The sequence below is a fragment of the Amblyomma maculatum genome, chromosome 10, assembly GCF_055883805.1.
Source record: "Amblyomma maculatum isolate TAMU_Amacu chromosome 10, ASM5588380v1, whole genome shotgun sequence".
Taxonomy (NCBI): domain Eukaryota; kingdom Metazoa; phylum Arthropoda; class Arachnida; order Ixodida; family Ixodidae; genus Amblyomma; species Amblyomma maculatum.
The window spans coordinates 33,080,171-33,209,580 of record NC_139353.1 but is presented as its reverse complement, the minus strand read 5'-3'; the positions used below and the strand labels follow the sequence as shown (position 1 = coordinate 33,209,580).

Below are 129,410 nucleotides of genomic sequence, written 5' to 3'. Positions count from 1 at the left end.
TAGCAATGCAGAGAGCTGTATGAGATCTTGGAGCCACATCACTATATTCAGCAACGTTGTGCGGCAGGACCGAGAAAGTCGAGAACGAGCTCAATGTATGGAAAGATGCATTGTTCTATTTCTTGTGGTGCAGGTAACCTTTCTCAAATATAAAAACAATGCGAGAAGTATTGCTTCACTAAAGCGAAAAATATGTGACATTGAACAGTTGCAAATATTGTGGTGAGTTTAACAGAGTGAATTGTTAATAGCGCGTCAAAATAATAGACTACAAAGAGGATACAGCGCTGGCTTAGGGCACACAACTGTATACCAACCCCACATAAAACTATTTGAATACGCCATGATTCTGCTTTCTGTTTTTCACATAGCCTGATTTCACCAAATGACTGGCCGCATATGGCTCCAGACATCATAGCAAATACACAGGGAAACTCTGTACAGTAAGATAGTGCTGTACTGCTGGCAGCATGTGCTCTTCAACATATAAAAATTGTCCTGTGCGAAAGAAAAGATACTGCTAATTTGAAGAAGAGCAGTGGATAAGGAAATATATTTGTTTACGCTGAGCAGACTTAGTCAACTGCATATGGATGTGGCTGGCCTTGTACACAATCCCACTGTATACTGTATATGCTCCTGACACGCATAGTGCACAGGTGTAATAAGTGGTGTTATATATATACATTGATTCTAAGCCATTTTTGTCTTTCGTTGTCTTCAGTTTGAATGAGAAGCCCCCACCGAAATCCAGTGGCGCCAAATGCAGCCAGCAGGCAACTTGCAATGAGGGGGGCAACGCCCTTCAGAAAAGAAAACACCACGGCTAGCTGGCACTATTGTGGAATACTTTGAGGCGATAACCGCAAACATTATTGACAACAGTGTCGGCGTCAAGAGGGGATACAAGAAAGAAAAAGATATGGCTCCAAAAGCTTGTGTGTCCATTGAAAAAAAAAAAAAAACACAGCCCATAAGAACACCACAGAACGTAAAGCAATTTACCTTTGAGTATATCTGTATACATCTGATGTCATTCTCATGTGCTTTCTAAAATATTTTAGTATTGCTGACAATGCTTTCTACTTCATAGGTAACTTCACTTCTTCACTTTAACGATGTGGATGTCAGGAGTTCATGAGTTTTGCTTTAGTTTTTTTTTCTCTCTTTCTTATATATATATATATATATATATATATATATATATATATATATATATATATATATATATATATATATATATATATATATATATATATATATATATATATATATATATATATATATATATATATATATATATATATATATATATATATGTATATTGGTCCAAAATAATGCCGCTCGTTTTATTTTGTCTAACTTTAACCGTGGTGCAAGCGTAACCAGCATGAAATCGTTCCTCTCCTTACAACCTTTAGCATGCCGCCGAAAAATTATTCGTCTCAGTCTTTTTCATAAACTGTACCATCATTCCGCTCTACGAAACGCGCTCATTTCTCCTCCCCACTACATATCACACCGCACCGATCATCGCTACAAGGTTGGAATTGAAACATTTAACACTGTGTCTGCATTTCAGTCTTTCGTGCCTCGTACTTCACGCGAATGGAACAGCCTTCCCGCTGAAATCTCCGACATCACTGATAACCAACACTTCCGCAACGCTTTAGCTAACATTGTATGAATAGCAGAATAATTTTGTAACACTCACTGTTCTTGTTTCTGTATTTTTTCTATGTTATAGTTTGTAACCACTCCCCTCTTTAATGCCTCCGGCCCTGAGGGTTCAATAAATAAATAAATAAATAAATATATATATATATATATATATATATATATGGATGTCACAAAACTTTCTGGATTATCCTATTTTGTTCTAACATCAGTTGCGGACGGTGGACCGTCCGTCTTCAGGGTGTATATAAATATTAATATGTGTGTGTGTTGTGTGTGTGTGCGCACGTGCGTGCGTGCGTGCGCGCGTGTGTGTGTGTGTTTGTTTGTTTGTTTGTGTGTGTGTGTCTTTTTATCGGTTGGAAAGCCGCCAAAACACAGCGACGTCTAGAATATCATGCACGCTTTTCACTGTTGCTAAAGCACGGAAAGGTGCTTGACTTCCTTCGCGTTAGTATTATGTCTATATTATGTGATTATGTCCACCGAGATACTGAACAAGAACACCAGCCGGAGATTCAGGTATTTCTACACTAAAGACTCGCCGACGTCGAACTTGTCATTTATGTGGACAATGGCATCTGCGTTGCTTATTATGCCAGCACGATTTATTTGAGACCTTTACTTTTAACTCGGGGTAGTCCGGCGACGCCTCAAAATGGTAGGTCGTATTGCGGACTGCCTCGCGGGAAAGCCGGAAAAGCCGCAAAAATTCAGAAGCCATGTAGCAAGGCACGACGCTTTCAACATACAGCGGTACACGTTTCCTGTCCGCTCGCAACAAACATACACATATTTCATTCAGAGTTGGTTCATCGTTTTTCTCGTCATCTGACCAAGACGATTCAGCGAGACACTAGGCGATCGAGTAGCCAACACGGAAGAAATGCACGCGAATGCACGCGCTCCATGTTTTTACTAAGTAGATAGAGAGAGAGAGAAAACTTTTAATGAGCATAATAACCAGTAAAATTCGCAGGAGCTGGGTGGTCGGTGCCCCTAGTCCAGGGCTCCGCTGGCAGCAGCTGACTTGCGGACTAGGTGGATAATCCAGGCTTGCTGGTCCAGGTTGTCGCTGGTCAGGGCCGCCTCCCACTGCTCGTGTGTCGGGCATGGCACTATTAACGTTGGGTCAGGTTTGTCCTGGCATTCCCAAGAGGTGTGATAGAGTGTGGGGCTTGCACCGCACCAAGGACAGTAACTCGTGTATTTTGTTAGGCTTATCTTATTTAAAATTTGAAGATTAGGGAATGTGTTTGTTTTGTATTTTTCTCCAGTCTATAGCGTCCGAGGAAGGAAGTTGTTTGTGTGGTGGTGAGAAAATTCTTCTTTCTAACCGTAGGTGTTCCAGCCTGTCGCCGTAGGGTCCTAGGAGAGGGATGAGGTAGGGATGGGGATCCGCCCGGTTTGTGAGAGCTCGGGCTAGATCATTCGCTACCTCATTTCCTTCTAGGCCTTCGTGTCCAGGTGTCCATGTAATTGTGTGCGTCTGGGAGATAGAACGTAATATTGCACACGCTCTTTTGTGAGGTTATCCGGCCAGGTAGTCCCTGCAGGCTGGTTGGGAGTCCGTCACTACGTGTGATGACTTCTTTTGGTTGTCTTGTGTTTTTATGGTGACGGCTATTGCCAGTGATTCCGCTTCCGCAGGATCCTTGGCATAGATCGAAGCCTGAATAATTGGCCTCTTCTTGTGGTCAACTGCAGCTATTGTGAACTTGCCAGGTTCGCCGTAAGCCCCTATGTCCACGTAGACAACTTCCGCGTCTTTAGACAATTGTTTTTTCCAATGATTTGACTCTGGCTTTCCTTCGACCCTTCTGTAGCTCATGGTGCATGTGCTTGGGTATCGGGTTCACATAGATGTTGTTTCTTGTAGATGTCGGAATTAGTGATTTGATCTCAGAAGTTCTTAGTGCCTGGCATAGCCCTAGTTTTGACAGGATTTCCCTACCCGCCTGCGTTGTTGTTAGGCGTTGTTTCTGACTCTCTAGAACCGCCTCCTTGAGCTCCTCAAAGTTGTTGTGCACTCCGAGTGCCCAAAGACGTTCCGTTGATGTTGTTGGCGGGAGGTATAGGGCCGTTTTATAGGCTCCTCTTATGATAGTGTCAATGGCCCTTTTATCAGTGAATCTAATTTCGTGATATGGGAGCCCGTAGGTAATCCTGCTAACGACTAGGGCTTGTACAAGGCGGAGGGTGTCCTCCTCCCTCATCCCTTTCCGGTGCCAGGTCACCCTTCTAATCATTCTGGAAATTTGGTTGACTGTGGTTTTGAGTGTTTTGATTGTATAATCCACTCTCAAATTGCTTTCTAACCACAGCCCCAAAACTCTGATCTTGTCCTTCTCTTGAATTATCTGGTCTCCTAGAGAGAGCTGAATTTCTCCTGGGGACTTGTAATTTCTTCTGTGTAGCCTGATAAGTTCGGATTTTTCTGGGGAGCATTGAAGACCGCTCTCCCCGGCAAATTCCTCGACTAGGTCTATAGCGGCTTGCAGAGCTTGTTCTTTTTGCGCCAAGGGTCCCTGAGTAGCCCAGATGGTGATGTCGTCCGCGTATAAAGTGAAGCCAATATCAGTGCGGGTCAACAGTTTTTTGTTAAATTTATCATTGCTATGTTAAATAGCATTGGAGAGATTATTGAACCCTGCGGTGTACCTTTGTTCGGCATGGGTACTTTTGGTGATCGGATCTCTCCAATTCCTATGGTGGCTGTGCGATCTGAGAGGAAAGCCTTCACGTATTTGAAGATTTTCTCCCCGCAGTTGATATTGTTTAATTCGTGCAATATGGTTTGGTGGCCAATGTTGTCGAATGCTTCTTTTTAGATCTAGTGCCAAAATGAAATTTTCGCCTTTTCGGGGTATGGTGTTGATGACTTCTTTCCTAATCCGGAGGAAAGCATCTTGCGTGCAGAGTCCCTTTCGGAAGCCCAGCATGCAGGAAGGAAAGATATTGTTTTCGACGATGTAATTTTGGAGCCTTAGGTGGACTACTTTTTCATAGAGTTTTCCCAGGCAAGAAGTGAGGGAGATAGGACGGAGACTCTCCACAGCCGGTGGCTTTCCAGCCTTTGGTATGGTGATGATATCCGCGTGTCTCCAAGCTGATGGGACCTGTCCCTTCTCCCACAGTTCTTCGTTGATGTACTTCGTTAGGTCTTGCAGATGTTCGGTGCTTAAGTTCCTAATCATGGCGTAGGTGACCTTGTCTCCTCCAGGGGCAGTGTTTCTTGTAAATGTACTGGCGGCTGAGTAGACCTCCGCCAGTGTTATGGGGGAGTCAAGGGAGGGGTTTGGTTGACCCGCATATGAAGTTTGGCAAGCCGGAGTAGGGTCTCCTATGTATTTCTTGTGCATGGCGGTGATCAACTCTGCATCTGTGCCCGGATATTTATGGGCTATGCTGTGGAGGGTTCTTCTTGTGGCCGTTTTGGTTTTTGAGGTGTCTATCATGCTTCTTAATATTGACCATGCTTTAGCCGTGCTTAGGGTACCTTTCAGCAAATTGCAGGAATCTGCCCAGTTTTGCTTGGCGAGCTTTATAGCATACTCTTGTGCTTCAGCCGTAACCTGTGCTATCTTCATTTTAAGTTTTCTATTTAATTTTTGCATTTTCCACCGTTTTAATGGACCTTTTCGGGCTTCCCATAAATGTAGAAGATGTCTGTCTACTTCTGGGGTTTTTGTCGTTGTGTTGATGGTCTTGGCCGTTTTTGCATGAGCATCCTTCAGGCTTTGAACCCAATCTTCAATTGTTGTGATGCCGTCGTGTGGCGGTCTAATTTGTCTGAACTTTTCCCAGTCTGTTATTTTAGTAGAGCCAATGTTCCTTTTCATACGGGTTGTCATTAGGGATAAGCTAAGGATTTTGTGATCGCTGCCGAGTGTTTCTTCTAGATTGGTCCAGGTGCAATGTCTTATGTTTTTGGTGAAAGCTAGGCATGGGCAGGTGTCTCTGCTTACACTGTTTCCTATTCTAGTGGGGGACATTACTGCCTAGCACTTTGCGTGCAAACAAAAAACGGCCAAATTGCTATTTGTATTTTCTAACTAAAATACACGCGAGATATAACTGTAAAAAAATGTGACAGTCCTTTATTTTCTTTCATATTATCGTCAACGCTAAACATTTTTAGCCATTTTCATCTGCTCCAGCAGACGACGCGCCCTGTCACGCTATTGGCGGACGCTCAGTGCAGCACCTGACGCCACCGTCAACATCCCCGCCCTACACTTACCTAGACGAGCCTTCACGAAGTGTGGCTGAGTATAACTTTAAAAAATTGCCAGATTGTTGCTAGGATACGCCCTAACGTGAACGGCGGCAGTCTCTACGGTAATCGCACTGAAAATACGTTACCACGAGCGCACCCTCTTTATTTACATCTTTTTCAGTAAATTTGTTCTTAAATACTGTTTTTAGATTCTACATGGCAATTATTCACTTTATATTGCATTTCAACACTTTATTAGCCCTGCTTGTACTTCGTTTGCCACAACTTTGACGACTTCCGCTCAAGTCTGATGTCACAAACAATTCTGCACGTCTCCGCGCTTATCGGTATCCGTGGCTATCTCGACGTCTAAATGATATTTTATTTCTGATTAAATCGCGCCGCCCATTTCCTCACGTATCAATAACCAAGGAATGCATACTTGCGTCAATGCAGTAATGGATCCTTCGGTCTCCCGACCTTTAAAATCGGCCCTGGATTTCATGTCTATTTCTTCCTGCAGCGAAACCTTCACCCAATGCAAAGTCAATTGTTTTGTTTCTCATAAGGCAACGGTGTAAATAGCAACGATCCTCATAACAACACTATGCAGAGCAACGTTATGCATTGCACAGCAACGGGGCTTCCCCAGGATAGTGGGGAAAACGAGGAAGTAGATGGTAGCCTGACAATCCCATGTCGGAACTTGAAAAACGGGATGCAAGGTGAGGCTAACTGTAATAGAAGATATGCTAAAAGCGCTGTTCAACTGTATCATCGTGCGTCTTTCACTAACCATATAAATGTTTCAGGCTTTCGTATATCATTATCCAAGGCATCTTTTGAGGAACCCACTCATGCCACCGCCATCCTCTTAAACCGTGGTAATCTTACCTCCACTATGAACAGTTCATTTATCTCTTATTGAGCGCTGAAATGGCCTTTCTGATTATGTAATCGTATCATCTGCTCATCATCTATTGCATTTAAATTATCTAGTTTATAGACAAATAATAGGTGAAATGAAAGAAACGGTACATTGTAAGACGGAAACATCGAAGTAATTTACACTCTCATGGGGTAAAACGCGAAGACAACGAGCACTGCAAACCACACAGGGCAGTTTGAACAGAAGAGGCACATACTCGTGCGTGGCTTGCAGTGGAGCTCCGCCTTAATGGTAGTAGGTGGCAAATATAGCGGGTTTATTTAGCAGTCACCAGTGCTCTCTTCATCCTATGGCACAGTTTGCATGCTGTACATCGCAGATGTGAATATTTCTTTTTGTAATTTATTTTACTGCTCGACAAAAATATACCTCCTTCAACAAGGTGAAAGAAACGTGCCTCTACGTGTAGGGAAGCCTGTCGAACTTAGACCAAGATAGCCAGTTTGGTTCGGTTGGTTCACACATTCGGTTGGTTCCGACGTTTTTTACTCTAATATTTTTTTCCGATCAGTACGTTTCCTTTGCTATTTCATATATCATAATCATGTTTGGGCCATATCTCGTCTTACAATAGCAAACTATATAAATTTAAATTTAGTATAAGTTCGCGGGCCCTCTCAATCTGTTTGGATTATCTGGACCAGCCGCCAACGGGTTCTCTGCGTAACAGGGACCTCAATGGTGTCGCATTAGTAAGTTTAGTTAGTAGCAAAAAGCTCATCCATCGTTCTATATTTCAAGGCATTTTGAATCTTGAGAAAAGCTCTGCTATACTTCAACGGGACCCTAAGGCAGAATATTAAAAATAAATAAATTGCACAGCCCAATTATGACGTAGACTATACGATTTGTGCAATTGCAGCCTCTTTAAAGCATTCTGGCAGCTGGTATTTAAGAACCTCTATCATTGTCATTGCAACAACAAGCCACAAGCATACATTTTCGCACATTAATTGAATACGCTTTGTCATTTAAAGCAATAGAGGTGAAGCAAGTTACGTTTATAGGCGTATGACGCGATACCCTTCATAATTTCCGTCTGCGGCTCCATTTGCTAGATTAGATGTGGATGTCACATTGATATTTCCTTATTAACTAATCCCTATATTTGTGTCACTATCTCCGACATATTCGATAGCGTACCATCGGAAGCTATATGAACATGTTAAAGATCACCCTATATGTAGATAGTATCAATAAAGCTTTGTTGCAGTCAACATGTGTGAATGCGTCTGCATGACCTAGAGGTGGCGTGCCTTTCTCATCGCCCATGGATCCTGCAAAAATTGATTCGTATCTCATCCACAGATCTTAAAAAAGAGCCCGAGTTGGAATCTTCTGCCACATACACTGCGGCACCGTGAGGTTGCAAAAACCGCCTAAACATCAGTGGTCGTGGCCATGCCCATGATCCCCTGTCCATGATTTTTAGATCACTCCATCGGCACCGGTCACTCTGGGTTTCCTGTACAGCTCTGGCTTTAACTCTCGCTTTTATATGCGAACAAGTATGGTCATGTACTCAATGTACATGCTTAACTTGTATCGGCTGATTGCTGCGCTTGATGGCGCATACGGTTTCTTAAAACTTATGCCTGCGCACAACAAGCTTATGCAGTAAGTTAACGGAAAGTTTTTACCGCATTTTATAGCCCTATGATTTCATACCGGTTCAATCACAGAGTGCGAAATTATGCGTCTTCCCAATTTATCTACCTTAACAATGTAAAAGATTCTTTCTCAGGGCGATAATGAAAATGCAATAACAAGCAATCCTCCTGTGCGCTCCTGACTCTCAGCGCAGTCGCTCGCTGTCACACCGAGAGCTGGCTCTTCAAGAGAAGTACGAAAACACAGGTTTCCAAGAAATAGGAGAGCTTCCATTGTAACTGGCTAACGTGTGTGTCTACTGCGGCAAGTTTTTTTTTTTTTTTTTTTTTTTTTTTTTTTTTTTTTTTTTTTTTTTACGGTCTTGATTTCAGCAAACTCAGCATTTTACTTGAATGTAAAAGTGTAGATAAAAACGCACACAGAAAAAAAAAGTAGTGAGCATCTACAAAATGCTGACGAAGTTTCCTCGAATACATGCACTTTAATTCTCCGACCATGCGGCGCTCCGAAAGCATGACCAATTTTCCCTTTTCCTTGAAATTTAGCTCACTTAACACCACCTTGTTTACGTCAATGGAGAAAAAAGCAGAAGACCCCCATCCATCATAAGGAAATGTCTAGTTGACAAAGGTATGCTCGCCTTCTGACGCAGGTAAAGTACGGCTTCAAGGATCCACCCAGGGCGAGAAGCGCACGAAACCTATTCGCTTCCTACATGCACTTTATAAGGAGGAACATCTTAAGGAACAGTACCGATATGCTGAAGCAAATAAAAGTTTTTTTATTTCTTACATCCGTCGTGGCAGGAGGCATGACATGGACGGAGCGGTAAAAATGGCAGAATTTGAGGCAGTACAGTTGGTGTATCAGTATTTATTTCGCGTATAAGTGACCATTGTAGCTTTTGCATTCCAGAGCTACATATAATATTAAGGACGACAATATCTCCCGGAAGCTGAATCTAGTCACGTGAAGTGCGTGCAAAAATGGCTTGAGAAATATTTAGTATTAATTTGATCGACGATGACTTTTTTATGACCGTCAATGCAACGGGATACATTGAAAGGTGGAAAAATCGAATAGTTGAGAACACTGTTAGAACAGTGAACTATGGTGTAATTTGTTAAAGCAATACGACAACCTTTTTCTCTCAGAAGTAGGAATAGGAGGAACGGATTTGATTAGATGGCACTGATTTATTTGATTTGATTTTTACTTGCCTTGATGTGGTACATATTAAGCATGTGAGTGAACGTCTACAGAAGGAGGCCCCATGGTAAAAACAGTCAGAGCGGCCTCCTGTGAATAAGTGCTACAGTTAAAGCACAAATATAAGCGAGCAAAACATGATAAGTCCACAGAGAGAATCTAAATTGTAAAAAAAAAAAAAAAATTCCAAGGAATGTGTGAACAAAAGTCAGTATAAGCACAAATACAATTATGCAAAACGATAACAAAGTAATGAATACCATTCGCAAGGAATGACAAAGGAGGGAATGAAATGTTATCATTATTACAGAAAAAAAACATTGATACAAATTACCATGAAGACAGCTTTATCATAAAAAGGCATAAAAATTTCGGATACTAATCACCGCGGTAAAAAAAAAGAGAAAAGAAAAAGAAAAAGGAAAATGTTCACAGTGCTAATGCAGTTAGTAAATAGCTCTTCAATGATTGATGAAATCAGCGCGATGTGTGTAGTGATTTCAAGTGAGTAGGTATTGAATTCTATATGAGTATCGCTGAAAAGAACACTAACTGCTTACCGTAATTAGTACAACTTTTTGAAAAAATTAGGTTGTTATGTTCTGAAAATCTTATGTTTGTGTTTGACAAGAGCAGGGGGTCGAAGCAATCTAATTTGAGTTCATTATTACGAACGCGATATATATGCAGGGATATATTACACTTAAGTTGAAGATCGAAAGGAAGAATGTTTAGAATAACGTATCTTTTAAAGTGGTCGATCTGAATAGTGCAAAAAAGATTATACGGATGGTTTGATTTTGCAAATAACGAAGGCACGAAAGGTGAGTGTTATAAGTATTTTCCCACGATGATAAGCAGTAAGTGAGATGGCTATGTATGAAGGAATAATAAAGAGAGCGAACAACATGCAGCTGAAAATAATTACGTGTTCTAATCATTACGCGAATTTAAATTGCAATTTTAGAAGTTATATATCTAGTGTGCGCGTCGAACTTCAAGTTAGAGTCAACTACAACTCCAAGAAAGGTGGCAGTATCTGATGCATAAATAACATGAGTAATAAAATGGAGCTGTGAAGGGATGTATATTTTTTGTTGCTGGAATAAAACACAGTGAATTTAGTTTTCTGCGGATTAATCTGAAGTAATTTTTTTTCACTCCACAATAAAATACGATGAAGATCTTCGCCTACATTCGATGCAATGTTAGAAATATCAATATCACTGGGAAATATAGTGGTGTCGTCAGCATAGAGTATGTAGTTAGAATTAGTGGGGCAGTTTCGAAGGTCATTAATATATATAAGGAAAATTAGTGGTCCCAAGATGGACCCCTGGGGAACACCACAGTTAATAATGGCTTGTCTAGAAATAGCATTAGCATATTGAGCAACCTGAGGTCTGTCAACAAGGTAGCTGCGTATTAGAGTTAAAGAGGTGTCACAAATTCCCAAAGATTCCAGTTTTTGAAGAAAAAAAAATGTTATGATTAATAGTTTCAAATGCTTTTGTAAAATCAACGAATACTGCTCCAGCGAACCTACCATTATCTAATGATCGCTTAATGAAATTTGTCAATTCAATTAGTGCAAGTTCAGTACAACAATTTGGCCTACAACCAAACTGATGAGGTGTAAGAAGATTGAATTTCATGAAGTAGTTCATTAGGCGAGTTACCACAAGTTTATCAAATACTTTGCCAAAGAATTGTAGTATTGTTATTGGGCGATAATTTGCCATGTTATTTCGGTCGCCTTTATTAAACGCGGGTACTATTTTGCATTGCTTAAGAATTGATCAGGAAAAATGCCACTACTAAACACGGAATTATTGATATGTGCAAGGACGTGAGAAATAATAGGAGCAATGAATTTGATCTTCCAAGGATGAATGTTGTCTAACCCAGGACCACAATTTTTCGTTGACATTTGAACAAGGCACACTTCTTCAGGTGATGTTTGGCGTAGACAGAAGGAATGAGGGCAACGAGTGATATGAGGACTGTGACATGAGTGTGCAGAGCTATTCTGAGAAACTGTAAGTTAAAAGCATTAGCGATGCAAGCGGGATTTGAAAAAAAAAAAAAAAAAGAACGGCCTCTTTAATTCAGGCTGTCCGTAATATACTTGCATAGATCAGTAAATGTCAGTAGTGTACTTGTCTTGAGTTGACTGCCATAAAGCTGTAGCGTATACCTGTATATTTATGAGAAGTGTTTTAATATAACAAGAGATTCGAAAGTGAAATTTTGGAAAAAAAATGAACATTTGTGATTCGCTTTTTAGTTATAAGCATGATATTAAGAGACCAGCTTCGCTTGCCGAAAATAAAAGCTGATGTATTTATTTATGTCCCTGATTATAATGAAATATATCGGCAGTTTGCGAAGTGGCGAAGCAAACAAGAGAAAATGTTCTCAGCATTGCCTATACGTTCTGCGCATTACAAGCATAATGTTAAAGCCGCATGCCTCTGGCTGTTGGCACAGATTACAATACATTAAAATTCTCAGAAGGTCGAAAATCTCCGCAGGCCTCCACTACGACACCCCTTTCTCTCTCTCTCTTCCTTTCCTTACGGCGTGGTTTAGGTGTTCACAGAGCCCCGCCGGGGTGGTGCAGTGGTGAGGCGCCCGACTACTGTGCCGGAGTACCCGGGTTCGAACCCGACCTCGGCGGCTGCGTTTCGATGGAGGCGAAACGAAGAGGCGTCCGTGTGCTGTGGGATGTCAGCGCACGTTAAAGATCCCCAGGTGGTCGAAATTACTCCGTAGCCCTCCACTACGGCTCCTCTTTCTCTCTTTCCACTTTCACTCCCACCTTCCTCCCTTCCCTTACGGCGCGGTTGCGGTGTCCACAGAAAACAAGTGAGACAGTTACCGCGCCTTTCCCTTCCTTATAAATAAATAAATCAGATTAGGTGTTCACAGAACGTGTGACAGATACTGCGCCTTTCCCTTCCTGTGAACCAATTATTATTATTATTATTATTATTATTATTATTATTATTATTATTAATATTATTATTATTATTATTATTATTATTTTGTTGCGAAAGTAACACACAACCAGCTGCTTCGCTTCTTCAGCGTGATCGCACCTCCGCCGTGGTGCTGACTCCACGAATGACCTTGAGACAAGAAGAAAAAGAATAAGAAGGAAAAGAAGAAACCGCCGTGATAACAAGGTTGCCACTCTGGTAGAGACAAACAGCGAGTTTCCCGCACCGAAAGCTTTCGCTCCACATCCGGTTCAGCAGCTTTGAACACCTCTAATTTTTTAAGGCGAAAGCCTTTAATGACTGATCGGTAAATTAATGAACTTTGTCTTCCACCGGAGAATCAAACCTCCATTCCTTGGAACCCCATCCCAGCGCTTTATCACTGCGACACGCGACGGATCGTCAAACGCTCTTCATAATTCCCCTAGTCTGCAGTGAGAATGATAGCGCGATTACGCGAGGGACAGATACTGCGCCTTTCATTTCCTGTAGACGAATTATATAACGCTGGTGAACTTTAATGCGTTCAAAGAAATACTGGTTGTGTTCGACAAGGCACACAATTTTTCATTGCGACATCAACTGAATTCACACACATGAATTGACAAATTTTGGTGCTCTGCTTGTATGGTTTACCATGATAGCCAGTAATGAATTAAATGAGTTGCTAGACCGGTCTTCGCGGAAAAAACTGCATCTGGCCCCACTTTGGGGTATACTGTATAGTGCTCAAGGTACCACTGAAGGCGCGTGAAGACCATTCTTTCCATGACCTTTCCCTTGCAACTGGCCAAAGCTATTGGCCTGTAGGATGTGAGCTCGAGCGGAGAGTTCCCTGATTTTAGTAGGAGTATCAGCTGACTAGATTTTCATTCCTATGGAACAACGACGTCGAGCCAAGAGTGGCTATAATGTTTGAGGTGCTCTTACCGTGCGCAGTTTCCAAGACGGGACAGCCCAACGTATGTGATTTCATCTGGTCCTGGTGAAGACAAACGTCTACATCTTACAAGAGCATTGTTGAGCTCCTTAAAAAAATGACATCCATTGCTGATTCCCGTGGGGCAGGAGGAACACGCTGGCAAAACAGGGTAGTCGTTGCGTCTGCAATTTTCTCGTAGAAATAAGTTGCTACCTCAATCTGTTCACGATCTTGATATAGAGCCAAAGTACAAAATGGCTGTCTGCTGTGGAGATGTACGAAGGCCCCGCACAGTCCGCCAGATGACGGACATAGGCTTTCACGGATCCAAATCCTGGCAGAAAGATTTCCAGCCCTGATCAGCAAGTCTATACATTCTTCGCTCGATTTCTTTTTTTACATACGCCTAGCCGTTCTCAGATCAGTTAAGCCCTTGATCAATCTGTATTGTCTTTCTCCTCGCCACCGAAGAGCACGTAAGCGTTCTAATTTGACCTCAAAGTCACTGCTTATTTTAGGCGACAAGATGTGCTTACTTGCAACAGTCATAGCATTGGCAATACTTTCCTCTAGCCTGCCAGTGAAGATTTCTTTTCATGCCTCCTCCACATGCTTTTGAAATACTTTCTAGTCGGTGTGCGTGTGCTTAGCTAGGGCGGACGCGCCAAATCCATTTAATTTGAGGTAAGTATGCATGTGGTAACTCCCATGGGTTTCCACATCACACAACCATTGAACAGAGCGATGCAAGGACCGAGAAACTAATGTGAGGTCCAGGCAACAGCTGTAGGAACAGCCAGGTATAGGTAAGTCGGACTGCCATCATTCAATATAAATAGGTCATTATCGGAAGCGCGTAAGGCCAGATTCCTTCATTTCGCATTGATGCTGGTAAATCCCCAAAGTATTTGGTGGGCGTTAGAATCGCCAGTGATGATCCAGGGAGCCCTGGTTGCCTCCATGATGGCGTTTAGCCTTTTGCAGTCCTTTTGTGAGGAGGGAGACACATATGCTGCAATAAGCGTGAATTGTAATGTTTTTTTTCTTCACCGTGAAACATGCGTACTCATTTTTCTTGTGGGGTAGGTACATCCTATCACTGCGGATGTACACTAGGACTTTGCTGCGATCTGTGCATGTAGGAGCGAACAACGAGTCGTATCCGGAGAGCCTAACTGCGTTAGTTAGGTTATGCTTGCGGATGACCAATATTGGGAAGTAGTTAGGGAAGACGTATTGCCGAAAACTTGAGATTCGCGACTTCAGGTCTGTTTCGTTCCACTGGAACAGTGCGGCGCCCCTGACTTCTTCACGGTACTTGAGAAGTTTGCCAGCCATTTCAGGTTAAAGATCTTGAAGTGGTGGGCAGAGGGAGTCTAGCACCACTAAGACGCTTCGAGCAGTTGGGAATTGCAGAGCCTGTAATAGAGGTCGAATGGCGTTGACCATCGTCATTAAGATCACAAAGATCACGATCTTTCTCCGGGAGCCCGTCCTTAGTGGTAGATGTGCTCGATGATGAAAGTTTTCGTCTTGGTGCCTCAGGAGAATGTACTAGTGGAAGTGCTGGCAAGTCGTGAGCAAAAAAGCTACACAACACGTAGCCTGTGGCAGAGTTTAGGAAAGAGTGCATTGCAACGTCATCTAGCAGCAGCCAACCAAGATCAAGTTAATCGTCAGGGTGCCCCATTTTATTGATATACAGGTGTTGCGGTTGCTATAACTACCGCTGTCACTACATGGTGTTTCGGTACAGTTCTCCCGATCTTCGCTACCGGCTGCGTGTTGTATAGCACTTTTGGACCGGACTGTACATCGACTAATCCATGTACTGTAGAAACGTGCACTGCGTAACTTGTCATCCCTACCCGTAATTCGTGGGATAGAGACGCCAACGCCTCTTCGGCTGCTGCGTGAAGATTTTTCTCCTTAATAATAAATAAATTGCGTCAAAGGAAAGAACAGGCACAGTATCTGTCGCACTTCGTCTGTGGACATCGGAACCGGGCCGTAAGGGAAGGGAAGCCATGGTAGTGAAAGTGGAAAGAGAGAAAGGTGCCGTAGTGGAGGGCTTCGGAGTAATTTAGATCACCTGCGGATCTATAACATGCACTGAGATCCCGCAGTACACATTAGCCTCTCTGTTTTGCCTCCATCGAAACACAGCCCAACTAGAGCAGTTTCTTCATTCATGAGTCTGCGAACAGTTTCTGCGAACACTCGAGATGCCTGTTACGCTGTTACATGCTTCTCAAGCTGTCGCGGGTCATGGGTTGCGTGCGAGCAGTGCTTAAAAGAGGCTGTCACGTAGGTTCGCCTATAACACCAGCTACGCGATTTCTGACACTGTGGATACCAATGAATTTCAACATTTAGCTACTTGCTGCTCCACAATGAACCAAGTCTTGGCGCACATCATCGAACTTCAGTGCGAGATGTCGCGGGCACTGGAAGAGTAGGCTACGAATGGGCGCGAAAGCTGGCAGGCTATTGTTACTATTGCTGCGTTTGTCTTTATTAAGATGGCATGCGATGAGGCCAAAAAAAAAAAGCTTCATTATCGTTTGCGTCGGTGCAATGTCAGCTTCACTCTAGTAGGAGGAGAACAAAAATTTTGTCCAACAGAAATGGCACCTTCTCCCACGCTTTTTGCACTAAGACAGGGTGACAGGAGGCACCACTTTACATGTGTTCCAGAAGCCTCTTCAGCCTGTCGGACGAGGCGCGCTAACAATGATTACTTTGAGTTGTAAAATAGGCGCTAGAAGCCCACAATGCTTGTATTACTAATTCACCTCTTTTAGGTGCGCCGGCTAACTCTTGAATAAAGAGCAGCTCAAACACGAATAACATTCTAACATCTCACTTCACACAGGCGGACATTAAATGGCCTGACAGCAACGTTCGCGGAACGTAAACTACGTGGCACTCTAAATACAATGGCTAATTATAATAGTTCCGCCTAGTATATAGCTTTGACCTAAGCCCAAGTCGGTCAACCTTGGAAGCTCTTTTAATAAAACTACCTAGCATTTACTTTTTGCTGCCCTATCCAGTAAACCTTTTCACATTGACATTCATTCCAGTCATGTCAAAACGGGATGCCAGATGTATTTTAATTGCTTCCTGCTTTTTAACCACTAACTAACGGTGTCAGTGAACGCCATTAGGGTTTTAGTGTACGTGCTATGAACGCAGTGACACTACGCAGACAATTTAGAAGGATAAACGTGAACGATGGTACTGAAGGAAATCATTCATACTGAATGGTGCATTCTTACTCTTCCAGCAATATGTATGCATCGGAGGTAACCGCGCTCATATTTTGCTTACTAGGCTACACTGCTCGCAATTACTAAGTCAGCATGTTTATTAACGTTGATCCCCATTTCCACGGGGGCATGAGGCTGAGTCAAAAATAAAAGCTCCCTTCGGTTGCAGGCAAGAAAAAAGCGTGTGAAAATAACCGATAGCGAAGTTGCTGAAGAAGACGCACATTTTGCGATGTTAACTTTATGAGGAGCTCTAGTCAGTTAGACTGAATTCGAATTGATAACTGATTTATTCTATATCGTGGTAGTAACTGATATTTATTTATCATTACTTGCGGAACTTGCAGCACATAGATGTCACAACAAACCTTTGTGGTCCAGATTGGCACATACTGAAGGAGCGCTACCCTCTAAAGACTGTACAGTTTTCTTTACACTCCGCTTCGTGACTGGTAATTATGTCACATCTGTTGGCTGGAAGCATTTAAACCCTTAAAAAGTAATTGAGCTCTCCCCCTAAATTCTTGGCGTGTGCTACTTGTATTTCTAATTCATTCTATAGCATTTAAGCCAATCCTTTATATGATTCCGCGTCGGCGTTCTGAACAATACATCTCAAGCAAATGTCTAGCAGGCGGAATGTGATACTCGACGTGGCAGGGCACTAACTGGTCGTCGGTTGGTGTGACGTTATCAGATTATTCGACGACACCGCGTTGACTTCAGCTGTCACTTCGAACAAATCTTTCGTTTTTGTGAGGTGCGGCGGGTGGTGTGAGATTCCAACCTTCTCAAACACATCAATACAGAATAAACACGGCACTCCTAAGATATGCAGGCAGTCTCACAGGTTGGGTAGAGATGGGCTTTTATATAGGTGTGGCGGTCTCTCACTTAATGCGGAGCTTACATCTGAATGGAAAGAACTATCTGCGAGATAATAGAGGAACAAATAGTAATGCGGCGAATAGTAAAGTGCACGCGCGAACGAGGATCTGAAATGGGAGCCGTGGACTGGAATTATTATTGCTATCACGTCGTAGCCTGAAACTTGGAGCTTTATTGTACGATCAAACATTTTTGTCCCAAGGCCTCATTCTCCGAAGCACCTGAAGGGGGAGGAGGCTCAAGTTTTAGAGAAACCACATAACAGCGGGAAAAAGCTGTAGAGGTTCAACAATCCTTGAACCAAGTTTCACGAACCTAGGCAAACGGCCGCAGCAACAGTCGCTGCTGCCGCATTGATCCTGGATCGCTTTCGCGCTTGGTAAGCTTCTCGCTAAAAGACACGTCTCGCACCTCGCTATTCGATAGTATTGGCAAACCCGTGTGACGCATCTACGGTCTCTGTATTCAGCGGAGTAGCTGCCTCGACTGCACACTGCCTCCTGTAATGGTTTGAAAATACGCTCGCTGACCAAGCCCGCACAAATCCAGTTAGCGTAGGAGTAGGACATAGTGCCTTGGTTAAATAGAGGTACCGGGCTGATGAAACTTCACAAAGATGATGTTTGCTCTACGACACGAGGGTGTGATGCACTTCTATACAAGGTGGGGTCGGCTGTGGCGATATAGCATAGAGCTCTCTCGAATGTGCCGAGTGCTTGTCTGTTCACTTTGGCGCAGGTTCGGAACCGCGTCACGGCTATATTTTTTTTTTCTGCGACGACGCTGTGGCGAGGCGCAGCTTGTACTGGCGCACGCACAGTATCTAGCTTGCGTTGCGAAAAAAATGACCTTGGTGAATGAAAAAGGAAATGTTTGCTGTGTCGCCCTATATTAGGAAAGGTCAAATGTTCGGGGTGCCGTTAACGCTTCCGCGTGATACATTTCAGTACAATGCTTAACATCCTCCCTATATTTTTGCATCGTGAGTTTTGTGGAAGAGGCAAAGAAACAGCTTTGATTTTCCCGCAAAACACAACATGCAAACATTTATGTGGGATCCTAAGCACTGCCATGAAGGGTATCACAGGCGAGCGTTAACGGCTCCTTTCTGCAAGCCTTCTTTTCGATCTTCTTTCGTAAACCAACGTTACCGCTTCCTAAATCATTGCATGATTTAATTTATGCACTCATTGTATCGCACATAATGATTACCATACTTTTGTAAGTTACTCAATTATGTGAATGACTAGCCTATATGGATACCTCTAAAGATACGTTATACCCAAGCCCTACATTCCTGCCTTTCTGTTTTGATAGTATCCTGTCTTCTCTTAATGAACGTTTGGATTCCCATCTCGCCTTCGTTCTCAAATGAGAATTCAAAGTTAGCAGTGTCTACAATGTCACGTGGCTCATTGGCATCCACCAAACTTTTGACCGATCATTACCCTGTGATGTCAACTGTCAATCTCAAAGCCATACATGTCATCTCTCGCTCAATATGAGTTAATACAAACTATCAGGAGTACCCTGAAGAATGATAATTAAAGAAAACATATTTATAACGCAGTTCTACAATGCAAAATTACAAAAACCGGAAACAGCATGAAAAAGTTGGGCTCCAAACTTAGGCACTGCTTTCAAGAGCTGAGATGACAACTTTATTATTTCTGGTTCAGGCTCTTCCTCCAGATGCTTTTTCGCGTCCATTTATGCTACGTACGAGGAAGAAGAAGCGGGCAGTGGCGTGGGCAGGAGCGCTCGGCCTATGACCGCCAACATTCATTAAGGGCCATCTCACCGTCACCGATCACTTCTGCCTGTTTACTGGCTTGCAACCCCTCAAAAATATAATTATTTACTTTTCTAATGGCTAAATACTTGATTTGTTTTTACAAAATGTCACACATTCTTTTTAACATTGCACGTAAAGTTTTGCTTATCCAAGCTGCATAAATATGCCGGTGTCGTCTAAGCGTATCTTGTCCGACTGATAACGCAAGGGCCTGGAAGATTCGGATCTCACGCTCCTATATGAAAGAAGTGTCCTGAGTTGGTACCTCCTGCTCTATAAACTACGCCATGTTGTTGCGTGATTTAGGCAATTCCGTCAACTCCGACGCCGACAACGCCGACGCCGGATTTTCTTGGGACGTGGGTCTTCAATGCTATGTCTTTAATTATGGTAGCAACGTTTCTTTGAAGAGCATGTCATCGGATATTGGTTCAATATCTTCGGGAAAGTGGTCCCAACATTTGGACAAATATGGCACACAAAAATGACAGTGTTAGTGAGCGGCAATAAGAAGAAGATTTTGTCAATAATCGGCTAGTGCAGAGCGATGACGGTGTAGAGGTGGTGTCTTGGTAGGCAGGGCTATAAGTTAGATTAGTTGGCTTGTTTGGTTTATGGGGCGTAGCGTTCCAAAGTGACTCAGGCTATGAGAGACGCCGTAGTGTAGGAGTTCGGAAATTTCGACCACCCGGGGTTCTTTAAAGCACACTGACATCGCGCAGCACATGGGCGCCTTGCTTTTCGATCCCATCGAAAAGCGCCCGCATCATTTGATGCAAAATTAGAGCGCGCCAACACCTGCACCACCACGGCGGGGCCTAGGTTAGATTAGAGGATATGCCGTTGGAGTGCTTGAGGCTCCTTGCACAGCGCTCCCGTAGTGCGATAACCCCCTAAGGGTGGTGCTATCTCCTTCAAGTTAGACGCCGGCGAGCTTTCTGGACCGGTTCGTCGCCATAGCGGGGGATATAGCTTTCTGCTCTTGACACTTTCCAAAAGCGTCTCATGAAGCTCTTTGATACGCTGCTTGTTGGCCGATTTTTGTTTGTATTGTTCACCACGTAAATTGTAAAAACATGTTTCTTAAAGCGGTCATGACAGCTAGCATTTGACCATAAACTGATTATTGCATTTCACGCCGGACACGTGAAATTATGATTTCTAGAAATTTGAACTCATTCCGTGCAGTAGATATTTTTTAATTAATTTTCCTTTATTATTTCGAAACCAGCTTCCTGGTCTGGCATCCATTGGCTACTGACGTCTAAATGGCATATGCCTATGTCGTCTGCTAGTCGCGTTGTCTGCTGCGTTCTTGGATACATGTCATGGTGGTGGTCGCTGAGATTTCTTTTCAGCAGCAAAATGATTTTATTTTCATATTCTTCTTTTTTAATAACCCTTCACTGTTATATGCTCCTGTAATGATCCTCGGAGCACGGAGTATCTTTTGGGCTTCCCTCTAGAAATTTTCGAGGAGGCCGAAATGGATGGGCCCATGCTTTAATATTTAAGCATACTGTCAGAAGCGAAGTTTTCGTATGTTATGAGAGCTAGTTTGTTTTAACAAGAAGCGATCCTGCATATAAAAAGCGACATGCTCAATGTTTACTTCTGCCGTGTATGCCGTAAAATGGGGGAGAGGTTAGTGTTTCTTTGCTGATTGCTGAGCTATTTCGGTCCAAAAATAAAGAAGAAAACCCTAACAAGCATACGTTGACGCGAGGGCACTCCTTACGACATTAGAGGAACAGACAAAACGTTTTAATGAAGTGATACTTGAGATGCTGTTAAATGCGCATGTTAGTCAAACTTCAGTATTTTCGGCTGGTAAAGCTTGTTTGCGAAACTATTTTCAGTCTCGCCACAGCCATTGCACGAAAGCATGGGCCGCCGCGACCGCTTCCGTACCGTCACTGCACAACCCAATGCGATTCTAATGCCACCGCTGTCTTCATCGCGCCTCCCCAGCCGCCGCGCGTGCGCGGCTGTGGCCGACTCTCGATCGAGTCTAACCTTCTGTTTTATTACGAAAACAATACTACGCCATGATTATAGGGTATGACTACCCATGCTGATTTACTTTAGGGAGGTTAGCGCGCTAGTGAATACGGGTGCGGACTACTCGATAATAAGCGGAAGGATGGCTAGGTGACAGTTATGATGCCGTGGGCAGCGGCACAGATACGCACGGCTGGTGGCCACGTGGTCACGCCCCTCGGTATGTGTACGACCAGAGTTATAGTACGCGAGTGCACGTTCGTGGCAACGTTCCTCATTCTCCTTGAATGCTGACGAGAGGTCATTCTCGGTCTTGACGTTTTTCGAAAATGGTGCGATAATAGACCTTAGAAATCGATTTGTTACATTTTCAACTGAACTCACTGCCACCAAACCCACCCCTGAGAATTGCAAAGCCACACTGCGTATTTCCGCGATACTCTCACGGTGCCTCCCCGGACGAGTATTCTGGCTAGGTTCGCCTGCGACGCGCCACATTGCGGACAACGTGTTGTTGAGCCAAATGTTTCCCTTTTGCTCACCGTGGACATTTGTGTTGCAAGAGGGCTCGCCTTTCTTTGTGACGGTCGCACTGAAGTACTCGTGGCCAATTTTAGTAATGAACACCGCCATTGATTTCGTGGCTTAGCCAAACCCACATCGGCGTCGGCCCTGTCCAAGAGCTGACTGAGTGTTTCGCGTGGCTAGAAAATACACCTGGTGAAGTCAACAAAGAAGCAGTACGCACCGTCCACATAATTGATGGTCTCCTGCCCGCAGAAAGGTAGCAATTGCAAGAATTGTTGCTGCTGTTTAAGGACTGCTTTTCCTCGTCGTCTAAGGTACATCAGACGCCCATTACTAAGCACCGGATAATAACGCACAATGGTGCGCGCCCAGTACATCAGCAGCCTTATCGCTTATCTCCCAAAGAGCAGGATGCCATCTAAACGCACGTGAAGGAGATCCTGAATGGCTGTATAATCCAGCCATCCAATAGTCCCTGGTCGTTACGTGTGGTACTTGTGAAATGTCGAATGGCATTACAAGAAAATTAAAATCGTGAACAAAAGATGTTTATCCTCTACCACGTATAGGTGACTCACTCGACTTACAGTGCCTTCTTTTCTTGGTACATCTGCGCAGTGGATATTGGCAAATAGAGGTTGACGATAGAGACCGGGAGAAAACTGCCTTTGTGGCTCCGGACGACCTTAATGAATTTCATGTACTCTCCTTCGGACTCTGCTGCGCTCCGGCAACGTACCAGAAAACGATGGACACCGTGCTCATTGGCCTTAAATGGCAAACATTTATGGTATACCTGGACGATGTGATCATTTTTCAACCACCCTTTCGGAACATCTACAGCGGCTCATAGTAGTGCTAGATGCCGCGCGGTCAGCTCATCGTTCTCCAAGTCCGCAAAAATGCTGTTTTGGTTTTACTGATTTTAAATTTCTCGAGCATGTCTTCAGTGCCGAGGGAATACGGCCAGACCCGGAGAAAATTTCTGCCGTTGTGGAATTTCTGGTTCCCACTGACAAAAATGCCATCCGGCGATTATTAGGCCTTTTGTTCGTACTACCGGCATTTCATCAAAACCGTTTCTAAGCTAGCCACTCCTCTGCGCACCTGATGCGAGATGAGGAGCCATTTTGTGGCGCACTGAGCAGCAAACTGCTTTTGACACCCGCTATAGTCACTTCCAGTACTAGCTCATTTCGACGATGATGCAGCCACCGAAATTTGCATGGACGCCAGCAATGTCGGTCTTGGAGCGGTTCTCGTTCCGTTTTGGAACGGCGCCGAGAAAGTGATCGCTATGCTTGCCGTGCACATTCACGCGCCGAGTGTAACTACTGTCCAACTGAGAGGGAATGTTTAGCCATAGTGCGGGTCATCCCAAAATTCTGCGGCTACCTGTACGGCAGGCAGTTCCAGGTTATTACTGACCGCACTTCATTGTGCTGGTTGACGAACTTCAAGGATCCCTATGCCCAGGTAGCTCGTTGGGCCTTACGTTTACAGGGATTTGATTTCACCATCGTATAGAAGTCCGGTCGCAGACACAGTGACGCTGACAGCTTGTCGCGTGCACCCGTGCAGCCTTACCAAGACAAGGCAAACGACATTGCATTCCTTGGTGCAGTCACATTGTCCGACATTATCTCAAAACAACGTATGGACGAAGAGTTGAAGCTCCTCATAGAGCATCTAAAAGCTCACCATCTATCGATGCCATCCCACCTGGCACGGATGCTTTCATCCCTCTGTCTTTGTAGCGAAGTGCTGTATAAGAACAACTCCACCTCCAGTGGTAAGAATTCCCTCCTGGTAATGCCAGCCCACCACGGAAAGAGACCCTCCTCGCTTGCGACGACGAGCTGACCTCCGGGCACTTTGGATTTATGCGAACACTTGCCAGAGTGCGGCAGAATTACAATTGGCCAAAGCTTGGTCGTCTGTGAAGTGATACGCTCGGACCTGACCATGAATGCCAGCATAAAAACACTCCACCTTCTAAACCGCGTGGCACGTTGCATCTATCCAGCTTCCCAAAACAACCTTCGAACTAGTAGACATGGATCTTCTCGGACCTTTTCCTATGTCGACAGGAGGAAACAGATAGATAGCTGTTGTGATAGATTATCTGACGCATTACGCCGAAGCGCAGGCTCTTTCCAAAGTCAAAGCGTTTTTGGTTGCGCAGTTCTTTATACGGGTAATTGTACTCCGACATGGCGCTCCGTCCGTCATCATTGCAAATTGGGGCAAGGCATTCACAGCTCAGCTTGTCCATGACATCTTCTAGCTGAGTCACACCAGCCATCGAATTAGGACAGCATATCATCTTCAAACTGATGGCTCACAGAAAAGCTGAATAAAACACTGGCCGACATGATTTCGATGTACATGGATGGGGAGCACAAAACGTGGGACCAAATACTCCCTTGCGTTACATTCGCGCACAAACCTGCGACTCAAGAAGCAACCCGCTTTACGCCATTCGGTCTAGTCTACTGAAGAGATAGATAGATAGATGGATTTATTGATAGGAAAAGGCAGAGAGGTTGGCCCGAATAATTCAAATCTGGCCTGCTACTCTGCACTGGGGGAGGGGAAGGAGAGAAGAAAGAAGGTCATGATGGGTGACGATGTGGGAGAAGGCATATGAAATATATATACAGACACAGCAGCTTGCTTTACAAACGTGAATCAAGTCCACTGGCGCTCAAATAACGGCAAAGAGCGCGCACTGCCTGGATGCCCTTCCCCTTGTCCTGCCAAGCGCCCAGCAGCAGTTCCTCCGACAGAGGCCTCTTGTCTAAACGCTTCAAGGAAGCAGCTAGCACATTTCTTTCGTTCGCATACTCTGGGCACACCAATAATACATGGTCCACAGTCTCTGGGATGCCACAAGTTAAACATTCCGGTGAGTCCGTCTGTCCAATTAAATGTAAGTACTTGCGCGTGAAAGCCACGTTTAAACGAAGTCGATGTATCAAGCATGCCTGATGACGCGGAATATCACGCGGAACAGTAAATTTAAATGTTCGATCAAGCTTTCTTAGACGCATGTGTCGGGCGTCTGGTTGAGCCCAGTAAGTCGCTGTAGCAATATTCATACAACTCTTTAGAAGACACGTCGTATCCGCTCTTGAAAAAGGCACAGCTGTTTGGAAGCCATTGATGAGAGCGCTTTTCGCTTCAAAATCGGCCTGCTCATTCCCATGGAGGCCGCAGTGGGCAGGAATCCATTGAAACATTACCATGTGGCCTTGCAGCTGGGCAGATGTGATGAGCTCCGTAATGTTTAGTGCCAGGGACTGATAGGCAGTGTGGCGTAAGAAGTTTTCCAAAATTTGTAATGCAGTCTTCGAGTCCGTGAATATACACCATTTTTGAGGTGGTTCCCCACATATATAGCGAATAGATTCCCGAATGGCTACAAGTTCGGCAGCGGTTGATGTAGAGTTATGTCCCAAAAGGAAATGCAGAGTCGTTTTTTGAGCTGGTATGACCACAGCTGCAGCGGATGCCTGTGCTGACACAGATCCATCGGTGTATACGTGAATATAACTGGGATATTCTGACCAGACGTGTGCCAGAGTAAGTTGTTTGAGTCCACTAATTGGTACCATAGATTTTTTTAGTATTCCGGGAACACGAAGGTGCACCAAAGGTTTATCCATCGTCCATGGTGGTTGGGTGGGACGATATGGGAGGGCATATCCTGTCGGTACTTGCGACTGATGGCAGCGGAGTGCAGTTGTAAAACTGCAGTCCGGCCTCTCATCCAGAATCTTGCTGAGTGGGTGAAAACGGTGTCTTGTAAGTGCTCGTAAATATACACGAAGTGGTTCGTGTGACAAGTATATGGACATTGGGCGAGCGTGTGCCTCTTCAATTGTGCCTTTGTTAGAGGTGCATCTGGGCAGTCCAAGACATATTTTCAGTGCCTGCGCTTGCACGCTCTCTAAAGTCCGCAAGCAGGAAATGCTCATACTAGAAAGCACTGGGAGACTGTACCGGATGTAGCCAACAAACAGAGCCTCGTAAAGCCGTATTAAGGAGCGCTCAGTTGGACCCCATTTGATGCCAGCTATGTAACGAAGTACATGGCAAAAATTAATTAGCCTCTTCTTCACCATAGCAATATGTTTCGACCAAGATAGTCGGTGGTCAATAATTACTCCCAGGAATCTGTGCCTGGAGACGTATGGTATTACGACTCCATGAAGGGTAATCGGGTAGCGGCTGACACATTTTCCCGTAAACGCTATCACTGCACACTTTTCTGCCGCTAAAAATAAACCTTGACGCCGTAAGTACATCGATGTTGATGACACAGCTCGTTGCAGTCTCGCACGTAGTTGTGGGCGCGTCGAACCAGAGGCCCAGATGCAGATGTCGTCAGCATATGCACTGATGTGGATGTTAGTTGGCAGTTCACTCACCAGGCCAATTAGCGCAACGTTAAATAAAGTTGGGCTGAGAACTCCTCCCTGTGGAACTCCACGACCGACCTGAAAGTGGGTAGTATCTCCTTCAGGCGTAGTCATGTAAACAGAGCGGCCGCTGAGATAGCTTACAATCCACAAGTACAGTCGGCCACCAACTCCCACGTCGTCAAGTCCATCAAGAATAGCTTCATGGAGGACGTTGTCATAAGCTCCCTTTATATCTAAAAATGCAGCAGCTACTAGTCGACGGTGACGCTTTTCGTGTTCTACTGTCGCCACAAGGTCGATGACGCTGTCAATGGAAGAGCGTCCGCGGCGAAATCCAGTCATCATATTCGGATAAAGATCATTACTCTCTAGATACCACTCAAGTCTTGCCAGCACCATGCGCTCCATAACTTTTCCAACACAGCTTGCTAGGGCAACTGGCCGGTATGAGGTAAGTTCGAGAGGAGGCTTTCCAGGCTTCAAAAGAGCAACCAGGCGGCTAATTTTCCAGTGTTCAGGAACAGTACTAGAAGCCCATATATCATTGAAGTAATTAAGTAGTGCAGTTCTACCATCCTTGCCTAGGTTCGATAAGGTTGAATATGTAATCCCGTCAGGACCAGGTGCAGATGAATGCCGACAAGAAGCAAGAGCGGCGTCTAATTCAGCTATTGTAAAGGGCACGTCGTATTGATCATTCGGCGAAGGTGGTGCAAAAACCTCTGAAATTGGTAACTGTGCCTGGTTTGTGCCCACAACCATTTTACAAAAATCTTCAGCTACGTCAACTTCATTGCAGCGTTGGTAAAGGGCCAGGGCACGAAAAGGGTGCCTTTCTTGCGGAGGTGTGCGCAAGCTTCTCGCAACATGCCAAATACGCGACAGGGGCTTACGGGGATCCAGTGATGAGCAGAACTGTCTCCAACGTTGTCGTCCTAACCTCTCCAGGTGACGCAAAACTTGTCGTCTAGCTCGGCGAGAAAGTGCGAGATCTTGCGCGGATTTCGTTCTTCTGTACTTCCTTTCAGCCCGCCGACGGATCGCGCGAAGCCGCTCGAATTCCACGTCGATGCTGGACACTGACACCGGCACACTAACATAGCGAGTGTTCTCACTGAGAGAGGAAGTAATGAGTCCTTCTATTTGAGATGGTGACTGGAGGTCCACGCTGGAAGTCTCCACCGCTGCCCTAAAGGCGGGCCAGTCTGTGTATTGCACACGAGGTGAAGTGGCAGGTGCAAACCACTTGATGCATATGTACGTTGGTATGTGATCACTGCCATGTGTTTCCACATCACTACACCAAGAAACGGAGGGATGGAGGTTTCTGGAAACAAACGCCACATCCAAGCAGCTGCTGTAGGTTGTTCCGCGTAGAAACGTCGGTGAGCCGTCGTTTATATTGACGAGATCTTGTGTATGCATAAAGTCTGCCAGGTCTCTTCCTCTATTGCTTATTATTGCACTACCCCACTGAGGGTGGTGAGCATTAAAGTCCCCCACAATAATACGAGGAGCTGCACAACACTGGATTATTGAAAATAGATATGATTTGTCCAAGCCATTTCTCGGTGGAATATAAGCGCCAATTACAGAACATATTCGTCCTTTCAGGGTTAACGTCAAACAAATGTAGTGGTTCGTGTTGTGGGGCTGCAGAGCATGGCGGACGTGCGCAATGTCTTGGCGTACACATACCAGCACTTTGCTTGTTTCGTTAGCTTCTCTAGACCATAGCAGAACATATCCAGAAAGGCGGAAAGCAGCCGGCACGTTGGGCTCACAGATCACAATCACAGGAAAGCGGTACTTCTGTACCCGCTGTCGGAAGTCACTCAGCCGACCACGCAGGCCTCGAGCATTCCATTGCATCACAACACTGCGGCGCAAGTGCATCGTCACAGAGGTGGGGTTAGTTTGTTGCGCCATTGTGAATTATTGCAATGCCGCCAAGAGCGGCTCAAATGCATCCAAAAACTGAACAGCAAACTTTGCTGTTTGTGTGTTGATGCTGGAGAGCAGCACCCGCATTGAACGAACCAGCTGTTTCAGCATTTCTTTTACCTGCTGGCTGTCGGGGTTGTCGGAATTTTCAGTACGTGTGGCAACCAAACTGGGATTATGCCTGGCGTTGGCCTTTGATGGTAGAGCTGGCCACTCAGCATCAGAGGCGGTAGGTAATACAACAGCCTCTGTCGGATCCTTGGCCTGTGACACTGTCTGCGACATTACAGCAAGAGTACTCTTAGCGGGATTAGACTCAATGTGTTGTGGCACCTGAGCTGACGTTAACTCTGAAGTTGACTTATCCAGGCTAGGCTTGCCTTCCGATTCCTTGTGTCGGCGTCGGGAACGGTGCTTGCGACGACGAATAGACGCGGCCGCTTCTTGATGAGTCGAGTTATCTCTCACCATCTTTTTTAGTATACGTTTTTCATCCCGAATTTTAGGGCAGTCCTTAGCCGTCGATTCATGGGCACCCGAGCAGTTCGCACACTTGACAGTCTCCGTCTCGCATGCTTCATGAGGATGCGCACCGCCGCATCGACGGCAGGAGACCTCGTTTCGACAAACGGCGCTCACATGTCCGATCTTGTGGCATTTGTGGCACTGAACAGGTCTTGGAACATACATCCGAACAGGGTGTCTCACATAGCCCACTTTAACGTGTGATGGGAGGGATTCAGTTTCAAAGACTAATTTAATGCACTTTGAGCGGCCGAATCGATGAACATCCACAATGCGCGCCGTAGATTTGATCAGCGTGCAGAGATCGCTTTCACTTATCTCGGGGTCAACGTCGCTGATTACACCTGCAGTAGTCTTTTTCCCATGTGCAAGAAAGGAACGGACCGGCATGTTGCCTAGCGCACCAATTCCTTTCAGCTTGTCCACTGTAGCCTGGGATTTGACATCCACGGTCAGGACATTCTTCCAGGGATTAATTCTGACTTCGTCAACTTCACCGGGAACCAGCTGGTCGAAAAACTGCGTCAGGTGCTGTCTGTTTATCACATTCAGATTCGCCGTTGCCGTTGTTGGTACGAAGGCCACGGAAAAGATCCCTTGCTTTTCAGCATTCTTCTTTGGTGTCTCACTCATTACTGATGTTCGGCGCAGCTTCCTTTTCAGGCTACTGAAGAGAGGTGCGGATGGTGCTGAGCGCAATTTTCCAGTGCGCTGGTGATGATTTGGCATCAGACGCGGGCACCCTTTGTCGAACAAGCCGAGCAAGCTCGCCAGCTTGTTCGCATGCACATCAAAGTTCAACAAGCCACGGACTCGAGATCTTACAACCTGCGCTACAGGGAAGTTACCTACAATCCAGGTGACCATGTAAGGGTCACGAGGCTCCACATGTAGGGGTGTGGAGCCTCGTCTGCAAGAAAGGAGTATTCCAAAAGCTACTACGCCGATATTATAAGGTGCGCCGTCGTGCTGGCAACGTGGATTATGAATTTGTTTTATGAGTAACCGTGGCTCTTGGGTAATCGCCAATCACGGAGTGACATTGCGCATGTTATGCGACTTAAGCCATACTTTTTTCGTGACAGGAATGACGATCCACTTTAAACTGTGTTGGGGTTCCACGTGTTATTTTATTTTGAGGTTTTACCATTTTATTTGTGCTTTTCTCTTCATGTCCTCCATGCCACGGCGTCCTTTCTAATTTTCTACATTTCGTATCCTTTTGTGTCTACCTCTGCTTTGTACATACTCTCGCATCGGGACGATGCTCTTCTGTTTCGGGAGACTGATGCCACGGACCTGGCTCGAGCTACCGGCTTGCTAAGCAGTGACGTATACGATGTGGGCGCGCTTGCGTGAGGTGGGCTCGAGATGGCTCTGGTGTTGGCGACTAAACCTCGGCCCCCTTCGACGTCTACGACTGCGCTTTGTCTGGCCTGTGACAATACTATTTGAAGAAGACGCCTGATCAGATGCATTTAGTCCCTATATACTAAGCAAAATATATGCATATGAGGTGAAGCCAATGCGTAAATCATGTAGGGTCTCTACTACATTGGCTCACATCCTGTGGCAAAGAAAAAGCCGCCCACGGTTGCCCAACTGCAGTATATTTCTCTTCGGATCCGGCTCTCGGACCCGGCTCTCCAGTTCCGGGCCCTGGATTGGGGCGCCCAGTGGACCGTCAGTGAGGACTGACAGCACTAGCACAGAACCGTGTAGAAGCGCTTTGACTAAATAATGGTTTCCATCCATGCCGAATCGGTTTGCTCTGTAATCGAGGTGAGCCTTCTCTGGCTGTGCACTGAAAACTTGTTTGCAGGAACGGAAAGGTGGAGCATCTCTCACACATTTCAATGTCCAGCTTGACCGCGCCACAAGCGGAAGGGGAAATGTGGGTGTGAATGAAGAAAAACGAATTAGTTACCGCATTGGAAAGCTCCGTAATATTGTCGGCCACCTGAGGGTCATCAACGTTCACTGACATCGCACAGTACACGGACGCCACTCCTTTCCGCCTCTTTCAAAACGCGGCCGCCGCACTAATTGCCAACTAGCGTACTCCGATCAATAGCCAAGAGTCTTACCGACTGAGCCACTGTGGTTGGTAAAAGCGAGAGGGCATTTTTCCTCCTGGACATTCTAACTGATCTTCAGACCTACCTATTTTGTCCCCCTTCCGCTATGGAGGCGACGCCAGGTAATTTCCTAGCAACTTATTCCTGATTTCTGGCGGCAAGCAACACCTTGCAGCCATGGTTACCTGGCTCGCCAGCCAGCATTTTTAGATCTGTTAAATCAAAAGACGCATTTGTTCCGGCTCATTGAAGAATTGCCTAACCTAGAGCAGCGATTCCACTGCATCTCTTAACTCACCTTTCCCCGCCTTCAACACGAACAACCAAGCTTCGCCCCATCCCGCTATGTCTCGTGTCAAAAAGAATGTTTCCTTATCTTTTCAGGGTTTTCATTCCTTTCATATTTTTATATGCTGACTTAGTTTTCGCTCTCCGCTCAGATAAAATAATTGCTCAGAAAGAAATGAGCACAGCACTGCTAGAAAAGATATTTATTAAATACCATACTAGCTATTCGCAGCACGTCGTGAGATATGACAACGCACGATTTTTCAGACATCGTAGCATTGGATTCTTCTTCATGTTGCTGAAAAGGAAGCGATTTGAAAACGTTCATCACATGAAAATAGGGCAGGAGGCTTGATTTGCGACTGGGACGAGAAATAATGTGCACATAAACTGATTTATTTTATTTTTTGTTTTTAGAATACCCCGATTCGTCCACAGGTATTACAGCAGGGGTGTTACAAAATTAAAAAAGACAGACGCACGCCGAAACAAAACATCCCAGTGCAGCATAGTGCGGCGCTGCTTTACGGGAACAGATCATACGGTGGAACAAGTGATTATCCTACCTGGCGTCCATCACTTTATCGATGAAGTGTTTTCTGCATACTCGAAGCAAAATCTCGGCACATCAATGAAGTTGACATGGGTATTAGTCTGCGTTTATATTTTCGCTTTTACTTTTCTGCTTAAGCCGCCCTTCGTCACCAATGTAAACCTTTGTGAACTAATTTTCTCACACACGGTGGCACAGCTTTTTCTTAAATTGCTAACAGAACAGCGTTAAGCCCTTTAATAAGAAACTCTAGAGGTTACCATGCCAGCGACGGTGTTACGACTGAAAAATTACCAGCATGCGCTGGTGGTTAGTATCTGGCAGCTGACATGGCCGCAATGTTTAAGTTAGCTTTGCCTGACATTACGTTTGGCGGGAGCTGCCAACTTCGTCCTCTCCTTTCATATGCGAGGGTGATATCGAAATCAGACTGCCAGGACCCTTGCATTCTGTGTCAGGCATCCCTACACTCTAAGAAAAAAACCGGCTGAAGAAAAACCTGTTCAGAGGTGAAAGTGGCCGATTCTGCCAATCAGGCAAGGCCTCTTCCAGCGACGCAGCAACCGCGTAATGAGTGGACATGCAATCGCTACAGTCGCCTCGCTGCCAGTCGGAATAGCCATATTTTTGCACCTGCTGCTCCTTGGCCATTTTGGCGCCCTTTTCAGTCGAAGGTTTCCTTGTTTGTGCCACAGCGCCATTTTGTTTTGCGCTTTTGCGCGTTGGAGAGCCGATCTCGAGGCTCGGCGCGTCATGGAGGGACAGCCGCTCCAGCCTCGAACCATGCGTGTAGCTATACTGCATGTTTACTATACTTGGTGAGGTTTTTCTATGGCCACGTGTTGTTACTCAAGCGCATTAGCCGCAATTTGCTTTAAGTGGACGCTCATACATGTGCAAAGCATGTAACTGCGGAGTGGCTGGCATGCACTCGTAACGTTAACCACATGGCTACATAAAGCTTTTTTCTGACATTCGTTCGCGCAATGATGGAGGCGCATGCTTCTGGAATAGAGGACGTGGATGTTTTCACTTGTGTTTCTGTGCAACGGACTTCAGCCAACACACCTTGTGCGCGTGGCGCACGCTGTTTTAATAAAGTTTTATTCTCGGGGACTATGGTCGTTTATAGAGCGTAAGAATCATGAAAGACACACTGTCACTAGCACCTTTGTCGCTACGCTGGAACGTCTCCCGTTTATGTCTTTTCTTTGAAATTTTTCACAATAATCCAACCTTGATAAATTCACTTACCACGCCACTGGCATATGTCGCATCACGTATTGATAACTTTTGTATAGTGGGAGTACCTCATTTTTTAACTGCATTTTATATTCTTTTACAGCTGAAATAGCATCAGAGTGGCACTGCCTCCATGGTACAGCGGTGCTTCCAGACGATGTCAAGGACTTCAAAAGCAAGCTATGTGTACTGTGCAACAATGGTTGATTTTGGTTGGTTGATAACAACTTTATTTATACTTCGCAGAGCTTTCGCCGATGGGGCCTTAGGTCTCCCACGTGGGGCCGTTGCCTTGTCGTCGCCTCACAGGCATGCTGGACTGCCCAGAGTTGGTCACCGAGGCTGGGGCTGCGCAAGGCAGCGGCCAACCGCGGCGGGAGGGTTGCGGAGTTTGCACAGTGCGGCTTTTTGTTAGAGTCTCAGAGCATGTGATTTAAACTGGATATATCAGCGTACCAGACCTTGCATATAATTGACGAGTACGTACCGGGGCAGAGCCTGTGGTATTGTTCTGGTTTGGGGTACGTGAGCGTCTGCAGTTGTCTGAGAGCCACCGCATGCACCCTGTCCAGCTTGTAGCTGGGCAGAGGGAAGGTTCGGCGGGCCAGGCAGAAGGCCTTGGTAATTTCATTGTAGCTGGTCAAGCAGTCATTGCTGCTGTACCATGCACGACGGTCGCTGGCGCGGTTCGCAAGCTCGCACGCCTTATCGTGTGCCGTGTCGTTCCGGTTGCGATGCGTCTTCGATACTTCTCTATGTGCGCCGTGAACCACTAAATTCTGGTTTGCATTTTACCTCCCGCTGGACTTTTCGATTACTCAAGACTCGGGCCGCTCTCTGTGAGATCAATCTTTTGGCGAAGTTTCTGTCCGTTTGACGGGAGTCGCAGAGAACCGTGGTGCACGTCGGATCCGTTAGGACGAGTGCCACCGCCACTTCCTCCGGCTCTTCTGCGCGTTCGAACGCTATACTTGCCGTTATGCGCGTTTTGCCACACGATTTGACGACCGCAACCCCGAATCGTAAGCGTTCTGCGTATTCCGCGGTGTCAACGAACCTTGGCCCCATGTTGTCTCTGTGGCTGTATAGGAGAGCTCTGGCCATGGCCTCTCTTCTTCCCTGGTTGTGTTCCAGTTGAACGTTCCATTGAATTGGGTCGATTCTTAGCGTTTGTCTAATCGCGTCCGGAATGGCGACTTTCTGGCCTTGTTGTGAGTGGTAACGGATGCCGAGACTTTCCATGATCTGGCAGCCTGCTGTTGTTCCCATTAATCTTTCTAGTTGGGAAGTGCGCTGTGCTCGGCGATTTCGCTAAGCGTGTTGTGAATGTGGAATGCCGCAACGTACAAAATATGGCTAATGACGAAAGAGTGTGTGAGTCGTACGAGACTGTCCTCCCTCATTCCGTTTCTTCTGCAAGTGCCCTCTTGATGATTCGCATGGCGTTCGCCGTCTTGTGCTTGAATTTAGTGATTGTTTCGCCGTCAACGCCGTTGGACTCGATTATTATGCCGGGGACCCTAATTGTGTGCACTATCGGGATGGTTGCTCCATTTCTCGTGCATAGTCTTCTCTTCGTATTCTCGCTTGGTCGCATTCCGACCACTCCCAGGTGGTCTGTCCCTCTGCCTGGGGCGGTAGAGTAGGAGTTCCGACTTTTTCGGCGAACATCGTAATCATGTACCCACAAGGTTCTCCTCTATTGTCTCGATAGCTAGTTGCAGTGTCGTTTCGATATGACCGTCACTGATTTGTGCACCAAAGGGTTATATCCTCGGCGTATAGGGCGTGCCGGACGTCATTCAGTTCTTGTAGCTGTTTGGCTAGGCCGGTCATGACCAATTTGAAGAGTGTGGGCGAGGTGACGGAGCCCTGCGGGGTGCCGGTGCTTCCGAACATTTGCTCTTCCAGTTGAAGGTCCCCTGCCACTAAAACAGCTCGCCTGTGAGTCAACAAATCTTTCACGTAGTTGTACGTGCGTCAACCGACGTTTTTCCGCGATATTTGGTGTAAGATCGCCAAGTGCGTGATTCTATTGAACGCACTTTTAAGGTCGAGCCCGAGAATCGCTCTGGTGCCTCTCGTTCTGTCGTCAAGCACATGGTGCTTCAGTTGTATCATTGCGTCTCAATAAATAATTTGAGCCACATGTATTGCAGGTTAGATTGCGTACTTTGGCTTACCGGCGATAAAGTTATGAGTTGTACGCAATGTCCTATCTGATCCCTTTTTTTGTTTTTATTGAGGATGCTGACTGTATGCTATATCCTATGCGTCATTGATGTTTGTTTATTTTCCCAATTCCACCTTGGCCTGTGCTTCTGGCATTAATAGCTTTCTACTTACGGTCGTATTCTTTGTCTTATTTGCTATTGTTAGTATTTCATTGGGAAATTTCTGCATTGTCAACATCATTTGGTTTCATAACTTACAATGCCACGTAGCCTTGTTCTTCCCTGGTTTCTTTTCTTTTATTGATATTCTGTCTCACTCCCGTCTACATTGCCGACAGGGCCAAGATGCTAATACAAATTAATAAAAAGTTTAGAAACTGCATTTGGACTGTCTGATTTTACATTCTTACACACATTCATGCAGCGGTGATCGAAGCAAATTCGAGCGGAGCTAGCAGTCTGCGCCAGGCGAAAGTGGATAAAAAGCAGGTCTCAGTGGTTGAATAGTTACTCCTTTGAAATTCGTTCATATGGATCGACAGTTAATCTTTAGGCGGTAATATCTGCCCTCCCAAGGATCATTTCTGAGGATTAACAGTTAATCATGAGGGAGTAATATTTAAACTGCCAGAAATCCTTTCCGTGGAATAACAGCTAATCCTTAAGAGAGTAATATTTGTACTCCCAGAAATCATTTCCGTGGAATAACAGCTAATTCTTAAGAGAGTAATATTTGTACTCCCAGAAATCATTTCCGTGGAATAACAGCTAATCCTTAAGAGAGTAACCTGTGCTCTCCTTAGGATCTTAGAGGGTCAATGGCAAAGAGCATCTGCAAGGAGCAGCCGTTCCTCCTCGTACAGTTTGTCCTCTGAAGACTAAGTGTTTATCCCCTTGCAGTTGGTCCCTAAAAGGATTAACGGTTGTGGCAAACCTGCTGGTCCCGAAAAGAACTAGCCTCCCTACCCCTTTTAAACTTTTTTTTTCTTAGAGTGTATGCCACTCAAGAGCGTTCATGGCCTTGTGAAATTGGGGCTTTATACATCGGCTGGTAGCCTACGCTATCGTGCCTTACATCTTATTGACTACCGGAATTACTGTAATATTCGATGTGGCGTATTAAACGTAATATCTGATTCACTAAATAATAGGAAACTTTAAGGTAGCGCAGTTGAAGTTTCGACCCAAAAAAACAAGTGTATGACAGACAGCGTGGTTTTTCACACGTGCTGTGCACCACAACCTGTGCTAACTTACAAAAGCTGATCTTAGCTAACAGCGCCACTGCCGTTTTGGTCAGCATTTACCCTTGTAGGTAAAGAGTAATTTTCAGCCACGGCGATCGTCTGCAGTGAAGGCCTCCCAGGCACTGCTCCGCTTTATGAAAAGCATAGGCCTAATCGAAAGACTAGGATTTTGCTGTTATTTTACGTGATATGACTGTGACGTGATGTGATGTGATGTGACATGTCTGTGATGTGACTGTACTAACTTCACCCATCCCTCTCTCACTTTTATATCCACTCACCCCTTTACCCCAGTGCAGGGTAGCAAACCGGTTTCTTTTGCGGGCTAACCTCCCTGCTTTTCCTCCTCATCTTCCTCCTCCTCCTCCTTCAGCCGTCCAGCAAAGTGGCATTCTAACGCGTTACACTTTTCTGTCGTCGTTCAGTCTTTGACTGTGTTGTGGCGATTTATAATTTTTCTGTCTGATGTTTTATCGCTGCGCTTTTTACTCTGTTTGCGGGTTAGTCGCTGTGCTGTTGTTTTGAAGCGGAAGCTTCACTACGGCTCAAGCATTCAGCGTAAATGTTGGTGGGTGCCTGAAAGATCGCCAACTCGGGCCTCTCATTTCATGTGGGAGGGTGACAATACAATCGTTGACAGGCTGTAATTGGCAACTGTCATGGCCCAACGCTAACTGGACGTCGGGTTATCAGACATTACGTCTGGCAGCAGCGGCCAACTTGGGCCTATTGGGCGAGAGCGCCACCACTGGAGCGAACGGCGCTAGTGTCGACCTAGGGGAGTAAGTGGGATCACCTGACTCTTCTTACTGCTGCTGAAGCAGGCGCTCGATTGAATTTGTGCGTTTTAAAAGCTAATAGCTGAGTTTATTTATGTACGTTTGGTTGATAAAGAGTACGCAGCCTTGAACGTTTTTATCATGAATCGTTACTGAGGCCGCTGAAGTTTATTTAAGCTGTTGCGATGGTCCGTTACTGCTCTGTACCCGGAGGTAAGCGAAGAACCCCGGCGCAAGCTCCCATTGCTACCCGAAACATAAGCTTACAGAATATTCCTTGATCAATATTTGAATAGGCAAAAGAATCGAGTGATCATTGTCATGATGTGCGCAGCGGACAGGTTGATAGTACAAGCTTGGCTATAACAGATGCGATAAGGCCGAGCAATTGATGCAACTTGTGGGAGTTCTTAGCGAGCTCAATACCTTTTATGCGGAGATAAACGCGACACGTGTGCAGGCGCCTTTGCACGTCAAATCATACATGGCGAAGAATTACATGCCATTATAACTCAGACATTTTCTTTGACCAGCAGTCCCACTGTGCACCCCTTATAAAGAGTCACAGATAACGACCAGGAGCGACATCACTGTTTTTCGTTTTTTTTTAATGCTTCGAGGGTGCTTAAAGAACTACGCCGCATATTGCGTAGCTTGTCCTGGGTAAAAATATAGATACAATACACAGAAGAAAAAAAGCTCTTAAAAATTATCGGTGCTTTTCCCGCAGTCTCGATAAAAGTTTTTACAAGAGGAGACGGTTGTTCGCGCTCACAATTGCGATGTAAGTTCCCAGCGAGGAAGAAAAACGAAATGCCGACCTAGCCAATTTCCTAATAACGTAAGGGAAGATCGTTCCAAGACGTCGCCATACTTGAGGGTGTAGAAACAAACGCGACAGAACATCCACTGTCAAGTTTACCGGTTCTCGTGAACGAGATGAGCACGTATTACACATGCCTGATATTGTTCAAATTGTCCTCATGATCATACATTAGTAAGAGTTTTGATAACATTGTTTATAGTCATTGACTGGAATTCTCAGATGTCAGACAGCGCAATAGCAACGCCAATTTGGTTTGATGAAATTCTTTTTTGCAGTGCAGTCTTTATCTTGGATATGGTAGCAATACCGCACAATTACCACTTTCGGTTTATTAACCTAACAGATATTGGGACACGCTAGAAGGCATCATGCTCGACGCCCCCATTTGTTTCTGCTATCCTGAACAAATATAAGACTACATATCAAATAAAATCCACACTATATGGAGCTATATTCACTATCAACAGACAAAATTCACACAGCACTGAGTCCCTCCCAGGAAGGGCGCAAGCACTAGTAATTCTATACTTTGGGATGTTGGAGTGCACCTCCAAAGTACCGTAAATTTCTGTAGCTGAAATAGATTCGCGTCTTCTGCAACAAAAGCCTACGGCATGCCTAAGTATATTCAAGAATTGATGCTGTAGAATGTCCGTGTGCTTACTACACCGTATCGATACACGACCTAATTAAAGACAGTTATAGACCATTTAACAAGGCTCATGGACGAAAGAGACGGTTATGATAGGCACAGGTACTGCAAAGGAAGCATGGATGACATTGCAACCTCCGTACCAAGTATTCGAAAGGTTGTTCAACAAGCACTTTTGTTACAACAGGTCCACATGCTACGAGATTCCACTGCTTACTGGATGGTTGTGTTCAGCTTTTTTAAACATTACGGATTATACGTAAGAAGGGTGAACCACATCGAATTTAGATACAGAATGAAGAAACACTCGATATTCCTTCCCTATGATCAGAACATTTCTCGTTTACGTTTCGGGGAGGTTTTGTTTACACAGCTCTGCACAACGACAAACAATAATATTTGGTTTTTCTAATGAGCACTGCAAGTAAACCTGGAAAGCACGTTTAACAAACACGCGGCGTCCTTCCTCAAATATTTGTGCGTTTATTTACTGCTCCTCCGTCTCATCAGGCTCCGTCGGATTCCTTTTATTTGCATCCGCATCATATGTGGCCTCTTTTGCTTTTGGCCGTGAACTTCTGCCTCTCAAACTTGCTGCCCCATTTCGCCTTTTTACCGCCCTTAACTTCGCGTGGAGGAGGCGGCACAATTTCCTCGATCACTTTTGTGGCTCTTTCCACCGCACTACCATCTGGCATACGCAAAAGCTAGTACCGCATCTTCTCTGGTAATCAATAATGAACCTATTCCGGAACGAAACACTGCTGCACTTTTTCGGGATAACCATACCCTTTTTATTCCTTGGGAAAATCATACAGGTTTAATATGAGCTTAGAGACAAGCACTGTATATGACTGATTTCAGCCTTTAGCGCTATCCAGACACTTCGGACGGAACACATCCGGTGACAGACTGTACCTTTTAGCAAACTAGATTTCACTTTCTAGATATCCTCTGCACACTCTTTCTTCCAGCGCGCGATTGTTTCTGCCACCTCCTATAGTATCAAACCTAGCAAACGCAGTAACTATGATTTTCGACGCAACCATCGTTTCTCTCACGTAACTCGAAGTAAACCAGGACGCATGCATGTTCTCTCCAAGATTGAACGGCCGCATCATTGTGAACGATTCTTATTCCTACGTGCCATCTGCCTGTCACAATACGAGCGCATGCCATGCCTACCTAGAGGCACGATTAACAAAATGTGTTGACGCTCCTCTTCCTCTTGTTCTTTTTATTCAATTTCCTCTTTTTTTTTCTCTCTTTGCTGCAAATCTTTCGTCGCCCTTTCTACACCTGTGATTCGCTCTACTCACTGGTTTCAACGTATTTGAAACTACTCACCCGCAGTTTCGAATGCGAGAATGGCTATTAGCAGTTCAGGTTTTCTGAATTAGCCTGAGATATCCAGACCCAACTCCTTCCCAAGCTAGAGAAATTTTGTAAATCTAAGGGTTGAATGCATGGCGGTTGTAAGTGCTGCTTTCTCTACAGCCCAACATTGTATTTCCGCTATTAACTCGACAGCAACGAACCACAATTATATGCTGTTTTCTCACTAACAAAATCCTGGGGAAACTCAATCGAAGAAAATGCAGTACTCAGTAGACTTGCAGCCAGAAATCCAACGCAGTCATTCCGCTCCATGCAACCAGTTCACGCAGAGCTTGTAGCACCGCCACAGCCTTGACGTTGAGCTCCTCAATATCCCGTTGTCGTGTCACTCCGCTGGCGTCCATTATGGTAACCCGCCGGTGTCAGCAGTTCTTGCAAAGTGGTCGCAAGCTCCAAAGTGAGCGTAGGCCTCACGGCCAGGGCTCCAGAGGAAAGCATCAGAAGGTCTCGGCAAAATACGGCGCGTGATCTAACAAAACATTTCAGTCTTGAATCTGGTAAGAATGTCAGGAGGAGCACGTCCAAGTCAGAATAGGTGTTTATAAATAGCTTTATCTGAGGTACGTTCACAAATCAAATTGCTCGATGGAGAATTTCGACTGGAGTTACCGCCATTCTATAGACGAGAAGGAAAGATTTTTATCGAGAAACAAAAACGGTACCCGCCCACCTCTAGGCACTTGGCCCGGAGAGGCAAGAGGCATAGCTTTTTATGTGGCTTGGAGCCCTTGTGTCCTGGCAGTCCCAATGTTTACCTGAAGATTTCTCTGCTCGCTGAAGGTAGGTATCGTCGATAGTTGTCCTCCTCTTTGACTTGTGGAGGCATTACATCTTGTTCGGTCGCGGGCTGCCTGCCATACACAAGTATGAATGGGGTCGACCGGGCAGTCTTTTGGACAGCGGTGCTGTAGGCAAAGATCGCGTAAGGAAGGAATGTGCCTCAGTTGTTATGATCAGCATCGACGTACAGGGCAATAATATTTGCGATTGTTTTTTTTTTTTTACTCTTCCTCTAATTTTGTTCGTCTGCGGATGGTAAGCTGTCGCATTCCGGTGGCTTGCATGAGTTTAGTTAAGATGGCTTGCGTCAGCTCCGCCATAAATTCGCGTCTCCTTCGTTCGGCGATAAATTGGAAGCTTCTGCAGCAGACCCATTCAGGAGGGGTTTTCGCTCCGGCGTAGAGGGTCATGTAAACGCTGGCCACGGTGATTCACTTGCTTCCCTGCAATGAGGATGGGGAAGGGCCGAGGAGGTCTATCTCTGATTGTTGAAGGGCTTAGTCGGGGCTGATATCGAGTTCAGTACTCCAGCAGGTCTCGTCCGGGTTATCTTGCGTGTCTGACACGAGACACGTTTTCACATAATTAGCAACATCACCAGGTAACCGTGGCCCATAATACTTCTCCAGGTTTCAGTGCACCTTGCGTGCAAGACCGAGATGCTCTGCGATCGGCTCATCGCCCAACGGTTGCAAAATGTCAAAATATCCTGTCTGAGGTTCTTTGGCGCCACTAGAAGCCGCGGGGTCATCTGGGGCGCGAATTTCTAGCTGAGGACATCACTGCCTATTGCGAACGATAAAAATGGTACTTGAGCAGAGATGGAAGGCAAGCGGTCTTCCCTTCTAAGTAATCGGTAAGGTCTTTCAGCTCAGCGTCTGAGCGCTGGTGCTGTATAAAACTTGGCGCTTACCGGTCGCAAGAATGCATCTTCATTGTCTTCTTTTGCTGGCACCTCATAGAGGCTTCTGACGCGCAGTTTGCGTCGGAGTGCTTGCGGCCAGAGTTGTACACATTTGTGAAGTCAAATTCCTAAAGACTTAAGCTCCATCGAGCAAGAAATCTAGAAGGGTTTTTCAAATTGACGAGCAAGCAGAGCGCATAGTGGTCGGTAATTAACTTGAATGGTCGACCGTAAATGTACGGCCGGATCTTCGAAGTGGCTATATCATCGCGCGGCACTGACTGGTCATCTAGTAATTGACTTCGGCTTTTCGAGACTGTAGGCGGCGCTTAATTCCTCGAAGGCTTCCACTTTACGTGCTTTCAATTCAAATGATAGTCTAGCTTTGTATGCTTTGACAAATGTTCGGCGATGCGTGAAAAAGTTTATACCAATCGTCAGTACACGCTCACTGTCCAATAAATCTGCACAAAGCTTCCTTCTCACCTGACTGTTGAATCCGTGCGATAGCAGTTCTTTTCTGTGGCTCAGGGCAAAGTCTCTTCTTATTTACAATACACCCTAGAAACAACAGCTCCTCGCAGAAGTTATGACACTTCTATATTTTCAATATTAGCCTGAAAATTTGGTTTGATCGAATACCGCCCGAAGATAGTCAGGTGGTCTTCAATGTTTGAAGAGAAGAAAATGAGGCCATCTTAGTTTACCCGATAAACTGTTCGCTTCAAGCCGGCCAGTACAGTTTCTCGCAGGAACGTGGCTGTGCGGACTAGTGGCTGAGTAGCAAGACCTTCTACTCTAAGAGGCCATCTGGTGCCATCGCGTTATGGAAGTTATCGGATGTTATGTCGCGTTTTTTCTTTCGACCTTAGTTTGCTGTATTCGCCCTTGAAGTAAATGGAAAAGAAATAATTAACGTTGCCAAACGGCTCCAGAGTATTGTCGATGTGAAGATCCTGTAGACATCCTTCTCCTCTGTATTTTTCAACCGGCGATAACTAAGCAGAAGCAAAATGTGCCGCCTTCATCACTAAAACGACTGGTGCCGCCCAGTGGCTCTTCGATGGCTGGATTACGTCACCAAGAAGCATTTCGGCAACTTGATCGCGGCTGCAGTGGCGCGGTAATACACAATAGGGGCTTTAAGGAAGGGGTTGGGCATCTTCATCCTTGGTAGTGCGGTGTTTGTCAACCGAGTTTCACGCACCTTCGATGCTCAAGCAACGCATTCACTGTTACTTTCAAGAAGCGTGCGTATCTGGTCTTGTCTGGGTTGGTATACGGCTGCGTTGATATGAAATGTAAGCTTGGTGACCTTGGTGACGTGCATATTCTGCTGGTTAGCCTGGGAGGAATAATATAAATTTCGGATCTGTTCTAACTCGTCTAAGAAACCAATTGTCGTGCTTTTTCTGAGATGCTGGTGTTTTCCGTTGAAGGTACAAGCACCTCACCTTGTCCATTTCGAAAATGGGCGATGCTCAGACCTCGATCCAGTAGCAACTTTGCATTTCGCTCTATGAAGCCTGTGGTGGATTTAGTATCTCTGATACCAATGGAGACGACTGTTGATCGGGTTGGTACTCAGCATTCCTTAACTGGATGGAAAGTATGGCTGGTTGGTGCGTGATCTTGCGGCTAAAAGCAGCGCCAACACAAGACGAAGCAGAGACGGGACACGACACTAAGTAGCACCGAAAATAACTTTCACTGGGATTACTTGCGCCCGCCAAAGAATAAAGCATAAAAGTGGCTTTGAAAACAACAATCGTGCTCATCTGTCATAGAACTAAGAATGAACACTGCGATTCTCGGCGCTCAATTTAAAGCCAGCTAAGAAGTATCCAGATAAATACGGAAAGGTGAGGTGGACATACTGGAATATTATGGAAACAAATATGACTGGCTGTAATCATTTTAGATACATCGCGACACATCGCTCGCGACAAAGAAAATGATAAAGCAAGCGCAATCTGATACCGTGTATAAAAAATACAAAAAGAGCGCATGACCCTTCATGCGCTACAGTCACAGAGATATGGCCGCATGCCGTCGGCTGTGAGCGTTCAATGATCCGCGGCACTTCTGGGACTTCCCCCTCGCGAGTTTTGCTGCAGGTACTGAAGCTAAGGCCATTGTCTCTGAAGCTTGATATGATTTTAGCTGGTGTTGGCAGCGGCCTTGAAGGCATGTCGAGACCGGACACCGAAACATGAGCATGCGAGCAGCTAACAAGATTTCCCAAAATACAGTCGCTCCCTTCAGCTTCCGAACAATTACCAAGGATGGGGCCATAGTACCACACAGCCGCAAGTAGAATGCAAACAGATACCGGCGAACGAGGCTGAGGGCCTGAGCCAATAGGGCCTCGGTTCAAACACCTCCTTGTGCAAAAGAATAAATAGGTGTTTGCCACCACCACCACATTAGCTTTAGAGCATCCGGTATTTAAATGGAGTGTGCCACTTCGCTCCGTCTTCAGCTCATGGCATATCCAACTTTACCAGATTGTTTTATAAACCCCCCGGAGCACTCAAACGCGCTGCTTCTCCTCCGTTCTTCTCAGGCTAGTGTCTCTTCAGGGCCTCGTACGCATCTGTACCGTTCTGCATTTTACTACGGCCATCATCTGAGCTGCTTGAGGCAAGGCCTGAACGCGCTGTCTTGTTGGTAGTAGAAAAGCTTGTTATATGGTGGGCTGGACTTTAGACTAGCCCGATTTCATGATCGTGGCTAGCAACAACCACAACCAATGTGATATGCCCGTAGGTATTCGATATGTGCATTTAGACTTGATTACGGGAGAGCAACATTTTTGAGAACAAACTTCACTGCGCCATGTATCAGCCAAGGTCAGCCTGGGAACCCAGGTGACATTTCACGAGCCAGACGTCACAGTGTGTCTACGCAGTTTGAATATGTTGCCTCTTTTTGTGTGCAACTGCTGCAGCTTCCACATCTGACGTTTGAACTTCGACTCTTCACATTGGCCTATGACAATAGATACAACATCACGCGTTCTTTACAGCGTCCTCCACTCCATAGTCGCGCCAATTTATTTGCAACGATACCTTGTCTGCCCTAGCCCTATCAATGCAAAACAAGAAACACGATGCTTTCGTTCCGCGTTATTACGATTCGCAGGATTAAACTTCACTGATGTTTTCCCCCTATTGTATGGGTCGGAGCATCCGCATATTAAATGCAAGGCTCGTAACCATGCTGGTGAGCCAGCAGTTCCAGTCTCGCAAGGCACCGGCCACCATTGTCTTAAATGTCTTTATGACGGGCAGACAGCTTACGTAGAAGGCGCATCTTCAAAGGCGTTGGAATAGGTATTCACACTTGCAGTGTATTGCACGTGGGTCTGGACAAGAAGACGTCAAAATGAGCCCATCTGCGACAAGCGTGTATGCTGATTTGTAATTTGCACTTGCCTATTCCCTGAACGTCTTCTCCATTTCTAGCGACAGAAGCCGCTGATTGGAGGTGCTCAGCACAATATCGAGATGCCGTTTAATGCTTTTGCAAGGAATGACCTCGAGGGCTTCAGTATCCTTTTTCTGGAGGTAGGGATGACGCTTCGAACGCAATACTTGGCGGTTTATGAACGCGTTTGCCAGCAGCAAGTTGCCTTTACTTTACAACCCTCAAGGTTTGTGGAGGCCTGCGGACCATGCTTCCCATCTGGTCCCTCGCCTTGCGAAGTTTAGCGAGTGTGATTTCTGGCTTCCAATGTTTGGGAATGGACAGTCCCAGGATTGCTTGTGTTTGTGGAATGAGACCTGACTGAAAGGGAAGTAGAATTTAGCAGCGCATTTATGTGAGGTGCGAATGGGCACGACTTGAGACTTCTGTGGGGAAGAACAGAAGCCGCAGCGGCGAATATCACGTTCCACTAAAATCGCTGGCCGCTGGAGGCTGGCCTTACAACTCCAAGAGAGCCATGCGTGGCCCACAGGTTGATGTCTCGAGGCTCGCCCCCAACAGCACACTGCTTAGCCGGCAGCTGCATTATGTCCAAACTGAATAGCAGAGAAGGAAGGCAGAGGAAGAGTATGTAGCATTGTCCTGAAAGGGGCACTGTTTGTTATCCTGAATGAGGGTATAAAATTGGCGGTCGATGAAGAAGTGGCGAATGTATTGGAGGGCACGATGACCGCGGTCAATATTTTCGTGAGATGCGTAGATTGTCGATGGTCTGCTTAAGGCGAGTGCAGTACGATCAAATGGCGCGACTATAGTGGTATAGGGGAGGGGCCCAGCCAATGAATTATCTGTTGTGCATGTGTCAGCCCGCTCCCCATTTTGGTTTCTCGACCACGGCAGGCGTCACAGTTCCTACTGCCACAAGAGAGGAACAAGCAAGGTGTTCGCTAGGCTTTGACGATTATATGAGTGCTTTCCACTAAAACAATTTCCGGGCTCGTCCTTGCTGCAATACTTAATCCACTGCAGGAGTTCAGCCGTTTTTTTTTTACGTTTTTATCCCATACGCGCGTAATAAATTCCACATAAATTGCGGTCGCTAAGAAAATGACGAAATTCTATAGTGTTGTAAGCATATCACCATTATATAGCAGTTGTTTTTCTGTTACTACTTTAAATTAGAATCACGCATTTCAGATGAAATAAGTCTAGCGGATTCCAGTAATCTAAAAGCTGCAGCATTGGGACGTACTGTTTGTAGAAATGTATGCTCGCGGCCAGGTAACCAGACGAACAGAAACACTCACACAGGAAACCAAATCATGTTACAGCAAGTACGTGCAAGAGAAAGCAAGAATAAGCGCGAACTAGTCTATGAACCATGCTCGAACGCTACTAAAAACTCTTTATAAAGGCATCCTGCGTGTTTGAAAATGAGAAAATGTTTTTAGGGGACTCGAGTCTTTTTTTTTCCAGTGCTGGATGATATTTATTACTCATAAACAATAAAATCGATCTATCGCATGATGGCTTGTAGAATTAGGGGTTTGTTGCCGACTTCAGTACTAGCTCAATAACGGATCGCTGTCATGCGCACCACGTTCTTATTTTGGACATCTTTATTATGCTTAAACCAACTAGCCTTTCTAGCTTACGGGTAGTGTGCCCGCCTCGCAAATCGAAAAGTCTAGGTTGGATTCCAACCCTATTAAAATCATTACAATATTCATTTAAGGTCAATTATTTTCCCGTAGTGGTGGCTCGCGCTTGCGTTGATCGCTTTACGTTGATCGTTATATTTTTGGCCTCCTCATGAATTTACAGGGCCCATTTGAGAGAAACTGTTCATGTTTTTATGGGCGGAAGGACGAAAGAAGGAGAAAAAAGAGGCGTTAATTGTATTGCTATATTAAAACCGGAATACTTTGTTGGGCGAGTTGGTACTTATTCATTATTAATATAAACAGCGCGAATACGAAGACAAAGGACAAGATAAAAGAAAGCCACAGTAAAAGCGCTGACTCACGACTATGCCTAAGCCCTTTACTCCAAGGCCCAGAAGAAACAAACATGAAGAAAACGAAACAGTCACGTGAAACAACCCCTGGGTTCACCTGCTGCACAAAAAATCCTTTAAAAAAGACACCTCTTTGCTTGAAAGAGCAAGAGAAGTTTTGCTGACACACGTGTTGTCCGTTGAACTAAAATGTGATTCCACTATCTCTCTCGTCATCTTCTCTTTGCGGCGATACAAAATCCTAACCTTGTCAAACTTAGGAGTGCACTTCTTCCTCTCCTTCTTCATTATTTCACATGAATGGCAATGTGATACCAGAAACGTTTTGTTCTTTCCACTTTCCAAGTTGTTCCGGTGTTCCTGTAGTCTCTTATTAATACATCGTCCTGTTTGTCCTATATAACTGGCTCCACAAGAGAGTGGAAGCCTGTACACAACAGCTGTCTTGCATCCAATATATGGGTTTCTATGTTTCACCCCACATTCTTGCTTCTTCGCTTCTCTTTCACTTTGAATAGCCGGGCAGATCCCCTTCATCTTGAGCAGGGCGGTCAATGCGACGTCAACACCATACCTCTTGCCTACATTTTTGAGGCCATGCGAAAGTCTGTGCACATACGGTACCACTGCAACCTTCCTCTTCCTCTCACCAATGCTGGGCAGGGATTTCAGTCTGTGCGTTCTTTTAAGGCTCTTCAGTACCCGGCAACTGGCCTCAATACTAACCGACTCCCGATAACCAGCCTTTGCAATTCTTGTCACTTGTCCTTCAAAACTCTTGCCCATGCCGTGGTAACAAGATTTGTTCAACGCATTTAATAAGCATGTGTTGATCATCCCATTCTTCAGTAATTTGGAATGCCCCGAATTGGAGCTTAGCAACGGCTTCATTGATCTAATCCCCCATCCGCGCATTCACTCTCATTTCGGGCGGAGGAGACGCATTTTGATTGATATCGCTGAGCGGCTGCAAAGTGTGCAATTTCGGAATGAGCAGAAAGTGGACATAACTGGTCGATAGTTAGCACGAATGGCCATGGCTGTTTCGAAATTCTAGAAACTGATGTGGCTGCTGCTGAACAACAGTTACTAATCCTTAATTACATCTTATTTCGTATGTGTTGGGCGAATAACCTAAACATCAAAATATTATTGGTAGCTGCCTAGGTAACATGATTTCTTTAATTTCTCACATCCGTCAACGCTGCTACTCCTATACCGCACAATTCACCCATTGCCTAAAGCTAGCGTTGAAGAAATGATATCGGCTTCACTGAAACCTTTGGCTAATAGTCTTATTCTGCTTTACCAATGGAGCAGAGCTGACGATGAGAGAGCGCTGTCCAAATGTTCTTTTATTTAGACAATGCTTTCAGTTTGCCCATAAGAGGTTGCAATCGCCCACGTATAAATTTGGTCGCCATTTTTCACAGATTCCAAAGCGATAAACAGAGTGAGAGATCCACAACTTCCAAAGTATTTGGACTCGGTAAAGTCTCAATATATGGTTTTATAAATAATTTAGAGAGAACGCTTTCTATGCTTCATTACCAAATTAACCGGACAGATCTGTGGTGGTGCTACAAAAATGTGACCCCATGAAATTGGCCTGATATCACTTGAATAGCCACATATCCACCGTGGTTCTTACACAGGCAACAAATATTTCACAACTACTGATTCAACCTTAATCATCCGCTCAGCTACTTTGCCGTATCTCTTAAGGCCCCTTTTTACACGTTATACCTCCCCTGATGGCTGGTGTTTAGCGTTACCCGTTCCTAATGCATGTTATGCTATCGCCCCTATAGCACATAAGCAACCGTAAGGTCTATCCGTTGGTCTAAAAAAAAAAAAAATTTGAAGAGCGCTCACCTTTGCATTCTTTTTCGCATTCTTCAAGACTCTTGAATCGATTTTTACCTTTAATTCCGTGAGTTTTATATTTCATCGGAATGCACGTGTTTGACGTCATGTTGTAATAAAACCTACTGAAAAAGCCCCATGAACTTGTTTTCATCGGCAGGGTGCATTTGCTGGATGTGGTTTCTGAAAGTAAGTAGTCATTATTCATGCTTTATAAATAGCTGCGAAAACATCCTTTCCTATGCTGGTAGCACATAATATCATTCTAGAGCTGTTTTCTTTATCCTGCAGCTGCTAAACGCCGATTTGCTTTTAACAGCTTGGATATAAATGTTTCAGCAACAACCTCAATATGATTCCCGAAGGATGCGGAGGTTTAGCGTTGTCTTCTACTCCATATAAGTGCTGCTTATATCAAGCGAAAAAACAGGTGCGAAAATGTAGAGCTCAAGTTGGGTAGCAACCACCCACGCATCGTGCAGGGTTGTCGACGCTTTCTAGTTTTCCTTGCCACGCATAGGGGTGTCTGCCACGCAGACCGTAAAAGGCTTACGCAGATCGCGAGAGGGTGGAGTAATAAGGTTCGTACAAAATGGTGTGATAGAATACTTACTACGGCATTGCAAGTGCTGTGAGCATTGCACATACACTCCTTCATTGTAGAAAACAGTTAATTCGCTAAAGCAGTTCCGATTGTGGCACTGAAGCCTGCGTTAGCACGTTAGCGAGAAAGAATTTAGATATTTTATACAATTCCATTGGTTTTTAAGCCTCGTGCATAGTCCTCCTGACAAAGCGACTTCTTTTACGGTCTTAAAATTTAAACCTCTATCCTTCATTTACCTACATATGTGCTTGTTGGTATGAATAAAGGTCTAGCTTTTTAAGCTTCGGTCTTGTGCTTGTTATTCCGTGTGGCGCCTTTACCAACTTAATTGGAAACCAATTCTGCCCACTTTTAAATTAGGCAGAAGGAGAGCTTTGTCTAAATTGGCTGTTGATTCGCTCTTCGTGGAAGGAGCGAGTTTATTAGGGTTCCTCAGCGGCAGATTTTAGAGACAGAGGTCATAGCTTGAGTAACCAAGGTTTTAAACAAATGGAACTGATCTTTACGAAGATTTGGGATGGGGTTTAGTAAAACTTTACAATAGCCACTTCTAACAGAAACCACCATAAAATGCGCTGCGAAAAAAAAAAAAAACACGCACTGTGAACGCCAGGACATCTGTCAGTTGAGGCAGAAAAACGAACGAAAGGAGGAAGATCAAAGAGCATAGGAGTGTTTTGAATATCTTAAAGACAAATACAGGATGCGGCTATTGAAAAAAAAAATTCGAAGGATGGACACGCCTATGATCAGACAGCCAGGAATCAGTAATCTTTGAAGAAGGCGGAAGATAGCGAGCTGTGCTAAAGGAACACAAACACCCTGGCGTCGCGGTTTCCAGCCCTCGCCGTCCGGATGGCTCACGATGGCGGCATACGGATAGAGTAAACGAGCCGATGAATAGTGTTCTCTACTAGAATACCAGTGACACTAACTTAAGCAAGCTTGCAGAGCTATTGCATAATTATCTTTCTAGCCCAATAGTTGTCTTCAACGGCCAGATGTTTCTATTCGCTAAAAAACGCGTTTCTATTGTCCATGCCTGACACCTTTACAAGGGTGGTCTACTTGTAGCTATATAGCACACCAGGCAAATTGTCTGTATAAATGCAGGAAGAAAATACAGCCTCGAACGCCTCGCATTGACTACAAAAATTACTTTGGAAGAATAATTTCCCATCATAGATGTCCTGCTAATTCTTTCACAGATGCATTGTTTCAGGCTCTACATACTGTGCTCACAAAAACCCTGTTTCTATTTTCTTCTGCTCATTCCACGCCAGTACCCAGTACAGCGAGGCACAGCATTCATTGTCATGTCGCCTGCTACGCCCTCAGCAGCTCTGTACAAGCTTGCATTCGCAAATAAGTAGAAATGTATCCATAAGATGTCTAGCAGACCTCCTAAGGGATGTGAATTAAGAAGTGCCAAAACAGTCACCAACACTCCAAGAAAGAGCGTCCGGTTGTCGATAGATTGCGAATGGGTGTTATTGTATTACGCATGGTGTTTCACAGACTAAACAAAAGTGCAGAATGGATTGGAGCACTTCAAAAAGACTGCGGTCATTCGTAAACAGGCTATGAAATTGGCTCAAATTGTAACGTGTGACACGAGCCATAGGTGAGAGTTTAAACAAATAACGCATTTTAATCATCCAATACTGCTATTTAGAGGCAAGGCTCAGGTGCAAGGTGCATCAGCGACCGGTTACATAAACGCCTAAATATTCTAAAAGCAGCAGCAATTTGTTACCTTGTTCTATATAGAAATTGTAAACATTGGATGTTTTCGTACCTATACACACAACCAATAAAATGCCAATGCTGGGCGCGTATGGAATTTGGGAGGCGTCCATTACTCATTTGAAATATAAAGCCTCTCTCATTACTAAATCCACTAGCTTGTTCTTAAATATCAGCATTGTTAACCACTTTTTATTTGAGAAGCTTCAAAACCCGTTTTTGTTTCTCTTCTTTTACACACCTTTTTTTAACCTTTGCGATCTTGCAGTGCTCGGGCTTATTCTTCCTGTCCACAGTTTTATTAACAGACGAGCTGAGCACGAGCCTTCATTCCGTCGAATACTGGACGGGCTTTTTGTTTGCAAACCGTACGGAGCCTTATTTTCACGCATTCTGACGTATAACCGCCTGTGGCAAATCAGATCTCATGTTGTCTCTCTTATCCCATCTTTCGCGCTATTTCTCAAGATGAGCTCAATCGCCCTAGTCCAACTCTAATAGCTAAAGCGAGAATTATCTGCTCAAGTCACTGTGGGTCTGTCACTTTTGGAAGCGATCTCAAAAAATATGTAAATGGCTCAAGAACCTGCTTGCATAGCTAAGAGCTGCAATACCTGGCGTTTAGACTAATATTGTGCTGATGAAAGATGCGAAAATTGCAATCAAATTTAATTAAACGGGCAGCAGCAACTGCCCAGTGGCCTAAAAAAGGCAGGTAGTGGAGGTAAAAGCGTGTATTGGTTCTGAAAAGAGAGTTACATGAAGGCTGCTAAAGAGTCAGGCTAATTAAAATCAGTACGTGGAGTCCCTAATACGGGACGCCAGTGGCTTCCGTGGCCGGCATTGCTATTTTGACCGCATTTTGGGCTTTCATGTCTGAGCAGGCGAGTAGGGTTGCCTCCCAGTCCTCGAAGGTGGGGTTTTAGTTTGGTGTAAAAGCAGGGTTGGAGGGGCAAACCCACATCATGCGGAACAGGTTCGAGGGCCCATCCCCACAGTGTGTACACTCGGTAAGATAATCTGCCGGCACCATAGTTCACCGGTTAGGTTCGTAAATGGTCCCAAAACCTTTGTCACGCACACGACCTCGGGCGTGCGAGTGGTCTCATGATTTAGGCATGGACGGTGACGAAGGTAATATCCCAAACAACTCAAAACACTGGAAGTTGAAAAACCGAAAAGCATGGTTGCATCCAGCTTGAAAGTTCCAAGGACATTGCCCTGGGTCGATGGCCAAGGTGCACAAGCAGCGGCGCGTGAATTATATATGTTCGTGCCGCAACTGCTTTAGGTCCCACGTGAGGCCACAGGCATGATAAGCCATATTAGTCCATGAGTGCTATGGGCTAAATTCACCTATTTCGCCAATATTTCACAGACGCGTCTGGGCGGAGCCGCCAACTTACATACCGCTTTTGAGCTCAATATTGGACACTCCAACACACATGGAGCTCGAGCGAAAAACGCTACTCCTAGGATATGCAATACATTCGTGAGACTTTGTTAAAATAGAGCTTAAAACCTATGTCGATGTTCTTTTGCCGGCTAATAAAAAATAGAAACCAAAGCCGAGGTGCTAGTGCACATTATTACTATTCGACCTTACGACGCTAAACCGGCCATCGTTTGTGTCTTTTATTTTCTGAAGGCTCATCAACGACAGATGACTACCGCCGGTCATTCGCCATATTAAGCGTTATAATGCAAACACAAGATATCACCCATTCGTGTTATTGGCTGCTACAGCTCAATGACCTAAAAGAGATATCAATTTCAATAAAAAGTCTCTGAATAGAAGCAGAAGCTCGTAACACTTTTATGGGTGCAGTAACTGACTCAATAGGCAATGGTGGTAATGAAACTGGACGGATGACCTCATGGTATCAATAAACGAGTAGGAAAATCTACCAGCACTGAAACATTCCTACTGCTGTGTTACTAACGCCAAAACAATTTGCACATTGAAGAGAAAGCGATGGCCATGGTCTTGATATCTTCATAGATCAATTAAAGATTAGCGGAAAATGCACTGTTGATCAATGAGTAGGTTTGTGCATTCCACACGAATTGGGCTCCTACACAGACTGCAGAGGTCATATATGAGTCACCTCGTAGACATTTTGTAGGCATGAGATTGGCTGCGAATTTAGATAAGACAAATAAAATCGCAATGCAATATCCCTGTAAAACCTAGCATGGGGCACTGTGTAACGCTGTAAATAAATTGTGTTTAGCAGAATACGGCTGTTTTTAGCAGCGTTAGCTCTTACTACATGCGTTTGTATGTTTCGTTTCCGTCTTTGATTTAAATGCTCGTTCATAATTGACCGCTAGGTCAGCCGGACCCAGTAACGTCATCGTCACGAAATTCAAGCCACATTGACTCACGTCTATGTATCTGACGTAATCACACAAAGGCCACCACTGGGGCGCGCCACCACAGTGTAGACTTTACGCATCACGTGGCAACCAAGCAACACCACCAGGTGGCGTGCGACCACGACAAATAAATTCTGGAGCCATGTGAGTTGTCCGGATAAGAGAAATAACAGGGAGCAGGAACAGATTCAGGACGCCGAGAGACTTCAGTGGAACAAACTCGAATATGAAGGCTTTGGTGAAGAAGTAATTGAATTATTAAAAAGATCTGCAGAGATAATCATGTGAGATTGCATGGTAGTGGTTAAGAAGTACGTCTACTGTCGAAGAATGCTAAAGATTAAGGCAAGGATGTCTGCTATCACCGTTGTTCACGATTTATATGAAGAGTATGGAAAAGATGGTTTGGTTTGGTTTGGTTTGTGGAGTTTAACGTCCCAAAGCAACTCAGGCTATAAGAGACGCCGTAGTGGAGGACTCCAGAAATTTCGACCACCTAGGGTTCTTTAACGTGCACTGACATCGAGTGTGGAAAAGAGTCTGCAAGAAAGCAACGTTGGTTTTATTCTCTCCTATAAGTTAGGTGGAGTAGATGTTAAATTAAAGTTAAATTGGTTCACAGGAAGGGAAAGGCGCAGTAACTGTCACACTTGCTCTGTGGACACCCGAACTGCGCCGTAAGGGAAGGGAGGAAGGTGGGAATGAAAGTGGAAAGAGAGAAAGAGGAGCCGTAGTGGAGGGCTACGGAGTAATTTCGACCACCTGGGGATCTTTAACGTGCGCTGACATCGCACAGCACACGGACGCCACTTCGTTTCGCCTCCAACAAATGCTTCTAGGATTAATGTACGCGGACGACATTATTCTGTTAGCCAACATCTAGAATGATTTACAAGCATTAGCTAATATACGTGAATACGAAGGAGATGCAGTCGGCTTTACTATCATCGCCCTTATGGCGTGCCTAATGGTGTTCAACGATTTCAATGATAAAAAGCTGAAAATGAAAGGGAGTGAGATACCAAAGGTGGCAGAATATAAGTGCCTTGGGGTATGGCTAAGCGAGGAACAGGTATACGTGAGAAAATATGAACATTCCATAAAGGCGAAGGGGCGAAGGGATGTCGCAATAATGAAGCATGTGGATATATGGGGATACAACAGATATGACGTAATTAAAGGTATTTGGAAAGGAATATTGGTACCGGGACTTACCGTCGGGAACGCGGGTTTATGCTTAAGAGCAGATGTCCAGTCGGGGTTATAAACCAAAATATCAGTGGGAAGGTATGCAATTGGAACCCACTGGAAAACTACAAGCGAAGCAGCCCAGAGAGACATGGGCTGGGCATCTTTCGAGACACGAGAAGCTCCGAGCGAAATATTGTACAAATGTCTTGGGAAAACAGACAATAGGTGGGGAGATAAAGTATATCAATACATATACCGAAAGGGCATTGGACTCAGTAAGTATGAGAAATAAAGAACAATAAACGACAGGTAAAGAACACACAGGCTAAAACTGGAATAATTCAATGGAAAGGAAGAAGACCCTAGACAACTACAGAAAATGAAAAACTCCGATTAAGAAGGAAACATTCTATGAAAACTATAAAGGTAGCGTTTTTCTTTTTGAAGTTAGTTGAGGATGTCTCAGAACGCGAAGCTACAGAAGAAAGTTTAATCAACAAGCTGAAACTGTGCTGTGTTCAGTAGATCCCTAGAAACAATTGAACATTTTATACTGGAGTGTGGCAGTATCTATCGAAAGGTCGGTGCGGAAACATTGATTCTAGGCTAGACCCTGAGGTTTAGAGGTAACAAAGGAAACGGGAAGAGATCGTCGGTAGAGGTAAAAAAGAGACGTTTGGAGGACTCGTGGATAACCAGCAGTGAGAGAACGCATGGAAGAAAAATCGAAATTAAACCCACTTGTTTCAGATAACCCGGGTCTAAATGGAAAAACGTAAAAATTGTTGGATTACCTAAGTTAAAAATCATGGCTAATAAAGTTGAATACGGTGATGACTATCAGCACTCGGTTTCAAAGGGGACGCTCCCGGCCTCGGCGGCAGCTTTTCGATGGAGGCTAAAAGCAAGGCGCCCGTGTGCTGTGCGATGTCCGTGCGCGTTAAAGAACCCCAGGTGGTCGAAATTACCGGAGTCCTCCACTACGGCATCTCTCATAGCCTGAGTCGCTTTGGGACGTTAAACCCCACAAACCAACCAACCAACCTAACATCCATCCATCCTACTTTTGCCCGAGGGTGGACCTGTTGTGACATCACAACAGGTCCACCCTCGGGCAAAAGTAGGCCTCACCCAGACAGAGGAGTTCAAAAAAAAGTCACAATTAGTAGGGAAAACAGGAACGCCTTGGTAGTTCCCCCCTTCTCTAGAAACATGCATCCAGAATTTAATGTCGAAAAAGGGCCAAACCAGCCGAAGCTCTAGAGCGACGGTTCAAGAACATGGGAGCGAGGGAAGTAGTCTATGTTGATGCGGCAAGTGACAGAACAGGTGCGGCGGTAGCCTCGGTAGTCGATGCTCAAAGGCAGCCGGTATCCGCGGCAGCCATCAGAGGCAGCAACATAGAGACTGCGGAGGAATCGTTACGATAGCGCTAGCTTGCGTAGCAACGGAAGCCAAGTTCATAATTAGCGACAGCAAAACTATCGTCCAAAATTCTGGAAAAGGGAGGATATCGGTGGAGGCAGCCAAAATACTCACCCAAGGAACGTTGAATAGGAAAATTCACTTAATTTGGACACCCGCTCAAGCGGCCGCCCCTGGTAACGAGGCGGCTCACGAGATGGCCCGAGCTCTTTACTTCCGGGTAGCCGTCAAACCCCCCGAACACTGGGCATACGACGGGCGTCTGCAAATTTACGGCCATTATAAATTGGGACTTAGACTGGTACCCCAACCAGATGTTAGCCTAAATAACAGAGAAGCTGTCGCGTGGAGGCGGCTACAAACTAATACGTTCATGAATCTGTCTGGGCGTTTCACATGCTACCAGACCTTAGGGACAATGATCTGTGCAAACACTGTGGGGCGAGAGAAACCCTCGGCCACAAAATTAAGGAGTGCCCAGAATACTCAGGGAAACGACAAAATACCCACAAGTAGAGAAGCTTAAGCGTCCTCCTATTTTTTACTTAATGTTTCCCATATATTGAAAACATGAGTGTGTGGAGTGGCCCCAATTCTGAGAACTCAAAATGCTGTCCCCCAATCAGCGTCGACAATTACTCATAATTTGCCCTTTATTCATCGATCTTCCGTTATCCGCGAAGACAGCTGCATGCAAACCAATCTGAAAGCACTGGTTGACTCCGTAAGCTGCCTGCAATTACAATTTGTCTCCATCTATCGGACAGGTCACTAGAAATGGTCCGAGCGTGAAAATTCTTTGTTGGCTGATTGACCAGTTAGAATCGGGATAAGTCTACTGAAGTACAGTAATGAGAAATCAAGGCCTGCCGCGGCGGTGCCGTGGTTAGGGTGCTCGACTACTATGCCCAAGTTTGCGAAATCAATGTCCGGCCGCGGCGGCCGCTCATCGCCGCAGGTGAAAAGCAAGGCGCCTGTGTGCTGTGCTATGTCAGTGCACAATGAACAACCCCAGATGGTCGAAATTTTCGGAGCCGTCTACTGCATGTCTCTTATAGCCTTAAGTGTTTGTGAACGTTAAAACATGCATATATAAACCAAACCATTCTCTTTAGGGATGCCGATTGTGTTGCTGCATGCTTGTTTGCTGCCGTTATTTTATTTTCAATTAGCTTAAGTTGATTCACAACAGAGCAAAGGCACAGTATCTTTCACACTTGTTCCGTGGACACCTGAACCACGTTGAAGAAGAGAAAGACGTGCTGTAGCGGAGGGCTACGAAGTCAGATCGACCATTTGGGTATATCTACATAAGACGGACGCCTGCCATCGCTGGTGTGCAGTGTGCGCTATATGCCGATGACCTCACCCTGTGGGCCACGCAAGCTTCCCTTGGAGATAAAGAGGCCAATCTGCAGCAAACGTCAACCGAACGTTTCGCCGCTGCGGCCTTCAATGCTCCCCTAAAAAATCTTAATTTGTACACACAAGCCCCTTACCACTGGAAGCACTGGAAGTACCAAGCGAATATGTCTACTTAGAACAGGTAGTAACCGAAGATCCGGACCATGAAAAAGAAATAACAAGAATAATAAGATTGGGATGGAGCGCATTCGGCAAGCACTCGCATATTATGACTAGCAGCTTACCGGTTTCGCTCAAGAGGAAAGTGCACAACAGTTGCATCTTACCTGTACTCACCTATGGAGCTGAAACGTGGAGGCTAACCAAGAGGGTTCTACTAAAGTTGAGGACAATTAACGCAGAGGGTTATGGTACGAAAAATGGTAGGGGTAGCATTAAGAGATAGAAAGCGTGCCGACTGGGTGAGAAAAATAACTCAAGTTAATGATATTCTAGTGGAAATCAAGAAGAAGACATGGGCATGGGCAGGACATGTAGTGCGAAGAGAGGATAACCGATGGTCGCTTAGGGTAACAAACTGGATTCCAAGGGAAGGAACGCGTAGCAGGGGACGGCAGAAATTTAGGTGGGTGGATGAGGTAAAGACGTTCGCAGGGGTCAAGTGGATGCAGCTACGCTTGCAGTACAGAACCGAGAATGCAGCACAGAACCGAGTTAATTGGAGAAATATGGGAGAAGCCTTCGCCCTGCAGTGGGGTACAGTCAGGATGATGATGATGATGATGATGATGATGATGATGATGATGATGATGATGATGATGATGAAGCCCTTTACCTAACTGTACGGCCAAAATTGAGCTCTCTTTGGAGACAGGACCAATTTCTAAACGCACAGAGGTCAGGTTGTAGGGGCTCTTCATTCATCCAAATAGACGATGGGACACTACCTTGGCGAACTCCGTAAGGTGCGGGACCAGGTGGGCCGAATGGTCCGCCGGATTTCTTACATATGTGGGGGGTTGCGTTTCAAAGACGCCTTGCGGCTGGCGCATGCATTCGTGGCCAGTCGAATCCTGTATTCGACTCCTTACCTCCACCTTCGCAAAAAAGGACAAGGATGCACTCGAAGTAATCCAGAGCAAAATTTTTAAAAGAGCCCTCGATCTTCCCGTGAACACCTCCAATCAGCGTCTGCTGTGTGCATGGACATGATTAATACGTCCCGGGAGATCCGAGAGGCTCACTTCACCAACCAATACACACGTCTTTCAAAGACACTGTCTAGTCGCCGCCTCCTTGTCTGGCTACGCATCCAACATGTCATCCTTATGGAAGAGCGTGTACGTCTCCCTTTCGAGTGGAGATGCGCCCTCTACGTACGCATTCTTCCTAACAGCATGGCACATGAAGACCGCAATGGCCGACGCCTGGCGCGGGCGGAAGCCCTGGGCCGCCATTATGGGTCGAAGCCCGGAATTATTACATGCACGCCTCCGGCCCCCACCAAGGGGGATGGTACATGGCCGGGGTGGTCCATCAGTCCAAAACTGTTAACGTGCTTACATTTCGCACCCGCGACATACCTCACGCGGAGAACGTCGCCATTGCGCTGGAAGCTGCCCACACTGATTCCAAAATAATCATCTCCGACTCGCTAGGGGCCTGTCGGAACGTCGAGCAAGGCTGGGCTCCATACTCAGTTTACCGACTACTTCAAAATTGCACCTATACCGGGGACACCGCTCACCAGAACATAGTATGGGGTCCTGTTTATATGGGTCTTGATGGGAATGAGGCAGCCGACAACCACCGTTCACGCGCTTTATTTCCGGGCTTCCCATCTCTCAGGATCTCGAAGACGAACCCGCGTATTCTTTTAAAGACATTGTTCTTTTTTTATCAATCTTGCCATAATCTTTACCCTCGCCCGAGTAAAGGTCTAAAACGGAAGGCCGGCTTCTATTCCCTCTCTATACCAACACTCTGCGGCAGCACTCAAACGTTTTAATCCTTCCTTAATGAGCAGTTTTCCGCACCGTGCGGAGAAGTCTTCGGACATCTACCTCATGGTGAGAGCTTGCCTATCCAACCCAGCTATTCCTCCTCACCCCAACCGAACTCGGGAGGACTGGGAGGCGACCCTGCTCGGCTGCTATGACCTGCAGGCCCAAAAGGCCTTGGTCGAGCGAGCCCCGGCAGCGGCGACGCCGCTGAGGTCCCGTACTAGGGACACAACCTAGTATTTGTAATGGCCGGATCTTCGAAAATCCGGCTTATACATACCTCCACCCCTTTTGAATAATTAAACGTTTTTCACCCCCACCACCTTCGATTCGCCTCAACTGAAACGCAGCCGCCAGAGGTCTGGTTAGTAGCCGGGTATGCGGAATAGTAATAGCCTTCACCATTGCGCCACCGTCACGGGGCAAGTTGGTGCCTTTGCAAATAGCGTTTCAACTTTAGAAAGGGCAGAAAGATGGTCGATTGCCCCTGATTTCGGCGGACACGTGAAGGATCGAAATAACAGGTAGGTGGCATATATTATTTGAGAAATAATACCTGTATCATGTAAATATTGAGACACCTGGGGCGTTTCCGGACGCAATGCACACATCGCAGGCCATGGAGGGAGATCGTGTATTGCCTTCCATAGGTCTAAATATTATTCAAATAAAAACTCTACTGGTGGTCCCATTCAACAACAGGGGTGCCCCTATAAACAGAACTGAGGCAATAAGCGGCGTTCGTGCTGTTCGGCTGCAGTTGTTACCTTTTGACTGCGGATGTACGCCTCTAGATATTCCGGATGACACTGAATGAATATCTGCTTGGCACAGCTCTGCCCAAAGCTGAAGGAAGAGAGAAAGCTTAAAGAGAAGGTGCGCTTGTCAGAATCAAGCTTGATAGGCTTCATAATGCGAATGAAATTTTGTGTTTAAGAGCCAATATAATAAGTGACACTTTAACCTAAGGAGGTGTTTCTTTTAAGCATAAAAAGAAACGCATAATTGGTAACGCGGCATTAAATATCTCAATAGTAAGTACCCTGCTCATTCTGAAATGTTTACCTCTGGTTGCTTCTGTGGATGTGCGTGACATGTCCAGAAAACGTTTTTGAGAAGACCATTATATCAACTTGTGAAGATGAGATGATGCACCATCTTAAGTCCATTCGTTTGTGGAAAATGCCAAATGTATTAGTCTTATTAGGTAATACCACTGTGACCATATACTCTATTACTCATCTCTCTTCAGGTACCGACTGTTTATCATCCTCTAGTATGCATGTTGATGTGGTGTGTAACTGAGGGAGGAATTGCAAATATGTAAACAAACGTTTCCTAAACACACTTACTGTTATAAATGGTCAAGACGTCTATCTGCAGCTCACATGCAAAGTAAGAAACATCCGCTGCGGTTACTCATTTCATTTTGCGCTCGGCTGCTGATTCCAAGTTAGTGACTTTGATGCTGCTCACAGCAGCCATATTTCGAAGGTGGCAAAATGCGAAAGGCCTCCGTTTTCTGCCAATGTCTGCATACTCTGAGAGCTCTGGTTTGTCTAAATTTATGCGCAGGCCTACGCTATGTCGTCCATAGTACATCAGCTGCTGCAGAGTTTCAAACAGTAATGTACCATAGGAACACTAATAACCACAGCTTTTATTTTTCGGAACGAAAATAGCATTTAGGCTCCGTGTTATACCGCAAGACAAGTTCTAAAAACTCCTACAGGCATTTTTGTGTATTCATTATTTTTCATTTATCATTATTTAACAACGCGCAAATAATATTGAATTGCGCCAACTTACTTTCGCATGCTTTCCAGCACTGTTCAGCAGAAGTGAAGTTATTTTTGTAGGGCAAACAAAGCTTGGTATGGTACTTCATACATTTCTTTAAATCGTAGTCAAAACCGAATACGTTGTGCTCTTGACTATACTCTCTTTGATGAGGGCAGCGCTGCCCTTTCGACATTGAATACAAACATGGGTCTTTAACATGATCTGGAAAAAAAGAAGTGTGTACAATTTGCGTAAATGCAATGCCGTTGCATCAAGATATGTTAGATTCAGCCGGAAATTCACAATCATCAAATTATGCAGCGTGCGTCAGCCCGAAGATGAACCGTGCATTTTAAAAAGGTTTGCATTATGGAGATTTACAATCAATTGATTGTTAAAGATCTATCTAAATGTTGGCCATGCATTTTGCGGTCCACCTGATTTAATAACTACTGGGCATACTATACTAATTTGTCATATATGGCTCAGTCGTCGAGTGCCACAAAAATCATCATCATCATCATCATCGTCGTCAGCCTGACTATACCCACTGCAGGGCGAAGGCCTCTCCCATATTTCTCCACTTAACCCGGTTTTGTGCTAGCTGCATCCAATTGACCCCTGCGAACTTCTTAACCTCATCCGCCCACCTAACTTTCTGCCGCCCCCTGCTACGCTTTCCTTCCCTTGGAATCCAGTTTGTTACCCTAAGCCAACATCGGTTATCCTCTCTTCGCACTACATGTCCTGCCCATGCCCATTTCTTCTTCTTAATTTCCACTAGTATGTCGGTAACCTGAGTTATTTCTCTGACCCACTCTGCACGCTTCCTTTCTCTTAATGTTACCCCTACCATTTTTCGTTCCATAGCCCTCTGGGTAGTCCTCAACTTAAGTAGAACTCTCTTGGTTAGCCTCCACGTTTCAGCCCCATAGGTGAGTACAGGTAAGATGCAACTGTTATATACTTTCCTCATTAGCGATACCGGCAAGCTGCTAGTCATAATCTGTGAGTGCTTGCCAAATGCGCTCCATCCCAATCTTATTCTTCTTGTTATTTCCTTTTCATGATCCGGATCTGCGGTTACTACCGGTCCTAAGTAGACATAATCGCCTACTACTTCCAGTACTTCGCTACCTAATGTAAACTGCTGTTCCTTTCCGAGGCTGTTGAACATTACCTTAGTCTTCTGCATATTGATTTTCAAGCCTACCTTTCTACTTTTCCTGTCTAGGTCATCAATCATTATTTGCAGTTCATCCCCCGAGTTGCTTAGCAAGGCAATGTCATCAGCAAATCGCAGATTACTCAGGTATTCTCCATCTACCCTTATCCCTAACTGCTCCCATTCCAAGTCTCTGAATACTTCCTCTAAGCAAGTTGTGAATAGTACTGGGGAGATCGTGTCTCCTTGCCTAACACCTTTCTTTATGGCAACCTCCTATGATAAGCCACAAAAATAATCCGTCTCAGATGGCTTCTGCGAGGTAGTTTTAGCCAGCTTGTTTAAGCTTCAATATAAAAGCTGCGAAGCTTAAAGAACTTCATGGTATGGAATTTGTGCTATTTGGGTACATCAGTGGTGCACAAAATGTGTGTGTGTATGCGTTTTTGCGTGCGCGTTCGTGAAACCGCACTGGCTACTCATGCTGCCGTCTCCGTGTCACGTTTGCGGCGGTTCACAAGGTTCCAGATAATGCTCCCTGATACTTCTGTGTTTGCTTGCTACCCTGCTGCTGAATCAAGTGGTGTTGGATATAACTATCAGATTTTGTTCTTCGTCATTTCGATTGCGTGCCGCTCAACTATCGGTTATAGTTTCTAGGATCTGTTTTAAAGCGAAAGCCTTTAATGCCTCATCGCTGGCAGCAGGAGCGGTCGGCAGAGGCTGTCAGGAGAGGGTGTCACACTTTCGAGGGAGATAGTTAACAATATTCGAGGACACTTTGGCGACTAAATTGATGAAAGGCGAAAGCCTGAGTGCTGCATTCTGCTACGCGACTGTTGCGCATGTAGCGATGAATGCTGCTACGAGTAAAGCGAGCGACTACTGTTTCACATTCTGCGAGTGCATTTATGCTCCTTGTATCTTCGCAGTTGTTCTACGTTTACTGTTGTGTGGATTTTGCTGGGTGCATGGTAATAATTAGTAATTAGTTAATTACGGAAATGTCAATAATTACTAATCATGAATTATTTATTTAATAAATAGTAATTGTTTATTTAGGCTTTATTTAAGAATTATTTTAGTAGCTAACCTAATTAACTAGCCACTAATTAGTAATTGATCATATATTTGCATATGGTCATACAAGGTAGCGGCAATAATTAATTACGCAACTATCGCTAATCACCAATTATTACTGAAGGAATTTGAAGAGCGAAGCCATAACCAACCGAACATCGCGGCATTAGTTCCACGAAGCGCGATAACATGACAAGCCGTCAGTAAGGCTTCAGCGCAGGCCAAGTTGGAGCGGACATGGAGCAGGCGCGGCAACAGACAGTCAGCCTAGAAGTAAATTCCGTATTCGGAGGAATTTCAGATCCTAGAAACTATAACTGATAGTTGAGCGGCAGGCAATCGAAATGACGAAGAACAAAATCTGCTAGTTACATCCAACACCACTTGATTGAGCAGCAGGGTAGCAAGCAAACACAGTGTCAGAAGCTAGCGATATAACAAAGCCGTCCGCTTGAGAAGGCAGTCTTTCGTGTTCGCAGCGCTAACAATAGGCCGCAGAATGAGAAAATGGTCAAGTTGGAATACCAGGAAAGGTATTTCAGCTTCTTTATCAAAAACGTTAACGGAAACTTTGCCGCACCGCATAACGCAAATATTAGAATGATCAATTAGTTTACAAGATGCCCGCAGGTACAACAGGATGTAGCAGCCACAGGGCCAAAATTATGGAGGACTAAACTTCCCCGTGTTAGGCTATGGGGCAACAGCGTGGGCTACCAGCTGCCATATAGGGCACCGCTTTGTCTGCATGACTCTGTTCTCTCAACGCATACCACTGAGAGAACGGAACCATAGGATAACGCGGTGCCCTATACATCATGTATTACAGCCAACCCTATCGTGTCATAGTCTTACAGGTGGAAATTAAGCGTCCCCACATTGCGCCATAGCAAGTGTCCCTGAGTAGAGCCACCTGTTGATAAACAGCTGAAATATTTTGAAAAGGAATATTAGTGCATTTAAACCCATCATTCCCGTCATTTTGTTGGCGCAATTATTTAGCACTACATATCTCAACGCCGAAACACCTGTTCGAATTCGCTTGGTACGTTTTCGTTCACAATTAGAAAATTTCAAATAAATCAGCAATATATTGTCACAAACGCCTAAAATAGACACAGCTCAGTTGGCGGAGACAGTCCTGTGGTCAGCGCTCGTAGCTCGCAACTGCGCGAGCTCTTTCTTTTTCTCTGCCGGCTGGTAAACCAGGTGGCATTATTCCCTACCCTCCAAGAAAAAAAAATCATGGAAGCGCGAGGTGTGGCAGTACAAGGTAATCAACGCACGGAGTCACATCACGGCATCATACATCGCCACCTTGCCACGACATTGCATCACACTTCACTGGGTAAATTAGGGTTGCAGTCGGGCGATGTGCACAACATCGGAGCGAGGTCGGCGAGGGCTAAGTTCGCTAATACCATCAGGAACCGCTTCATATGTGACATTCGTTACACGGCGCTGTATTCTGTAGGGACCGAAATATCGGCACATCAATTTTTTCGACAGCCTTGGGCCACTCACTGGGTTTCAAACCCAAGCTTATTCTCCAGGTGCATAACTGACGTGCCGGTGTCGAAGGTTGTACGGGCGCGCATCCACAGACTGGTGATCTTCAATGTTGAGGCGTGCAAGTTGGCGCGCTTCCTCAGCGCGTTGAGAGAATAGCTCAGCTTTCAGCACCAACGGCTGCTCTTTAGAAATGCACGGTATCATGAAGTCCAACATCTTCTGGACGTCTCTTCCGTAAATAAGATGAAACGGAGTGAACCGAATCGTTTCTTTCATGTCGATGTTATAAGCGTATGTCACATAATGAAGGACTCTTCCCAGTTCTTGTGCTGAGCCTCCACGTACATCGAGATCATATCGGTGATGGTCCTATTTATTCTTTCCGTCAGCCCAGTGCTTTGATGGTGATGTGCTGTAGTCTTGCGGTGGCTTGTGTGGCTGAGTTCGAACACTACTCGAATAAGCTGTGCCGGGAATGCTCTTCCTCTGTCACTAATCACTTACAATGGGACGCCATTCCTCAAGACGATTTGGCGCATGAACAAATTGGCGATCTCGAAAGAAGTGCCCTATTCCACTGCCTTCGTTTCCGCATATCTCGTTAAATAGCCGGCTGCAGACCTATGGAAGGGGCCCAGCAGATCGATACCAACTAGGTCGAAAGAAGTAGCAGTTGGTGTAATTGGCTGCAGCAAACCTGCAGGCTTGAGCGGCGGTAACTTGCGGCGTTGGCGCTGACGGGAGCCTCTGACGTACTGGTGAACAGTGGCATCAACTTATAGCCAGTCGTAGGCTGGACGAACTCGTGCAAGCGTGAGGGCGAAACCTAAATGTACAGCGGATGGCTCATCGTGACAAGCGAGAAGATGTCGTCCCGCAGATATCAAAGAACGAGGAGATAGGGCCAAGCTCGATTATTTGAGTTACGTTTGACCAGAACACCGTTGTGCAAATAAAATGGAGAGATATGGAGAGATGACGGAGCACGTCAGTCGCACGACCTTCCCGGTGATCAATAAATGGGACGGAGTTCGTCGTATGCTCGCTGTCGTGCCATCAATTGTGTGTCACTGTCCACATGAACTAAACGACTTTCATGTTTCTCCTCATTCATCCCGTCATCCCCTCTCTCTATAGGAGCACGTGACAACGTGTCGGCGTCTTAATGTTTTCTCCCAGATTTATAGGCAATTGCGTAATCGAATTCCTGTAGCCGCGAACTCCACCGGGCCAGACGGCCAGATTGGTCTCGAAGACTCCCCAGACAGCACAGGGAATAGTAATCGGTTATCACCTTCAAAGGGCGACCCTAGAGGTAGAGCCGGAACTTCATAGCGGCTCACACAACGGCCAGACACTCTTTTTGCGATGTAGAATAATTCCGCTCTGCACGAGAAAGAGTGCGGCTTGCATAAGCTATCACCCCTTTGATGCTAGCCTGATGCTGAACGAGTGCAGCACCGTGTCCAGCGCCACTGGCATCAGTGTGTACCTCGGTGTCAGCTGTCTCGTTGAAGTGCCAAAGCATAGGAGGGGTTTGTAGCCGTCTGCGCAACTCCTCAAAAGCTTCTTGTGGATTGGAGGACCAGAAAAGCGGTGTATCGTCACGTGTCAGACGTGTCAGCATATTCGCAATTGTGGAGAAAACAAGTATGAAGCGGCGGTAGTAGGCAAACGAACACAGGAAACGTTTTACACTTTTCTTGTTCGTGGGAACAAGCAATTTCGCTATGGCGACAATTTTATCAGGATCGAGCTTGATGCAGCCTGCACCAACCACATGGCCAAAAAAATTCAGCTCTGTGTAACCGAAGTTACATTTCTCAGACTTGACTGTCAAATTAGCTAATCTAAGAGCATCCAGCACACTTCTAACACGTCCAAGGGGCTCTTCAAACGTTTCGGAGAACAGAACGACGTCATCCAAGTACGCTAAGCAAATCTGCCATCTAAGGACAGCGAGGACCGAGTCCATCATCCGCTGAAAAGTCGCCGGGGCTGAACATAGGCCAAAATACAGCTCGTTAAACTCGTTAAGGCCAGCTGGGGTAACAAATTCCGTCTTCTCACGGTCCCGTTTGTCCACTTCTACATGCCTGTAACCGCTTTTAAACTCGATGGATGAAACATGCTGAGCCGACGTAGTCTGTTGAGGGAGTCATCGATGCGGGGCAGCAGGCAGATGTCTTTTTGTGATGCTATTTAGTTTACGATAATCAACACAAAACTGCAGAGTTCCGTCTTTTTTCTTGACTATGATGACAGACGACGACCATGGGCTGTGAGATGGTTCAATGCCACCATCTGTAAGCATCTCCTTCACTTGTGTTTGGATGGCCTCGCGTTCCTTGGGGGAGATGCGGTAAGGTGGCTGCCGGATGGGTCGGGCATCCTCGGACGTAATATTACGGTGTTTGGTAACGGTCGTTTGACGCACATTGATGAGGATGCGAAGCAGCGTGCATACTCTTGCAGAAGACCTTTTAAATCACGATACTGATCTGCGGAGAGATCCGAACTAATATCGATGCAATCGAGGGGGCCGGGCTGAGAGCTCACAATGTCAGATGCAGAGCAGGCTGAAGGTTCTTCGAATGGACTAGTAAAGGCGACCGCCGGAGCAGGAAATAGGTGTCGGTGTTCACTCGAAAGGTTAGTCAGTAGGACCTCTGACTGATCTTAAAGAAGATGGATGAGGCTTCGGACTGCACAGATACCGTGTGTAAACAAAAGTTAATAATTTTCCTCGGCAAGCACTGTCCCATCACGTGGGCGTTCATTGGCGACACGTACAAGATCACTGGGTCGGGGGAGAGTCATAACACTTTCTTCGGAAATTCTCAGCGCCGAACAAGACTGTTGAATGACCGAGTCACGATCCGCGTTCTTGGTTTAAAACGTGACGGTGCCTTTCCAAAGGTCAAACAGCTCCATTCTCCCGCAGAAACTCCACACCAAGTATCGAATTGCGCGAACACTCTTGGAGTACAAAGCACATAACAACAAACGTGGTGTCGTTAATTTGCACCAGAGCCGTGCATTGTCCCATCGGGGTTACTACGTGTCCACCAGGGTGCGAATCGGTGTGCAGTACCATGAAGTCATAACTTTTCGAACAAGCTTGGCTAGTTTGCCGCTCAGGATATAGACGTCCGCTCTGGTGTCCACTAATGCACTTAATTTGTGTCTATCCAAAACTACAGATATGTCAAGTGGCGGACAGTTATGCATTTCCCACGTTGTCGTCGTTTTCATAGCGCCCGTGCCAGTTGACATCCGCGTAGTCGGGGGGACATCATCACGATGCCTTTCAGCGATCCCGCCCCCGGAGGTCGCCGTCTTTTGTTTACCCGGTGGGTGCTAAGGGATCGTCCAGGGGCCCCACGTGAGAAAGTCTGGAATGATGCGGACAGGCGGCGAGGAGACATGCTCTTCGATTCCCCTGAGTCGTTGTCCATAGGGCAGTCGTCGCGCGGTTGGGAAAACCCTGCAAGCCTTGATTACGATAGGGGCATTGTCGAAAGACATGGCCAGGCTCGCCGCAGTGAAAACAGAGGGGCCTTCGATCGGTAATATGTCAGATGTCTGATCTTCGCCTAGGCGTTCGTTGACTTGAGGTGTACTGGGCCGGCTGCACGCATGAAAGAGGATCATAAGATACAGGAGCAATGGGCGCCAGATCTGGTGCAGTAGACAAGGGCAGCGTTGGAGCTTATCGTACAGGGGCAAATGGCGCTGATGGTGGAGCAGAACGCCCCAAAACATCCGCCTATGTTGGAACTCTGCACTCTACTGGGTAATACTGTAAGTCATCAACCAGTGACTGAGGCCGATGGCTTGACGTACCTCATCGCGAACGATATCAGCAATAAAAGCGACCTGAGGTTGAGGCACACCACAACGCTTTTGCTGTTCGTCTCGCGCCACAGAGCGAATGAGTTCGCGGAATGATTCACCGGTTCCTGCATAAGCCGGAAGCGACTCAATAGAGGATGCAGCGAAATATGATCTATTGTGAGCGTTGGCCCGCTGCTGAATGACCTTCTCCATTGTCGATGCTTCTGACAAAAAATCGGCCACTGTAGGCGAAGGACTGCTCGCAAGGCCAGCAAACAGCTGTTCTTTTACGCCGCACAATAAGGGGCGCAGTTTCTTCTCCTACGACATGGCGGAAATGGCACGGTTGAACAGACGCGTCATATCTTCAGCATACATTGTGACAGTTTTATTTGGCATATGAAAACGAGAGTGGATTGCCCACTCAGCTCATTCTCGGTGGTCTGCTGGGATAATAGTTGCTGTCTTGACCTATCGGATCTTTTGGCTATTAAGGAAGTTACAGAGGTTCTACAATACGAATTAAGAGCTAAGCTGACAGCCTGATAATATTTTTCTAAAATGCTAAATTCTACATTATACATGTTATCTCGGGCTGCCATCTTCATCACGACTATTTTTGCTGTTTTAAAAGGAAAACTTCCTATGCCACATTTACATCTTCAAATAATCCGCTGTATGCTACGCACTGCCTTTGAACTTTGCAGCTTGAAATTACCAAAGCGTCATGCCAACTTTAACGCGTATTGATGGCCCTAGTATGCCAGTTGAAAAGCGCAATACTGCTATGTTTGAAGCCTTGCGAGAGCATCTTCATAACTAATCCTTAACAAGTGCTTCACCTTGTATTATTATTGATTACTAAATACAGAATTAGAACGTCTTCTAACTGGAAAAGCATGACCAATAGACTTACCAGCACATGTCGCCCAGCAGTCATGTTCTTGTAAAAAGTTGTTAGCATTCCCGTCGCAGCCATAGTAAGTGAATTTTTGGCAACGCTGCTCGGACGCGTTGAACCCAAAATACTCGTAGGGGTCCATTTCCGAGCAAATTCTTCCTTGTTTTATTGGAAGTGTGCATGGATCTTCAATGAGGTCTAAAACAAATACGAAAACTTTCTGGGCTACGCATAGCATAATTTAAAACGGTAAAACATGATACGACAATAGGCAAGTTAAATTGGCAGCCCTTCAGACTCAAAAACAGCGCTGTAATGTTTAATTAGCACATCATTGAAGGAAATTTGGGGTTAGTAAATTGCGCAAGGAAACCCTACGCTTTTGACTACCAGGGGCATTACATTTGTTTTCGCTGCTATTGTGTGCATAAGTCTTCCTTAATTTAAGTGCGACTGCTCTCCTACTCCAGGCACAAACCCGAAAATTACTTCGTTTCATCAACTTGCGCCTGAAGCGCAGCCAAGTTCAATCTGAGACTTAGCCTGTCTAACGACAATTCTTGCTTACTATAATGTGCTTGGCTAACATGTGTGTAACTAAACTTACTGACAATGTAGCACCAGATGGCTAACTGATATGTCTAGCAAAGCGTCAGCCGGACTACCAATGGCGCTCACTTGCCTTATGCGGCTCCGTGTTCCTGCCGATCGGCTGGCGCGCTTGGTCTTCCGGGTACAGCATTCCGACCTTTTGGTGCAGTATTGGATGAGAAGCACTGCCGTAGTAGCTGATGCACTTTTCCGTACCGCACTCGCCTGTGGCGCTGAACACCAGTAAGCGAAGGCGGCGAAATAGCGCACGGGCCGCAGAGCGGCAAGAAGGAGACGCTGCAAGCCGGCTTACCCATTGCGCTATCCAGACAAGTGCGCATCGCAAAGCGGTGCAGAGGACATTATCCTCCTGAGCACCTCAGTGACGCCCATGCTAGCGTGTTTCGGCTGCCAGCCTGAAGGGTGACGCTATCAGACTTCCCTCTTGGATGACTGGAATTATTTCAGCCATGAAGAGCAACGAGGGCCCGACAAAGCAATCCTGTCATCGGAAGGAACGCTAAGCCATTGTATTGTAGCACTTGCTATATTGTAGCAGGCGCAGGGTGCAAGTGCCTGCTTGTGTGCGGCGTGGCGCGGCAATTTATATATGCTGGAGATGAGGTGCTTCCAAAAACTACACAGTCACAGATGCCTTTATTGACCATTTAAAGTGGATATGGGCAAAGGTGTGAGCGGCACCTTGTTGTGTTTCTCTTATTACAAATTAACAATTCGCTGGTCATCCCAGTGGCTCCACAGTTTTTATGAAATTCAGTAAACGATGGCATGCCTCGATATGACGCGCCGTTCATGCCGTGTTCCTCGAACGGTAAAGTTCAGGGGTGACAAGCAACCGCCTCTGACGAAAGCCATTTACAGAGAACGTCCTTAGCAGATGGCCATTTTCCTCTTAATGGGCCGTTTTTAGAGCATGGAGGATTCACTTGGAGCACGCAGGGGAGCCGCGAGCATTTTCTCAGTGGGTTGGCGCGTACTTGGTGACCTCAGTTTGGTCGATATTCACGTAGCTGCAGGGGCATCGTCACAAAGAGAATCCAACCATGCCTATATTGCTGACCTCAATATCTACGGGTCACTATCTGCCAGACTATCGGCGGTGCCCATTATCACCATATGCAAACGCCAAGGCGCATCTGGTGCAGCCAAACCCAAGCGTCCTGTACACTGGTACAACTCGAGGCGACAGTCAGTATGGTTCATGCCGTCATTGGCTCGCTCAGTTCCAGCGCTATGTATGTAATGTTTATTTAGCCTCCTATATTAACTTTCGCTTCATTTTTTCTTTCCGGTGTTACGTCAAGCTGTGCATGTTTTATGAATTTCGCGTTTAGGTTGGAAATATCTTATATTAATAATCATCAGAACTATTCCCACTGAAGGACGAAGAGGGCTTCCATCTTCCTGCAAATCGCCCCGTGCTGCACTAGCTGCATCCACTTGATCCCTGTCGAGCTTCTTAGCTTGATTCCCCTACCTTCCTGTCATCCCTTGCTTACACTACGCTTTTATAGATTGTATGCAGATACTGTACGATGTTTTGTAATATAGTAATAATTGGTTCACAGTAAGGGAAAGGCGCAGTATCTGTCACATTTGCGCTGTGGACACCTGAACCGCGCCGTAAGGGAAAAGAGAAAGGTGGGAGTGCAATGGGAGTCGTAGTGGAGGCCTACGGATTTATTTCGACCACCTGGGGATCTTTAATGTGCGCTGACATGGGGCTGGGGCAGTTAGGTTACCGCCGCTTGCGGCGGAGGCTTGCCTGCTACCGAATTTTTCTGTTGTAGGCCGTCATTGCACCCGCCACCGCTTCGGTAGTGGACGACGAATAATAGTGAATTCAGGCCATTTCAAGTTTATCCGTTTCTTCAATCCCGTTCCCCTCTGGACAGAATGCAAATGTTGCTTAACTCTTTTTGTCTTTACCTTGACGTCTTCCAAAGCTCGCTCTCTTCGTTTATATTGGATGTTTGTAGCGTTGTATTCTAAACAGTACTTGATCACATATAGCTTCCACTTTCTAGCCTAAATATTGTTGTTTACTTCACTTTTTGCTTTTTCTCCTATTCAATGCTGTTTGTATCTTGAATTGCTTTTTATCCATTTCTTATTTATATTTTAACTTTAAACTTTGAGTTCGAATCTTACTTCGACTCTTTTGTTTTTGGTTTGGTAAAACTTTATTTCCCACAGTAAGGGTTCTGAAGGACACTCGGCTAGGCGCCAGAGGGCAGCTCCCACGTCGGCACAGAGAGCCCGAAGCTCTCCGCCGCCGCGCGAGCCTCCTGGACAGCCCGAAGCTGATCATGTAGTGAAGCACTTTTTATCACTTTCTCCCAACCTTCCTTGTTCTTGGCGTAGGCGTCGCTCGATGCAAACCACACAGCATATGGTTTAAGTCTACATGGTCCAATTCAATTCTATTTCTCTATCGTATTTTCCTGTATTTCTAGTCTGTGTTTAAGGTGCCACGCACTTGTTGCGCCCGGAATGGTTGTTTATTTTATGTATATTTCTATATTACTATAGTCAATGACAGTTATTTGTTGTTGCTTTTTTTTCTGTTTATCGTATTTTGTTTTCGTGACGTGCTCTCCAATTCTCACATTGTGTATACAAGACATTCTACTATGTGATTTCTTTCTCTCCATTACTCTTTTCGTCTCGATTTCATTTCATGTGTTTTTGTTTATTCTTTTGTGTTCTATCTGTGTGTGCATTTTTTTGGGCCGCAGCACGAAGACCATGTGGTTGCTCCTGCGCACATTAAATAAAGATTGATTGATTGATTGATTGATTGATTGATTGATTGATTGATTGATTGATTGTTCTCGGTGGTGTTCGGTTGGAAGACAGCCCCGCTCTGAACCTCGCATTTGTGCTATTGGTCGGAGTGGGGCGGAGAGAGAGAACCTTCGGAGATATCCCAAGGTGCTTACGCTGGAGTTTTTTTCTGCCGGTCCTTTTGTCCATATAGACCAGTGTGTACTCGACTTCGACCGCTTCCTTCAACGCCCTTCATTCAGCGCCCTAGCTCGCCGTTGCGTGTTTGAGGCGCGCATTTCGTCTAACTCATTCACTCATCCGCGCAGCAGATTTACTCGTGCAGCACGTATGTAGCGTTCTCCTGCGTCTCCATGTGCTCTCGCTCATGTTTCCTCAGCGCTTCCTCGCGCGGTATGTAGGCAAGATTTGTATATGCCGTGAACACAAAGTGCCCATCACGTAACGAGCCCTGAATATTTTTTTTTGTATTTGATTGCTCATTACTCCGGTGACGACACTGAATTTGCCAGCCTCGATGTAGTTGGCGCGAAAGATGGTCATACACAGTTCACTCTAGGAATCAGGTCACGTCCCATGTGAGTCTCGTGTGCCACAGTAGATGAGGGTGGCGCGGATAAATACTCTCAAGAGTTGTACATTCAAGTGCATTCTGGTCCATTCAGTACCCATAAAATGATATGTATCGACGCCGAGCATGTTTCAAAATGCACCCTCGAAAGGCCGAGCGAAGAATTACAGTGAGGAGCATAACATCAATATCGATACTTATATTGCTTTACACCTAAATTGGTGGGCAGTTCCTGAAAACGTTCCCTGTTAAGAACTTTGAATAGCGGCTTAATGTGCACGCGATGCTAAGGTTGGTGCCAGATTTGCGGGTAATAAAGAAGGAAAACACTCTCATGCACAACAATCATAAATACTTTAAATCACCGTAATGCTTGCAGGAACCTAACTGAGTATTCAACAATATTATACTTTAGAATGAGCTTAATTATCACAGATTCCAGTGTACACTGTGACATACCTTCAAATATTTAGAAGTAAAAAAATGTTTGCGAGATATTGCCAGAGAACCTCTGTTGTTGCGTCTCTATGTTAAGGCGGCATTGACCTGCCCCTACTGAGCGAAATGCCTGAGAACGCATTCTAGAGAATTTTTTGCCTTTGTCACGACTAAACGGGTTGTTTTAAAAGCTGTATATACGTATGATGCTAAGCTTTTCAATCAAAAACAAATTTGAAGCTTAATATTTTATTCCAATTCGAACTTTAGTATTATTGGGTGCCTAAATTTTGGGCAAGAGTGGTGTGTGGCAGGCCTACTATACTCTATAGGCACCACTACACGTTGCCTAATTCCGCCGGTAAATAATGCAGATAAGAATGACTGGGCAATGAGTACCACACAAATATTTTACTCAGTCAGCTATGTTAAAATTCTTAATAAGCTTTAAACACCTAACTGCATAACAAGCTATACGAAATTTTAAATTGAAATTCGGACTTTGATGTATATGTACTTCTGGGTATAAAAGTACAGAATGTAGTTATGAATGAACAGAATCACATTTCTTCACGTGGTCAAGTGTATTACGTGCAAGGTGGGAATGTTGCAGGCAAAATGGAACTAAAGCTTACCTCGACATTCCTCTTGGCATTCTTGAAGCGTGTCGAAATTGTTTCCGGTACTTCCGCAATTGTAGTTAAACTCACATCGGCGTTTTTCTCCGCTATATTGATATCCTGGGAACGCAGCTTTACATTGGGTGATGTTGTTCTTGACCAGACACTTCTCACCATGTCGTTCTAAAAACACCAAAAAATGTGTGAGTAAGAATGACGGTTATCAATATATTTTCAGTTCATTGTAACCACAGGTTTTAGAAACTGCGTGGAATTAGCGTTTCTGAATATTGTGAAAGAAGGCCAGGTCCAGACGGCAAGGTCGTGAAGGCAAGGCAAGGTATGCCGTGTCAGCGTTTAATCTGATGGAGAAAACCCAAGCGCGCGCGAGAGCCGGCGCCGCGGGACGATGATGATGGTATGTACAAGAGGAAGAAGAAGATCATGGTATGTACAAATGAAAGAAGATCCGTGGAGAGCTCACACAATTTGCCCCGCCGGGGTGGTGCAGTGGTAAGACGCCCGACTACTGTGCCGGAGTTCCCGGGTTCGAACCCGACCGCGGCGGCTGCGTTTCGATGGAGGCGAAACGAAGTGGCGTCCGTGCGCTGTGCGATGTCAGCGCACGTTAAAGATCCCCAGGTGGTCGAAATTACTCCGTAGCCCTCCACTACGGCTCCTCTTTCTCTCTATCCACTTTCATTCCCACCTTCCTCCCTTCCCTTACGGCGTGGTTCGGGTGTCCTCAGAGCTAGTGTGACAGTTACTGCGCCTTTCCCTTCCTGTAAACCAATTTATTTAACTCGCACAATCTGCCCGGGGGGGGGGGGGGCGGAAGCGGCCAGCCTGGCCGCTCCATACCAACCGATGTACCGCGGCGCACAAACGGCTTCAAGCGAGATACATGAACAATTTCAGTTCCACGGTGGCGTCGGTCAGCTGGGGGATCAACAGGTGTGACTTGGTAGTTTACTGGGGAAGTTTGGTTGATTACCTTGTAGGGACCAAGATAGCGGTGCTGAAATTTATCACTAAGGCCAGGGGTGCGCAGTGGTGTATAGAGCAGTACTTCGTCATCAGGACGAAAAGAGACGACGTGATGCTTCGAATCGTAGCGACTCTTGCGGTCTTGCTGGCACGCTTCTGTGTGGAGGCGGGCAAGATGACGGCATCTGGCCACACGGGATAAGAACTGGGCTGATAATGATGAGGAGTAGTCGGGCGTAGAGAAGAAGGAAGTGTCGAGGACTGTAGTGGAAGGACGGCCGAACACGAGGAAAAATGGGGAGTAACTTGTAGTCCGCTGTACTGCAGTATTATAGGCGAATGTGACGAATGGTAGAACAGTATCCCAATTTCGATGATCCGGTGTGATGTACATGGATAGCATATCCGATAGGGTGCGGTGAAATCGTTCAGTCAGACCGTTAGTCTGGGGATGGTAGCTTGAGGTTGTCTTATGGAGGGTCGATGACGCACGAAGAACTTCGGATACGACTGTCGATAAGAAGGCCGTCCCGCGGTCACTTAGAAGCACCCGAGGAGCGCCATGACGCAATACAATTGACCGCAAAAAGAAATTAGCTACCTCTTCAGCGGAACCAGTCGGTACAGGGGCCGTCTCAGCATAGCGTGTAAGGTGGTCGACAGCTGTTATAATCCAATGGTTACCACCATTGGAGAGAGGTAGGGGACCATATAAGTCGATGCCGACTACGTCGAATGGTGTGGCGGGACAGGGAAGGGGCTGTAGAAGACCAGCGGGGGAAGAAGTCGGCCGCTTGCGACGGTGGCACAGGTGGCAGGAAGCAACGTATTTAGCTACGGTGGTAGACAGGCCAGGCTAAAAGAATCGTCTTTTTACGCGGTCGTATGTTTTGTTAAAACCAAGGTGACCTGCAGTAGCGTCATCGTGGAAAGCCGATAGTATACGTGGGCGAAGCACACGCGGTACGACTGGGAGCCAGCGAGTTCCATCAGGATAATACACGTAGCGGCGTAGTATGCCATCTTCAAGCTTGAAATTGCGAAGCTGTCGGCGAAGCCTAGCGTTGGGTGGGCTCGAAGCGCCGATAAGGCGGTCGATGATGGGCCGACAGTAGGCATCAGCTAATTGCTGTGAGCGGAGAGCGAGCTTGTTTTCAGAGTCGTCAAACGAAACTGCCATAATATGCGTCGGTGGAAGCGATGATCGGCTGAAGTCAGAGGTGGAAATGCATTGTGAAGAAAAACAGCAGGCTGATTCCGAAACCGGGCAGCGAGAAAGAGCGTCGGCGTCTTGGTGTTGGCGGCCCGATTTATAAACGACGTCGAAATGGTATTCTTGCAGGCGTAGAATCCAGCGGCCAAGTCTGCCTGTCAAATTTTTCAGCAAAGATAACCAGCAAAGAGCATGGTGATCGGTCACAACAGTGAAATGCCGACCATATAGGTAAGGGCGAAACTTTTGAACAGCCCAGACGACGGCGAGACATTCCTGCTCGGTAATGGTGTAGTTTTTCTCAGCTGGAGTCATGGTCCGACTGGCGAAGGCAATCACTTTCTCACGTGAAGTTTCATCGCGCTGCAGAAGTACAGCGCCAAGACCGTGACCACTGGCATCAGTGTGCAGGATGGTAGGAGCGCTGTCGCTGAAGTGGGCAAGAACTGGATCTGATGTGAGGGCGTGCTTTAGGTCGTTAAAAGCAGTGCTGCACTGTTCAGTCCACACGAAAGGGCTGCGCACTTTAAGTAGTTCATGAAGTGGCGCAGCAATAGTTGCAAAATGTCTTATAAATCGCCGGAAATAGGACGCCAGGCCGAGGAAACTGCGCAAATCTGTAGTCCGTTGCGGACGAGGAAAGTTCAAGACCGCGGTTATTTTTTCAGGGTCTGGGCGAATGCCGTCATGGCTAACCAGATGTCCTAATATTTTAATTTCCTTCTCTGCAAAGTGGCACTTCTTGGTGTTGAGCTGAAGGCCCGCTGAAGCAAGACACGTGAGGACTTCATTCAGGCGCGTGAGATGGTCAGTAAAAGTTGACGAAAAGATAACAATGTCATCCAAGTAACATAAACAGGTTCTCCATTTGAGACCACGAAGTACAGTATCGATCATTCTTTCAAATGTTGCGGGTGCGTTACAAAGGCCGAAGGGCATAACATTAAACTCGTAAAGTCCGTCGGGAGTTGCGAAAGTGGTTTTTTCTTTGTCGTCCTCAAGCATAGGTATTTGCCAATAACCTGAGCGGAGGTCCAATGTCGAGAAATATTCGGCACCTTGGAGAGAGTCAAGGGCATCATCAATACGCGGCATCGGGTAGACGTCTTTGCGGGTAATTTTGTTGAGTGCGCGATAATCAACACAAAATCGTACCGATCCGTCCTTTTTTTTAACTAATACTACTGGGGAGGACCATGGGCTTGTTGATGGACGAATAATATCGCGACGGAGCATGTCATTGACATTTTCTTCAATTACTTTTCTTTCCGAGAGAGAAGCTCGATAAGGTCGTCGGCGCACAATTGAATTACCTTCGGTAAGGATGCGATGATGTGCAACACTAGTCCGTCCCAGTGGTGGGGAAGTGGCATCAAAAATGGCTTGGTGGGCTTGACGCAATTGCAGCAATTCTTGTCGTTGGTGTGGCATGAGGTTCGGATTGATTGTCTTCGACAGCATGGAAAGAGAGACTTGCGATGAATCACGTTGCGGAGGTAGCGGGGCAGTGAGCACCATCATGGATATAGGGTGAGCATCCACTATGCATGGCAGGGAAGTTCCTTTAGTCAGCACGAGGGATTCACGGGAAGTGTTCGTGGCAGCTACTATTGCTGAGCTGCTGCGGAATCGTACAAGACTTGATGGGAAGGCGATTCCACGTGCAAGATGACGATGAGATGGTGCGATGAGTACATCACCGTCACTGATGTGTTCGGAAACAACGGTAATAAGTGATTCGCACTGAGGAGGCAATACAGTATCAGCTGCGGCAATGAGGAAATGATGCCGTGCAGATATGTCAGATGAAAAATCACTGTCTGTCATATGGGTGACACGGTCGCCACAAGAAATTAACGCTGAAGTGGTTGACAAAAAATCCCATCCTAAAATCATCAAATGCGCACACGGTGAAAGCACAGCAAACTGCACATGGTGGCGGACGCCGTCTATAAAAACTCGAACTGTACATTTTGCTGAAGGGTGCAGAGGGACGCCATTTGCTCCACAAAGTTCAGGTCCATCATATGGTGTCGTTACTTTCCGCAAACGGTGGCACAAATCAGCATGGATAACAGAAAGTGCAGCTCCTGTGTCAATCAAAGCTTCGACCGGGAATCCTTCAGCTAAAACGGAAATCGTATTGTACGGGCGATGAGGAGGACTTTTTGTAAGTTCGCAAATTGCAGTTTCTCCTCCGGAAACTGCATCGCTTAGTTTTCCGAATTACGGACAGGAACAGTTGTTGCTGGTCGAAGTGGCGAAATAGAGCTGCGGTATGGGGAAGGGGACCGGCGTCGGGATACATGAGCCCCACTTGGTTCAGACGAGGATACCGGCGGTGGAGAGAATCGTCGAGGTTGGTTGGGAATTGGTCGTCGCTGATAATATGCAGGTATGTCACTTTCGAACGCGTCATAACCACGTCGCTCATTCTGAATGCGTCGGCGACAAAAGCGAGATATATGTCTTCGAATTCCACAATAATAGCACACTGGGCGAGAGGGGCGCCAAGGTGCGTAATAGGGTGGCGTCGGTTGAGCTGTCGTCATGGCGTTGATGTGGTTGTAGGGTGGTGCTTGGGGTGGGGGAACAAAAGGAGGAGGGGATGCAGCGACGTGAGCGTAAGTCGGTGCTGGGCGAGGTGCAGGAGGATCAGGTGTGACAGGGTGATGGATAGTGGCCAACTCTTCTTTAATGATGTGGCGGAGGCCGGCGTCGTTAGAAGGAGGAGACGAATGATCGCACCCGTGCCGGCAGAAAGGGCTGAGGGCTTGGAGCTCCTCGCGGATTATCGCTCGAATCATGGCTCGTAGATCGAGGTCAGTAGAAGTCGGGGCAGTAGTGAAGCCGGGCTGCAATCGGGAGGACTGTAGCTGGTCGAGGCGTTGGCAGGTCGTTATAATGGAATCAACACTTGATGGATTTTGGGCAACTAGGGTGGTATAAGCCATTGAATTGATTCCCTTCAAGACATGGTGCACACGTTCAGATTCCGGCATGATGGGACTGATACGCCGACAGAGTGCCAGCACGGCCTCAATGTATGACGCATAGGACTCATCGGGACCTTGACGGCGGGTAGCGAGCTTGTTCCTTGCGATCTCCGTCCGAACAGCCGGGTCGGCGAAGTACTGTCGGAACTGCTGCTTGAAGGTGGGCCAGTTTGTGGTGTGGGGCTCGCGGTTAAACCAATTTCTGGCGACCTCAATAAGGTAGAAAGATACGTTCAAAAATTTCAAAGCATCATCCCACCGGTTGTAGGCACTGCAGCGTTCATAAGTGTCAAGCCAGTCATCGACGTCTTCGTCGCGACGACCAGCGAACAGCGGCGGGTCGCGTTGTCGTGTGGGCACCATCGCAGACGGCGGTGTAGCCGAGGTAGAGGGTCCGGCCGGGTCGGGACTGCTCTCGGTTGACATGATGATGGTAGTTGTTAAACGGCGACCGGAACGTAGCTCCAGCGAGAGGCAGGACACAAGGCAGCAAGGGGATCAAATTTCACCTCCACCACTTGTGAAAGAAGGCCAGGTCCAGACGGCAAGGTCGTGAAGGCAAGGCAAGGTATGCCGTGTCAGCGTTTAATCTGATGGAGAAAACCCAAGCGCGCGCCAGAGCCGGCGCCGCGGGACTATGATGATGGTATGTACAAGAGGAAGAAGAAGATCATGGTATGTACAAATGAAAGAAGATCCGTGGAGAGCTCACAATATAAACATCATCCATATTGTGTCATATTATATCACAGCTGAATCACAAAGGCGTACCACTTGACAAAACCTAATAAGTTAATACACAACAAAATTTACTCATGAAATATGACGGCGGAAATCTGTGCAACATATTGGATATATTGAAATTTGTGATTAAGCAAGTGAGAACAGAGTACAATGGACAGGTGAAGGATTTCTATACAATGGCATTTAAAAGCATGCTGTAGACTAGCCAGTAGTTAACTATGACATGGACTATAAGAATAACAGGAGGGAGCTATAAGTATAGTTTGGAGAAATATTGTACGGACCAATAAAATTTATTTCCCAAATAATAACACTTGAGCAAGTCACGCAATTGCATGAACCTCAAAAAGAAATGGACTTCCGTTGTACTGCTCACCCACAATCGTGCATATTGTGCAGATCCTCAAAAAGGTGTCATAGTAAGTATAGAATGGCTAGGCATCGAATTAGCTTAGATTTGAAGCTGAACATAATAACGTTTAATGAAGACTTCTGCAATGCGTTAACAGAAAAAACGAGGGAAGTAGGGATATGTATATAAAAGCCTGCACCAGAGCAGACATTCAACGTAATTAGAGGACAATAAACAATAAACAATTCTAATTAGCGACCATTTCAAATAGAGGATAAAATAGTTATGCAGGATAGTTGCATAATTACGCCGTACTTTTTCCGGGAGACGAAAGACCTGAAAACGACCAAGTATGAAAGCCCCATAAAGGAAGTGGATTGATGCAGCTGCCAAATAAATCAATAAATCGGCGAGAGATGTGCCGAGATTAGTCTTGAATGAGTAGGCAAGCTGAACTGTTTCCGTATTGTTCCTGATTTTTCTAGCAACCTTGAGATGGTTTACCTAGATGGTTCTAAGGCGGCTTTAATATAGCTTTAACATGTATATAGTGAAAGAGAATGTATTATAGTGGCACGACCGGCAAGGCGCGCATGGCTTTCTGGCGGCCCGTTGCGGTCTGAAAAGCCACTAGGGGCGCTGCTGGTCTCTCATACTACTGCAGCGCGGCCGGCTAGCTACCGACGTGTGCTGACACAGGCCTTGCTCCGTAGACTTAGTCGTTTTGCCACCTCTGCTACATTTGGTAGAGCTGTAGTTTTGTGTCCATCTCTTGGCTTCGTGCCCGAGTTTCATGTGAAGGCCCGATGTTCTCGTGTTGACCGTGTGTGTTTTGCATCTTCGTCATATTCACTGCTCCTCGCGGTGTGGCAAAGCGGCGGACACACTCACTGTTTCGCCTCGGGCTGCCGTACTGGCTACCGAAGAGGGCCCAAAGTATTGTTGTTCGCGGCTCCAAAAGAATAAGACCTCCGCAAGAAATGGGAATGCAATCTGCATAGACAAGATAAGGCTTTCACTGTTTCTTCGGCGGTATGTAAGCGTCATTTTGAGCTGCACTTCATTCTACGTGACTACGTGCATGTAATCAACTGTGAAGATGTGCGGATACCGGGAGGGAGGCCGTCGCTTGCTCCGAACGCGGTGCCAACTCTGCTTCCAGGCTACCCAGCATATCTTTCCTCATCCACGCCGCGACACAGACATAAACAAAGAATTTTTTTTTCTCTATGACAGAGAAATTAAAGGAAGAAGAGAGCTTTAGATAGTACGCAAGTGCCAAAAAAGAGAGCGTGGAAACAAAGCAGCAGCCGTTCCAGCAGTGGCGCAGATGAAGCAGGACCGCCAAAGAATGTGGCTGCACCATTCCGTCCAAGGAATGGTGCAGGATTGAGTTGGAGAGTGTCGAGGCTGTAATGTTTGTCACATCTATCGAACTTCAAGAGCTACGGAACATATAGCACGAAAACGCTGTGTGTTTTGCGGCCTCAAAAGGAGAGTTTACTGCAAAGCTATACATACAAGGTGTTCTATTTACTGAACAAAAACGTGCATTTTGTATTTGATGCAAGCCATATTTTGAAGGATGCATATGCAGAATATGTTTGCAAAGAAGCCACGACCATGGAGGATTTCAGCAAGATCTCCCACCGCCTCACAGTAAAGCTGCGAGCTGTAATTAGCAGCACTTCGCATGGTGTCTTCAGCGCACAGTGCCTCGAAACAGTATCCAGATCAGCTTCGTTTCTGGGTCAGTTTCCTTTATACCCGAGTACCGGTTAGCGATTCGACATATGAGACGCACTGTCTGAGAGACACTAGCCTTAAGGCGATTGAGGGAGTGTTTTTCGGCTGTTGTTCTGGATGTAAATTCCAAGAACCCGTATGACGAACAGCTCCGGTATAAGTTGTCCCTTAACGTTCACCCGAATTTGGGTATGGCCACTTGGGCCAGGTTTATCGCACATGAGCAGAAGTTCTGATTTTGTTGCGGAGCAGAATAGACCCGCCCTCTCTGCGCATTCGGTAACGATGTCCACTGCTAGTTTTAGGGTTTCTTCTATTCCTTCGTAATTTCCTCCACTACGGCGTCTCTCATAGCCTGAGTCGCTTTGGGACGTTAAACCATACAAACCAAACCAAACCAAACCGAACTGCACGTGGCGTCCACGCAGCGCACATCCTCTGAAGTCCCATACTCTTTATTAAGAGCTTTGGCTCGCGCGATGCGGCAGGAGTGATGGCATTCTACGTGGATGTTTCTAGTAAGTTGTTTAATAATAGTTTTGTTTATGGGGTTTAACATCCCAAAGCGACTTAGGCTGTGAGAGACGCCGTAGTGGAGGACTCCAGAAATTTCGACTGCCTGGGGTTCTTTAACGTGCGCTCACATCGCAGAGCACACGGGCGCCTTGCTTTTTGCCTCCATCGAAAAGTTTAATAATAAGCGCTGCGCGCATGGCCCGAGGAACAGGGCTGAACTCTTCAGCGTGTGCGGGTATGCGAATGCTGAGAGTGTCGAGTATATGTATTCCTGTTTCTGTGTCAGCGAGGTGAACGTTGGTTGGTTGGTTAGGTTTGTGGGGCTTAACGTCCCAAAGCGACTCACGCTATGAGAGACGCCGTAGTGGAGGACTCCGGAATTTTGACCAACTGGGGTTCTTTAACGTGCACTGACATCGTACAGCACACAGGCGCCTTGCTTATCGCCTCCATTGTGTGTGTAGATGTGCCTCTATAAGTTCTTGTATAGTGTTGCGCATTCCTAATTTAGAAGCCTGTCCGTGCCTGTGCTCTTCGGCACGTAAAGCGCTGCTTTGTTAGCCATGCGGATTAAGGCGTTGATTTTATCTTTGTCACCACAGGAGAGGTTCAGGTAATGAGAAGCGTAAAGAATGCGACTGAGCTCAAAGGCATGCAGTACCTTCAGGTTGTCTGCTTTGTCTAGACCGGCTCGTGAGTGTGAAGCCCTTCTAAGAGGATTGATGATGGAGTAAGTGGACTATTTTAATGCCTTCGGGTAATACTTCAGCCGTGACGTGTTCCTACCGCCTCATAACGATTTATCAGCTTGATATTCCCATACCGCATTCTTGAACACGGGGGAAAATGGGCGCGTCTTTCTCCTCTTTTTTTTTTTTCTTTCTTGTCTAATTTCTCTTCTGTACGCATGAGGCAGCGCAGGTGGCTCAGGTACAGAGCCAGTAGCAGGTCCGTGCATTTTCTTTTTCTTATTCCTTCAGTCGCAACAACGGGGGAAAACATTCACAGTGGCTTAGCTGTCAGTTCAGTTCAGTCGTTCAGTCGTGTCCGACTCTTTGTGACCCTATTGACCATGTCACGCCACGCTTTCCGGTCTCTCACTATCTTCCTAACATCACATAACTTCATCTGCAGTGCCTCGAGGATGCCATCTAACCATCGCGTTCGCTGCCTACCCCTTCTCCGGCAACCCTCAACCTTTCCCAACATCAAATCTTTCTCCAGCGACTCCTCTCTTCTCATTAGATGACCAAAGTAACTGAGCTTTAACTTTAGAATTTGACCCTCCAATGAGCAGTCAGGGTTTATGGTCGACAATATTGACTGATTTGATCTTCTGGCAGTCCAAGGAACTCTCAAGAGTCTTCGCCAGCACCACAATTCAAACGCGTCAATTCTTCGGCGGTCAGCCTTTTTCGCAGTCCAACTCTCGCATCCATACATCACAACTGGAAAGACCATAGCACGAGTTATACGGATCTTGGTTGGCAGACTAATGTCTCTGCTCTTTACTAGGCGGTCAAGGCTAACCATTGCTCTCTTTCCCAGAAGCAGGCGTCTCCTAATTTCATTGCTGCAGTCTCCTTCCGAGGTAATCTTGGAGCCCAAGAAGAGAAAATCTGTCACAGCTTCCACTTCTTGTCCCTTGATGCTCCAGGACTTGATAGGGCAAGACGCCATGATCTTTGTCTTTTTAATGTTCAGTTTAAGCCCAAACTTCTCACTCTCTTCTTGTACGCGCATCAGAAGTCTCTTGAGTTCCGCTTCACTTTCTGCAATTAAAGTGGTATCACCCGCATATCTAAGGTTGTTGTTACGTTTTCCAGCAATCTTCACTCCAGCTGAAGACTCGTCCAGACCGGCATTCCTCATGATGCACTGTGCATATAGGTTAAATAGGCTGGGCGACAGTATGCAGCCTTGCCTCACTCCTTTCTCAATCGGAAACCAATCAGTAAGGCCATGCCCAGTTCTGACTGTGGCCTCTTGCCCTTCATACAGGTTCCTGAGGAGACAGATGAGGTGAATTGGAACTCCCATCTCTTGGAGAGCTTGCCACAATCTGCTGTGATCTACGCAGTCAAACGCTTTCGCGTAATCAATAAAGCAGAAGTAGATGGGTTTCTGGAACTCTCTTGCTTTTTCCATGATCCAGCGAAGGTTGGCAACTTGGTCTCTAGTTCCTCTGCCCTTGCGAAACCCAGCTTGCACGTCCGGAAGCTCCCGATCCACATACTGCTGCAGCCTACCTTGGAAGATTTTCAACATCACCTTGCTAGCATGCGAAATAAGCGCGATCGTGCGGTAGTTTGAACAATCCTTGGCACTGCCTTTCTTTGGAATGGGGATGTAAACTGACCTCCTCCAATCCTGTGGCCACTGCAGGGTCGTCCAAATCTTCTGACATAATGTATGCAGAATGTTAACAGCGTCATGGTTGAGGTTTTGAAGCAACTCAGCTGGAATGCTATCAATTCCGCTAGCTTTGTTCTTAGCAAGGCTGGCTAAGGCCCATTCAACTTCACTCTTCAGGATGCCCGGCTCAAGATCAGTTATCACAACCGTCTTATGTTGGGTTTGCACATTCGAGTCCTTCTTGTACAGTTCTTCTGTGTATTCCTGCCACCTCTTCTTTATCTCTGCGGCTTCGGTGAGGTCCTTGCCTCGTTTGTCCTTTATCACGCCCATCTTAGCACAGAAGCTTCCTTTCATATCTTTGATTGTCTTATACAGAGCTCTTGTGTTCCTTAATTGGCTGTTGTCCTCAACTGCTTGGCACTGTATGTTCAGGAAGGCATTCTTATCTCTCCTTGCTATTTTCTGAAAATCCGCATTGAGAACCTTGTATCTTTCTCTTTCCCCCATAACTTTTGCCATCCTCCTTTCCTCAGCTATTTGCAAAGCCTCTTCAGATAACCAGTTTGCTTTCTTGCATTTCTTTTGCTTTGGAACTACCTTAGTAGCAACTTCTTGTATTATATCACGAACATCAGACCACATCTCTTCGGGCTCTTTGTCTTCTAGATCTAATTCTTGAAATCGATTCCTCACTTCCACAGCATATCTAATGGAACTTGATCCAGATTATACCTGAAAGGCCTTCTAGTTTTCTGCGTTTTCCTCAATCGAAGCTTAATCTTGGCAACAAGAAGCTGATGATCGGTGCCACAATCGGCCCCAGGCCTTGTTTTTACTGCTTGTATAGCGCTTCTCCATCTCTGCCGGCAAAGAATATAATCGATCTGATTCCTGTACAGACCATCCGGTGAAGTCCATGTGTACAGGCGCCTCTTGTGCTGTTGAAAATGAGTATTCGCTATGGTCAGGTTGTTTTCTTGACAAAACTCTACTAGCCTCTGCCCAGCTTCATTTGGCTCACCAAGACCGAACTTGCCTGTAATTCCGGATATTTCTTCACTCCCTACCTTGGCATTCCAATCTCCTATGAGAAAAACGACGTCTGATGATGGAGTGCGGTCTAAAAGGCATTGTAGGTCCGCATAAAATCTCTCAACGTCAGCTTCTTCAGCAGTATGTGGTCGGTGCATAGACTTGGATAACTGTTATGTTGAAAGGGTGACCTTGGATCCGAAGTGAAATCATTCGGTCGTTTTTGGGGTTGTACCCTAGCACTGCTTTGCCCATTCTTCTGTTTACTATGAGAGCGACCCCATACCTTCTCTTGGATTCGTGCCCACAATAAAAGACATAATGGTCGCCGGAGTTAAATTCTCCCATTCCGGTCCACTTGAGCTCGCTGATACCCAAGATATCAATGTTCAATCTGTCCATTTCTCGCTTGACGATATCCAGTTTACCTTGCGTCATAGATCTTACATTCCATGTTGCTATGTGATACATCTCCTTGCAACATCGGACTTTCCGGTCGCTTCCCGACACATCCACAACTGAGCGTCCTTTTGGCTTTAGCCCAGCCGCTTCATTCGTCCTGGAGCTACTAGGAATCGCCATTTGTTCATCCCCAGTAACATGTGGGACGCCTTCCAACCTGGGGCGCTCATCTTCTGGCGCCATATCATTAATGGTATTGTGACTGGCCATAGGGTTTTCTTGGCAGGAAATACTGGAGTGGGTTGCCATTACCTTCTACAGTGAATCACATTTTGTCAGAACTCTCTGCCGTGACCTGTCTATCATGGGTGGCCCTACACAGCAGAGCTCACGACTTCATCGAGTTTCGCAAGCCCCTCCGCCACGACAAGGCAGTGATCCATGAAGGGGGCTTAGCTGTAGTTAAGCCTATAGGAAGGAAAGCGCAGCAGGGGGCGGAAGAAAGTTAGATGGGCGGATGAGGTTACGAAATTCGCGGGGGTCAAGTGGATGCGGCTAGCACAGAACCGGGTTAAGTGAGAAATATAGGAGAGGCCTTCGCCCTGCAGTGGGTATAGTCAGGATGATGATGATGATGATGATGATGATGATGATGATGATGATGAAGCCTAGGAGATGGCAAAAGCAAGAGAGATGAAGTGTCTTCAATGGAAGACGACACCACCTGTTAGGGTACCTCGATGCGCGCGCCCTCGCGCCCTCCGGAGCAGCAGATGGGGGCGCGTGCATCGAGGCACCCTACCACCTGTTAGACCACAGCGCACCTAGTGGGAGAAGCGCGAAACGCGCGGCGTGGCTACGAGCCACGCTACGCTGAAGAGCCGACTTGGTAGCCCATCTTCGCCTCGCTTATAACGTCACACCACCTGTTCGACTACAGCGCACCTAGTGGGAAAGTGCGAAACGCCCGGCGTGGCACGAGCCACGCTACGCTGAAGAGCCGACTTGGTAGCCCACCTTCGCCTCGCTTATAACGTCACACCACCTGTTCGACTACAGCGCACCTAGTGGGAAAGTGCGAAACGCCCGGCGTGGCACGAGCCACGCTACGCTGAAGAGCCGAATTGGTAGCCCACCTTCGCCTCGCTTATAACGTCACACCACCTGTTCGACTACAGCGCACCTAGTGGGAAAGTGCGAAACGCCCGGCGTGGCACGAGCCACGCTACGCTGAAGAGCCGACTTGGTAGCCCATCTTCGCCTCGCTTATAACGTCACACCACCTGTTCGACTACAGCGCACCTAGTGGGAAAGTGCGAAACGCCCGGCGTGGCACGAGCCACGCTACGCTGAACAGCCGACTTGGTAGCCCATCTTCGCCTCGCTTATAACGTCACACCACCTGTTCGACTACAGCGCACCTAGTGGGAAAGTGCGAAACGCCCGGCGTGGCACGAGCCACGCTACGCTGAAGAGCCGACTTGGTAGCCCATCTTCGCCTCGCTTATAACGTCACACCACCTGTTCGACTACAGCGCACCTAGTGGGAAAGTGCGAAACGCCCGGCGTGGCACGAGCCACGCTACGCTGAAGAGCCGACTTGGTAGCCCATCTTCGCCTCGCTTATAACGTCACACCACCTGTTCGACTACAGCGCACCTAGTGGAAAAGTGCGAAACGACCGGCGTGGCACGAGCCACGCTACGCTGAAGAGCCGACTTGGTAGCCCACCTTCGCCTCGCTTATAACGTCACACCACCTGTTCGACTACAGCGCACCTAGTGGGAAAGCGCAAAACGCCCGGCGTGGCTGCAAGCCACGCTACGCTGAAGAGCCGACTTGGTAGCCCAGCTCTCGCGCTGGTATGACGTCAGTAGTCACGTGGTGTAAAGCGTAACTACCGGACCACACTACGTTGGTTGGTTGGTTGGTTGGTTGGTTGGTTCACAGGAAGGGAAAGGTGGAGTAACTGCCACACTTGCTCTGTGGACACCTGAACCGCGCCGTAAAGGAATGGAGGAAGGTGGGAGTGAAAGTGGAAAGAGAGAAAGGGGAGCCGTAGTGGAGGGCTACGGAGTAATTTCGACCACCTGGGGATCTTTAACGTGCACTGACATCGCACAGCACACGGACGCCACTTCGTTTCGCCTCCATCGAAACGCAGCCGCCGAGGTCGGGTTCGAGCCCGGGAACTCCGGCACAGTAGTCGGGCGTCTTACCACTGCGCCACCCCGGCGGGGCACACTACGTTGAAGGCTCGAAACCTGGGGTAGTATTGCTTTCGCAATAAAACGACATTACCCTGACGGCGCGTGTCCGGCGCAGAGCAAGTGCGACAGATACTGCACTTTTCCTTTCCTGTGAACTAATTACTCCTAAGTACTACTCGAGCGCGATCCCGACTGCCGGCGCCTGCGTTTCGGTAGAGGCCACACAAAAAAGGCTGTGGTTTAACTTCAGGTAAACCTAGTGTGAAGCGAAAGCTGAAGCATGGGGGACGCAGAAGCGGTGGCGCCGACAGCCATCGGTGCTGCTTGTCGCTCATTCCGTGTTGTTGTTGTTTTTGTTGTTGTGGCTGTGGCTGTAGGAAGAAGCAAAAGAAAATGCACGGGCCTGCTACTGGCTCTGTTTAGGTGCCCCGCCGGGGTGGTGCAGTGGTAAGACGCCCGACTACTGTGCCGGAGTTCCCGGGTTCGAACCCGACCGCGGCGGCTGCGTTTCGATGGAGGCGAAACGAAGTGGCGTCCGTGTGCTGTGCGATGTCAGCGCACGTTAAAGGTCCCCAGGTGGTCGAAATTACTCCGTAGCCCTCCACTACGGCTCCTCTTTCTCTCCACTTTCATTCCCACCTTCCTCCCTTCTCTTACGGCGCGGTTCGGGTGTCCACAGGGCAAGTGTGAGAGTTACTGCGCCTTTCCCTTCCTGTGAACCAATTTAACAACTGTCTAGGCTCTGCAGCTGAGCCACTTCCGCTGCCTCGTGCGGACAGAAGAGAAAACAGAGAAGAAACGAAAAAGTAGAGGGAGAGAAAGACGCGCGCCGCAACAACAGCCGTCATCCACCACCGAAGCAGTGGCAGGTGCAATGACGGCCTAAAACAGATGAAAATCTGTGGCTGGCACGCCCGCGCCGCAAGCGGCGTTGACCTACCGCCCCAGTCCCGTAGGGCCAGGAACTTCCACCCTTAAACCCCTCCCTCAAGCGAGTTTGTGGCAATGTAGCTTTCGCTACAAAATGCTTCCGTGCGCTGTGCGATGCTAGTGCTCATTGAAGATCACAAAATGGTCTAAATTACCCAATATCGGCTCTGTTATTGTTTTCAACATATTTCTATCTTTTACTGTGGTAATTAAAGCTTTAATTCAGAACCCCCATCAGCGTTGGGACTTGGGAAAAAGTAGCTTTTAGCATTGACAGTGGGCACCTGTGTCAGTGCAACATTTACGCCCAGGCAGGCAAACTACGGAAACATGAATGGTAGCGTATGAATTGTTAGCGCACACTTCTAAGTTCGTTGAAATCCTATTAAAATATATAAAAGGCTTTGTGTTCCACAAGCTACAGATCAAAAAAGAGGAAAGCAGCGCTTTGTTTTTAGATGTGGCCGCAAAATTACAATGGGGTAAAAATCTATTCTAGTTAGGTAACAATTCTGAGCATACAAGCAAGTATAATGTCGATGAAAAGGTGTGTGGATATGGGAAGTGTGTCCAGCACTCGCATTCAGCATCAATACCCGTGAACGCGTTGGCTGATGCATATAACCTAAGCCATTGTTTGCCCTGAAGGTGTGTTGTGTGAATTAAATAGCTTCTAAAGTGTCTTACGAGCAGGGATTATATTATGACCAACATTGCTTATAATTAAGTCACATATGCAATGCTCTTACTGCAGAGTTATAACCGGTACTTATATTAGGGCATGCAGCACTCAGCATATATTTTGAGTGTCCTTACAACTTACCGGAGAATGCTCCATCGCTCATAGTTGTTAGTCCTAGATAGATGGAAACAAAAAGAGCAAGTGACCATTTAGCATAAATTCAAAATATCAATTGGCAAACTTTCGTTAGAGTTCTTGTGAGGATCCCATAATGATTGGCATAAATATGCATAATAAAACTCTCACAAGACGTGTAAAGACCCATTTATTATCTAACCAAAATTGATCGATTAAGCTACAGCGCCATTAGATAATGTTCAATATGAATTGATTGCTGCCCCAGAATCTCTCTCTAGAGTTTAGACATAATGGGTGTTTTAAACGTTTCTAAGTAGGCAGAACATCAGATTATCCATTTGATTCCTCAGACGTGTAAGAAATTAAAAGCAACTACTATGCGATTACATCCATTTTGGTATTTATCAGTTCATGGCTCGCCTGTCATAAAAAAGCCAGGAAGCACTGGCAGGAAAGGAAGAGCAAAGCGAAGAAAGCAAAGCAGCTACTTGCAAAACATGGGAGCAGTGTTCGATAGCACGCTACCTTGGTTCCAAGTCAGCAAAGCTCATTCTCGGCGGCTGTAGAATATTCAGTTCTAATAAAAGGCATGGAACAAGAGTGCCAGAAATCACCTATATATGCTAATTATCATCAGCTTGCATAAATAACATTTATTCAAAGTTTTATCCTTTTACAATGGGAGTGATAAATCACTTCTTGTAATCAGTAAGCACTACAGGAGGTCTAAGCTAACTTTAGCTAAATGTTAAAAATAAAAATGTTAGGTAGGCAAGAAAAATCACTCAAATATAAATCCTAGCCATATGGCGCACCACAAGATATATTTAATTTCAAATATGTAAATATAATTTAGCATTTTTGCTAATTTGGTAAATGTTCTGTTTTTAGACAATAAATGTTACACCCCGGTCACACGGCACTTCTCCAAAGTCTTTACTGCAAAAGAGGTTCATTGCTCTAAAGGGGCAAAACCAAAAAGGAGCAGCGGCGCAGCTACACGGCAAGTGCAAAGTGCCGCATATTAAGGCGAAGGCCTTTAAGCTCTGAGCAATGTCAGCAGGAGCTGTCAGCATATAGTGTTAAGCTTTCGAAAGCGAGATTTAAAAATAAATTATTAATCCTAACCTCTATCCCTTGAATCCCCAGCCCAACGTGAGCGTTATAGATGTTTTCAAGACACAAGACCAAGGGTGGCTTCCGAGAATTGAAACGTTGCTGCACATGCCTGAATTTTAATGGATGACGCAGTCCGAGCTCGCGTGGTTTTTAGCCCATGTTGTGTGCTTGTCGAGTAATATTCTTTTTGTAAAATCTGATTATGAATTTGGCTGCGCCACGCCCCTGATCGTGAAATGCTCTTCATAATTCGCCTTGTCTACATTGAGAATGATAGCGGAATTCCGCGAGTGACAGATGCAGCCACTGAAGGTTAATAGCGCAACAAAAAGACGCTCACAAATAGGCGCAAATAGACACACAGGACAGGCCCTGACTCCAACTTCTTTCTCGAAACACCCCATACAAACTTTCAACTTCCAAATGCTCCCAAAGTCAGCAACATATGCATAGAAATTTAGGTCTACAGTACCTAACAACATTTATCAGTGGACCTTCACAACTATGCAGCGAGAGAGATGATTCACTAATACATTTTGAACCGTCTTTTTATATACGAGGCTATGGATATGTTGCTGACTTTGTGGGAGCATTTAGATGTTAAAGAAGTTGTTTGTATATGGTGTTCCGAGAAAAAAGTTGGAGTCAGCGCCAGTCCTGTGTGTCTATTTCTGCCTATTTGTGTCTTTTTGTTGCGCTAATAACCTTTTCCTTTATGTGACTATACACCAACTAGCCCATCAATCAGTTATAACTGACAGATACTATAATAAATTGGTTCACAGGAAGGGAAAGGCGCAGTAACTGTCACACTTGACAGATACTGCGCCTTTACTTTCTGGTAAACGAATTATAGAACGCCGGTGAACTTTGGCGCGTTCAACGAAATGCTGACTCTGTTCGACACGGGGCGCGCGATGTACCGTCACGACAGGTCATGACGGCACCAGGCGATTCATGCATAGACGAAGCTGACCCCGCCGGGCATCCGATTCAGGCGTCTGTGCGGTGCCTTTCATATGGCGCTTTCTCGAACACCGCAGCACACAGCAAACACAAGCAGACCCAGATGTTTAGGAGGTGTTAGTACAGCAGGCATCAGTGACATTTCAAATTGATTTACAATATAGAAAAGGCGCAGTATCGGTCATAATCCTTCGCGGACGCCTACGAAACCCTAGTACAGCAGGCATCAGCGGTGTTTGAAATTGATTTACAGGATAGAAAAGGCGCAGTATCTGACACAATTCTACGCGGACAAATGTACCACGCCGTAAAGGGAAAGGGAGGAAGGTGGTAGAGAAAGAAAAGAGGGAGATAGAGGTGCCATAGGGGAGTGCTATGATCCACCGCGCTATAATTGCTTTTGCATCATCACACTTTAGTGGTCCAAAGTGCCCTCTAGAATTAATTTTTCAAATTGTTCATATGTCCTCAGTGAAAAGTAAGGACTGGTTTGATGAGCGTCAAGTACGAGATTTATTGCAATAAACAGTTTGCTCGAAGCGCATGATATATGCATTTATGGCCTATAAGCAGGGCTTGTTAAAAGCCGCTTTTCTAAATATTCGGTTCTTTTACCTAAGCGCACAAATTTTCCAAAGTGTAGGTTGTAAGCAGTCGCTTCATCGCGTTTCCCCCACTTCCGACTGTATACACTAATTGTCATCACCACGATCCAATCAATCGTTACAGCTAAGCCTGTTTGGGATACTTTAATCGTGGTTTGTGGGGTTTAACGTCCCAAAGTGACTCAGGCTATGAGAGACGCCGTAGTAGAGGACTGCGGAATTTGGTTGGTTGGTTGGTTGGTTCATAGGAAGGGAAAGGCGCAGTATCTGTCACACTTGCTCTGTGGACACCTGAACCGCGCCGTAAGGGAAGGGATTAAGGTGGGAGTGAAAGTGGATAGAGAGAAAGGGGAGCCGTAGTGGAGGGCTACGGAGTAATTTCGACCACCTGGGGATCTTTAGCGTGCGCTGACATCGCACAGCACACGGACGTCACTTCGTTTCGCCTCCATCGAAACGCAGCCGCGGAATTTCGACCACCTGGCGTTTTTTAACGTGCACTGACATCGCACAGCATACGGGTGCCTTGCTTTTCGCCTCCATCGAAAAGCGGCCACCGAGGCCGGGATTCGATCCCGGATCCTTGGGAACAGTAGTCAAAGGGTAAAAGACGCGCAAAAAGCAGATGAAGAAAGAGACGTTGTCACGTCTCTTTCTTCATCTGCTTTTTGCGCAAGTCTTTTACCTTTTGCTAATATTAACCAACTCGCCCAGAAGAAAGTACTTATTGAACAGTAGTCGAATGCCGTAACGAATGCGCCGCCTCTCGGGGCAGGAGACTTTATAATGATGGTTTGGTTTGTGGGGTTTAACGTCCCAAAGCGACTAAGGCTATGAGAGACGCCGTAGTGGAGGTGAGGGCGCTTATTTAAATATCGCATATTAAGATCAGACCGCATTCGCGTTTTCTGACCCCGTTCGAATAACGAATTCAATGGGTCTGCCTTTATTCAGCTCGAACCAGTGAGCTTTCGCGACCTATGAGCGTGTCTTTCTTGCAACACGAAAGTCCTGGGTTCGACTTCCACCCTCATTTAAAATTGGCTTCGTTTTCATTTCCGCTCAATTATCGTCCCGTAGTTAAAAAAGTTCCTTGAGAAATGTAGCGTTAGACGGAACATTTCAAATTGCTTCTGAATTTTCCATCGAGAGTTTTTGTTCATGGCCAACGCAAACGACGACATCAAATTTTCTTCGACACGGACCCTCAGAGACATCGCATTAAAGTCTTGTGAATTCGGCACATGAAGCAATATGGCTATAAAAGTGGTGCTAGCACGGTGCAATGGCGAACGGCGCAGCATGTCCCATATATTGGATCGAGGCGCGTCACCATATGAGCACATTTTGAAACAGGTTGCAAACGAAAAGCAAATGAAAAAGATCTATTATTCTGTTGAAGTAGTTGACCTGTCGGTGCAGCATATCAACAGTAAAGCAGGGCTCAAAAAATACGATTGGAAAATGCAATAGGAGGCACTTCGCGCGTGTACGCATTAGTCTCCCCCAAATGGCTGCATCACCATCATTGTTTTCGCTTTTACACAACCCAGTCGAAAAAAACCTACCGAACTTTGTAAAAAATACGACAAAATATCCTGTAGTTCTGTCTTAAACATCAGATTTTTCTGTAGTTCCGTAGTTTTTCTGCGGACTACGGACTTCTGGTGTTACTACAGAATGTTTTGTTGTCACAATAGGTTTCCCGCCAAAAACCGCACAGATATTCTGTCGTAACATCAGAAAATTTTCTGTAGTTTTTTTCCGAATTGGAAAGGTCAACCATAATTTTATGCTTCTCGTCACCGTAGAAACAATCGGCAGAAGTTAAACATGTATCGCCACCGCGAACATCGGCAATTCGCACCGCATGCGTGAGCCGCGGAAACTGGTCTCCCGTCAGACTTTTGAAAACTGCTGCTAGGCGACTTTCGGTTGCGCCTGTATAGACGATGCACGGGGTGTATACAAGTGATTTCTCTCTCCTATCTTATGTGCTTAATTTTCAGCCCATGGTTAAAGTTAGCTTAGACACCCTATATATATGCTCCCAGATTTTAAAGATTGTAGCCCCTCTCGAGATATGCGAGACTCTTTCTACACTGCTGCAGCATCTGCCACATCACCAGTTTTACGGGTGGAATGATGTTTTAGAGCAAAGTTCTGATTAAACTGCTCGCCAACGCTACAACTATATGCGCAGGCGGCAATATTCCCACCCTGTAGGAGGCGCTCTCTTTTCTGACGTGAACGTGATCATCCACTTGTACATTTAACTGAATATTGAGAGGCCGAAGGAAAGAGGCTAACATAATGGGTACAATCGTGCTGCAGACAGGAGCTCGAAGGAAATTGGGAAATTTGGCTTAAAAAGAGGGTGGCTATTTCCTCACTATATACTGCTATCTCCACATCAGCGCGAGAGCACTTCTTAATTAGTACAGGTGACGTGGGTGAGCCTTTAAGTAATATGAAGGTGTCTAATATGCAAATAATGCCATGTAGCTTGTGGAAATGCTCGCAGGTGCGCCCAAAATCGACTCTTTCGTGACTATATGGGCTCGATAAGCAAGCAACACTACCAGCAGCGCGCCTTGCCGATGATTCCCTGCTTTTGTATAGGCCGTTTTCCCGACGAGAAGTAAAATAGCCTCGAACCGGAGCGCACGGCGCCGTTCCTCCTCTCTTGTATGTGGGGACGGGGGGATAGCAGCGGGGGCGCCAGGGCATTCAACAGAGAAAGCACACGCGTTGCGCAGTTATTTGCAGGCAAAGCGTCTTAAATAGCCGAGAAGTGTCTAAGCTGATTATTGATGCGAACGATTCACTATTTTTACAGTCTTTTTTTACATTTTCTACGTCTTTTACAAAGCCCAGCCCTGTTCTTTCTTTTCGCTCCTTTCTTCCGCCGGCCGCAGTTCAGCTGCTAAGAGGTGTCGCGGGTAACAAAATCATTTTCTTTATGTGTTGTTCGAATTAACGAGAAAATACCAACCAAAAGGAGATGATTAACAGAAAATAAAATGTTAACAGCGGTGGTATGTGCGTGTGTCACTTTACGCTGTTTCAGCTGCAACTCTTTCATTTGGGCGAAGAGAGCAGCCTCTGAATTTCAACGCCCAACCGAAAGTGTTTCGCCTTGGTAGCCTTTCGCGCAAGTTCCAAACACTGCGTTAGTAGGGAAGGGACCGGAAAAACCCTAATACCAGTGCAACAACGGCAGCCTTTGGGATAATATTCTTTGCTGCAAATTTTTACGAAATGCCGCCTGGGAAAGATAAACTATTTCAATGCATTCACCCGAGGGTTATGAAAGTACGAAAGAGCATATCCCACTTGAAGAGAACGATGCCTAATAAATTGGTTGTCAACCTAATATTTAGTGAAACAGCGCTACAATAAATTTTTAAAAACGCATCTCGTAAGCTTTTGCTGCCAATAATTATGGGGAATATAGTCAAAGGAACAGCAGCGATTTCTTGAAGTAAGCACATCTTTCAACGACAATGGGATATAATTGTTGATAAGACAACTTTCACTGAGATCATTATGGGACATAATTAAACGTCACTATTTCATAATTAGTCCATTTTTCGTTTTATCTGAATGGCAGCATGACGGCAGCATCAGACAGACGCAGCTAGCAGCCATTCAAAGAAATTGCAGGATAGCAGCTCCCGCCGTCGACAACAGTCATCGCCACTCCCCGCACATACTAGCAAACCGACGGTTTAGGCATGTAGGCAATGCTGAAATCTGATTTATTTCTTTTATTCGTTGTACCCTCAGGGCAAAAAGCATTACAGAGGGGAGTAGGCTACATAGGATACAACAGTACATACAACACAGTTATTGTTATAAGAGCGCGAACTCAATTTCTTTAAGAATATACAAAATTAGCTAGTGCATCAAGAAAACGCTGGTTATCTTCAATAGCTGCAATGTAGGAGGAAATACGGTTCCACTCGACGAATGTCCGGGGAAGGAAGACCGAAATAAAGCTTTGGTACAGCATTTAGCGCTTCCAACCTTTAACTGTGATCGATGCTACGGGAAATGTATTATGGTGGTGAGATGAAGTCGTCGTGTAGCGTGTCGTGATGATATATCTTGTGGAATAGAGTTAGGCATTGATTTTCCTGCGAGATTGTAAGGATGGGAGGGAAAGATTAGTTTTCATGGCTGTGATGCTCGCGGTACGGTTATAATTTAAGAGAACTGCCTGGTAGTGGGCGCTTGTCACCCAACAAAGTAGCCTAGGGCAGAGTAAATGGATCCTAAATGGATAACGGATTCCTATGAATAGAACCCCAGTTGCGGTGTGAAAACTCCTGCGTAGCCGCTCAAGCAACAAACAGTATATGAATGATTGCCTGAACAACCAAATGTAGCGCGATTAGCATTGCTTCTAAGCATGACATGAAACAGCTACATTCGCTTCCTTTGATTGCTCAGATTATTACGGTAGCCCGTCTCCAGAAATCATAAAAGGATAAAAAGTAGATCGAAAGCTGTCCTGCCTTGCTTGCTTCACCGCCCTCGCGGCCAGTGGCGCGTCACCGCATCTCTGTGGCACCTAAAAGTTACACACGAATTGTAAGCAGGCTTGTAACCTTCAGCCGACCCGATCAGGTGCATATATTTTGGTCACTTCTGACCGAACGGCTTGGGTGCTGCTTAAAAGCTTTTTTTCTTTCAGCCAAGTACATCCAAAAAGCGAAACTTTGCACGCGAAATCTCCGAAATGCCGATGTGCGCTACTTGTCGCCTGCTTCCCAGATGGGACCACACAAACCAGCACGGCGGTTGTGCTTAACTTGGGCTCTAGAGCGCCACATACGCAAAATGGCAGCGCATAAGATATAACGGTCGATAGGACGTAAATATCGCCGTTTACGCGTTTCTTTATTGTTTTTTATAGTGGACTATGAAACAATAATATAAACTGGCCTGGGCAGGGAATATCGTGGTGTGCTTTCACTTTCGTAGTTGTCGCCACCTCTTCTGCGAGTTTTGCAAGACAATACTGAAAAATCACGCTCTAATTTAATACTATCTAGCGTTTCACTAGCACCCATGCATATCTATGTAACGCAAAATGTGTCTCGCGGCTGGCCTTAAATCAACTATTGCTTGAGCAATAAAACAACTCGTACGCACTTTTTGTGTTCAGAATGTTGAGATTGCACAACAATAGGTTCATTAACGGCGAAGATTCGTCTATCGTTATCTAGATTTGTCAGTTCAACGCAAGAGTCGTAAGTTTTCTATTCTCCTTGGGCTTTCCAGTTCTAGACGGAATATTTTTGAGCAGGAATAGTTTTATACATCACACATTGCTATAAAAGCTTGCTCTCTCAGTGCGTAAAATGATTTAATTCGCCTGCTTGCCACTGAGAGTTAGTCCACCTGGGCGTGCGACATCACCACAATTTGAGACGATGATTGTGTGGGCGACTTCGAATCTGCCACGTTCCGCACGTCGTGTAAATCACTGCGTTGAGAAAGAATCACTCATTTATAAGGATAAATGGCCATGCTACATCACTGAAAAGCCGTTCTTTGAAGATTATAAAAAGCACCTAATCGATTTTGCGGAATATTGGAAGTGTGAGCTCCATATTGTTTTTGGCCATGGTCTGAACAAAAAGATGTATTCTGCCTAGAAGTCGACTGCGCCGCGACCTTCGCCAAAGTGAACCAATACATCATTTTGTTGTCGAATAGTTTACTCCAGAATGAAAAATCAAATTTTGTTTTCCAGTAGGTTTATATGCACGCAAATTAAAAAAAAAAAACTAAATATTTATTGAGTGTTTACCTCTAAAGAAGCCACATTGTGATGATCGATCGCGCATTTTCTGCCAAACAATAGACAAAGCACCACATGAAATGGGCACTTCCCATTCTTTACGGCACACTTAAAATCAGTGTATAAGCAGCCACAATGAGACTCACAAACCTTGTTGTTGGGCAGGTGCATTAATGGAGAGAGTGGTAGCAATAGCCGTCTGATCTTAAGCTCTTGAAACAGCAGAGCTTATGAGAAGTCGTTTTTTTAACAGCTGCTATTTGAAGAATCTTATTCGGTTGAATGCAGTTTAGGCTCCTGACGGCGTTAAACAGTCCTTACTCTGAAAAATATTATTACCTAGTTGGCCTAGAAGGGTGAACATCATGTGGGAAAAATGTGCACTCTTGGCCGCATGATTCATGTTGGGCTTGTAGTGAGTAAAATAATAGGATGAACAGCGGCAGGCATGCACGTTAAACTTAGTTATTCCAAGGTAAGCAGGTAGCGCGCATATGAAAACATAATGCTGGGAAACAAGTGACCTGGTTTCCCCATCATACAATTTTAATCGTGATTGTAACGACCCAGATGAAAAGGGGCAGTAGTACTGGAGACGCGCTTTTTTGCTGGTGTCAACAGCGCGAAAGTCAACACTGTAACAGCGACAGTTCCAGAGCTGGAGCGAAAGAAACAAATATGCTAGTTCTACCTTCCATACTCAACAAATCGGTATATTTAATTCACAGATACTCATTCATTATTTTTTATATGAAGCTACTAAGTTCATAAAGACATAGCAATCCAATACGCTTCAACACTCACCAATCAAAAAGACAGCACAGATAAAACTAGTCTTCCTCATCTTTCAACCCCCACACTGCGGTATCTTAGCAGCAGCAACCGACACAAACAGCTTTTATATAAGTGCCCATCTTATGGTATTTGGTAGGGTCCAGACAACGTCACTCGGTTCCTCAAATAAACCCTCTCCAAAAGCATTCCGTTAGGGTCATTCAGTAGAGTTAGTTGATGGGCTAGTTGGTATTCTAGATTTAAGGACATAGTTCGCAGCGCAAAGGCACACGGCCAAGGAAAAGAAGTGTTCCCTAGTCTTCCTTTTTCTTCTTTTCTTTGCCGTGTGCCTGTGCGCTCAGAACTATGTCCTACCGTTAGGGTCACAATGAGACAACGGCATTAAGTAATAAATTTGCTATATACTAAAATTTGACAAGGCGTTTTCACCTTTCTATTTCTTAGAGCAGGTACGTGTGCTCTAAGGTACGTGTTAAATCCCAGGGAGGTATAGACGCGCGTAATATAAGGTGATTTTAAAACAATGTCATGGTATAGAGATGTAAGTACCCTGCAGGCGGGTTCTGTTTGCTTCCCTAAAGCTGGAATAACTGCCGTGCGTGTCTCTGGAAGACATTGTTGGTTCATTAAGGAGAAAAAGCGTCCCGCCTTCTCCTAGAATTCGTAAAGTTGCAGCACTCTAAACCGTGAAAGGGGCATTTTTGCTTTCGGCTAGGTTTGATTTGTAGGGTTTAACGCCCCAGAGCGACTCAGCCTATGGAAGACGTACGCCATAGTAAATGACTCCGAAAATTTAGACCTCCTGTGGTTCTTTAACGTGTACCGATAGCACAGCATACGGGCGCCTTGCCGTTCGCCTCCATCGAAAAGCGGCCGCCGTGGCCGAGATTCGATCCCGCATATTTGGGAACAGTAGTTAGGCGACGTAATCACTGCGCCACCTTGGTTTCATGGTTGCGCGTACGATTGGCCAGCTGTAAGAATTGTACAAAAAGTATTATCGCTATTGAGCATGAAATTATTTCAGCTGCCGTTGTCGGCGACCTCAAAGTTACGTGTGGACAAAACCAAGTGCCATCATACGGGCACTGAAAATGGAACAGTCATGCACTGACAATGATTCAGGGAGATTTAAGGAGACGCTTTTATCACCTTCGCACAGTACATGCATACAAAAGCTACATCTTGTCAAAACGATTTAAAGGAATAACAGTTTCCAATTTCTTGGAAGTGGTAGTTGAGACATTGAAGCTGTGCGTTTGAAATACGCAGAATTCCAAATTGCATTTTTATCAACGCCGTGCAAAAGCCAGATAGATGGCACTATGCTCTTCATTTTGATCTGTTGGCTGTCAAGGCCTTTCAGAGAGGGCCACTCTGGAGGGCAAGCAACAGTGGTTTCCGCACTGTACCTAAGGAAGGCGTCACGGTTCTATTCGGTTTTATCATATGATGCACTTGTACAGCTGAGCATTGGCTTGCCTGTTTAAACCAATGCGGGTCTGACTTGTAGGCAGCAACTACCAGAAGTCTCCGCTCTAAATTTTGTTCTAAATGGGATATCTTCTGAGAAACCTTAGTGCACAAGAAAGGCTCAGTTTTGTATATTTAACACATTCCTCCTCTTGATTTACAACCGTGAAAGTGGCATTTTTGCTTTCGGATAGGTTTGATTTGTGGGGTTTAACGCACCAAAGCGACTCAGCCTATGGAAGACGCTGCGAATTTCGTCTCTAAGCATGAGCCACCAATCACTTTTTCATTGTCAGAAAACTTTCGACACTGCTGCGTGCACCAGTACGTTTTCAAACAGTCTAAACTGCCCCTTTACCTGGGTTGTAAATGCGGCAATGCACTCGTTAAAGGCAGAGGTGCCCTAAGAATTAAGCTATTTTAATTCACAGTCAAGGCGCCGAATGCCATCAAATATAAACACCGGAACATACTAACCGTACTATGGGCACGATTCTGCGGTAAAGAAATATCGCAACCCGTAGTAGTCCGTTTAAGGAAAGCATATTATAATTTTTGTCGCATAAATCAGCTTGTAAATTAGACATGGTCACAGTGCTTATTTATTCTACAATACTAATTACCTCTACTTCAACAATTTGTTCATTAGCAAGCGGATTTTTGCTTGAAAATTTTCGTTTTACACAAGCAGCCACTGTCACGGTAGTAGGCCGAATATTTAAAGGCATCCCTCATGATAGAGTAGATTTGTAATAAAGAAGTAATTAATCACATCCCCCCAAGCGCAGTCATACGGCTACAGAGTAAAGGTATAGCTTCCTGAGAAATTTCGTAGCTTCTGAGAAACCCTGTAAATGCGCCTGCCATTTTCTCACAGAAGTCTATCTTCACTCGTACACCTCTTTGGTACTCGCCTACTAATTTCAAGAGCTACTTGCCTCTGCTGTCCTCTTCCCTGTGCAGATGCCTCTCCCAACGCCATGCACTGTAATAAATTACATTGTCGCTGTATGAAGGCACCTTGGTGCGCCCAACTTCCATTCGATGTGCTCGTTTTATAACCATGCGAATGCTGAATGATTTTTTAGCTGTCTTTGTTTAGCTTCCCTTCATGGCATATACACATTATTCATCTTGCGCCGCGTGTGGCGCCGTAAAACTCCAGATATTACCTCATTTCCAGGTCCCTTGCTGCTAGGATTTCTAAATCACTGGGATTCATTAGAAAATCGCTCACATTTACTCCTCCCAAGATTAACTTAATCGCATATGAAACATTCATCCGCACTGAACTTCATTATGCATCGACTATTTGGAACCCATATCAAGAGTATTTAATACATATGCTTGAGGCCATTAAAATTTGAGTTGCTCGGTTTATGACACCGAATTATGATTCTAAGCTGGTGTTATTAATATCTAATCCTCTGTTGGTTGAAATTCATTTGCATCCCGTCGTAAATAGCCAGAATTTGTCTATTTCAAGAACGTTATTATAATTTTCCTCCACTGCGTGAGAGTCCAATTCTGCCTCCCTTAAGATCATCGTAACATTTGCTTAACTGCCGAAGTGTTCGATGCATTTACAGTTCAACTAACGCGTTCAGTTATTCATTTTTGTCAACTGTCATTGCGGAAATTAATGTCCTTCCAGAGAGTGTTGGGAATAAAGCTAATTCCCTAAACTTTAAACAGCTGTTGATTGATTTATGCTCCTAACAATTCCCGTTGAATGCCTTTTTTCGTTTGTTTACGTGCTTTCTCGATTGTTTTTTTTTTCATTTTATTTTACAGTGTTGCCAGCTGCATCTACATGTGTCTATAATTTATGCTCCCAATTTATTTGCGACTTGTGATTACTGTTTGCCCCTCTTCCCCTTTTGTAATTCCCCCGGGGACTTTAGGGGCAAATAAACACTGATGATGACTAATATAGCAGTTGTAGTTATTATTATTATTATTATTATCAGTGATGATGCCTACGAAGTATGCATCATAAAAATGTGATTGAGAATATCTATCAAGAAGAAAAAGCAATGAAGATAGGAACTCTATGGATAGCTAAAACTCTTTTTCAAAATCTCTTACCTCGTCTTTGGGTTACATTCAGCTCTCCATGCAGTCATTATCAATCCTAGCATAATACTAGACGGACAGATGTTTTGTGTCTCACTTTAGGTGCCAAGGACTAAAAATAATACAACGACTGCCTAGTGCCAGTCGTTGCATCGAACAATGGCTTACCGATTTTAGGTACCATCTCGTGTTACATGAAGCATACTCAAACAGCGCAAATATGCGTGCACATAATACAAATTTTCGACACAAGAATTCCCATAAATCAAGCACGTCAATTCATTAAGATGTGATGAGGACAGATTACTGCACTATACTAGAATCTGGCTTGCTACATTTATTCTAGCATTCAGGCTTGATTTGTGTTCAACCTGCGCTTAAGTTGCAGAGAAGGAGCTTATGTGAGACCAATTACTGCCAATACATGAGCTACAACTATCTTCTTTGTGGAAAAGATGGACTGGTCCATGAAAATTACTTCCCGCTCCATTTCTGCTGACCGCTTCAAAAAAGCTCGGTCGAAAATCCGTCGTCTTTACAACCAGTTTGTTCTCAAGTGCGGTTTTAAAGTGGTAACGCAATTCATCAGAACTGTCTCTCGCAGTCTGCTTCTTATAGTCGCGCGGCAGTAAATGAGCTCCGATGCGTTGTCGCGGATCTTCTTGTCATTCAAAAAGCTGTCGACAGTAGTAACAACAACTATCAATTCATCTTCCAAAGTTATAAGTATTCGCCTCTCACTGGGCTGAGCATCAGCAATTTTTACATCTAATCGCTATAGGCTCTAATAATGCGGCTCTCCGCTATCCTGCTCCTCTTGGTGTGGAAGTATATTTCACGTTGAGACATCTTAGATACAAAGCCGGACAAGGCGCCCTCTCCGCTCGATCCTCACCCGAGGTGATTCCTGCGATGTAACAAAGTCAGAGCAATCATTCTCATTTTAAATGTTTCCTAGACTACCGCGGTATCCATGAGCAACCAAGGTTCAGTTTTTAAGCCTTGTTCTGCGCAAATATCTAACGCCAATATTGAAAATTTTCATCTGACGCTAACACTCTACTTACCGAACGTGTATGGTCAATAATATTATCATGCCATTATGACCCGGACTGAATAAAATTTAATCAGTCTTATGTCGGACCAGTAGAGCGCTCTAACCGAACGTACTGTACGGTGAAGTGCCTACACCGGACAATCCATGTTCGTAATATAGCTCGAAACAGACACTCCATATCCGGTATGGGTCTCGATCCAGAGACCAATGCGGTTTGCACCTCATACCAGACAGTATATTGCTGGTATAGAGCTCGAACTAACCAGATCATAACGGTTTGGATTTGCCATGAGCGGGCCTGTCTGGGATGGAGCTACAACCAGACGCACCGGCCCGATATATATTTTAAACCGGTTGGACTGGTCCAGTATGGAGCTCATATACCGAAGTACGGACACACCATGTCTGGTCCGGAAAGGGATTGGCGCCCGACCCAATATTTTCATTTCTCAGCTCAAACCGCTGACCGATAGATGAAGTCCAACCACATTGTCTTTGCCGAAGCATGCCAGCTCGGTTTATAAGCATGACTGCATACACAGTATTCTTTAATATTTTCTGTAACAGTGGGGTAAGCGCTTTTCGCAGTTACGTCGAAGCTATGAAGCCAGCGCAGCAAGGACACACATGCATCGCATCGCTTTTGGGCCTTCTTTCCAGCAAGCGTATCCTGCAGACAAGCAACTATCGATGCAGCTAGTCGGATCCTGTGGTGAACCTTCATATCTGCGACTGACAAATAGCTTTCAACGCGAAAGCAGAAGGAATTCGAACCTTGCGTTTAGCTAGCGATAAAAAATTTGCTCGTGCAGAATTAATACACATCGCTGACCACTGAAATATCCACTGATAGCGAGATATCAGGTGACACTTCCTTGACTATTTGCATACCAAAAACGCCAAGTCTAAAGTGAATTCAGCGGCGTTGGTTCTCCGCTAGCAGCATGTCAAGCTAAAATCTGCAATTTTACACGCATTATTAGGCCATACATCTCTACATGTAGCAAACATTACATGTGTTCTAAGAGCGTGACAAAACATCTAGCACTAGTAAATTAGGATATTCACATTCATTAGCATTGGTTAAAGTGTTACTTGATAAGCCTGGTGGTATCCTGTGCTATCGCGGCATTCCCGAAAGGTGTAGCTTAAGTGTATACCCCTAACTTTTTGTTATAGCTTAATGCTGTCATTAAGGCTCTACAATTGCAGAACGCTGTACCTGGTTCGTGTTCGGGCTCAATACTTACATTTTCCTTGTACCAGAGAGTACATTAGGTAATTGACGCGCATTGTTATTCGTTTTCCTGAAATCTGAAAGTAGTATAACTGTTGGGGTAAGAACTACAAATGAGCTCTTATATGCAGGATGATGCGTATTTCTTGCGCGTGATAAATGCATGCATGTATTCTTTTTGAAAGATCAGTGGCTTTTATGTATGAGCGTGTACATTTATCTGTTTGGCTAGTTAGTGTAGCGATATGCATGAGGCAGCTGGATCAGCCGGTTGCTGAATGGCGGTTGTTAGGCGAAATGGCTGTCTTCGATCTCCAGAGGTTTGTCTTATTCATCCATGCCCGAAGCTTCCTACCACTAGCGTTAACCATACTGCGTGCTGGAATGCAGGCATGATGTTTTTTCATATATGGAGAACGATGGAATGGCAAACGGCTGCCATTGTATTTTGCTGCTGATGGTATCTGAGTCACTCCAAACAACACATGATTTCATTAGATTCTGTCACACTCGCTAAAGGAGCTACTTGCCGCTTTCACTCACACCAATAGTTTCCACATAATATAGTCGTATTCTAGCTGCAAAAGCAACGAAAGCTGCCTTCCGTGCTATTTTTCCAAATGTGATACGGTGACGGAAATCAACGTCGCGCACAGCCCTTGTGGATGAGTGGTTAGGTAGCTTTACTAATGAGCCCGAACACGTGTGTTCTTCCTTGCTGCTGATGCCGCCTTTCGTAAGAGGAAAAAGGCAAGGCGCTCTTGTACTGTGCGATATCAGGGGGAGATATACACTTCGAGCGCGACTACTGTCATATTTTTATTGGGGAAGACGCCAGACTTTTGTATCGGAGTACCCTGGTTCGAGCCCTATTCCAGCGGCTGTGTTTAGATGGAGGCGAAGCTTGGTAATGTTCTCGATCGGCAGAAAGGAGAGGAGCAAAGTGGGTTAGGCTATGGGGAAATTCGATGCGATTTACTCAAAAAATGACGCATTTATGACGAGCCGAGGTAAATAACTCCTAGACATTGTTCTTTATATATTGGGCTCTCAGGGCCCGGGTTGGGCGTTCCAGAGCGGAGTGGGCATATCGCATATTCAACACAATGTAACACAAAAGTAGCCAGCACAGGCGCGCATACATGAATTCAATAAATAGCTATATAGATTGCAAGACTTACTGATTTGGGACACGAAAATATGACGTTAGAGCATTTCTAATCTAGTGAATGGCTGTTATTGAGTATAGCGCCTATGGAAGGTGGTTGCAGTCCTGAATTGAGCTTAGCGAGATTGAATGGTAAAAAGCGTTGGCGTGGCATGCAACAGATCTGTTTTGAAGACTGTGGTACGGGCAACGGGATGTGTATGTGGGATGCTAGAGCGAAAGATTCTATAGCCGAACTATAGTAGAGCAGTTTATGTAGCAAACAAAGCCGCACAATCTGACGACCCAGAGAGAGTACAGGAAGGTGAAAGGAAGAAAATGAATGAAAGATGGTAGCTGCCTTTCCCTCGAATGAATCTTCATGGAACCATATTGCGCGTTATGGCAATGACAATGGAGGTAGGTGGTGAATTGAAATGATATGATATACTCAAGAATTTTACGCAGACTGCTAGTCAAAGAAATCCGAGGATATTTGCCAAAAAAAAGGTTTTTCAGCAGATTTATAGATTGGAACAGCCTTTCCTATCGCCCAGTCATAAGATACTGAGGCTGTGGATAACGACGCTGTTTGTCAAAATGATTAATGGGTACCAATCTGGTATTTATAAAAATTTTGAAGTCATATTGTCAGGAGCACCCCGGTTCCAGTGAAAGTTCGTCGCGACGCCTATAATAGGCTCCGAGTTCTGCCTACTGTCTAGGCCAACCATTCAAAGTGAACTCTGCCACACGAGGGAGGGTCCTGTTTCGCCTTGTATCCTTCGCAATCTAATCGGCAGTTATCGGAAGTCATTGGAACACTGGGAGACATTCCTCTGGAACTTCTTCAGCAGCGACAGGCTACGGTAACCTTGACAGGGCGTCGGCCAATTGAACATCTTTTTCCCGATGGTACCTGACACGGTACTCGTAGAGGCCAGTATCATAGCCCACCGCTGCATTCAAGCTGCAGCTAACGTGGGCGTTGGTTTCTCGTGCCCAAGGCTGTCAGTGTCTTTGGGCAGTCTGCTGTACCAGACCCCTCAGATAATCAATGTAGCATCCAACGTGCGGAATGCCCTTCAGCACCACAACCATCATCGACTGAAAAAACGCTAGGGTATTGGCCAGCCTATAGGAGAGGCGCTGAAACTAAAAAGGTCCCAAGTGAGTATTTATGGTCAAAATGGCCTTGACTGGGGTGTGAGAGGCACCTGCTGATATGCAGTAGGTAATCAAAGACAAAAAACTTTGCCTCCAGCAATTAATGAATACAGGTCCTCCAGCCTGAGTAAGGGATAATGATCGGTTTTTATGACTGGGTTAACGGTCATTTCCTAATCCTCACACAACCTTTGACTAACATCGTTTTTCGGAACGACCACTAACGGCGGTGCCTAGTCACTGTGCGAGCTTTGGCGAAGAATTCCTTTTTCTACCATGCTGTTCAGCTAGTCTGTTACAAGCTGTCGTAGAACAAATGGAACAGGTCTAGCACGGCAGAAAACAGGGGCGCAACCAGCTTTCAGCATTATCTGCGCTTCAAACTTCTGCATGGTGTCTAGCTCGTCCGTAAATACGGAAGGGTAAGTCTTTTGCAATGCTCGCACCCAATCTCCAGTCCTATTTTGGCCAATTTCCGGCCAAACACGCTTTAGGCATTCTAGCCAATTCCACCCTATGAGCATTGGAAATTGTCCGTTATCCTTGTCAACTATCAATGGTAAAGTGACTACTTGGTTTTTGTACCTAACAGATACCTTACACTGACCCTTAATACGCTTTCGTTCTTAGTGTACGTGCGGAGAGACATTTTGGAGGGTTCGTATTTTATACGCGGGAAAGGGGACCCGTGCGCATTCTCGGGAACTCTTGTCACAGCCACCCCTGTGTCGAATAGGCGCCTGTAGCAAACCTCGCCGCCACTATAACGTATCGCTCCGGCGGGAAAAGTGCGTGTCACGGCAGCTATCATCGCGGCGTGTTGAGCTGTCTCCATAAAATCAGGTAGTGGCGGACGCAGACAACAGGCACTAATATTTTCCAAATAACACACTACTCGGAAGTCTCCATTTTCTTTGTGAACTGCAGAATGAAGGCCTAATAGCACTGGCCGTGATTGGACTTAAATCTGAATGAACAGGGATGCCTAGGGCATTACTATTTGTGAACTAGAAGTGAAACTAAAGAAGCTTTAAGCCAAGTGACAGTGTAAAAAGTGCACCTAATATATTCAACTCACGATAGAACTGGGAGCACTGACCTTATTTGAACCATCTGAATTCTGAAACATTCTTAAATCAGGTGTCAAAATTAGCATTCATGTAGTTAGCACCTAACCTTCATGTCCTAACTAAAAGAATAAATAAAACCACTGTAGAAAGGACTTGACGACAGTACTTTTGGTTTTATGCAAAAAAATATTGTCTTGAAGGAGCAGGTGAGATTCCAGCGCTGCCAAAACGGAAGCTTCCATTTGAAATTCCACTAACTTTGGAGAGCAAAAAGCCGCTCATTTGCCAAGACTTGCTGTTGCCTCTCCTGTATCTCTCTGGGACTTAAACCCGCACTTGCTCTCTATTCTCCCATGCCCTCACCATCCTTACCTACATGCTTTCCAATATCCAGCATGTCCTCACCTGTGAGGCCTGAAGCATTTGCCCACCAGGGAGTAATGGGAGATTCATTTACACTCCGCGGGTCTAGCTGTGAGGAAAAACACGAAGTACCGGAACGTCAAAGTCTGCGATGGCCCATAACATCGGGGCCCGATCTGAAGTATGCTCATAAAGTTTGTAACGAAGTCAGGTGGAGGCTGTTTAATCTCAGCCGTAGCGGCGGCCTCACCCGCGGAGGTCGCCATGTTTAGTTTTCCCGGCGAGAAGATGTGCCTCGAATTGCCCAGAGAAGAAAAATCGACTGGGTGAAGAAAAACGCCTTGGGGATGACGATCGCGACTTCTGTTGCGCTGACGTCGGGTGCATCTCGTTAGCAGCCAGGTATTCCTCAATCTCCTGTAGTCTTTCACCAAAGCGGGATCGTGGCGCGTTTGGCGGAAATCCTCTTAAAAATCCTCTTAAACCCATTCTCCGGTATGGGCAGTTGCGAAGAATATGGCCAGTCTCGCCGCAATAATAACAGAGCGGCCGTCTGTTGGGCGTGCGCAACAAGTGCGCCGTGCTGATAGCGGGACGCTGGTCTTGCTGCGGCTCGACAGGGCGCAGATCTTGTTGGTGCTCGACGGGGCGCAGGTAACGATGCAGTGGTCCAGCAACGGGGCGGACTGGATGTGGCTCGGGGGTAGGTCGACGTAGGACATCACTATAAGTCATAATGCATGACTCTGGTAATGGTGCTGGTGGTGACTTCACCACTCACCGGATTTCATCACGGATGATGTCCCCAGTAGAATTATTTGCAGGCGGAGCATCCAAGTTGAGGTTCTGCAGCTCTTAGCGGACATTGCTCCTAACAAGATCCCGCAATGCCTCGTCCCTGGCTGCGGGCACGGACGCGCAGTAAGGTGTGGCCGCCACGCTTGCGTGACGGCCGTATTGGGTACTCCGTTCGTGCACTAAATGTTTCATGCTGACAGCTTCTCTCGCGAAATCTGCGACAGTTCTTGGAGGGTCGCGAATGAGGCCAGCAAACAACTGTTCCTTCACCCCGCGCAATGAGGTGCCGTACCTTCGTTGGCTCGGGCACGGTGAGGTCGGCCCGAATAAAAAGTCGCGTCATGTCTTCGACAAACATGGCCACGCTTTCATTGGACAGCTGAGACCTCGAACGAATGGCAATCGCTGCGCTTTCTTTGCGTGCACTCGAGCTGAATGTCGCAAGCATCTCACGGCGAAAGGCTGCCCAGTTGACAAAGGATACCTCGTGGTTCTCTAACCACGTCTGGCCGAGTCGTACAGCGCGAAGTACACATTTATTAGCTTCCGCTCAACATCCCATTGGTCCCATTGGAACGCCACAGTCCGCTCCAAACCCAACACGTGGCGTTCACGTGTTGGGTTTGGAGCGGACTGTGGCGATGAGTCTGATGCTTGAGATGGACGTATAAATATGCCACCTTTCCGTTTAATAAATAGTTGGTAGTGTGCGCATGTGATGTCCCCTTCTTGTCTATGTCCGTTTCCGTGTTACGCCGCCGTTCAATTCCATCATGCACCAACTCGCCCCCCAGGCCGTTATTATGAAGTTGTCATCCTGCTAATTCGCGGTAGGCACTGTCTGTTAAAAGCAAAAGCTTTTACTAATCCCCACCGTAGCTTTTCAGCCACGTGCGGTTGTGTGATATTGAACCGAGGAGAAAACACAAAAAACGAAGCACCGGAAGAGGGAAGATGGAGTTCAGTAGCCTTCTCTATTCTGCGCGGCGCCCTATTTTACTAAGTGTTACCGCTGGACATCCACAGGATATACGCGCCGAAGCTAAGGTAGACCGAAGCTCATTACTTCAATCTCCTGCACATGGTGAGGAATTTTCGATGGAGCACCCAACGGGGCGTGTTCCTCCTGAAGACAGGCGCCACCTATGTGGCATAGTTCCCAACACGTGCTACATGAACTGTGGTAAGCATGAGGGTCAAACTCGTGGCTTTAAACACTGCGTCGTGACTTGGACGTTTCGCCGCCTTACCTCGCCAGCTTTTGTCATTCAAATGTCATGCGGAGGAAGGCAAAATGGTTTTAGTAAAGTCCGTGGGCTTGATCGCTAGGGAGAATAAGAACGCGGACATACATTCGTGTCGACCTTTCAGAATATGTTACCAGTGGTAACGTTCCTCTCAGTGCTTATATAGGGCTACCTGGAAAGCCAGCTCTGCTTTTGGGGAGAAAACATTACCGAGGTGGTCGACAAGCCACGTTCACGTGAGAAAAAAAAAACATGTTAACAACGCCGTTAACTATATTCCTTTCCCGATGAAGTCCATTGACTAGTATAATCGAAGCAGCAGTGGTCTTGATTCCCACCGGCATAGCCTCGGCGGTGTTTGTCTTCGTATAGAACTATTTTTTGCGTTGAGGGTTGTGCACCTGCAAGCTCCTTTTGTATATGTCTGAACAAACAACCGCTTGCTGCCCACCAATAAATATGTAGTGGTTGGACCTCCACACACAAAATATTTGCACAATTGCACACATAATATCAAATCTAATACAAATTACCTAAAACCAACTGGATAATATCGGTTGTTACTGGTTTGTATAATTTTGTTTTCCCTAAATTTCCCCATTGCCACCAATTTGAACTCATCCAAAGGTGAATATGATAAGTTCATGGACTTCCAACTCATAGGTCACGTTAACTCATCCCTCCTCTTTACGCATATCATTCAAATGCCTCATGCACGCCCTAATGTATTTCTGTCTCCATGCTTATCAGCAAATGTTCATCGTCTGTTCCTGATGCCGTCTCACTCACCACTTCAGTGGCAAGTGCGATGATGGTGGCTTTCATCTATTGTTATTTTTATGTTATGCCGACATCACGAGGCGGCGAGGTTTTGTGTCACTTCCTGTTGACACAACCTGTCGACGCCCCTTATGCCCCAAGTAAGGCTTTTGGTTTAAAACTAACATGCTAGAACGGCTCTGTTATGTTGTATTGTTGTTTCCATTTTTCACTTAAGGGTACATATAAGTTCAGCTTAAGCGGAAATATTTTTGCGCAATGAAAAGCTTCCTTCCATAAGTGGTCGATTTTTTAGCGGTTTTATTATAAACGCTATAGTAAATTTTCATCGCAATATTTTCGATCAGTGCTTGTGGTCTTTTTTTACGTAGAACGATAGTGAAAATTATGAACAGTGATCGCGATGACGAGTTGGTGTCGATAAAGGCAATGTACTGAAAAATTATATAAATCTCGCACACCAAGATGGAATTTAACACGTTTAGTGCAGAGTACTGTGCATATTGGCTTCTGCGCCCAATGCATATTGCAAACAGTTTGTACAGTACTCCTCATCAACGTACGCATCATCGACGAAGGTTATATTAGACTGTGGCCACCGCTTAATCCAATCAATTCTAAACACTGTGACGCAATCTAGGCAAATCCTGAGAACATCAGGCGATGCTAAATGAAAATTTGTTTAATTGATGTGAGCACCGGGCAGAGCGCAGAACATAATAATTTAGGATGGCCATCTCTGATAAAAGAAAACTGCGCATTTACAGAGCCAGTGATATTTTCTTGAGATCCATGGTTCTCTGGGATACAATTCTGATAACTAACCTCTTATACTGGCATTTGGCAGTATTCATTCAGCTGTCGATGCGGACACAGCCACCCTAGCCGAGGCCCTGGGTTTAAGAGGTAACAAAGGAAGCTTGAATGAATAGGCGGTAAAAGGTAGCAAGAGGCTTTTGAAAAATTCATGGATAGCAGGATGTGGACGCACGGATGATAACTCGAAATTAATCTAGGTTATTTAAAAATAACCCGTGTTTGAAAGTAAAGTCGATAAATTTGAATAGTTGTCTTTGTTAAAAGCATAAGAAAGAAAGGTTGAGAATGGCGATGACTATAGCACCCCTTTCAAAAGGGATGCTCATAACATCCATTCATGCAGCCCTTCATTATATTCGCAGCAAAAATTAAAATTGTAAATCTTCATTTCTTGACAATTGTATTCTTTGATGTATACTATACTGGGCATAACCTTTTCATTTCTTTCATAACCTGATTACATATATTGCTCAGTGTTCTGTTCCTTTCACTTTCGCGAAAGCCCTGCCTTTCTCTGTACAAACGTAAAAGGTACCGAGCCTGAAACACTGGTGGAACCAAGCTTCTCTTGTCCCACTACCCTTCTGCCTTATTTTTTCTTCCGGAAATGTTTGTGTCTCGTCAAGATTCACTTGCAATCGGCATGCCAGTTGACTCCATCATCTCGTCATGGCACTCGTGTATGGCCGTCAACCAGCGCATTCGACATGTCAGGATCGTGCTTATTAAGAACAAAGGACGGATATAATCACGCTATTGGAGCATACACAAACACTGCAAATGGCTCCCAGTCTCGTTGATCTTGCAAACCGCGGTGAAGCAACTGCCTACTAACTGCTGGGCTAAGGAGCTTTACATCTCTCTTATAGGCAGGGTGGCCTGGGGTTGTCTACTGTTAACAATGCATTGAAAGCCACAAACATTTAAGTCAGTCGAGAAACAAAGTTTTACCCACTGTCCGTTTCCAATAATCAAGGAACCTCTTGACGCAGAGCGAGTTTTTTTCTATGAAGGCGCGTGTTTTTTTTGTTTTTTTTTTTAGCGTGCTGATGGTAGGCGCTGTGACACCAGCGCACTTCATTTTCTGAACAATGGACACCAGTGCGTGTTTAAGTCTTGTTTTGTCTTTTTAGGGCAAAAATAACTCGTTTCAAATCATAAATAAATGTCATTTTTTTCAAGTTACTAACGTATCATTAAACATTGTATAGTAATCTTCATACATTTCAGTTGTTAGTACTAACAAATAAGTTTTTATAAACGATTTAATCATGCCGCTCTCATTGGCCGCGTCTATGTAATCCCCCCCCCCCCCCCCCCCCCCCCCCCCCTCATACAATGCTCCGTCCTTGGAGCCTATGAGGTGATATGAATAAAAAAAGAAACAGAGCCAGAGGATCCATGCCAATCATTTGCAAAAACGCCGAGTCTTCCTCGAAATCCTCAAAGATAGATGGCTTATGATGCTTTTGGTGTTTCTTAGCGAAAGCTACATTAGGCGACCTTTGGTCGCCGGTGCCTGAAAAAGGCACCGCCGCTCTTATTCATTTCCATAAACGCCGAGTCTTTCTCGAAATCCTCAAGGACAGCTGGCTTATGATGCTTTTGGTGTTTTGTAGCGAAAGCTACACTAGGCGACCTTTGATCGCCGGTGCCTGAAAAAGAGCGGCGGTGCCTTAAAGAGCGCCAACTCGGGTCTCTCTTTTCATATGGGAGGGTGCCATTAGAACCTGCCTGCTATAACATTTCAATTCACGTCACCTTTATGCCATGCAGTTGCGTTCATATGGCTTAGTTAAAGCGGGGCTTTATATGTGGGCTGGTATAGCCTACGCTATCGCGCCATACCAATAAATGCGGAGCTTAAGTGTGAAACACAATTTTGTAGCGAACGGTACACTACGGTAACTTTGAGCGTTTCGCCGGTGCCTGTCCCGTTATCTAGCAACCAGTTTCGCCAACTCAGGGCTCTCCATTCATGTGGGATGCTGGCATTGGAATCAGCCTGCCATGAAATTTTATTTCACGTTACTCTTACGCCATACAGGCACGTCCATAATATGCACGAAAATGGTTTCTGCATAGAACGTCGATGAACTCCGATTTGTTCAATGGAACGCTGTTTGTGTTCAATGCAACGCTCGGTCTCCAGCAGCCAAAGCTTTCGCTCCACATACGGTTCAGCGGCATTGAACCGCTATTTTTTTTTTTTTTTTTAGGTCAAAGCAGCCATTCTCTCATTTCTTAAGAATAGTTGCAGCACTTCTAACAATTTCTGGGTCTTCATTACTTCGAAATGACCCACGCACGAGGCATTGTAGAAACCACTGCATACTTAAGTCTCCTTCATTATGTGCAAAAAAATGGTTTGTTTTCTGGGTCTTCATTACTTCGAAATGACCCACGCACGAGGCATTGTAGAAACCACTGCATACTTAAGTCTCCTTAATTATGTGCAAAAAAATGGTTTGTGGGGTTTAACGTCCCAAAGCGACTCAGGTTATGAGAGATGCCAATGTGCAACAAATGCATAATTGTTAAGTGCTCCATTTGCTTTTGTTGCGTTTTCTGATTAATTGGGATAGGCTCAACGTTAGTTTGGTTAACACTCAGTTCTGCGTGGTTTTTTATTGTTTAGTGTTTGATTTTTTACTCTGCTCGTATAGACATATTGACCGAAACTGACTTTTCATTGTACCCAACAATTAGATGTTAGTCTCATTTCAGTAATTAACGGTTTTTAGCCACTGCAATTGCTATTATGCAATCGTATCCGGTACAACAAGAGAAACGGTGGAGCCGTCACAATAAAAAGCATTCTATATGGGCGCAGTAACCGAACTTAACAATTGGTAGCTTAGTTCTCGCACGTACTTAATTCCTTGCGCAAACAATCAGCGTGGCATGATGACTGGTCATGATTCACTAAAGAAAATTGTTCCAGTTCGCCTGTGCAGCTGATCACAAGAAGGGCACAGGTGGTGTTCAAGTAAATTATTAAAAGCGAGCAACGGCCTCCTGTTCAGGTATCAAGATTGAGTCTATCAATGCTCTAACTCTTGATGGCTTGGTACTGTAGTGTAATCATGAAATTTATTGGCAAGTAACTAAATGACGATAATCAGCACTAACAATTCGTACACATTATCTACACGGCTGGCACCAGCCAAGTATTCCAATGCGCTAAATCTATCATGTCATGCGCCTTCATAAAAGTTTTTTCACAAACAACGTTCACAAGGTAGACGCGTGGACATTGGTTTGACATTATCGGTACAGCGCATTTACATTCACAATGCCTGGTTCGCCATTGGCACAAGGCTCAAATGTGTAGCAGCGGAAATATCCCAATGCACACGAAGTTAGCTCCATTAAATGCGTCCTCATTAGTAAGCACTAGTTGGCTTGGCTTGAATCTCCACATGATTCCCCTAAAATAGTAGATTCTGCCATGCGACACGCGAATCTGAATCCTCACAATTTGAGGAGTTTAAAGGGTTGGAATTTGCTCATTAGCACCCGCATATTTAACGCCGATAGTGGCGCGTGATGCGCACCACTGCCAATGTCACGCTCAGTCGCACTGCATCAGAAACGTTAGAAGACACGATAATATTTGGTAAAACATGAACTAGATTAACCTCCAAAATTGCACGTACTATCGGATGGGAAGCGTCATGCTGAAACATGAAACGCGAAACTATCTGCCGAACATACAAGTGGACTAGACCAAGACCGCTGGCGCTTACAAGGCCGGAAAAAGTTATCACGTCTTGCTGATTACAAAGATGAATTCCACACAAACGTAGCGAACACTCTGTGAAAACGCTGGATATACACTCTTGCGCAGTGAATATTTTGCAGTATACGTAATAAATTTTAGTGGCTAAAAACAGATTACAGGTGGTCGCTCTGTTAAATTAGAGACACCATGGGGGATAAAATCTCAGCGCAGCGCTGAAAACTCGGCACACGGTATTTTCAGCACTATTCTTATAGGCACTCCCTGGCGAAAAAACCGTATGAGTCACAATAACCTCATACAAGTTTCTCATACGAAACTCATACTAAACTCATGCAACTCTCACATAATATCATATATTTCGCATAAGTTGAATATTTGTATGAGATAATATGAGATTTGTACGAGTTTTGTATGAGTTTAGTATGAGAAATCTGCATGAGGTTATTGTGACTCAGGTTTTTTCACTAGGGCTGAAAGGTACTCAAAGGCACTTGGGTGGCCTAGATGTGCATGTCACACCAGCATATTCAGCTCGCATCACTCCTCACATCCCAAACCATAGACCACAACACTTAGGTTGATTAATTCGAGCGCCTGATAGTCAACCGAAGTACTCCGTTAAACGAATAACCTCATTAATGTTTGGTTTTTCAGCGCAGAAAAATGCGAGGTCATCTGCATAAGCCAAAACCTTCAGTACGTGACCAATAATACGAAAACCACTAACTGCTCTGCTGTTTATGACACTTATGCAAAGCGGCTCCAAGTATAGAGCGACCAAGAGCGGGGACAGTGGGCATCCTTGTTTAATAGAAGACTCAATGGGGACAAGTTGTGATAGACAGCCATTTTGCTTTCTTTCTTTGGAAGGGTAGGCCCCAGTGTCTTTCTAGCGAAGCAACTCTACTCAGCGCACCACACTTGCCGGGTGATCTGAAGCAACCACCCACTTACGCAACAATGTAACCGCTCTGGGGGCAGCCGAAGACGGCCATGCAAGGCTCACCTCAATGGCCAGACGCACACCCGACGGTAGGCTCACTTTTCTTTTAAGCGAGTGGCGTGTCACGTGGTTCTCCACATCGCCAAACTTAGCATGCGACAGCAGCCGCTCGCCCGTAAGAGCTGCAGCGCGTCATGTGATAAGATCACAACACAAAACCCCACTCCTCCGGTTGAAGGTCAAATAAGCACACCCGATGACCTTGGCGAAATATGGTGTAGTGGAGCTTTTCATTTCAAAAAATATATTCGTCTTGAATTTCTAAGTGCGCGTTATAAGAGGGAAAACATCATGGTTCATATTTTTTTTTCTTAAAATAAAGGAACTCCTCAGGGTTCATGGCTGAATTGAAATAGAAAATGATACCCAGCTTACTTCATTACATTAAAGGCGACTTCGGCCCTCTAGCACACATATGTGTGTTCATTTCGCACACGTCTGTCATTCTTGGTGATTGTGCAGCCGAGGATAAATTTCCAGCGATCAATGTGACTGATACGAACGAAAAGCGAAAGCATATACGCGGGTGTGTTTAGATAATGATGTAGCAACGGACCCATAAACATTTTTTGTATCCTGCGAATTTTCGATGTTAAAGAAGCAAATATGTGTTCACAAATAAATAAACCGTACTTAGCATGATACACTGTATTGTTTTACGAAAAAGAAGTGTGTCTCAATAGGCATAAAAAGCATCATATTTTTTTTTTCAATTTGTCAAGGTGCAAGTTTGGAGCCCGCTGCGTCACAATTACATTTTATCACAAAACATTATTTACTTACCGAAAGCTGTGCTTTTAAAATGCTATGACATAGGTCGCAAGGTTTTCTGCTGCGCCAAGTCAATTTTAATCCTTCAGTCTGGGACGATGCACTGAGGTCTTGGGCTCAATCTTTTTCAATCTTTTTCGGTATCGTTAGATCACTTTTGTGTATCTCAGGCAAAATGTGTATGTCTAGTCTATCAAGAATTTCTGCATCGTTTAAACTCTTCCTAAATTGAAAAACACCAAAACAATTTTGAAACTTAAAAACATCATCTTTTATTTTTATTCAACAACCTTTCAAGAATTCAGTGCCCTTTGTAAACTTGCTAGACAAATGTGTTGTATAACTGTAAAACAGATTGCATCTTTTATTTTCTAGCGCGGCTTCAGGCTGCCTCTTGCAAGGAGAAACCTTCAGAAATGCAAATCACTATCCATTGAACGCAGTTCGTAGCCGTCTACTACGGCTCCTCTTTCTCTTTTCACTTTCACTCTCACCTTCCTCGTTTCCGTTACGGCGCCTGTCAGGTGTCTACAGAAGAAGTGTTGCAGATACTGCGCTTTTCGTTTCCTGTGAACCAATTAATAAAAATAAAAAAGTATCAATTTAATGTCAACATGCTACTTACACGCCTGTCGTTCAGATTATTGTTTTAAGGCTCTGCTAAACATTTTTAACCGACTGCATAATGACAAGGCCTCTGTAACAAAAATCTGCTGACCTCAGCCGAAAGTCGGATACTCCAGATCTCCCATTGTCGGCGTCATGTGTAGGGAGCTCCTCGCAGTTCTGCATTGTACGTAGCAAGCTGCTTAATGCGCCTGGGGGAAAGGAAGTGCCAAAATTTCTTCTAGTGGGGACTCGAATCTAAATGTCAGAAATGTTACATGAGGGAGATTCTTCTTGGCCAAGAATTACGAATAGCAGTTGTGCAATGTTGTACATCCGCTCTACTAGGGCATTCTCGTTTAAACGAGATAAAAATTCGCAATCTAATGATTTCTGTCTTTTTGAAAGCCACAAAAATTTCAGGAAACGTGTTTGACCTATTTGCTAAACGGTCAGAAAATTGTAAATTTCTTCAATAAAAAACTGCCAATGTTTTCACTTTACCCCGATACTGGTTCAAAATGAGACGTTTTCTCATATGAAAAAAGTTACTTCTTGCATTCGATTCTCTTGAAATGCCATCCAAGAGTTCCAACTTCCTATTTGCGAGCCCATATCTTGCATGTCCTGCACTGGATTCATTCGAAACATGGCACTGTGCAGTTCTGTAATTGATTGCACACCAGGGACGCCCAGTCACATTTTCTTCTTGTCGATGGCTTGGCAAAGTATTCTTCTTTCACTGAAACACTGCAGCCAAATTCTTTCTCTTTCGATTTCCCGTTCCGTTTTCTGCCAACGGCATATAACTTCTCGTCATTTTTTGGGGCAACTAACTTCACCTTGTAAAGTGCTAAGGAAAAATTGTGGTTGGCTCCATCCTTTTTTTTTTCTTTAGCTGGCACAGGGAAAGATCTTGAACGGTGGTCTCACTATGTGCTTTCTGTTGAGTACTTTGAATCCACTCGGGGAATAGTTAGTACGACAGTCTTCTAGATGGGCGCATGAATGCTGCCCAACTCTGCTTAAAAATAGCGTTTCGTAGAGCTTACGGTCATCCACCGGCGCTCGAGAGAATTGCCACACATTGCACTTCCGGCATCTATTGGTTATGCTCCGGATGTTTTTTGATACTTCGAAACCATTCTTTACCGGCTTACCTTAACGCACTATGCACCATCATAAATTGTACTTCTCCTGAGCGACATCGTGTTTCGCTCCTTCCAATAGGCTCAATCAAATTTATCGTCATGCGAATTACAACCCAGGGAACAGTAAATAACAGGGAATAAGCAAGAATGCAGGCTCAGGCTGGAGATTGCGCTAACGCTAAATGCCGTCTTGGAAGAAAGATTTGAAGAGGTGGAAGAAGGTTAGAGGAAGCGAGGACTTCAGTTATTTGCCGTAATGAAGCATTGAAGCACTGAGCTTGAGCGATCTTCAGGAAATCAGAAATGCTGAAAATACGAAGCGCCAATTCGCACGCATTTGATTTGGGCGCGAAGGTTCGGCGTCTTGATGTAAACGACACTTTTTGCGCACTACGCTGAACGAGCAGCCTTGCAAACGAAAGGCCAAGATTGCCAGTTGGATCCTTCGTTACGATATATACAGAGGTATGTAACACAACTGTGAAAACATTCTTCTTTTGCATGTACTCGGTGGTTCAGCTCCTGAAGACATAGATGGCGGATAATGAAATGTTTGTACAAAAAGATGTCAATTGGAAACGCAGAATGGCGGTTCCGACATAATGAAACCAAACACCACAGTAGAGTTGAAACGAGCAGTCATCGTGCATAACTCCTTTTGTATGCTAGGGTACCGTATGAATCGTGCACGCAAAGACCTTTGTGCCGCTGTCTAAAGCATCACGGCTCAAAAAATCACGAGCCTTGTTATGGCAAGTGGTAGTTGTCAGATGACATATCTATGCACTTCTTTGCAAGATGCCAGCAATAAAACTGCCGCAGCAGAATAAATGGTTAAGAGCAGGCATTCTTATAGCCGTCATTTGTTTACATAGGCTATCCCGTAATCATGTGGCGTAATTTAGATATCAAAGCACACATGTATATTACGCATAAATCTCGTTGATAGTTTGTAATTTTAATTTTTTTAGTGCCGATATTCAGAGTAAAGCCACCCTCCCCTCCCCTCCTCCTCCACCCCCCCCCCCCAATTATGTGCGCATTAGTCGTTATTTTCGCACGCGTCCGAACTAATAGACCTCCCGCCTTCTTACCAAACTCTGGCCGCGCATTTTATGTTAAAGACGGCATTCGGAGGGGTGAGCTTTGCTCCCACCAGTTACAGGGGCTGACTCGATTGTACAAACTACATCGGTCCTTAACATCCGAAACATCCGAGTGTACGTTCTGGAGAAAATGCCGAGAACGTGGAAGGACGCTATAGCCATAAATGCAGAGCTAGTGTTAGTGCTTCTTACGTCGCCGGGTTCAGTCGTAGTGAAAGTTTCAGTCTCATGGCTGCTACTTGGGAAATTCCCTACAGGAGAAATTATGCCCGTTCGCTTCATTTTCTTTTTGAACCACTCTTTTTCCGCAATATAGCAAGTTTCTCCCTTCTGTGTCTTGTTTTCATTGCAGAAACTAATAAAAGTTCACTGTATTTAAGCTGCAAGACTGGTAAAAGTATTTGGGTCACTTTTCGTGTTACTAGACTACAGACTTTATATAATAATTTCCACTATCGCTTTCCTGATGTGCTCAAAGAAACTCAAAATATTTGGTGCAGTTTCTCCACTTAGAACGTTTCATCCTGAATTAATAGGTGGTTTGTGGTTGCTTGTAGGGTTTAACGTCCCAAAGCGACTCATACTTCAAGACTCTAGAAGTCACATTTCTTACTCAAGCCATGTCAGATAGCTCCGAATTTGGTTCGGCGTCCTTTTATTACGCCAATATTATTATCGCATGTCGTGCTCTTCATTTCGAGATCATCCTCTTGAGCATTTCTTCCTTTTGAGATCAGTGCAAATAAAGAAGTGTCAAGTTTTCACTATGTATTTCTTACTTCCCTACAGCGTCGGTGGCAAATCAAGTTTTTCTGTGTGATACTCCAAACAGTCGCCATGATATGCCTCCTTTATTTATTACATTACAGTTATCATAATAGCTACCGAGAGTTAAATATTCTACGTTCCCCTTTTTTTGAAGCCTTAAACCAATGGCAGATCTCAGGCATTTCAATAGTATGGCTGAAAGAAAGTTAACCATATGTTAATCACAAGAACAAATAATAAAATGCACAAGACCTACCCTAGAAGTTCAATGACATCTTTTCAGTAAGAATCAAAACCTTTCCGGACTGCTCTCATTAAAGGTGATCGTAAAAAAATGTCTATTTTCTATACTATTAACGTACTCGGTGAAGTTCTCGGCGCGCAAAATAAATACGTCATCGCATGCGAAGTAACTTTAGAGTACATCTTGTTCTGTGTCTGACGTCACTATTTAATTAAGACGAAGTTCAAGAAACCTTTCTTTTTGTAGGGCTAGAGAAATATATTACGCCAGTTGCTGCCTTTTGAACTGAGGGTGTTATTGCAGACTCAAATTCAGCCACTAACCTGACATAAAATACTTATTTTTCAAACGAAGAATATATAAAGCGCTTTCTTACAACAGATTTAGAACACTGAAGTAGACCAGAAAGTTCACTATGCTGCACAAAATACGCCATTGTATTTTTGTGATAATCATCTGTTCGATAGGTAAGTCATTAGTTGAATGTCCTAGTTTAAAAGGTCATACCATTAGGAAGCTGAGCGTAAAAGGTGAGTAAAACATAAAGAATGAAAGCTACCTCCTTCAAAAAGAAAACTTCCAACGGCCGGATATTTCACTTATAAAAAGCATGCAACCATTTCATTTTATTTGAACTATAGTCGATTATTAATTGCTCTGTGCATATCGACCTTTCAACGACATTTCACAAGTCGAAATATGCATAGAGAAGTTTTAACCGCTAAGACTGGGCGCTGCAAGTTCAGCTGCTAGATTTATGTGCATATTCCGCCATACGAGCAGCAAGATGATTTCGGCACTATTGAATTATGTTCAGATACTACTATATTCAGTATTCAAGTGCACTAGAGACTGTTAAACCAACTGCACAGGAGCTTGCTTCAAGCCCATTTGTATAAGACCTGAATTCTTTATTCGTGTTGCCGTAAGTTCATATATTTCTTCACAAAAACGATACTGTTTTTTCAGAACTAGATGTAAGAATTACCAAATTAAACGAGGTCTTAAAGGTATACCCAATGCGAATCAATCGAAAATTTTAAAAATATTTCGAATAAGCGGACAAGGCATGTCTGGTATCCTCTTTGTGTGGCCTACACACAAAACAGGATGTCAGAGACATCTTGTCTGCTGTCAGTCGTTCCAGCTCTGCGCGCGTTCAACACTAACGTAGTCTCCATTGCGCTTAGCGTGTCATCGTCTTTGCGGCCCGTGACAATTACCACGTGTGCAGCCGAAGACCACCGGGCGAGTTACGGAGTCTGACGGGAGTGGCAAGGCTTCAAGCGCGCAACATGGGATAGCTCATTATTTGCTTCACGGCGACCTGTAGCTGTGTCGCTTGCAATTTCGTACATCACATCATTGATGCGGGTAACAACGATGTAAGACCCATCGTAGCAAGGCAGCAAATTTTGGTAAACGACATGCCTCTTTACTGTCGCCAAAGCCAGACCGCATCTCCTGGATCGACGGTGACATGCCGACGGCGCTCGTCGCACCGTGCCTTGACGCGTTGCTGAGAAGCAATGGTCCGCAGATGAGCCATGCACCGAGCTTCTTCGGCTAGGCACAGGATCTCTGCAATACAGGGACCGTCGCTTACTGAAAAAGGCAAGGTGATGTCCAGGATGTAGCGAGGTGTATGGGCATGCAGAACAAAATGGCTGCAGCCTGTCCTCTCTTGGGTCGAATTATAAAAGGCGTGCATAACTAAACGCAGGATGGTATCCTGGTTCTTGTGATCTGCAGACGCGTACACAGATATTCTTTTGATCAATGTCATGTTTACTCGCTCAGGCAAGCCGTTCGTTTGTGGATGATAAAGTGCGGAGTGGCTAAACTTCGTGGCACACAGAACCAGGAACTCCTCAGCGACATCGACAGTGAACTAACGGCCACTGTCACTTATGACCCGTGGTGGTTCATGACGTAAGATACCAGAACGAAGCAGAAACATGGATACTTGATAGAATTTTACTTATTGCATGGCGGCCTTTTTGCAGAACCGTTTAAGGCAATCTGCAGAAACGGCTATCCAGCAGTTGCCAAAGCAATACTGTAAACGGACCCAGCAGGCGAATGCTGTCTTGATCGAAGAACGTGCTGGGAGGTGGTACAGGGTGCAGTAATTCAATTGGACCGTCTGTAGGGCGCTTGTGACGCTGGCACTACGTGCAACTCTCCACGTACATCTGAATAGTAGATCGCATCTTAATATAATAAAATCTTTGGTATGGAGCGCCCCAGCCATAGTGAGATGACCAGACATGGGATCGTCGTGAAGTACACGCAAAACACAAAAACGGCCAGCAGCTCGACCGTTCGCAGGTCGTTTAAGGGAGAACTGGGTCTGAGATCTTTTTACTGTTCTGATTTAAAAAGCTCGTCCAAGACCTCCGCAACCAGAACCAAACATTAATTGTCGAAGTTGCCGTCGTACTCAGGGATGGCTAGGGGAAGATGCGAAAGACACTCGGCTTCGGCATTGTTTTCGGCCGCTCTTGTATACTACTTCGAAAGTATACTCCTGCAGACGAAGGACCCATCGCGTAAGACTACCATAGGGATCGCGAAGGTTGACCAGCCAGAAATAAGTGGTGGTCGGTGACAAAACTTAATAGACGCCTGTGCAAGGATGGGCGAAACAGCTGAGTACTAAAGACCACTACATGGCATTCCTGTTCAAAGACCGGGTAGTTCCGCTCGAGTTTAATAAATAGTGACTCGTATACAATAACATACCCTTGCTCATTGCAGCGCGGAACCAGTACGGCATAAATGCCGATATCACTCCCATTCTTATAAGCTTCAGTTGAACGGTAGAATCAAAGTGACGTGGAATAGCAGGTGACATCGACAGAAACGAGCTGATGAAAGGAAGCATCAGAGTTGGGTGTCCATTCCAAAAAGCGCCATTGTGCAGCAGTCTCGTCAGTAGAGCAGCGATGCCAGCAAAGTGGTATATAAAGCAAAGAAAGTAAAAGCATAGGCTAAGGAAACTGCGAAGGTCTTGAAAAGTCAAACGGGTATGCCCGAGACATTTCTCGGAATTAAGGACAAGGCCGGCGTGACTCAACAGTCCAGGACAACAGGTATACGTTTCTTGTGTTCACCAGAAACGATTTCCAAAAATAACGGCGTGATCCCCACCATGCCGTCAATCACGGAAGCTTGCCTTCACGCAGATATACCAGATAGCTGCGTGTTACCAGTTTCCCTTTGTTGCTATTGAAAGAATCGTGAAACAAAACGTAGTGGTACCGCTAACTTTTTAAATATGGGGCTGCATCCTTTGCATTGCCAGAAGTTGACAACCATCATGAAAGCGCTTTCTGAAAAGTTTCATTCAGCAGCAGCGCCTTTATTATTATTGCTGGCATTTAGAGGACACTCGGATCCCCACCAAAATTGCTTTAAGAGCGTCAGCTCTTCTGACGTTTGGCAATTTCGCATCGGTTTATCCAGATGTGTCACGTGGCCTCCAATGGCTTAAGTGATAATTTATCCGAAGCAGTGCTCACCATGGTGGGCTGTCAAGGTGGCGAATACCCTAAGGCCCACCCTAGATCCCATGCTGACGCCCAAGAAACTGGCCACTCTGAAGTCCACCCAAGGTCACATGATGTCATCCAAGATGGCGGCCACCCTAAGTCCCACCCTAGATCACGTGATGCCACCCAAAATGGTGGCATGGTTAGTAATCACAAAACACCTATATCATAATCCAAGATGGCGGCATAGTTACGGACTCAGAATCCAAGATATATGTCTACCATGTGAGGTCGCAATCCAAGATTGCAGCCTGCTTTGAAACGGGGCATTGACATCAAATCGAAGCTGGCAGCCTACCGCGTGACGTCACAATCTAAGATGGCGACCTCGAGTTTGGGTAAATGACATTGATATACTGAAATATTGTCTCGAAGGAGCCTTTGAATAACCAATGTGTTGCTGCAGGTAAAATAAAGGATAACATGCCATATAAAAATAAAGTGCAGTCACTCTGTTTTGGAGCATCTTTGATTGTTTAATCAAAAATGCCGAAACAAAAAATGCCCGGGTCTGTACCCCTTTAAGGTGAAAGCCTTTATTGGTCATACTGTCGTTCGCAGAAGGTGTAATACTTTTACGGTCACCTAGCTCACGTGATGCCACCCAAGATGAATGCCACCAGTGGGCCACCCTGGGCCCACGCCCCCAAGGGCATATTGAAGGATAAACCTCAAGATGCTTTCGTTATGTGGGAAGCGGTAGCTGGCGGCTGACATGGCCGACCACTAACTGGACTTAGAGCTTCTGACATTATGTTTGCCAAGCGCTGCCAACTCGGTCCTCCTTTCATATAGGAGGGTGATATCGAAATCTAGGCCATGAAGGTACGCTGATACGGCTTGGTTACAGCGGGGGCTTTATATAGTGGCTGGTACCTTACACTATCGCGTCATACCGATCCAGGCGTGCGTTCGGCATCTTTCATTTGGCGCTGCCTCGAACGCTGTACAACAGAGCCTACAAAAGAAGACGCAGTAAAACCAGGAATCAGCGAGATTTCAAACAAAGGATTTAGCCTTATCGCACTTTAGTGTTTCAAAGTGGCGCACAATTTTTTTTCTGCAGGATTTTCGGTGACCGGGACTTATAACGCTATCCCGTTAATGTTTTTGTATTTTTCAAAGGCTTTACCGAGGGTGCCTAAAAATAAATGAACATAAAAATGATAATACACGTTACAGCTTTCAAATAATTTAATGGCAAATTCTTTATTTCCCCAACATAAAATAATATGCTGTGCATTTCTTCCATTTTTGTGTATTTCTGTGCATTTTGTATGTCAACCGTATGCTTTATTTTCCTACCGTTAAAATGCAACTCCGCGCGGTTTCAAGAACATTGTAACCACTCCTGCTTTGATTGCTAAGAGGCAGTTGGCAGAATTTAATAATTAAAATAAAATAAATATGTACAAGCAGACGGTGCCCGCTCTCAAAATTGAGACGTTTACTCTGGCTGCCGCAGGAAGCAGTATTGGGACCCGTCTAATTTATGCAAATATTTTTGCGTCAACGCACAGAATCCAACGGTGTCAGTTATGCTGTTTTCTGACGCCTAACCCTATTGATGAAACCTATATTAGTTTTTATTGGGTACTATACAAAATAATATGGGAGTATGCAGGAGCCGATGGGGGCCATAAAGGATCCATAAAGAAGCATGCAGGACTAGCAGGAAGACAGACAGGATATGAATACAGGTCCTAATTTCTCCTTAACAAACTCCTGTCTCTCCTGTATATCACATATTGGATAAATATATAAGGAGATACCGGAGTTGTGAACAGGTACTGTGTACTATAATACAGCAGTTGGATGTGCTCCTATATCATCAAGATTTGTTTATGTAAGGTTGCAAAGGCAAATTTTTATATAGGCGGGCGCTGTTCCAGCTATATTGGATCAAGATTTAAAAGCCACAAAGCGATTTTAAATTTGAATGAAGTGAACATTGTTGAAAGCATATTTTTCATTATCGATATCTGCATGGGCTCCCGTGAGCGCATACGTTAAGTTAATTACAAGCAACAATGGCAGTACGTAGACCAACCTTATGTCGCACGTTAATCGCACTGATGCGCGATGAACTGATGCGGAGCATGCAGTGCGAAAGGGCAGGAAATAAATTAACCTTTAACCAGCAACACTTGCAAGCATGGTCTGGCATAACTGAAAAATTTCGCCGTCCGCCAAACTATTTCATCGATAGCTGCATATCAACAGCGATGCTTATTTGAGGGTTTGCCTAAGCAAAAGACGTTGTGGGAAGTGAAATACTGCCGCCTCTACTCCGCTGGCAGGATGTGAAGCTAAAGAATGCATTATCACATGCACCATAGCACGATATATATTTGTACTGAGAAAAAGAACATGCGCTCTGACACGACGAAAAATAGTCAGTA

At 45.5% G+C, this 129,410-nt stretch overlaps 2 protein-coding genes across 2 annotated transcripts in view; one reads left to right on the top strand and one right to left on the bottom strand.

Annotated features, from left to right (window-relative positions):
- Nucleotides 1-31,523: 31,523 nt before the first annotated feature.
- Nucleotides 31,524-100,889, bottom strand: LOC146176112 (BPTI/Kunitz domain-containing protein 5-like). The gene is made up of 7 exons (XM_084580915.1): nt 100,836-100,889; nt 91,533-91,565; nt 75,239-75,406; nt 70,211-70,393; nt 61,728-61,922; nt 49,212-49,385; nt 31,524-31,633 (listed from the first exon to the last, which is right to left on the bottom strand). The coding sequence occupies exons 1-7, from the start codon at nt 100,873-100,875 to the stop codon at nt 31,626-31,628; spliced, it is 801 nt and encodes a 266-aa protein (XP_084437041.1). The 5' UTR covers nt 100,876-100,889; the 3' UTR covers nt 31,524-31,625.
- A 26,139-nt stretch (nt 100,890-127,028) lies between these two features.
- Nucleotides 127,029-129,410, top strand: part of LOC146176111 (carboxypeptidase inhibitor SmCI-like) — a 27,768-nt gene continuing 25,386 nt past the window's right edge. The window contains exon 1 of the mRNA XM_084581258.1: nt 127,029-127,150. Coding sequence (XP_084437384.1) covers nt 127,029-127,150 — 122 coding nt within the window. The remainder of the gene's footprint in view (nt 127,151-129,410) is intronic.

Coding starts and splice junctions, on each gene's coding strand:
- LOC146176112 (XM_084580915.1), bottom strand. CDS start 100,875: ATGAGGAAGACTAGTTTTATCTGTGCTGTCTTTTTGATTG. Junction 91,566..100,835: donor CTGTGCTGTCTTTTTGATTG/GTGAGTGTTGAA, acceptor CCATCTATCTAG/GACTAACAACTATGAGCGAT. Junction 61,923..70,210: donor CTGCTGGGCGACATGTGCTG/GTAAGTCTATTG, acceptor CTTTTTTTCCAG/ATCATGTTAAAGACCCATGT.